This window comes from Salmo salar, chromosome ssa29 (assembly GCF_905237065.1).
Source record: "Salmo salar chromosome ssa29, Ssal_v3.1, whole genome shotgun sequence".
Taxonomy (NCBI): domain Eukaryota; kingdom Metazoa; phylum Chordata; class Actinopteri; order Salmoniformes; family Salmonidae; genus Salmo; species Salmo salar.
In genome coordinates, this window is record NC_059470.1 from 12,165,653 (window position 1) to 12,309,374 (window position 143,722).

Consider the following 143,722-nt stretch of genomic DNA (forward strand, 5'->3'; position numbering starts at 1 on the left):
CTAAGGACCCTGGGACTAAATACCTCCCTGAGCAACTGGATCCTGGACTTCCTGACGGGCCGCCCCCAGGTGGTAAGGGTAGGTAACAACACATCCGCCACGCTGATCCTCAACATGGGGTGCGTGCTCAGTCCCCTCCTGTACTCCCTGTTCACTCATGACTGCATGGCCAGGCACAACTCCAACACCATCATCAAGTTTGCCGATGACACAACAGTGGTAGGCCTGATCACCAACAATGATGAAACAGCCTATAGGGAGGAGGTGAGACCTGGCAGTGTGGTGCCAGGACAACAACCTCTCCTTCAATGTGATCAAGACAAATAGATGATTGTAGACTACAGGAAAAGGAGGGCCGAGCACGCGCCCATTCTCATCAACAGGGCTGCAGTGGAGCAGGTTGAGAACTTCAAGTTCCTTGGTGTCCACATCACAAACAAACGATCATGGTCCAAACACATTAAGACAGTTGTGAAGTGGGCACGACAAAACCTATTCCCCCTCAGGATACTGAAAACATTTGGCATGGGTCCTCAGATCCTCAAAAGGTTCTACAGCTGCACCATCGAGAGCATCCTGACTGGTTGCATCACTGCCTGGTATGGAAACTGCTTTGCCTCCGACTGCAGGCATGACAGAGGGTAGTGCGTAAGCCCCAGTATATCACTGGGGCCAAGCTTCCCGCCTTCCAGGACCTCTATTCCAGGCGATGTCAGAGGAAGGCTCTAAAAATTGTCAAAGTCTCCAGCCACCCTAGTCATAGACTGTTCTCTCTGCTACCGCACGGCAAGTTGTACCGGAGCGCCAAGTCTAGGTCCAAAAGGTTTCTTAACAGCTTCTACCCCCAAGCCATAAGACTCTTGAACAGCTAATCAAAGGGCTAACCAGACCCCTCTTTAACGCTGCTGCTACTCTCTGTTTATTATCTATGCATGGTCACTTTAATTCTACCTACATGTATGTATTACCTCAATTACCTCGACTAACTGGTGCCCCCGCACATTGACTCTGTACTGGTACCCCCTGTATATAGCCTCGCTATTGATATTGTTATTTTACTGCTGCTGTTTAATTATTTGTTACTTTTATTTTTTTACTTATCTATTTTTTTACTTAACACGTTTTTCTTAACTTCTTAAAGCATTGTTGGTTAAGGGTTTGTATGTAAGCATTTCACTGTAAGGTCTACGCCTGTTGTATTCGCGCATATGAGACATACAATTTGATTTGATTTGAGTCTTCTTGGCTATGACGCTACAAGCTTGGCACACCTGTATTTGGTGAGTTCCTCCCATTCTTCTCTGCCAATGATCTCAGGCTCTGTCAGGTTGGACGGGGAGTGTTGCTGCATGGCTATTTTCAGGCCTGTCCAGAGATGTTCCATCGGGTTCAAGTCTGGGCTCTGGCTGGGCCACTCAAGGACATTCAGAGACTTGTCCCGAAGCCACTCCTGCGTTGTCTTGGCTGTGTGCTTAGGGTCGTTGTCCTGTTGGAAGGTGAACCTTCACCCCAGTCGGAGGTCCTGAGCGCTCTGGAGCAGGTTTTCATCAAGGATCTCTCTGTACTTTTCTCCATTCATCTTTGCCTCGGTCCTGACTAGTCTCCCAGTCCCTGCCACTGAAAAACAGCCCCACAACATGATGCTGCCACCACCATGCTTCACCGTAGGGATGGTGCCAGGTTTACTACAGACGTGACGCTTGGAATTCAGGCCAAATAGTTCAATCTTGGTTTCATCCGACCAGAGAATCATGTTTCTCATGGTCGGAGAGTCTTCAGGTGCCTTTTGGCAAACTCCAAGTGGCCTGTCATGTGCCTTTTACTAAGGAGTGGCTTCTGTCTGGCCACTCTACCATAAAGGCCTGATTGGTGGAGTGCTGCAGAGATGGTTGTCCTTCTGGAAGCTTCTCCCATCTCCACAGAGGAACTCTGGAGCTCTGTCAGGGTGACTTGACCAAGGCCCTTCTCACCTGATTGCTCAGTTTGGCTGGGCGACCAGCTCTAGGAAGCGTCTTGGTGGTTCCAAACTTCTTCCATTTAAGAATGATGGAGGCCACTGTGTTCTTGGAAATTGGCAACCTTCAAAGCTGCAGACATTTTTTGGTACCCTTCCCCAGATATGTGCCTCGGCACAATCCTGTCTCGGAGCTCTACGGACAATTCCTTCGACCTCATGGCATGGTTTTTGCTCTGACATGCACTGTCAACTGTGGGGCCTTATATAGACAGGTGTGTGCCTTTCCAAATCATGTCTAATCAATTGAATTTACCACAGGTGGACTCCAATTAAGTTTTAGAAACATCTCAAGGATGATCAATGGAAACAGGATGCACCTGAGCTCAATTTCGAATCTCATAGAAAGGGTCTGAATACTTATGTAAAAAAGGTATTTCAATTTTTTATGTGTAATAAATTTGCTAACATTTCTAAAAACCTCTTTTTGCTTTGTCATTGTGGGGTATTGTGTGTATATTGCTGAGAAAATGTTTTTATTTAATCAATTTTAGAATAAGGCTGTAACAGAATAAGGCTGAAAAAGTCAAGTGGTCTGAATTCTTTTCGAAGGCACTGTATAAAGCAGTCCACTATATAGGAAATTTGGTGCCTTTCGGGATGGAAACATTCTACTTTAACCACATGCCTCCCATTGTTCCTGGTGTGTTGGCAGGCTTGTCAGTAAGTTATCTTGCCCGTTGGCAAGATAGCATCACACCAAAGTTTTCCCTGGTTATGCCAACAATCAACAACCCCACAATGTACAACTAGATAGGAGTGGGTGTTGTGGATCGTGACGAGACAGAATCATTTCAAGCTAGTCTTCTGTGAAACTCCCACTGGAAGTTGGTCGATTGTGATTATGAATGCGAACTTTGTTTTAGTTTCCACCCCTATGAGACTAGTACCCTCTAGTGGTCAATATGGGCAGTGCGATATGAGGTCATGATTGTAGACAGTATTATTTGATTCTGGTCAGACAGGCACAGGATAGGCTTTTGTTCTAGCCCAGCAGAAAAACACTAAATTCAGTAATCAATGCCTACTGGGAAAAAACGGTTTGAATCAACATTGTTTCCACGTCATTTCAATCGGAAAAAACAACGTAATGACGTTGGATTTGCAAAAAGTCATCAAAGCAAGGGAATTTCGTCTTTTTTTCACCCTTTCTATTCCTAAATACAACGACATAGTGACATTTGTTGATTTCACGTTGAATTCACAATAGTTGACAACTCAACCACATGTAAATCAAAACTAGACGTTTAACTAGTTTTAACTGACTCGGGTGTGTTATTATTAGTTTGTTTAATGGTTTGGAGATTTAAGCTCTCCTCGCCATCCCAGTTTGGAGTAGCAGACCCTTTGTATCCTCGGAGTAAACATGAACACATTAGGGTCTCAAGATATTGTTCTCCATTGCTCATTCCCGTCGTTGTAGCGCAGCACCTGTTCCCATAATTTTTTTATGAAATAACATTTTATTGGTCGCGTACACATATTTAGCAGATGTTATTGTGGGTGTAGCGAAATTATTGTGTTCCTAGCTCCAACAGTGCAGTACACAACAATACATACAAATCTAAAAATTAAAATAATGGAATTAAGAAATATAGAAATATTAGGATGAGCAATGTCGCGGTCCGGAGTATATATCGTTTTGATTTTGTAAATAGGGATCTTTTATCCTATAGTTTGTTAAAGACGGGTTGATGGGAAATTTTATCAGGCAATCCAGTCTCTTTACAAAGTAGCAATTTCTTGTGTGCGGGTTGATGAATATCGTACAGATTGGTTTCCCTGACCCTCGGGTCTAAAACAAGGAGACCCCTAATCACCGACTTTGTTTGATATGTTTATAAATGATTTGGCAAAATAAATTAAACAGTTAAATATTGGAGTAAGATATGATGATGAAATGCTAAGTACCCTTTTATATGCTGATATTATTTTGATGGCAGAAACTGAACAATATATGTTATTATGTGCAGTCAATTGGTGTAAAAGACTCATGATCAACCAGACAATAACACAGATAATGCATTTTAGAAAAGCAGGTACTAAGATAGGTGTTTTTCAGTTATGTTTTGGTAAAGACATTCTTGAGTTTACTAGCAATTATAAATATTTGGGTATTTTTATTGATGAACATATTACCTTTGTAAGAATATATCAAAGATAAATACACAACGCAGAGACAGATTACGAGAGGTCAAGAGGACGAGAGTCAATAGAGTACTAACGATCAATGGAAACAGTGTTTTTTCTGTAATAGGGAATTATTGATCAATGGTTCTGAGACATGGGAGGAATATGTCTTCTGAAATAGGATACTTGTTATTTGGCCATTGGCTAGTTTTATTGCAAGGAATTCTAATTGGTCAACCACAGGCTAGGGCTGGGTTATAAAACTACATGCTGCCCCTTTGTTCTGGGGAGATAATCACAGGAGAGAACCACAGGAGAGCATTACTGAAGACAGGGGAGAATGACCATCTACCTCCCCTTATGATTTGTCCTCTTTGAATAAACCTATTTTCCTCCCCCTGATTTGCTTTGGAGTTTGTGTTATTAAAGAATAACATAAATTGCTAACACCTTTCTATACGGAACATCTGCCCTGGCCGACTCTGCAAGTAGAGCTATAGGAAAAAATGAGTAGAGTTATTTATGCTACGTATTCCAAACTGTATCAGACATGCGTGTGTCCTGTTCTGGACTATTCAGCAGGAGTGTGGGGGGCTAAGAGGTATCTCAAAAACGAACATGTCCATAAGAGAGCAGTACGTTACATTTTAGGTGTCCACACGTTTGCACCTATATTTGCGATAACTGGGGACATGGGCTGGGAACCCTGTGAGGTGAGAAGGAAGGTGTGTATGGTGAGACTTTGGAATAGACTGTTAGATATGCCAACTGCCAGAATTGCTAGTAAAGTTTTTCAATGGGATCTATCCATAGGGGGAGCCTGGGCAACTGAAATGTCTGACCTTTTACAACAGTCTGACTGTTAACATCTGTACGGAAACCAAATTAAGGGAGACAGATATTAAGGCCCTGCATTTGCCTGCTGTCTAAGGCACTGCATGTTAGTGCAAGAGGCATCACTACAGTCCCTGGTTCGTATCCAGGTTGTATCACATCCGGATGTGATTGGGAGTCCCATAGGGTGGAGCACAATTGGCCCAGTGTAGTCCGGATTTGGCCGGGGTAGGCCGTCACGGTAAATAATAATTTGTTCTTAACTGACTTGCCTAGATAAATAAAGGTTAAATAAAAAAATTATTACAATTAAAATAAAAGCAAGATTTTTGTCCATTGTATATTTAGTTTGCAGAATATTTAGGTAAAGCCTGGAATAAAAGAAAAAGGGATACCTATAATTAAATTATAAAAAATATTTAGCTTCTATGTGGTAAATGGTACGTGTGTATATACATTGTGTATAGGCTTGTCTCCCACATGAATCTTCTTTTTGTGCCAGACTGGGTTCAAATGCCTTCTGTTTAATTTTTTGGTACTTATTTATCTTTATATGTTATGTATGTATGTGTATATATACAGTGTATGGAAGTCACATTTCAGTTGAATGCATTCAGTTGTACAACTGACTAGGTATCCCTTTCCCTTTATATGTATGTACAGTTGAAGTCAGAAGTGTACATACGCTAGGGTTGGAGTCATTAAAACTCATTTTTCAACCACTCCACAAATTTCTTGTTAACAAACTATGGTTTTGGCAAGTCGGTTAGGACATCTACTTTGTGCATGACACAAATAATTTTTCCAACTATTGTTTACAGACAGATTATTTCACTTACAATTCACTGTATCACAATTCCAGTGGGTCAGAAGTTTACATACACTAAGTTGACTGTGCCTTTAAACAGCTTGGAAAATTCCAGAAAATTATGTCATGGCTTTAGAAGCTTCTGATAGGCTAATTGACATCATTTGAATCAGTTGGAGGTGTACCTGTGGATGTATTTCAAGGCCTACCTTCAGACTCAGTGCCTCTTTGCTTGACATCATGGGAAAATCAAAAGAAATCAGCCAAGACCTCAGAAAAAAAATGGTATGGTTCATCCTTGGGAGCAATTTCCAAACGCCTGAAGGTACCATGTTAATCTGTACAAACAATAGTACGCAAGTATAAACACCATGGGACCACGCAGCCGTCATACCAATCAGGAAGGAGACGCGTTCTGTCTCCTAGAGATTAACGTACTTTGGAGTGAAAAGTGCAAATCAATCCCAAAACAACAGCAAAGGACCTTGTGAAGATGCTGGAGGAAGCAGGTACAAAAATATCTATATCCACATTAACATTTGTCCTATATCGACATAACCTGAAAGGCCGCTCAGCAAGGAAGAAGCCACTGCTCCAAAACCTCCATAAAAAAGCCAGACTATGGTTTGCAACTGAACATGGGGACAAAGATCGTACTTTTTGGAGAAATGTCCTCTGGTCTGATGAAACAAAAATAGAACTGTTTGACCATAATGACCATCGTTATGTTTGGAGGAGAAAGGTGGAGGCTTGCAAGTCGAAGAACACCATCCCAACCGTGAAGCACGGGGGTGGCAGCATCATGTTGTGGGGGTGTCACAGTATCCACAGAAGGTGGCGCCCCTCCTCGGTCGGGCGGCGCTCGGCGGTCGTCGTTGCTGGCCTACTAACTGCCACCGATCTATGTTTCTGTGTCTTTTGGTTTTGTCTGTCTGATCCGCACCTGTTTCTTGTCTGTCATTAGTTAGGTTATTTAGTGTGTCTTTTCAGTTCAGGATTTCGTGCGGGATTGTTTTATGTCAACTCTGGACAGTTGTGAGTGAGTGCTGCGCTCGTTGCTAATTATATTTACCGGGCTGCGCCCCGTGCGTCTTTTGTTTTGGGAACGTGTTTTCCCGAGTTGAATTTATGTGCGCCCTGTGCCTTTCGGCTTCTTGTGTTGTTCCCGGATTTTCTATTAAAACCCACTATTACTCCGGACCTCTGTCTCCTGCACCTGACTCTGCCTCTCTACTGATCCTGGTAATCGTGACAGGGGGTGCTTTGCTGCAGGAGGGATTGGTGCACTTCACAAAATACATTTCATCATGAGGAAGGAAAATTATGTGGATATATTGAAGCAACATCTCAAGACATCAGTCAGGAAGTTAAAGCTTGGTTGCAAATTGGTCTTCCAAATGGACAATGACCCCAAGCATACTTCCAAAGTTGTGGGAAATGGCTTAAGGACAACAAAGTCAAGGTATTGGAGTGGCCATCACAAAGCCCTGACCTCAATCCTATAGAAAATGTGTGGGCAGAACTGAAAAATTGTGTGCGAACAAGGAGGCCAACAAACCTGACTCAGTTACACCAGCTCTGTCAGGAGGAATGGGCCAAAATTCACCCAACTTATTGTGGGAAGCTTGTGGAAGGCTACCTGAAATGTTTGACCCAAGTTTAAGTATAAAGGCAATGCTACCAAATACTAATTGAGTGTATTTAAACTTCTGATCCACTGGGAATGTGATGAAAGAATAAAAGCTGAAATAAATAATTCTCTCTACTATTATTCTGACATTTCACATTCTTAAAATAAAGTGGTGATCCTAACTGACCTAAAACATGGAGTTTTTACTAGGATTAAATGTCAGGAATTGTTAAAAACTGAGTTTAAATGTATTTGACTAAGGTGTATGTAAACTTCTGACTTCAACTGTTGTATGTATGTATGTATGTACAGTTGAAGTCAGAAGTTTACATACACCTTAGCCAAATACATTTAAAAACTCTTGAATGAGTAGGTGTTGTAAAACTTTTGACTGGTTGTGTGTGTATGTCTATATACTGTATTCTAGTCATGGCTCATCCTATATAACTACTTCTGTACATATACTACTCGACCTTATGTATTCTTCATATATACTACATATACTGTCCATAAGGTGATCACTGTTCCATTATTAAAGTGACCAGTGTTTTATGTCTATCTACATAGGCAGCAGCCTCTAAGGTGCAGGGTTTAGTATATGTTTAGATAAATACATGTCTCTGGTTCCAATCTGCTGACTCTATAGTAAAAATAGTTTTTTACAGTTCTACAAACTAAGAATAATTCAACTTCTCTTGGGAGCAGGTAGAATGCACTCCTTTTCATTAAGCAGATGGTTATTGGACCATAGTTGTAAACCATACTAGTAGCTCATATCTTGAACAAGCAGACTAATCATTTGTAAAATAGCACTAATAGGGATAATTATTTATGTTTACTCTTCCTTTGGCCTATGACAAGGTGGTGGGGCTTAACTAAAATGTTAGTCAATGTTGTATAAACAAGTGTTAAAAATGCCAGGGTCTCACAGCTGCATTGTATGGCTGGTATCATAAGCCTTTTTCCTCCATGCTGAATGTGCCTGTGGCTTGTCTACATTGTTAAACCCCTTCTCTTGTTCCCTTTGAGGAGTGTGTGTTCACTGAGAACCCACATTAGGTTACTGCTGTGGCCCATTTTAACCAGTGAGTCATCATGGGTTCCATAGGGCTTTCTTGCTTTGGATCTCCAGCATTAACCTTCTCCAAGCGGCAATGGGGAACCAACTGTTCACTCTGACCCAAATGGGGATGTCATAAATTCTCCCCAAAGCATCTATAATTATCCATCCAGTCATTATTCTTCATATTTGGAGCATATGTGGAAATGTCAATTTACCAAAACATTTAGGGTACTATCAAAATATTGATGTGTTAGGCTACTGAGCTATAAGATGAATAAATCTGTCAATGTGCCCTTGAGCAAGGCACTTAACCCTAATTTGCTCCAGTGCTGCCATACTACTATGGCTGACCTTGTAAAACAACACATTCCACGGCCCCATCTGGTGTATGTGACAATTAAACATATTTTTGTTATATAATCATTGTATTTGCTAGGCTATATGTTTTGTAAATTGAGGAAATCAGAGTTTTAGTATAATAAAAATGGTGTCACCAAAGCATTGTTATCTTACTCATGATAAGGCACAGGAAGATGCATTTATTTTCTCCGTATTTGGGCATATCTCAAGAATGTTTACGTAGCAAAGGAGTGTTTTGAGGAAACCCATTAACTTCAATGGAGGGTGTACCCATGTAAAACTGAACTGATTTACAAGCATTACATCAAGTTATTTATAGTCAAAGCAAAGTACATGAACTAAATATCTAAATGTATAACTATGTTATTATACTGTTTAGAAAAATAATTGAAATCAAATAAAAATGATTTAGAAATTCTAAAGCACTCCCCATTTTCCGAAGTTAGTTTGGTCTGTATTTCCTGTGCGGAAACATTTAAGGAAGTTAGGGCGGTGGTTGTGAGAGGGCAGCACGGGCTAACTGACTATCCAGCTTTTCAGAATCAGGTAGCTAGGTCTAATATTTGCTTATTTGAACGTATAAACGTTATTTCACTTGCTAATCCCATGCTACTATTGAACTGTCGGCTGTACAGCCTGCAGTGTATACGCTACAATCGTTTTCATATGGAAGTATTTGTTTGCTGGATGATTTAGCCTTAGCTAGCATAGTCAGCAGGGTAGCTAAATAAGCTAACAGTCGGCTTGTTAACTGCAAAGATTACAGTATTTCCTGAAGGGGGAGAAAGAAAATGCTGTTCTAACTAGCAAGTTAATTGTTTTAAGTTGCATCAAGAGACCGTACGCTAGATACCTGTGTATTAACGAGATGTGCCAAAACAAAGTACAGTATCTACCTAGCGAGCATCCTGGCATTCGTAATGTTTTTATCGTCTCCTCAACAATGTCGCTAACGTCAGCTTTCTCGTAACTTTATCATAGCCATTCCACATCTTGGTAAATTGATATTTGTGCTGTATGTTAATTTCTACGATACTGCTTGCGTTGATAGTAGCAACAGCTGGCAGCTAGATTAATCTATTTTTATAGGCCCCATTGTCCATTCATGACGTAGTATCGCTAACTAAAAGTTGCCTTTTCACTCAATTATTTCTCAAAGTATGGAATTAACTGGTGTTTGTAGATAGTTTATCGTACCGCTACTTTTATATGGTTCATGTTAGCTAACATGTATCATATTGAATTTAAGTCTGACTTCAGTCACCTAGTATTGCACAACCTCAAATTAGATCACTAAACCGGTCTTATCCTGCCCTGTGCTGTTGCCATAATAGTTAGTCAATGGTGTGGACCACTGGCTCCATCTCTTACTAGCTAGGTAGGAGGTATATTATTGAAGCAGTGGCCCTCTCTCTGAATGAGGTTGTTGAACTTGCCAGAATTTTTTTTCTCTCACGTCAGTAGTTTTTCCTATCCCGTGTTAAGGGAACTAGAACAGCCTTCAACAGCAGTATAACATTTCCATTTATAGTGTAGTGAGGACACCTCTCCAGGGATTGTTTTCCAGTCTGAATTAGATTAGCCCATATCCAAGGAAAGCTGGGCATAACTGGTCAAATCTTATTTTGGGTAATTGCATGAGCCAGTAACTGCTGCTCTCAATGTTTTTCATAGCCTCTTAAGTATCATAAGATGTTGTCCCAGGAACTGAGCTTCATTGACATCTGAACTCTTTCTAAGTCTTCTTTGAAATGGTAAATGTAAAGTGATTTTGGGATATTACAAATCTGGGGCTTTTGACTTCAGAATATGCTCTTTTGACCCTTACAGGTAAACGCACATCAGCCAAAATGTCGAGCAAAAGGGCAAAGGGAAAGACCACCAAGAAGCGCCCCCAGCGTGCTACTAGCAATGTGTTCGCTATGTTTGACCAGTCTCAGATCCAGGAGTTCAAAGAGGCCTTCAACATGATTGACCAGAACCGTGATGGGTTTGTTGACAAGGAGGATCTGCACGACATGCTAGCCTCACTGGGTGGGTATCTTAGCTTGTCCCTGAAACCCCCTTCTGCTGATCTGGAATCAGTCTGTTTTCTCTTGGGCCTTGTTTAATTCACTCAATTTCAAACCGAGTAACTGAATGATTTCCCGAGTGGTATACTATGATGCAAGCTAGATCAATTCAGGCTTTTATAAAGCGAGGCTGCTTCACATTCCAGGTTGGGCTTCATCCGTACTACGACTGGATATTGCTCGTCCGCCTGTCGTTAACTCTAGCAGGCTTGTAACTGCACATGCTAGTTGAAGGCCGAACTGTTGCTCTAAATTAAAGTTAGTTCTCAAATTCAGCAGGCTATGGTATGAAGTGGGATTTTAGATATGCAGTCTTGTTGCGTTGTGGCCATAAATATATGATCCAGAGAAGTGTTTTGAAACCTCTAACCCTGGCACTTTGACTGTTAAATTCATAGGTACGCTGGCTGCCTGTCTTGACTTGAATGGGAACTGCAGTCTATGGTTGGTTGCGGCTGTCAGTTTCCTTTTCACAAAATGCTGCCGTGTGAAATGTACAGTTTGGAAAGCAAGTACTCTAATGTGATGGCTGTCTTTGAATATTTTATAAAATGTCAAATCATTAGACTTCCTTAAATGAAGGATGATGGCGCAGTCTTGGTGGGAGGGTATCTGATGTCATTGGTCCTCAACTTGTGGCTCAGTCACTTGATTCAGTATAAATGGAGTTAACTGAGTTAGCCTGCCCCAGAGCAGGTTAGTTGTGAAGGATTCATTGCCATAGAAATACACCTGGCTGAAAGGTGAGCCACATTCGTGGTACCGGTTACCCAGAGCTGACCGAAATTACCTCGTTAACTCCAACCTGATTTGTAGTATGGTGCTCGGGTATCTCTTGAGTGTTTATTAGGCCTTTACGCTCCCCCTTCAATGGTTATCTTGATCAAGTGTTTGACAGATTGAGGCAGAGCACTGAGTTGCCTCTTATTGGGGTTGGGTGTGTCTTCCAGCTAGTGTTAGGAGAGTGGTATTCTATTGAAACAGTAATGCATTAGTAAAGAGCAGGCGGTTTCCCATTAACATTCCCTACATCCTGTTCCCATTGTTTTATACGCTTGAAACCATTTATGCCAGTGTTGTAAAACTAGGTTACTGTTAACAGGGAGTTGCAGTCTGTTCTAATGTGGCACTGTGATTCTTTCTCAGGGAAGAACCCGTCTGATGAGTACCTGGAGGCTATGATGACTGAAGCTCCTGGGCCCATCAACTTCACCATGTTCCTCACCATGTTCGGCGAGAAGCTCAACGGCACGGACCCTGAGGACGTCATCAGAAATGCTTTTGCCTGCTTCGACGAAGAGGGTACAGGTAAGGTCTTTAGGGAAAGGTTTAGGGAATTAGCCTAATGGGAATGATGTAACATTGGTCTGTGGCTGTATAGATCATGCTGTTTTAGATTCTGATAATGGATGCCAGTGTTGTGTAGAGAACAAAGTTCCTGAGTTGTTTGCGTTTCAAGATATCCCTAATCTCTGACTCAGCTGGATAGACTGGACTATCTTCTGAGATAGTAATGTGGGCTGTCCCAATAACAACTAGACCTGTGGGTTAAACCATAGCTCCTAGGGGTTCAGGCTGAGAAAAAAAATGAAATGGGTCCATATGGAAAATTCATGCTTACAAAAATACACAGAACACTGATTTATTTCCTTGACAGGATTGTTAGCATAACTTCCTTTCAAAATACCACCCTTGAGTGGGCTACATATTCCTTAAATGGATTGTAAATACAAAGATGCTTTCTGAACTTTGCTCAAATGTGTTCAGGTTGCTTTGTTTGCTCAGATCACTTCAGAAACAGCTGATGGGTTGGGTGTGACTCGACAAATACGTAACTCGTGCATACCCGCCTGGGGAAAGTACCATGGGTGTTTTTGCATACCTGTCTGTCACCCTCTGTCCTCAGGTGTCATCCAGGAGGAATACCTCAGAGAGCTGCTGACCACCATGGGTGACCGCTTCACAGATGAGGAAGTGGACGAGCTCTTCAGGGAGGCGCCCATTGACAAAAAGAGCAACTTCAACTATGTGGAGTTCACGCGCATCCTAAAACACGGAGCCAAGGATAAGGACGATTAAGACCACAGCCATGAGTCAATATGGTTCCTCTCTGGCCCCTCTTCTCCTTTACACCCAGCTAGACCATCTTGCTGCATGTCTCGGCTCTATAAAACCCATGTTAAGCAAGGTGAAACCACTGCTATCAACCATACCTGGGTCATTCCACCAATTCAAATGCCTTTTGAAAAGTCTAACTTGGTAAAAGAACAATTCTGTCAAGGCCTCTTGTTCGTCTTCAAAAGTTTTCCATATGATAAATAAGCATTACTATAGTAACAGGGCTGATTTCCTCTTAAATCACCTTTTCATTGGGAATGGAAGCTTGTGTGCACTGGAGTGGCAATTGAATGAAAATTGTTTAAATCTGTGTCATAGGGTTGATGTGTTACACCCCACCTGTTCAATGTTTTGTTAGAAAAAAATAATTAGAGTAATGGTTAAAATGAGAGCTCAGTTCATGTAACAGGGTTTACCTTAAATGATGGGCAAGTGTAAATGATTCACTAGTCACATGAAATAAATAAAAATCTTCTGAAAGGACTGTCAAAGCAACAAAATAAATGGTGCTTTACAATGATGGTGACATTTTGGTGTTAATAAGTGGGTTTAAAGAAAGTCGGTGTGCATGGCGGGGCATATCAAAATACTGACTCTTGGCACTTTAGCGAGTCTTCATATTAAAAACTCTGTATTATTCTCCATGTGGTCTATATTAAAGGGCACTTTTAAAATGCAATATTGGTTCACAAATTTGACTCAAACTATCAAAGGGACGTGAAAGGCACTTTTTGTGGAACGACCCACCTGTAAGCTCCCATTTCAGTATTGGCAGATTTTAAGTATCTGTAAGAAATGTAGCTAGCTGGTGAATGTGAAAATCCAAAACATGGTACTGGTCTGTGACATCAAAATGGTGGGAAATGCAACTTGACGCTAAGTTACTCTAATGGCTTGGTCTAGCTGAATTTTTACATTTTATAATAAATATACACTTTTAAAATAAAGTACTCAACTTGTATTCTCCATTCTTGACCCTGTTTAAATGATTTGACTGAAATAAACATTACGTTGTCTGAATGTGGATTTGTCTAGTAAGCTGATGGTTCCCTTCTGCTGTCTTACTGTGAAACAGGCTGTTATGTCATGTCTCACATTACTCATTCCACCTCGTTTCTGTGGCCGTGCATGTCAGACGGAGCACCAGCTACTGCGAAAGGACGTTTTAAATGCCTAGATACTGTTCAAATCAATGTGGGGAAATATATATATATATATAGTAATATAAATGCAAAACTGCAATAAACCACGTTAATTCAGAGGAATCCGAGTAGTATGACCTCAACCTGATTTTTGCCTCTGAAGATAATGTAGGTCAAATCATCGGGGGGGGTCCACTTTGAATGCACAGTTCAGTTAAACTTTTTCAGTGTACTTATCCCCATCGATACTTTTAGTCAATCAAGGATATGCAGGATTTGCTGAATAATTTGAAATATCACCAACCCACTCGGTACAGTATTAGTTTGGTAACATTTTACAAATGGTTTACAGCGCGTCCTAATGGCTTTGTAAAACAGATTTACAACGGGGCCAATCACGAATGAGCACCTTCGTTACCGAACCACGCTTTACCGGTGGGTGGATTTTACTTTTTGTTTTGTCAGTGCTTCCTGTTCCACGAAAGGTAAACTGTACCTAGTACTCTTCTTGCGAACTGTTTAGTTTAATAAAGTAAGGAAATTCATCATTTCAATGCCTCCGTTGTAGGACATTGTCACGTTTACTATTGTATTGCCCATAATATAACACGAACTTCCGCTTTGCAGCTAGCTAGCTAAATTGTTCACTAGAACGGATACAACCTTTGTCAGGTTTGACTTTTCGTAGCAGGTTAGGATAATTAACGTATCAGTTAGGATAATTGTTAAGGTTATGAAAATATTTGGGGTTATAGTTTGCTGAAATGCAAAACAGTATAAACTTTTGACGTTAATTTGACAATCTGTATCCCTTCAAGCCATGACCGCTAGCTAACACAAGGGCAAAATGACATGTTGTGCTCTCCCGTGGGTTGCGCTGCATTAGTTCAGAAAAAGCTGACATTTGAATGGATGTTCTTAATGTATGGCTAGGTCGTGGTATGCGTAGTTAGCATATGCTGCGTGCAGTCGCTGGTTTGATAACCACCAGCAAGCCAAGGTTACTTTATATATATATATATATATATATTAACCTTAAGTCATTTAATAACAAATTCATATATTTAATGACGGCCTGGGTTAACTGCCTTGTTCAGGGGCAGAACGACAGATTTTTACCTTGTCAGCTCTGGGATTCGTTCTTGCAACCTTTCCTTGGTAATGGTGGCTACCTACCGCCCCACAATTAGCAAGCTAACATCAAAATGAATGGGACATTTCATGGAAACCATCTTGCCATCCATCTTACTGCGGTGATTATTGTCAACTGAAACTGCCCATTAGGTCAACTTAGTTACCAGAACTTTGTAGGCTTAGCTAACCATCTGCTCCTATGCTCATACAGGTTTGAACTGCCTATTGAGTCCTGGAACAGAGCCATGGCTTTAAAGGTGTTCCAGAGGCTTCAACTGCTCAGGCAGACAGGGGCACACCTCTGTCCTCCAGGCGAGCTGAGTCACACCAGACTCCTGAGTGTTCCGATAGGGGAGCCCATGTGTGTGGCGTGTCTATGGACCTCAGCGGACCGCTGTATCCAGAGGCAAGGCTGTCGGAAACTCAGTCAGCCAAACTGTGGGAGGATGAGTTTGTCCACCATTACCAAGGACCCTTTCTACACCGCTGGGTCAGTCAGCCTCCACAAAGACTCAGTCCCCAGGTTCCGTCTGAGTCAGCTGCACCTGCCCACTGATGCAGAGGAGAAGGCCTTCCATGACCGCCTGGTTAGCTGCTCTTCCTCCAGGCAGGTGCTGAGACTCCTCCGCACGGTGGAGATTATGTCTGACACCATGGCAGCGGCAGCCCTGCACCGCGTGGCTGACATAGAGCAGGATGGCACCTCCCTGAAGGACCCCAAAGTGCTGGAAGAGGACACTCTCAGGGCCCTGTGCTGCCAGCTGGAGCAGGACTCTGGGCGTCTGACGGAGGCCGGGCTGGTTTCTTCCCTGCTGGCCTGCACACGCCTCTATGTGGACCCCTGGAGCACGCTGGTGGTTCGGCTGGTGTCGGAGAGCCAGGAGCGGCTGGACAGGGGCCAGATGAGCGTGGGCCAGCTGTGCACCCTGGGCCAGGCCCTGCAGGCCCTGGAAGGCCCGGGCTGTGGGATGCTGGAGCAGCTGATGGTGCAGGTACAGAGGCAGGAACCTGGTGAGTGGAGTCTGGTAGAACTCACTGCAGTATACAGACTGCTGCAGGCTGGAGTAGGGGAGGAGGGCCGCTACCAGGACCTCCTAAACGCGATGCACACCTACACTGTGTCAGTCACCTCACGTATGGACCCCCCTGCTGTCAGCAGCGTGCTCAGTGCTTTGGTGGTCCTGAACCAGACCCAGGCCATGCCCCTGGTCATTAGCCTGTGTAAGCAGGCGGTCAGGCACATACCCCACTTCAGAGACGAGGAGCTGGGTCTAGTGCTCGGGGCGCTCATGCACTTCGGCCATAGCGACCACTTCTTGGTGGAGGCCATGGAGAGACACGTGCCCAAGATGACGTTCACGTCCCACCCAGAGACAGTGACCAAGGTGATGCAGTATTTTGGGCGTCGGAACATCCTGTCGCTGCCGGTGTTTGATGCGGTGGCAGAGAGCTTTGTGTACCGGGCAGACGAATACAGCACCAGCCAAGTGGCCAGGCAGATCATGCCTTTCGGGAAGCTGGGCTACCTGCCGCCCAACGCTGGGGAGGTGTTCCGGAAGGTGGAGGCCATCCTGCACGCACGCTTCTCTCACTTCCAGCCCCGGACACTCCTCAACCTGCTGCACTCCTGCATCCTGGTAGAGCGGTTCCCTGTCAACTTTGTGTCCAAGGTCTTCAACCGCTACTTCCTCCAGCAACTACAAGGTAATGCAGCCTTAATAAATTAGCCCAGGCTTATTTTACTACTCTCCATACTTATATCGGCACAGTTTATTTGGTTAATCAATTGCACGGCCTTTGATTAATACATTTTAAATGAATTTGTCCCCCAGAGCAAGGCTCAGGGGTTGACCGGATTGTTCTGGCACAACTGACCCAACTCTACATGACTGTGAAGCTTGAATGCCCTTTCTATGAGGTAGGCTAACAAGTTAGTACAAATCAATGTTCATTCTATGATAGCGTTCCTACTTCAACTGCAGTGTTGACATCCTAGCACACTATCCTCTGACTCACCCTTAACACCCTGTTTTAACCCCAGGGTCCAAGGCTCCTTCCTAAGTACCGTGTCAAGTCTTTCCTAACTCCTGGTCGGTCTCTGGAGACGCCGGTTGACGGACACCTCTACAACTATGTGAAAACTGGCCTGGTGGATCTACTAGGGGCCCGCACCTACTTCGCTTCCAGAGTCCTCACTCCATACTGCTACACGCTAGGTAACGTACTGACACAGCACATTGTAAGATACAACACAGCTAACCTTTAGTTCAAAGCTTCAGACATGCATATGCTGAAAATGAAAGGTGTAAAGACATATCCGGCCTCTGCTTCTTGTCATTTCAGATGTGGAAATAAAGCTTGATGAGGAAGGATATGTATTGCCTGCCAGTCAAATCGATGATATCTACAAGAGGTATAAACACACATTTAAACTATGAAATTCATAAACATAGGTGATAAAATTGCTGTACTATAGCAATTTTATTCAGACCCATTCGCTGTTTGTGTACTTGCAGGATAGCAGTTTGCATTGACGGCCACAAGAGGTTCACTGTGAACACAAGACAGCTGCTAGGGAAAGAGGCCATCAAGCAGCGGCACCTGAGGCTTCTGGGATACGAAGTTGTTCAGGTCAGAAATTCACTCTGCAACCTTTGAGTGTTCTGTTTTCCCAAGTGTTCCATCTGCTGTAAATTCTGAGTTCTGTCTGCTGTAAATTCTGATTTCAGCCCCTCTGCTAGTGTTCTGTCAAGAGCATATCTGTATTCAGTTGGATCTTCTGTTTTTGCTCTGGGCTCCATTTGTTACTAATAGTCTTTTTGTTTTTTCAGATTCCTTACTATGAATTTGAAAAGCTTTGGAACAAGACTGAGGTTGTTGAATACCTTCACAAGAAGATCTTCCCCCTCAGCTATAGGCTCAGTTGGTGATGACTGGCTCAAACAAGGCCTTTGTTGCTGTGGTTGTCATAAAACTATACAGTTTGGGCAATGTGTTTTTGTAATTTTGTAAGGGTCTGCATCAGGGCTCTCCAAACCTGATCCTGGAGAGCTACCTTCCTGTAGGTTTTCGCTTCAACCCCAGTTGTACCTGATTCAGCTTATTAACAAGGCTTCCCTGTGGCTCAGTTGGTAGAGCATGGTGTGTGCAACACCAGGGTTGTGGGTTCGATTCCCACGGGGGGCCAGTACAACAACAACAAAAAAATACATGAAATTAAATGAAATGTATGCATTCACTACTGTAAGTCGCTCTGGATAAGAGCGTCTGCTAAATGACTAAAATGTCAAATGTAAGCTACCGTAAATTCCGGACTATAAGCCGCAACTTTTTCCCCAGGCTTTGAACCTCGCGGCTTAAACAATGACGTGGCTAATATATGGATTTTTCCCGCTTTCAAATTTTTTTTCTCAAAAAAACATTGTGACGTGCTCAGTTTTTTGGCGGCATGACGCTTTCATTAGACCAATGAAATTGCCGAACGGGTTAAGGTCAAACAACTTTTTTGTTTACTGTTTAGATTAAATTGAGCGCTCTCAAACTTCCCATCATTCTGATTACGGTGGTCATTTTGTCACCCTCATCATGGCAAAGACACAGAGAAATGCATATGATGCAGCTTTCAAGTTGAAGGCGATTGATCTGGCTGTTGTAAAAGGAAATAGAGCTGCTGCACGGGAGCTTGGTCTTAATGAGTCGAATAAGACGTTGGAAACAGCAGCGTGAGGAATTGACTCAGTGCAAAAAGACAACTAAAGCTTACTGCAAATGTTTTATTTTTGTTACAAGCCGTGTTTCGTTAAAGCCTGTGTAAAGTTCATTTGTTTCAATGTACCGGTAGGCACCTGCGGCTTATTTATGTTCAAAATAATATATATTTTTTAATTCAGTGGGTGCGGCTTATATTCAGGTGCGGTTAATAGTCCGGAAATTACGGTAATTATTAGAATCAGTGAAAACCTAGAGGACAGTAGTTCTCCAGGAACAGGGTTGGAGAGCCCTCGTCTAAATGCTACATTGTCCAACATTTGTACACAGAAAGCATATCGTTCAACTACATGAATACTTTCAGAAATGTATTTATTGCTTTTGAGCGATTATAATTCTACACGCTACTAGTGTTCTATTGTATAATTAAATGACTTATTTAGTCCTGTCTCCCTCCTTTGTTTAAAAAAATACAACAAAATATGCCTGATTTGTAACTAATCCACCATTGGCATCATTTGAAATATATTATTTATATTTATTGGTAGTTGGCAACACAGTGCTGCAGTAGAAGTTAGAACAACCAAATACCAAGAAACACCTTGGAGAAAAAAAACCATTTGTTCATACGATCAAGAATTAATAGCATAGCTGATGCATCACCATTGATTAGATTATCAATGATTCTCTTCAAAAGAAGCTAAGGTGGGTTGAGTCTTGTTTACCATCACGTAATAATGCATCAGTCGGGATATACATTGTAAAAAGGCTATGATACATTAAAAAAAAAAACAGTTGGGAGTGTTGCCATTGATTCCTGCCTGCTGTCTATCCATTATGTGGCAGGGATCTGTGGTAGGCCAAATTCATCCACCAGAACTCCATCCTGAAAAACATATGCACAAATGACATTTTATTAGGAAACATCTAAATGAGTGCATAAAATGTGTCTTCAATGCAATTTCCTAAAAAACAAACAACCCTTTGAACGAGGCAGCTGTACTGGTGGCAGTTATGTTTGCCAGTGATCCACTACCAAACATGGTAAACGTGAATACAGTGGTCAGAGAGAGATGTGTACCCGGTTTGTTGCCCTGTCGCTGGGTATTCCCTCTGGGATGGAGGGGGCAGTGCTGGCCTCATCCAGGTAGGAGCTGTCGTCATCTAGCAGCAGCTCATCTCCCAGGGCATCCAGCTCTGGGAACACATAGCCATTGATGCAGTTATTACATGCATCCTATTGATGTAAGGACTTTATTGACTGCTGTTGTATCACTGGGCTGAAGTGAACAAAACTTCTCTGTAGTGTGGTGGGAAATGATGCCATCTATTGATATACGGCAGTGTTTTAATATAGACCTAGTCTACTGGAGCAAAACCAACTGTTGTAACACAATATTGTCTTGTGGCTGTGTCATACTCTCACAGTACTGACCTGCTTCCAGGTCATCGTCATCGATCTCTGGCGTCCCGTAGCTTCTGCTCATCGCCTCCTGCACCTCGTTGGCGTCCTCCATCATGTCCTCCAGCTGGTCCTGGAGATCCTGCATCAGGGACACAAAGAGCTCTTAACCCAAACGTCTGTCATTCTCATTACCCAATGGGCCATCCTCACTGAAACTCCACATTCACTTAACCTGGGTGAACACAAACCAGATAACTTGAATATATTGAGTAGCCAAACAGAAGACAAACGGTTTACCTCAATCTGATCGATCTTCACATTCTTGTATGCCGCCTTCATCTCTTTGGCTCCAATTTTCATGGCATCCACCTATAATGCAATATCAGACATGTTTACCCAGAGGACTATGGCAACGACAGTAAATTGTAAGTGCTACAGTCATTACATTACTGATGCACCTTACTGTTGTTTTTGTGTCTTTGAGAGTTTGTATTGTGTAGTTGGCCTGTTCCATGTTGAAGGACTGCTGTGTGAGGTTATCTCTCTGGCCCTCATACCTGAAAAACATCACAATTCAAATGATAACCTCTATTAATTAAGACGTTATGATGTACTCATATGACTATGGTTTACAGCTCATTATGTGGTTCATCATTGTGCTACTGTGATGTTGGTCCTGACTGATTGGAGGTGTTTCATGCATTGGCAGACTGCTTTCATAAATGACTCACATTCTCTTCTGCTTCAGCACTCTCATTGCCTTCTGCTTGACCATGTTCTGATGAAAACATAATCAGGAAATACAATTTACACAACATCAGGCATGTATACTGTCCACGTGGATGGACAGACATACATTTAGAATCTTCCTAACAACAAGTGGAACTGTAGAGAGAGGATGCAGACACACCCCCCCCCCCAGTGACAAACTGTTGTGTTTTATTCAAGGGTCCGATTCAGACTTAGGAAATGCATGCCTTTCCTACGCACTATGCAGGTGAGAAAAGTGTAAAATAGGGACCAGTAGTCCCCTAATAATGGAACTGTGATGACAACTGTCCAGACGTCGTAAACCGTGCGCCAGGCTCCATGTTTAACCTGCTACATAAGGTCTGCGTTCCATTTTGATTAAAATAGGCTACATGTCCCAAATTATTGTTTGCTTAATATGATCCACTAGTGCTAGCGATCCTCATGAACAACGACACGAATGTGACAGAGGAAAGAAAGGTCAACTAACGATGTAATGGAATGATGGAAAATGTAAGGAAACTGACACTAGTTAGAAATGTATGTGGGTATAACTGACGGTGGCTACCGATGGTGGATAATATTTAACACGATACAAATTGTAAACACTCAAATTAGTGTGATATGTTACGTTTGGTATGGTTACATTATACGTTTTGCAAATTCCTAAAATATTGTACATTTTCAAATTCGTAACATATAATATGAATTGTAATTAACATATCGTAGGAAATGGGTGATGAAAAGCCACAAATGAATACATACCATACGAAATGTAACATCATACTAAATAGCGTTTCTCGGATTTACGTACATAATAATACGAAATGCTCTGAGACCAGGTTGGTACAATAAACGACTGACTGGTAAACATATCTACTATCCCAGTCTGCTTCACTCAGTGTAGGCCTTCACTCTTACCTTTGAAGGACCGTCTCTCATCTTCTTCATCTGATCCTTGTACTTGACCAGTTCAACATCTAGTCTGGCAATCTTCTTGTCAATAGACTCCGCTCGTGAGTCAACCTTAAGAAGAGAGAAAGAGTAAAGAATTAGCCAGGCAGACTCTTTTCATAACACATTAGGTGCTTTTAGCAACACGGGTGTATTTGCATACAATAGCGTTGCTTTCAATTGTATTGGGTTGCACGAAAACACTCCGTGCGAAGCCAGAAGTTAAATACAATAACATTTCCTTTACTGTGCCGGTGGGCAGGACGGTTGGTCATTACGACGGAGGGAATTTGAGACAAAATATCTAAAGGATCTTATTATTAAACAGACGTTCCAAACGTGGATCTGTGTAGGAAAAAGTTTAAAAAGGATCCTTGGGATGTCCCAACTCTGACGTCACCCCATTGAAGTGGACATTTTTAAAATGGGTTTTGTTGGGTTAGATAAGGATTAAGGGGTTAGGGTAGGGACGTCCCAAGGAACCCAGATAACAATAACCCAGGGTTTCCCAAACTCTGTCCATGGGACCCCAAGGGGTGCACGTTTTGGTTTTTGCCTTAGCACTACACAGCTGATTCAAATAATCAAACTAATCATCACGCTTTGATAATTTGAATCAGTTGTTTAGTGTTAGTGCAAAAAACAAAACGTGCACCCCTTGTGGTCCTGAGAACAGAGTTTGGGAAATGCTGCACTAACCTGTTGTAGACCCACTTCCTCTCTGCCTACCTCATGTCAAAATAAAAAAAGTCCCCCAAAAGTTATTTGTTGTCCAGATATGGCTTGTGCAGGACTTTTATTTTGACATGAGTTAAGCAGAGACCCACGTTTAGAAAGTCTGTTTAATAATACTATCTATCCCTTAGATATTTTGTCAATTTTCCCCAATCACAATGAACGCACAGTAAGTTGAAATGGAATTGTATTTATTTCTGGCTTCCCACTGACTATTTTAGTGCAACGCAATACAATAACGTTGCTTTCAATTGTATGTTAATATACCCCTGTTGCCAAAAGCACTTACAGTGCCTTCGGAAACTATACAGACCCCTTGACTTTTTCCACATTTTGTTACATTACAGCCTTATTCTAAAATGGATTAAATTAAGACAAAAAATCCACAGCAACCTACACACACAATACCCCATAATGACAAAGTAAAAACATATATGTACACATTTTTTTACTTTTGCAAATGTATTCAAAATAAAAACAGAAATATCTTATTTACATAAATATTCAGACCCTTTGCTATGAGACTCAAAATTGCGCTCAGGTGCATCCTGTTTTCATTGATCATCCTTGAGATGTTTATACAACTTGATTGGAGTCCACCTGTGGTAAATTAGTGGTGGCAGTATTATGCTGTGGGGATGTTATTCAGAAGCAGGGGGGACAATTTAATTCATTTTAGAATAAGGCTGTAACATAACAAAATGTTAAAAGTCAAAGGGTCTGAATACATTCCGAATGCGCTGTACCTCAACTCTTTTGTTTGAGTCTGAAGTCATTGTAATAACATTTTGTGATATACATGTATTTTAATAACTTTCTGATAAGTTATTATAATAATCATACCTTCTATTTTTACCTTCAATGGCACTAGCTAAATACCTTTGGTCAAACCTGTAAAACTGGTTGGTTGGAGGAACAACACCTTTTAGCCAGTGATTCCCAACCTTCTTTCGGTGACTCTACCACCAACTGAATTTGGCTCTGCCCGGAGTACCCCTGAAGTACCCCCCCCCATGTGCATTTGACCAATAAGTCTTTGGTCTCATGAGTCTTAAGTACCCCTGGTTGGGAATCATTGTTTTAGCCTACAGTGGAAAACCAACATCACCTTACTGTACTTTTGTCAACTGACCATCTAGATAAATTAGGCAAGTTAGCTTAGTAACTACGACAATACTACAAGGCTAATCAAACTAACTTACAACACCACGCTGAAAATTACGTAGCTAAAAAGTATCCTATAAACTATAGGTATCAAATGGGCTGTCATGCAGGACAACTCTCCCATTATTTCTAGAACAATCAGATGTCATCCAGCTAGCTAGCCAGCTAGCCAGCATGCAAAGTTCTTTTGTTTGTTTGTCAAAGACACTGCTCTGATTAAGTTATTTCCATATACTTACATTTCCTATGCAGTCAGTTAGATTTGGTGGTGGTCCCTTCGGTTTTCCTCGACCAAAAATACGGTTCATTTTGAAATAAATAACCAATAACTCAAAACAACAAAGAATCTATCTGCCCGTCAAAAAAATAAGGCAAACCCGGAAGCAACACTGAGCTGACGTCACATGATTTACTTCTACAAAAATCTTCCACCGCCCTAAAGCAGGAATGTGGTGCTAAATATAATTTTATTTACTTACATTGTCAAGTCATGTCGTTTATAACATAAACACTTAAAGAAGAACATATAGAAATATAGATTATTTTGGTGGTTTACTGAGAGGCAAGAGGTCAATCAAGAAATGTGCAATCTTTGTATTTATTTTTGCCATATCACCATCTGCTGGATGGTTGATTGAGTAGTACATGTGCAGCATAAACTAGACTAGGCCTGCTAAATATATATGTTAGGAAATTAACAGATTAAAATGTAAGGATAAATAGATGAATGACAATAAAACATGTTGAAATTAACAAACAAAAAGTTGTTTTTAATTGAGAAAAGATATCAATACAGTAGTTGTTATTCAGTATAGGCTACATCACGTTACCTGATGAAATTGCTGTACAATAGGATCTTGTTGCCATCTAATGCACATTCAAATGTCATAAATCAACACTGCAGAGCTCTCCCTGTCCTCTGCCATGCCCTGATTGTATTACTGCTGAAGGTATCTGGTTATGTGCATGTACACCCTGGCCCATCTACTGTTGCTAGCCCCAACTCTGACTTTTGCTCTGATATCTGCTTCACTGATATCTGCTCTCGTAAAAGCCTGGGTTTTCTGCACCTTAACACAAGAAGCTTATTACCTAAAATTGATCAATTGAAAGTGTGGGTTCACAGCTCCAATCCAGATGTGTTGGTCATTACTGAGACATGGATAAGGAAGAGTGTTTTGAACACTGATGTTAACCTTTCTGGTTATAACCCTTTTTGGACAGACAGATCTTCCAAAGGTGGTGGAGTTGCAATCTTTACCAAGGAACATCAGAGCTCAGTTGTCTCCACCAAGTCTGTTCCCAAACAACTTAATTTGCTGGTTTTAAGCATTAAACCTTCAAATAGCACTTTGTTGACTGTTGCTGGGTGTTATCATCAACCATCAGCACCGGCCTGTACCCTAAATGCCCCAAGCTCTCTCCTGGCCCCTTACACTAAGTCTGATTTTGTCCTGTTAGGTGACATAAACTGGGACATACTTATATTACCTGACCAAGTCCTAAAGCAATGGAACTCCCTAAATCTTTCTCAGATTATTACCAATCCCACAAGGTTTGACTCCAAACACCCAGAAAAGTCTACTCTCCTTGATGTTATCCTCACAAATAATCCTGATAGGTATCACTCTGGTGTTTTCTGCAATGACCTTAGTGATCACTGTTTTACAGCCTGTGTTCGTAATGGCTGCTCTGTGAAACAACCTGTCCTGATTTGTCATAGGCGCTTGCTAAAAAACTTTAATGAGCAAGCCTTCCTTCATGACCTGGCCTCTGTAAAATGGTATAGAATCAGCTTGATCCCCTCTGTCAAATACGTTTGGACCTTCTTTTTAAAAATATTTGCCCCATAAAATTTGAGTTAAAAACAGGTTCTGCCCCTGGTTCGACCGTGATCTGGCAAAGTTACTCCACCTCAAGAATTCCATTTGGCGAAAGGCTGACTGGCTCTTGTTCAGGTAAATGAGAAATAAGTGTACTCAGGCTATCTGGAAGGACAAAGTTAGTTACTTTAAGGAGCAGTTCTCTCTCTGTGGGTCTAACCCCAACAAGTTCTGGAAAACGGTTAAATACCTGAAGAATAAACCCTCCTCCTCACAGCTGCCCATGTCCCTTAATGTTGATTATGTGGTTGTTAATGACAAGGGGCACATGGCTGAGCTCTTAAATCACCACTTCAGGATTTCTATTTGACTCAGCCATGCCTCCTTGTCTGTCCAACATTTCCTAATCTCCCTCTTTTTCCCCTGCCCCGCTACAAAGTTTCTCCCTGGAGGCAGTCATTGAGTCTGAGGTGCTAAAGGACCTCCTTAAACTTGACCCCCAAAAACATCTGGGTCAGATGGTTTAGACCCTTTCTTCTTTAAGGTTGCTGCCCCTATCATCGGCAAGCATATCTCTAATCTTTTTAACCTGTATCTCCTCTCTGGGGAGGTTGCCATTGCTTGAAAGGCAGCAACGATGTGTCCTTTATTTGAAGGGGGAGATCAAGCTGATCCTAATTTCTGCTGATCCCAATTTCTATTTTTCCCTGTTTATCATAAGTGTTGGAAAAACTTAGCGATAATCAACTGACTGGCTTTCTTGATGTCTATAGTATTCTCTCTGAGTATGAATATGAGTATGAATATTATGGGTAGCCAATATACAATGAACCATAAAAAGGTACATTGTGTTCGTAGACCAAAAGTGTTATTTTTCTGATGTCTACATAAGAGTTCACTAGATAAACTAAAGGGTATTAATGCAGGATGAGAAATAATGAAATCCATTAATATTTCAATATCAGTTTACTGGAGTCTTTATTCAAAATGAGAGGCAGATAGAGCTGCCTATGAATGCAGCATGTTCCCATACCTTCAACAAAATACTACATAATGTAAAAAGTGCAAGATTAGCTGTTATTTTGAGTGTTTTAAAAGGTTAATTGTATGTCCACATGCAAATAACCCTTGGTGTGATACATCTGTAGTAGTAAAGGGGAGAAGTTTATTGAGAGAGAAATATGATTAAATGCTCGGCTCAGTCAATGAGATGTAGTAGTAAGATGACATTACGTTTTATTCCAACATCTTTGCGCAGTGGCCACAGCCTGACCAATCACATTATGTTTGGAAACAGAACAGGACAAATGCCAAGTCTAGATCAGTTTATGTTGTTTGGTTGTTTGTATAAATTGCAGTAGTTTCTCCTCCTCTGTTAACTTTCATATTCAAACATTCAAAAGAGTGAATCTAGTTTGCTTACATTTTGATCGATGACTCAAATAAAATTGAGTAAACATTGACCAAGAGTGTAGACACAACCCCCCCACCCACACAACCAAAAAACCCTAAACCCTCACCCTAATTGTAAACCTAACCCTAAACCTAAGCCCTAAGCCTAAAATAGCCTTTATCCTTGTGGGATCTGGGATCTGGACGGTTGATTGAGGAGTAAATCTGCAGCATCAGAGTATATACAGTATACATGCCTGGATAGATTTGAGAAAATTTTACAGATTCAAATTCAAGGATCAATAGGTAAATAATAATACAACTTATTGAAATTAACCAACAATCTTTTTATTATTGAGAAAAGAAATCAATACAGCAATAATTCTTTAGTTTAGACTTCATCAAAGTGAGAATACACCAATATGAATGTGATTAAAACCTAGGCTAAATTAAAGATTCAATCACTCCAAAACTAATTCCACATAACCAGACTAAAAGAGCATTAACCGTCATTCTAATATCGGAACTCTACAGTTTACAAAGCTCAGCAGAATTATTTACGTTATTAACCCATATCCCAGGATAGAGGGGTTTAGTGAACGTGGTTTCAACTGTGTGAAGGAGGGTCATTGTGTCAGAGACGCTGTAGAAGGACAGAATACCTGCCTTGTGATCCAGGTACACTCCTACTCTGGAGGACTGAGGGCCTGATACTTTAGTCTCAACATTATTGTGTCTGAAACTATAACCATTACTAGAGCACTCTAAACCCCAAGACTTGTCATTGTATCCAAATCTGGAATCATTAACACACCCTATTCTACTTATGTCTTTATATGAGACTGCTATAAAAACAGTCCCACGATGAAACTCCACCTCCCAGTAACAGCGTCCAGACAGACCCTCTCTACAAAGGACCTGCCACCAACCAGTGAATCTGTCCGGATGGTCAGGATGTAGATTGTTAACAGCATTAACAACTGTCACCTTCCTGTTTCCCTCAGACAGAGAGAGGGATTTCTGTGCTGTGTTTAAATCCAGTGTGAGCTGACAGGAATCTGGGAGAAGAGCAAAGCAGAGACCAATGAGGGGAGTTAGAACAGTAAGTTAAGGCACATACTGTACTGTATCTACCCTGTCTTTGATTACAGCAGAGCAGAGATCAATGTGAGCAGTATCTACTATTGCTATATAACAAGGTTTGTGAGGAGTGTCAGAAAAAAGAGACTGTTAGTTACTTGATGAAGAAACTCACATTGTAAGAACTGTTCTCTAGTCTTGGGCTCTGGAGGCAGTAAAACATCCACTGAATTCACTACAAACACACAGACATTCCCAGAAAGAGAGAATATTATCAGCATACCATATTGCACATGTATAAAGTGATGACTATAGGACCTCTGATTGGTCTAAACTAGGTGTTCTTACATTATGTATTGTGTTAGTATTATATTCAACTCACCTGTGGTGGAGATCTTGGTCCATTCTCCTTTAAGAACGTCTTCTAGTTTCTCTCTGACATCAGAAACAACCTTATTCACATCTCCAAAGTACTGAGGATGGATAACGATGCTGGGTAAGTCTGAAGAGACACTGGGACTGGAGAGAGACTGATAACTCTGGGGAGAGACAGAGATAAAGAGAGTGTGAGAGACAGACAGAGCGAGAGTAGATAATTGACAATGTTTTTTGTGATCAAATATTTTGTATTAATGTCAGGTAACATGAACACTGATATGGAGAATAAAGTATAATTGACAAAATGTATAGTTTCACAACAAGTACATTTCTGTATCACCTGTAACAAGACAGTTTAGTTACCTGGAGGAAATGGATGTGATCCTCTATGTGTGAGAGCTGCTCCAGCTCAGCGTTTCTCCTCCTCAGCTCAGCTATCTCCTGCTCCAGTTGCTCCAGGAGTCCATCAGCTTGACTCACTTGAGCCTTCTCCTGGTCTCTGATCAACTCCTTCACCTCAGAGCACCTTCTCTCAATGGAGTGGATCAGCTCAGTAAAGATCCTATCACTGTCCTCCACTGCTGCCTGTGCAGAGTGCTGTTCAGACACAAAGAGAGAAGAGAAGGCTTCATGTTAAGTAGAATTAATTTCTACCGAAAACGTTTTTATTTTCATTGAGGATTAAGGTTCTACCTAGAAGTCTTCTCATCTGAATAAGCTTTCTCACTGATGGTATCAGCCTAGCCACCCCAACGAAACCCAGAAACATAAACCCAGAAACAATACAAGTAGAATAAAACAACATTCATAATCATAGGTACAACCGTAAGTGAACTAATGCAAAGAGAGATGAACAATTACCCACAACCCTCCAACAAAATGTAAAACCTATAAGATAAGGGTTCTAGGTAGAACCCTTCATAGAGGCCCACATAAAAATTGAAACGAAAACCATTACTAGAGCACTCTAACACCCAAGACTTGTCATTGTATCCAAATCTGGAATCATTAACCATCCGTATTCTACTTATGTCTTTATATGAGACTGCTGTACCAGTCCCATGATGACCCTCCACCTCCCAGTAACAGCGACCAGACAGACCCTCTCTACAAAGAACCTGCCACCAATCAGTGAATCTGTCTGGATGGTCAGGATTTGGATCGTTAACAGCATTAACAACTGTCACCTTTCTGTTCCCCTCAGACAGAGAGAGAGATTTCTGTGCTGTGTTTGGGTCCAGTGTGAGCTGACAGGAATCTGGGAGAAGAGCAGAGCAGAGACCAATGAGGAGAGTTAGAACAGTAAGTTAAGGCACATACTGTACTGTATCTACCCTGTCTTTGATTACAGCAGAGCAGAGATCAATGAGAGCAGTATCTACTATTGATATATCACAAGGTTTGTGAGTAGTGTCAGAAAAATGAGACCGTTAGTTACTTGATGAAGAAACTCACATTGTAAGAAGTGTTCTCTGTTCTTGGGCTCTGGAGTCAGTACATCATTCACTGAACTCACTACAAAGATACAAAATATTATCAACATACCGTGTTGTACATGGTCTAAAGTAGGTGTTCTTATGTATTGTGTTAGTATTACTTTCAACCCACCTATGGTGGAGATCTTGATCCATTCTCCTTTAAGAAAGTCTTCTAGTTTCTCTCTGGCGTCAGAAACAGCCTTGTTCACATCTCCAAGGAACTGAGGACGTTTATCAATGCTGGGTGAGTCTGAAGAGACACTGGGACTGGAGAGAGACTGATAACTCTGGAGAGAAAGAGAGAGCGAGAGAGAAAGAGAGAGAATAATTGAGATTTTTTTTTTTTGTCATCTAATATTTTAATGACAGATATACAGAATTAAGTACAATTGATAAAATGTATAGTTTCACGACAAGTAAATTTCTGTATCACCGGTATCAAAGCAGTTTAGTTACCTGGAGGAAATGGATGTGATCCTCTGTGTGTGAGAGCTGCTCCAGCTCAGCGTTTCTCCTCCTCAGCTCAGCTATCTCCTGCTCCAGTTGCTCCAGGAGTCCATCAGCTTGACCCACTTGAGCCTTCTCCTGGTCTCTGATCAACTCCTTCACCTCAGAGCACCTTCTCTCAATGGAGTGGATCAGCTCAGTAAAGATCCTATCAATGTCCTCCACTGCTGCCTGTGCAGAGTGCTGTTCAGACACAAAGAGAGAAGAGAAGGCTCCATGTTAAGTAGGATATTTTTCCCCCAGGCCGTTTTATTACCGGGCAATAAGGTTCTACCTAGAAGCCTTTTCATCTGAATAAGCTTTCTCACTGATGGTATCAGTCTAGCCACCCCAACGAAACCCAGAAACATAAACCCAGAAACAATACAAGTAGAATAAAACAACAATCATAATCATAGGTACAACCAACTGTAAGTGAACTAATGCAAAGAACAGAGATTCACAATTACCCACAACCCAACCCTCCAGCAACACGTAAAACCTAGAAGTTAAAGGGTTCTAGGTAGAAACCTTTAAAGAGGCCCATATAACAAAATACTATTCACTGATTGTACAAAACATTAAGAACACCGTAATATTGAGTTGCACTTGACCCCCCCCCCCCCCCCCCCTTTGCCCTCAGAACATCCTCGGAACATTGTTGTCTCCTATGGTTCCCACAGTTGTGTCAATATGGCTGGATGTCCTTTGGGTGGTGGACCATTCTTGATACACACAGGAAACGGTTGAGCATGAAACACCCAGCAGCGTTGCAGTTCGTGACACAAACCAATGCACCTACAACCATACCCCGTTCAAAGGCACTTCAATCTTTTGTCTTTCCCATTCACCTTCTGAATGACACACACACACACTCATACACACACACACACACACACACACACACACACACACACACACACACACACACACACACACACACACACACACACACACACACACACACACACACACACACACACACACAATCCATGTCTCAAGGCTTAAAAATCCTTCTTTAACCTGTCTCCTCCCCTTCATCTACACTGATTGAGGTGGATTTAACAAGTGATATCAATGAGGGATCATAGCTTTCACCTGGATTCACCTGGTCAGTCTATATCATGGATAGAGCAGGTGTCCTTAATGTTTTGTGCACTCAGTGTATGTTACCTCAGTTACCTCAAGTACCTCGTACCGCTGCACATTGATTGGGTATCGGTATTCCTTGTATGTAGCCTCGTTATTGTTATTTTATTGTGTTACTATTTCCTTTTTTTTTAGCACATTTTTCTTACTTTTTAACTCTGCATTGTTGGGAAAGTGTTCGTAGATAAGAATTTCAATATGAAGTCTGCACCTGTTGTATCTGGCGAATGTGACAAATACAATTTTATTATTATTTACTACAGTGTTTTTGGGGGGTAGATAATACTGAAGTACTCACAATAGTATTTCAGTATATTGCAACATTTTATAGTAAGTACTACACATGATCGACAGATACTACAGTGTTTAGTATAGTATTCTACAGTATACTACAGTTTCTATATAATGAAATAGTAAGTACTGTAGTATTCTATAGTAAACTGTAGTATTTCCCATTCGGGGGTGCTGGGTAGAACCCTTTCCAGAGGGTTCTACCTAGAATTAGAAACGGTCCTACTTAAACAAGTTGAAGAACCCTTAATGGTTCCTTTTTCTAAGAGTGTATTTCATCTCTGACTGGGAGCCCAGAGAGCCTGTTCCACACAGTGTCTCAGTTTGATTGGAGAGTGTCCTCTCTCTCTGACTGGCTGACTGGAGGAGGGAAGTGAAATGGTGCATCTTCAGTCCTCTGGGCCCAGTTTTTCAAAAGTTATCTGATTGGATTTCGGAAATCTGATAGGATTAAATGTTAGAATTGGGTTTTTCAACATTTACATTTTTTATTCTGATCTTCCGGATAGGGATTCGAATTTGGTAATCCAATCTGACCTTTAATCAGGATTAAAAGTAGTTATTGCATTTTTCAAATCTCAAAAATAGTGATTAGGATGGTTTTGATGCCGATAATCAGGATGATCTTAATCCCGCTGGAAACGATGGATTCAGGGTGGATTTAGAAAGCTGAAAGGCACTACAATGAATACATGTCAAGGTAACGAAGGGGAGGAGGTTTAAAAAAACGTTCTAACATCTGAAAAACGAAGGTTCATTATGTTAAATTGACCGCAGCATAGTTTTGTGGTCAATTGTTAAATGTCTCTCTTTAATCTAGGTACCTTTATTCATGTAGTTTACTCATCTCTGTTTCCCTATGACAGTGTAGAAGTAGTACCATAACCAGTCCAGTAAACTGGCCCAAAAACAGGTAGAGAGATCTGATCACAAATTGCAACAAAAAAAATGATGATCCAGATTGAATTTTTGGAAAAACAGGGCCCTGGTCAATAAAACTTACCTTGAGAGACTCCACATTCTGTTGGAGCTCCTTCAGCTCCTTCTCTCTCTCCTGGATTCTCTGCTGGAGCTTCTGCTGACTCATCCCCAGCTGACTCTATGGAGAAACACTGTTCATTGAGCTATCAAGGTTGATTTGTCCAGTAGTGCAATAGTATAGTATTATGATTTAGTAGGAATTATACTGTAATAGATGTCCCTTTGCAAAATTATATATCTATGTTGTCAGTTGAATTATTAGGTTTCTTTACAGTACTCATATCATATACACTGCTCAAAAAAATAAAGGGAACACTAAAATAACACATCCTAGATCTGAATGAATGAAATAATCTTAGTAAATACTTTTTTATTTACATAGTTGAATGTGCTGACAACAAAATCACACAAAAATAATCAATGGAAATCCAATTTATCAACCCATGGAGGTCTGGATTTGGAGTCACACTCAAAATTAAAGTGGAAAACCACACTACAGGCTGATCCAACTTTGATGTAATGTCCTTAAATCAAGTCAAAATGAGGCTCAGTAGTGTGTGTGGCCTCCAAGTGCCTGTATGACCTCCCTACAACGCCTGGGCATGCTCCTGATGAGGTGGCGGATGGTCTCCTGAGGGATCTCCTCCCAGACCTGGACTAAAGCATCCGCCAACTCCTGGACAGTCTGTGGTGCAACGTGGCGTTGGTGGATGGAGCGAGACATGATGTCCCAGATGTGCTCAATTGGATTCAGGTCTGGGGAACGGGCGGGCCAGTCCATAGCATCAATGCCTTCCTCTTGCAGGAACTGCTGACACACTCCAGCCACATGAGATCTAGCATTGTCTTGCATTAGGAGGAACCCAGGGCCAACCGCACCAGCACCAGCATCGGTACCTAATGGCAGTCAGGCTACCTCTGGCGAGCACATGGAGGGCTGTGCGGCCCCCCAAAGAAATGCCACCCCATGACTGACCCACCGCCAAACAGGTCATGCTGGAGGATGTTGCAGGCAGCAGAACATTCTCCACGGGGTCTCCAGACTCTGTCACGTCTGTCACATGTGCCCAGTGTGAACCTGCTTTCATCTGTGAAGAGCACAGGGCGCCAGTGGCGAATTTGCCAATCTTGGTGTTCTCTGGCAAATGCCAAACGTCCTGCACGGTGTTGGGCTGTAAGCACAACCCCCACCTGTGGACGTCCGTCGGGCCCTCATACCACCCTCATGAAGTCTGTTTCTGACCGTTTGAGCAGACACATGCACATTTGTGGCCGACTGGAGGTCATTTTGCAGGGCTCTGGCAGTGCTCCTCCTGCTCCTCCTTGCACAAAGGCAGAGGTAGCGGTCCTGCTGCTGGGTTGTTGCCCTCCTACGGCCTCCTCCACGTCTCCTGATGTACTGGCCTGTCTCCTGGTAGCGCCTCCATGCTCTGGACACTACGCTGACAGACACAGCAAACCTTCTTGCCACAGCTCGCATTGATGTGCCATGCTGGATGAGCTGCACTACCTGAGCCACTTGTGTGGGTTGTAGACTCCGTCTCATGCTACCACTAGAGTGAAAGCACCGCCAGCATTCAAAAGTGACCAAAACATCAGCCAGGAAGCATAGGAACTGAGAAGTGGTCTGTGGTCACCACCTGCAGAACCACTCCTTTATTGGGGGTGTCTTGCTAATTGCCTCTAATTTCCACCTGTTGTCTATTCCATTTGCACAACAGCATGTGAAATGTATTGTGAATCAGTGTTGCTTCCTAAGTGGACAGTTTGATTTCACAGAAGTGTGATTGACTTGGAGTTACATTGTGTTGTTTAAGTGTTCCCTTAATTTTTGTTGAGCAGTGTAGTTTAAACAGAACTTTGGACTCCAAAAAAAATGATGGTGTATGACTAAAGCTAATGGTGATACATTTAGACAATGTTTTTCATGTAACTAATTATATATGTTTATCTCATATTCAAACAGCTCTCCTACTGTATATTCAATTATTTGTTTATCAGAGTCACCAACAAGTTATTCTGGTCTAACCTGTTTCTCGGTCCTCTCCGCTGCAGCTGACACTGTATCATGGCCTTTATGATCATCCACCATACACAGATAACAGATACAATTCTGATCGGTACGACAGTAAATCTTCAGCAGTTCGTCATGACGGGAGCAGATGTTCTCCTGTAGCTGTGTGGAGGCTTTGACCAGCTTGTGCTTCTTTAGTGCAGGGACACTATAGTGAGGAAGGAGGTGAGTCTTGCAGGAAGACACCAGACACACCAGACAGGACATGAGGGCTTTCTGCTTTCTGGTCCCAGTGCAGAAATCACATGCCACATCTCCAGGTCCAGCATAGCACAGATCAGGGGGAGCAGCCTGAAGTCCTGTCTTCTTCAGTTTCTCCACCACTTCAGCCAACATGTTATTTTTTATCAGATCAGGCCTTGGAGTGAAGGTCTGTCTGCACTGAGGACAGCTGTAGATCCCCTTCAGATCATCCTGATCCCAGCAGTCCTCAATACAGCTCCTACAGTAACTGTGTCCACAGGGAATAGTGACTGGCTCCTTCAGTAGATCCAGACAGACAGAACAACAGAACTGGTCCTGGTCCAGCAGAATTCCCTGCTGAGCCATTTGGACGGTTGTTGTTCACTTTCACACAGACAAACGACACCGAGATTCAGATAAGTTTTGTTTTCCTAGAAGAGAGTTTGTGGGAGGGGGAGCGACTTCCTGGTTCTGCCAGGAGGTGGGGTTAGTTAGAGGGAGGGAGATAAAGGAATGTAGTCCGATGCAAAAAATGAATATCCTGTTGCCTAGGCTGGTTTACCGGTCTAAGCTGCTTTGTGACATATACTTCTGCAGCATGTGTTGGAATCAAGCCCACTGCTATTTCAACACACTTTCCTCCAGAGCCATATATTTAGAGAGGTGACAATTATTCTCAGGGGTTGAACCAGTAACATGCATTGTGATCCAGGACTAAACATGAGGGCTTTCTGGTCGAAGCCTGAAGTCCTGTTTACTACATATTATCCAGATATAAATGTATACTGGATATTGAAACATAATGTAAAGTTAATGATTGCTTAGGCTCTGTGTGAAGAATGCATTGTATACTATTATGAGTATGAATATTATGGGTAGCCAATATACAATGAACCATTAAAAGGTACATTGTGTACCTAGACCAAAAGTGTTATTTTTCTGATGTCTACATTAGAGTTCACTAGATAAACTAAAGGGTATTAATGCAGGATGAGAAATAATGAAATCCATTAATATTTCAATATCAGTTTACTGGAGTCTTTATTCAAAATGAGAGGCAAATAGAATTGTCTATGAATGCAGCATGTTCCCATACCTTCAACAATACTACAGATTGTAAAAAGTGCAGGATTATCTGTTATTTTGAGCCATTTAAAAGGTTAATTCTATGTCCACATGCTAATAACCCATGATCTGATGAATGTGTCGTAGTAACAGGGAGAAGTTTATTGAGAGAGAACTTTGTGCAGTGGCCACAGCCTGACCAATCACATTATGTTTGGAAACAGAACAGGACAAATGCCAGAACTAGCTAAGTTTGTTGTTTGGTTGTTTGTATAAATTGCAGTAGTTGGTCCTCGTCAGTTAACTTACAAATTCAAACATTCAAAAGAGTGAATCCAAAGTGAAGTAATCTAGCTTGCTTACATTTTACTTAATGATTGAGGAATTAAATAAACTGGAGTAAAAATTCACCAAGAGTGTCATTGTAGACACAGCTAAATATAATCTTCTTTAGTTACTCATTTAGTTAATAGCATAAACACTCAAAGACGAACACATGGACATATTGTTTATTGTTGGTGGTTTGCTGAGTGGCAAGAGGTAAATCAAGAAACACTTAATATTTGTATTGTTTGCTACAGTATATCACCATCTGCTGGACGGTTGATTGCGTACTAAATCTGCAGCATCAGAGTATATGCAGTACATAGGTCTAAATAGATTTTAGAAAACTAAACAGATTCACATTCAAGGATCAATAGGTAAATAATACAACTTATTGAAATTAACAAATAATCTTTCTTTAAAAAAAAGACATCAATACAGCAGTTGTTTTTAAGTTTAGACTTCATCAAAGTGAGAATACGTCAATATGGATGTGATTAAAACCTAGACTAAATTAAAGATTAAATCAAAATAATTGTACATACCAGACTAAAAGAGCATTAACCTTCATTCTAATATGGGGAACTCTATAGTGTACACAGCACAGCAGAATTGTTCTTGTACCAAACACATATCCCAGGATAGAGGGGTTTAGTGAACGTGGTTTCAACTGTGTGGAGGAGGGTCATTGTGTCAGAGACGCTGTAGAAGGACAGAATACCTGCCTTGTGATCCAGGTACACTCCTACTCTGGAGGACTGAGGGCCTGACACTTTAGTCTCAACATTATTGTGTCTGAAACTATAACCATTACTAGAGCATTCTAAACCCCAAGACTTGTCATTGTATCCAAATCTGGAATCATTACCACACCCTATTCTACTTATGTCTTTATACGAGACTGCTATAAAAACAGTCCCATGATAACCCTCCACCTCCCAGTAACAGCGACCAGACAGACCCTCTCTACAAAGAACCTGCCACCAATCAGTGAATCTGTCTGGATGGTCAGGATTTGGATGGTTAACAGCATTAACAACGGTCACCTTTCTGTTCCCCTCAGACAGAGAGAGGGATTTCTGTGCTGTGTTTGGGTCCAGTGTGAGCTGACAGGAATCTGGGAGAAGAGCAGAGCAGAGACCAATGAGGAGAGTTAGAACAGTAAATTAAGGCACATACTATACTGTATCTACCCTGTCTTTGATTACAGCAGAGAAGAGATCAATGTGAGCAGTATCTACAATTGAAATATCACAAGGTTTGTGAGTAGTGTCAGAAAAAAGAGACTGTTAGTTACTTGATGAAGAAACTCACATTGTAAGAACTGTTCTCTAGTCTTGGGCTCTGGAGGCAGTAAAACATCCACTGTATTCACTACAGACACACAGACATTCACAGAGAGAGAGAATATTATCAGCATACCATATTGCACATGTATAAAGTGATGACTATAGGACCTCTGATTGGTCTAAACTAGGTGTTCTTACACTATGTATTGTGTTAGTATTATATTCAACTCACCTGTGGTGGAGATCTTGGTCCATTCTCCTTTAAGAACGTCTTCTAGTTTCTCTCTGACATCAGAAACAACCTTATTCACATCTCCAAAGTACTGAGGATGGATAACGATGCTGGGTAAGTCTGAAGAGACACTGGGACTGGAGAGAGACTGATAACTCTGGGGAGAGACAGAGATAAAGAGAGTGTGAGAGACAGACAGAGCGAGAGTAGATAATTGACAATGTTTTTTGTGATCAAATATTTTGTATTAATGTCAGGTAACATGAACACTGATATGGAGAATAAAGTATAATTGACAAAATGTATAGTTTCACAACAAGTACATTTCTGTATCACCTGTAACAAGACAGTTTAGTTACCTGGAGGAAATGGATGTGATCCTCTATGTGTGAGAGCTGCTCCAGCTCAGCGTTTCTCCTCCTCAGCTCAGCTATCTCCTGCTCCAGTTGCTCCAGGAGTCCATCAGCTTGACTCACTTGAGCCTTCTCCTGGTCTCTGATCAACTCCTTCACCTCAGAGCACCTTCTCTCAATGGAGCGGATCAGCTCATTAAAGATCCTATCACTGTCCTCCACTGCTGCCTGTGCAGAGTGCTGTTCAGACACAAAGAGAGAAGAGAAGGCTTCATGTTAAGTAGAATTAATTTCTACCGAAAACGTTTTTATTTTCATTGAGGATTAAGGTTCTACCTAGAAGCCTTTTCATCTGAATAAGCTTTCTCACTGATGGTATCAGTCTAGCCGCCCCAACGAAACCCAGAAACATAAACCCAGAAACAATACAAGTAGAATAAAACAACAATCAAAATCATAGGTACAACCGTAAGTGAACTAATGCAAAGAGAGATGAACAATTACCCACAACCCTCCAACAAAATGTAAAACCTATAAGATAAGGGTTCTAGGTAGAACCCTTCATAGAGGCCCACATAAAAAATACTATCCACTGACTTCACAAAATATTAAGAACACCTTCCTAATATTATTTTGCTTTTGCAACCCCTTTTTCCCTCAGAACAGCCTCAATTCGTCGGGGCATGTACTCTACAAAGTGTTGAAAGCATTCCACAGGGATATGGCCCATGTTGTGTCCTATGGTTCCCACAGTTGTGTCAATATGGCTGGATGTCCTTTGGGTGGTGGACCATTCTTGATACAGACAGGAAACTGTTGAGCATGAAAAACCCAGCAGCATTGCAGTTCGTGACACAAACCGGTGCGCCTGTCGCCTACTACCATACTCCGTTCTAAGGCACTTAAATCTTTTGTCTTGCCCATTCACTCTGAATGGCACATACACACAATCCATGTCTCAATAGTCTCAAGGCTTAAGAATCCTTCTTTAACCTTTCTCCTCCCCTTAATCTACACTGACTGAAGTGGATTTAACCAAAAAAGATATCCTGATCCAGATTAAACATTTTGAAAAACAGGGCCCTGGTCAATAAAACTTACCTTGAGAGACTCCACAGCCTGTTGGAGCTCCTTCAGCTCCTTCTCTCTCTCCTGGATTCTCTGCTGGAGATTCTGCTGACTCATCCCCAGCTGACTCTATGGAGAAACACTGTTCATTGAGCTATCAAGGTGTATTTGTCCAGTAGTGCAATAGTATAGTATTACGATATAGTGCGCATAGAGGGTAGTAATTACATTTTAATAGAAGTCCCTTTGCAAAATTATATATCTATGATTTTAGTTAAAATATTATGTATTTTACAGTACTCATATCATAGTTTAAACAGAATTTTGGACTCTAAAGAAAATGAGGGTGTGTGACTACAGCAAAATGGTGATACATTTAGAGGATCATGTAACTAATTAGATATGTTTATCATATTCAAACAGCTCTCCTACTGTATAATTCATTATTTGTTTATCAGAGTCACCAACAAGTTATTCTGGTCTAACCTGTTTCTCGGTCCTTTCCGCTGCAGCTGACACTGTATCATGGCCTTTATGATCATCCACCATACACAGATAACAGATACAATTCTGATCGGTACGACAGTAAATCTTCAGCAGTTCGTCATGACGGGAGCAGATGTTCTCCTGTAGCTGTGTGGAGGCTTTGACCAGCTTGTGCTTCTTTAGTCCAGGGACACTATAGTGAGGCTGGAGGTGAGTCTTGCAGGAAGACACCAGACACACCAGACAGGACATGAGGGCTTTCTGCTTTCTGGTCCCAGTGCAGAAATCACATGCCACATCTCCAGGTCCAGCATAGCACAGATCAGGGGGAGCAGCCTGAAGTCCTGTCTTCTTCAGTTTCTCCACCACTTCAGCCAACATGTTATTTTTTATCAGAGCAGGCCTTGCAGTGAAGGTCTGTCTGCACTGAGGACAGCTGTAGATCCCCTTCAGATCATCCTGATCCCAGCAGCCCTCAATACAGCTCCTACAGTAACTGTGTCCACAGGGAATAGCTACTGGCTCCTTCAGTAGATCCAAACAGACAGAACAGCAGAACTGGTCCTGGTCCAGCAGAACTGCCTGCTGAGCCATTTGGACGGTTGTTGTTCACTTTCACACAGACAAACGACACCGCGACTCAGATAAGTTTCGTTTTCCCAGAAGAGAGTTTTTGGGAGGGACTTCCTGGTTCTGCCAGAAGGTGGGGTTAGTTAGAGGAATGTAGTCCGATGCAAAAATGAATATCCTGTTGCCTAGGCTGGTTTACAGGTCTAAGCTGCTTTGTGACATATACTTCTGCAGCATGTTCCTATACCTTTTCAAAAATACTGCAGATTGTAGAAAGTGCAATTTTAACTGCTATTTTGAGCAATTTGAAAGGTTAATTCAATGTCCACATGCAAATAACCCTTGAAATGATACATCTGTAGTAGTAAAGGGGAGACGTTTATTGAGAGAGAAATATGACTAAATGCTCGGCCCAGTCAATGAGATGTAGTTATGTTTTTTTCCAGTATATTTGTGCAGTGGCCACAGCCTGACCATCACATTATGTTTGGAAACAGAACAGGACAAATGCCAGGTCTAGCTAAGTTTATGTTGTTTGGTTGTTTGTATAAATTGCAGTAGTTGGTCCTCCTCAGTTAACTTACAAATTCAAACGAGTGAATAATACAACTTATTGAAATTAACAAATAAACTTTCTTTAAACAAGACATCAATACAGCAGTTGTATTTAAGTTTAGACTTCATCAAAGTGAGAATACATCAATATGGATGTGATTAAAACCTAGACTAAATTAAAGATTAAATCAAAATAATTGTACATACCAGACTAAAAGAGCATTAACCATCATTCTAATATGGGGAACTCTATAGTGTACACAGCACAGCAGAATTGTTTTTGTACCAAACACATATCCCAGGATAGAGGGGTTTAGTGAACGTGGTTTCAACTGTGTGGAGGAGGGTCATTGTGTCAGAGACGCTGTAGAAGGACAGAATACCTGCCTTGTGATCCAGGTACACTCCTACTCTGGAGGACTGAGGGCCTGACACTTTAGTCTCAATATTATTGTGTCTGAAACGAAAACCATTACTAGAGCACTCTAACACCCAAGACTTGTCATTGTATCCAAATCTGGAATCATTAACCATCCGTATTCTACTTATGTCTTTATATGAGACTGCTGTACCAGTCCCATGATGACCCTCCACCTCCCAGTAACAGCGACCAGACAGACCCTCTCTACAAAGAACCTGCCACCAATCAGTGAATCTGTCTGGATGGTCAGGATTTGGATCTCTAACAGCATTAACAACTGTCACCTTTCTGTTCCCCTCAGACAGAGAGAGAGATTTCTGTGCTGTGTTTGGGTCCAGTGTGAGCTGACAGGAATCTGGGAGAAGAGCAGAGCAGAGACCAATGAGGAGAGTTAGAACAGTAAGTTAAGGCACATACTGTACTGTATCTACCCTGTCTTTGATTACAGCAGAGCAGAGATCAATGAGAGCAGTATCTACTATTGATATATCACAAGGTTTGTGAGTAGTGTCAGAAAAATGAGACCGTTAGTTACTTGATGAAGAAACTCACATTGTAAGAAGTGTTCTCTGTTCTTGGGCTCTGGAGTCAGTACATCATTCACTGAACTCACTACAAAGATACAAAATATTATCAACATACCGTGTTGTACATGGTCTAAAGTAGGTGTTCTTATGTATTGTGTTAGTATTACTTTCAACCCACCTATGGTGGAGATCTTGATCCATTCTCCTTTAAGAAAGTCTTCTAGTTTCTCTCTGGCGTCAGAAACAGCCTTGTTCACATCTCCAAGGAACTGAGGACGTTTATCAATGCTGGGTGAGTCTGAAGAGACACTGGGACTGGAGAGAGACTGATAACTCTGGAGAGAAAGAGAGAGCGAGAGAGAAAGAGAGAGAATAATTGAGAATTTTTTTTTTGTCATCTAATATTTTAATTACAGATATACAGAATTAAGTACAATTGATAAAATGTATAGTTTCACGACAAGTAAATTTCTGTATCACCGGTATCAAAGCAGTTTAGTTACCTGGAGGAAATGGATGTGATCCTCTGTGTGTGAGAGCTGCTCCAGATCAGCGTTTCTCCTCCTCAGCCCAGCTATCTCCTGCTCCAGTTGCTCCAGGAGTCCATCAGCTTGACCCACTTGAGCCTTCTCCTGGTCTCTGATCAACTCCTTCACCTCAGAGCACCTTCTCTCAATGGAGTGGATCAGCTCAGTAAAGATCCTATCAATGTCCTCCACTGCTGCCTGTGCAGAGCGCTGTTCAGACACAAAGAGAGAAGAGAAGGCTCCATGTTAAGTAGGATATTTTCCCCCCAGGCCGTTTTATTACCGGGCAATAAGGTTCTACCTAGAAGCCTTTTCATCTGAATAAGCTTTCTCACTGATGGTATCGGCCTAGCCACCCCAACGAAACCCAGAAACATAAACCCAGAAACAATACAAGTAGAATAAAACAACATTCATAATCATAGGTACAACCAACCGTAAGTGAACTAATGCAAAGAACAGAGATTCACAATTACCCACAACCCAACCCTCCAGCAACACGTAAAACCTAGAAGTTAAAGGGTTCTAGGTAGAAACCTTTAAAGAGGCCCATATAACAAAATACTATTCACTGATTGTACAAAACATTAAGAACACCGTAATATTGAGTTGCACTTGACCCCCCCCCCACCCCCCCTTTGCCCTCAGAACATCCTCGGAACATTGTTGTCTCCTATGGTTCCCACAGTTGTGTCAATATGGCTGGATGTCCTTTGGGTGGTGGACCATTCTTGATACACACAGGAAACGGTTGAGCATGAAACACCCAGCAGCGTTGCAGTTCGTGACACAAACCAGTGCACCTATAACCATACCCCGTTCAAAGGCACTTCAATCTTTTGTCTTTCCCATTCACCTTCTGAATGACACACAAACACTCAAACACACCAAACACACACACACACACACACACACACACACACACACACACACACACACACACACACACACACACACACACACACACACACACACACACAATCCATGTCTCAAGGCTTAAAAATCCTTCTTTAACCTGTCTCCTCCCCTTCATCTACACTGATTGAGGTGGATTTAACAAGTGATATCAATGAGGGATCATAGCTTTCACCTGGATTCACCTGGTCAGTCTATATCATGGATAGAGCAGGTGTCCTTAATGTTTTGTGCACTCAGTGTATGTTACCTCAGTTACCTCAAGTACCTCGTACCGCTGCACATTGATTGGGTATCGGTATTCCTTGTATGTAGCCTCGTTATTGTTATTTTATTGTGTTACTATTTCCTTTTTTTTTAGCACATTTTTCTTACTTTTTAACTCTGCATTGTTGGGAAAGTGTTCGTAGATAAGAATTTCAATATGAAGTCTGCACCTGTTGTATCTGGCGAATGTGACAAATACAATTTTATTATTATTTACTACAGTGTTTTTGGGGGGTAGATAATACTGAAGTACTCACAATAGTATTTCAGTATATTGCAACATTTTATAGTAAGTACTACACATGATCGACAGATACTACAGTGTTTAGTATAGTATTCTACAGTATACTACAGTTTCTATATAATGAAATAGTAAGTACTGTAGTATTCTATAGTAAACTGTAGTATTTCCCATTCGGGGGTGCTGGGTAGAACCCTTTCCAGAGGGTTCTACCTAGAATTAGAAACGGTCCTACTTAAACAAGTTGAAGAACCCTTAATGGTTCCTTTTTCTAAGAGTGTATTTCATCTCTGACTGGGAGCCCAGAGAGCCTGTTCCACACAGTGTCTCAGTTTGATTGGAGAGTGTCCTCTCTCTCTGACTGGCTGACTGGAGGAGGGAAGTGAAATGGTGCATCTCCGGTCCTCTGGGCCCAGTTTTTCAAAAGTTATCTGATTGGATTTCGGAAATCTGATAGGATTAAATGTTAGAATTGGGTTTTTCAACATTTACATTTTTTATTCTGATCTTCCGGATAGGGATTCGAATTTGGTAATCCAATCTGACCTTTAATCAGGATTAAAAGTAGTTATTGCATTTTTCAAATCTCAAAAATAGTGATTAGGATGGTTTTGATGCCGATAATCAGGATGATCTTAATCCCGCTGGAAACGATGGATTCAGGGTGGATTTAGAAAGCTGAAAGGCACTACAATGAATACATGTCAAGGTAACGAAGGGGAGGAGGTTTAAAAAAACGTTATAACATCTGAAAAACGAAGGTTCATTATGTTAAATTGCCCCCAGCATAGTTTTGTGGTCAATTGTTAAATGTCTCTCTTTAATCTAGGTACCTTTATGCATGTAGTTTACTCATCTCTGTTTCCCTATGACAGTGTAGAAGTAGTACCATAACCAGTCCAGTAAACTGGCCCAAAAACAGGTAGAGAGATCTGATCATGAATTTCAAAAAAAAAATGATGATCCAGATTGAATTTTTGGAAAAACAGGGCCCTGGTCAATAAAACTTACCTTGAGAGACTCCACATTCTGTTGGAGCTCCTTCAGCTCCTTCTCTCTCTCCTGGATTCTCTGCTGGAGCTTCTGCTGACTCATCCCCAGCTGACTCTATGGAGAAACACTGTTCATTGAGCTATCAAGATTTATTTGTCCTGTAGTGCAATAGTATAGTATTATGATATAGGGCCCATAGAGAGTAGGATTTAAATTGTAATACAAGTCCTCACTGCAAAATTATATATCTATGTTGTTAGTTGAATTATTATGTTTCTTTACAGTACTCATATCATATAGTTTAAACAGAACTTTGGACTCAAAAGAAAATGAGGGTGTATGACTACAGCTAATGGTGATACATTTAGACAATGTTTTTTCATATAACTAATTATATATGTTTATCTCATATTCAAACAGCTCTCCTACTGTATATTTCCTTATTTGTTTATCAGAGTCACCAACAAGTTATTCTGGTCTAACCTGTTTCTCGGTCCTCTCCGCTGCAGCTGACACTGTATCATGGCCTTTATGATCATCCACCATACACAGATAACAGATACAATTCTGATCGGTACGACAGTAAATCTTCAGCAGTTCGTCATGACGGGAGCAGATGTTCTCCTGTAGCTGTGTGGAGGCTTTGACCAGCTTGTGCTTCTTTAGTCCAGGGACACTATAGTGAGGCTGGAGGTGAGTCTTGCAGGAAGACACCAGACACACCAGACAGGACATGAGGGCTTTCTGCTTTCTGGTCCCAGTGCAGAAATCACATGCCACATCTCCAGGTCCAGCATAGCACAGATCAGGGGGAGCAGCCTGAAGTCCTGTCTTCTTCAGTTTCTCCACCACTTCAGCCAATATGGTGTTTTTTATCAGAGCAGGCCTTGGAGTGAAGGTCTGTCTGCACTGAGGACAGCTGTAGACCCCCTTCAGATCATCCTGATCCCAGCAGCCCTCAATACAGCTCCTACAGTAACTGTGTCCACAGGGAATAGTGACTGGCTCCTTCAGTAGATCCAAACAGACAGAACAACAGAACTGGTCCTGGTCCAGCAGAACTGCCTGCAGAGCCATTTGGACGGTTGTTGTTCACTTTCACACAGACAAACGACACCGCGACTCAGATAAGTTTCGTTTTCCCAGAAGAGAGTTTTTGGGAGGGACTTCCTGGTTCTGCCAGAAGGTGGGGTTAGTTAGAGGGATGTAGTCCGATGCAAAAATGAATATCCATTTGCCTAGGCTGGTTTACAGGTCTAAGCTGCTTTGTGACATATACTTCTGCAGCATGTTCCTATACCTTTTCAAAAATACTGCAGATTGTAGAAAGTGCATTTTAACTGCTATTTTGAGCAATTTGAAAGATAAATTCAATGTCCACATGCAAATAACCCTTGGTGTGATACATCTGTAGTAGTAAAGGGGAGAAGTTTATTGAGAGAGAAATATGATTAAATGCTCGGCTCAGTCAATGAGATGTAGTTAAGTTTTTTTTCCAGTATCTTTGTGCAGTGGCCACAGCCTGACCAATCACATTATGTTTGGAAACAGAACAGGACAAATGCCAGGTCTTGCTAAGTTTGTTGTTTGGTTGTTTGTATAAATTGTAGCAGTTGGTCCTCCTCAGTTAACTTACAAATTCAAACATTCAAAAGAGTGCCAAAGTGATAATAGCTGCTTAATTACAATAAATAAAGAAATACAAGAGTGTAGCCATATATCAGCAAACACTCAAAGACGAACACATGCATTTTTGGTTAAGTAAATATCTAGTCATTGCTGGGCTAGAACAAAATAGAAAACTAAACTGATTCACATTCAAGGATAGGTAAATAATAATACAATTTATTGAAATTAACAAATAATCTTTCTTTAAAAAAAAGACATCAATACAGCAGTCGTTTTTAAGTTTAGACTTCATCAAAGTGAGAATACGTCAATATGGATGTGATTAAAACCTAGACTAAATGAAAGATTAAATCAATCAAAATAATAGTACATACCAGACTAAAAGAGCATTAACCATTGTTATAATATGGGGAACTCTACAGTTTACACAGCTCAGCAGAATCATTTACGGACCTAATCCATATCCCAGGATAGAGGGGTTTAGTGAACGTGGTTTCAACTGTGTGGAGGAGGGTCATTGTGTCAGAGACGCTGTAGAAGGACAGAATACCTGCCTTGTGACCCAGGTACACTCCTACTCTGGAGGACTGAGGGCCTGACACTTTAGTCTCAACATTATTGTGTCTGAAACTATAACTATAACGAAAACCATTACTAGAGCACTCTAACCCCCAAGACTTGTCATTGTATCCGAATCTGGAATCATTAACACACCCTATTCTACTGATGTCTTTATAAGAGACTGCTATAAAACCAGTTCCACAATGAAACTCCACCTCCCAGTAACAGCGTCCAGACAGACCCTCTCTACAAAGGACCTGCCACCAACCAGTGAATCTGTCTGGATGGTCAGGATTTGGATCTCTAACATTCTTAACAACTGTCACCTTCCTGTTTCCCTCAGACAGAGAGAGGGATTTCTGTGCTGTGTTTGGATCCAGTGTGAGCTGACAGGAATCTGGGAGAAGAGCAGAGCAGAGACCAATGAGGGGAGTTAGAACAGCAAGTTAAGGCACATACTGTACTGTATCTACCCTGTCTTTGATTACAGCAGAGCAGAGATCAGTGACAGCAGTATCTACTATTGATATATCACAAGGTTTGTGAGTAGTGTCAGAAAAATAGACTGTTAGTAACTTGATGAAGAAACTCACATTGTAAGAACTGCTCTCTAGTCTTGGGCTCTGGAGGCAGTAAAACATCCACTGAATTCACTACAAACACACAGACATTCCCAGAAAGAGAGAATATTATCAGCATACCATATTGTACAGATAAAGATGATATAGACTCTGATTGGTCTAAAGTAGGTGTTCTTACATTATGTATTGTGTTAGTATTATATTCAACTCACCTGTGGTGGAGATCTTGGTCCATTCTCCTTTAAGAAAGTCTTCTAGTTTCTCTCTGACATCAGAAACAGCCTTGTTCACATCTCCAAAGTACTGAGGATGGATATCGATGCTGGGTGAGTCTGAAGAGACACTGGGACTGGAGAGAGACTGATAACTCTGGGGAGAGACAGAGATAAAGAGAGTGTGAGAGACAGACAGAGCGAGAGTAGATAATTGACAATGTTTTTTGTGATCAAATATTTTTTATTAATGTCATGTAACATGAACACTGATATGGAGAAAAAGTATAATTGACAAAATGTATAGTTTCACAACAAGTACATTTCTGTATCACCTGTAACAAGGCAGTTTAGTTACCTGGAGGAAATGGATGTGATCCTCTGTGTGTGAGAGCTGCTCCAGATCAGCGTTTCTCCTCCTCAGCTCAGATATCTCCTGCTCCAGTTGCTCCAGGAGTCCATCAGCTTGACCCACTTGAGCCTTCTCCTGGTCTCTGATCAACTCCTTCACCTCAGAGCACCTTCTCTCAATGGAGTGGATCAGCTCATTAAAGATCCTATCAATGTCCTCCACTGCTGCCTGTGCAGAGCGCTGTTAAGACACATAGAGAGAAGAGAAGGCTCCATGTTAAGTAGGATATTTTCCCCCCAGGCCGTTTTATTACCAGGGAATAAGGTTCTACCTAGAAGCCTTTTCATCTGAATAAGCTTTCACACTGATGGCATCAGTCTAGCCACCCCAACGAAACCCAGAAACATAAACCCAGAAACAATACAAGTAGAATAAAACAACATTCATAATCATAGGTACAACCAACTGTAAGTGAACTAATGCAAAGAACAGAGATTCACAATTACCCACAACACGTAAAACCTAGAAGTTAAAGGGTTCTAGGTAGAAACCTTTATAGAGGCCCATATAACAAAATTCTATTCACTGATTGTACAAAACATTAAGAACACCTTAATATTGAGTTGCACTTTACCCCCCCCCCCCCACCCCCCCTTTGCCCTCAGAACAGCCTCGGAACATTGTTGTCTCCTATGGTTCCCACAGTTGTGTCAATATGGCTGGATGTCCTTTGGGTGGTGGACCATTCTTGATACACACAGGAAACTGTTGAGCATGAAACACCCAGCAGCGTTGCAGTTCATGACACAAACCAGTGCACCTACAACCATACCCCGTTCAAAGGCACTTCAATCTTTTGTCTTTCCCATTCACCTTCTGAATGACACACACACACACACACACACACACACACACACACACACACACACACACACACACACACACACACACACACACACACACACACACACACACACACACACACACACACACTCCATGTCTCAAGGCTTAAAAATCCTTCTTTAACCTGTCTCCTCCCCTTCATCTACACTGATTGAGGTGGATTTAACAAGTGATATCAATGAGGGATCATAGCTTTCACCTGGATTCACCTGGTCAGTCTATATCATGGATAGAGCAGGTGTCCTTAATGTTTTGTGCACTCAGTGTATGTTACCTCAGTTACCTCAAGTACCTCGTACCGCTGCACATTGATTGGGTATCGGTATTACTTGTATGTAGCCTCGTTATTGTTATTTTATTGTGTTACTATTTCCTTTTTTTTTAGCACATTTTTCTTACTTTTTAACTCTGCATTGTTGGGAAAGTGTTCGTAGATAAGAATTTCAATATGAAGTCTGCACCTGTTGTATCTGGCGAATGTGACAAATACAATTGTATTATTATTTACTACAGTGTTTTTGGGGGGTAGATAATACTGAAGTACTCACAATAGTATTTCAGTATATTACAACATTTTATAGCAAGTACTACACATGATCGACAGATACTACAGTGTTTAGTATAGTATTCTTCAGTATACTACAGTTTCTATATAATGAAATAGTAAGTACTGTAGTATTCTATAGTAAACTGTAGTATTTTCCATTCGGGGTGCTGGGTAGAACCCTTTCCAGAGGGTTCTACCTAGAATCAGAAACGGTCCTACTTAAACAAGTTGAAGAACCCTTAATGGTTCCTTTTTCTAAGAGTGTATTTCATCTCTGTCTGGGAGTCCAGAGAGCCTGTTCCACACAGTGTCTCAGTTTGATTGGAGAGTGTCCTCTCTCTCTGACTGGTTGACTGGAGGAGGGAAGTGAAATGGTGCATCTTCAGTCCTCTGGGCCCAGTTTTTCAAAAGTTATCTGATTGGATTTCGGAAATCGGTTAGGATTAAATGTTAGAATTGGGTTTTTCAACATTTACATTTTTTATTCTGATCTTCCGGATAGGGATTCGAATTTGGTAATCCAATCTGACCTTTAATCAGGATTAAAAGTAGTTATTGCATTTTTCAAATCTCAAAAATAGTGATTAGGATGGTTTTGATGCCGATAATCAGGATGATCTTAATCCCACTGGAAACAATGGATTCAGGGTGGATTTAAAAAGGTACTACAACGAATACTTGTCAATGTAACTAAGGGGAGGAGGTTTAAAAAATTCAGAATTCCCTGCTGAGCCATTTGGACTGTTGTTGTTCACTTTCACACAGACAAATGACACCGCGACTCAGATACAGTGCCTTGCGAAAGTATTCGGCCCCCTTGAACTTTTCGACCTTTTGCCACATTTCAGGCTTCAAACATAAAGGTATAAAACTGTATTTTTTTGTGAAGAATCAACAACAAGTGGGACACAATTATGAAGTGGAACGAAATGTATTGGATATTTCAGACTTTTTTAACAAGTAAAAAACTGAAAAATTGGCCGTGCAAAATTATTCAGCCCCTTTACTTTCAGTGCAGCAAACTCTCTCCAGAAGTTCAGTGAGGATCTCTGAATGATCCAGTGTTGACCTAAATGAGTAATGATGATAAATAGAATCCACCTGTGTGTAATCAAGTCTCCGTATAAATGCACCTGCTCTGTGATAGTCTCAGAGGTCCGTTTAAAGTGCAGAGAGCATCATGAAGAACAAGGAACACACCAGGCAGGTCTGAGATACTGTTGTGGAGAAGTTTAAAGCCGGATTTGGATACAAAAAGATTTCCCAAGCTTTAAACATCCCAAGGAGCACTGTGCAAGCGATAATATTGAAATGGAAGGAGTATCAGACCACTGCAAATCTACGAAGACCCGGCCGTCCCTCTAAACTTTCAGCTCATACAAGGAGAAGACTGATCAGAGATGCAGCCAAGAGGCCCATGATCACTCTGGATGAACTGCAGAGATCTACAGCTGAGGTGGGAGACTCTGTCCATAGGACAACAATCAGTCGTATACTGCACAAATCTGGCCTTTATGGAAGAGTGGCAAGAAGAAAGCCATTTCTTAAAGATATCCATAAAAAGTGTTGTTTAACGTTTGCCACTAGCCACCTGGGAGACACACCAAACATGTGGAAGAAGGTGCTCTGGTCAGATGAAACCAAAATCGAACTTTTTGGCAACAATGCAAAACGTTATGTTTGGCGTAAAAGCAACACAGCTCATCACCCTGAACACATCATCCCCACTGTCAAACATGGTGGTGGCAGCATCACGGTTTGGGCCTGCTTTTCTTCAGCAGGGGCAGGGAAGATGGTTAAAATTGATGGGAAGATGGATGGAGCCAAATACAGGACCATTCTGGAAGAAAACCTGATGGAGTCTGCAAAAGACCTGAGACTGGGACGGAGATTTGTCTTCCAACAAGACAATGATCCAAAACATAAAGCAAAATCTACAATGGAATGGTTCACAAATAAACATATCCAGGTGTTAGAATGGCCAAGTCAAAGTCCAGACCTGAATCCAATCGAGAATCTGTGGAAAGAACTGAAAACTGCTGTTCACAAACGCTCTCCATACAACCTCACTGAGCTCGAGCTGTTTTGCAAGGAGGAATGGGCAAAAATTTCAGTCTCTCGATGTGCAAAACTGACAGAGACATACCCCAAGCGACTTACAGCTGTAATCGCAGCAAAAGGTGGCGCTACAAAGTATTAACTTAAGGGGGCTGAATAATTTTGCACGGCCAATTATTCAGTTTTTTATTTGTTAAAAAAGTTTGAAATATCCAATAAATTTCGTTCCACTTCATGATTGTGTCCCACTTGTTGTTGATTCTTCACACAAAAATACAGGTTTATATCTTTATGTTTGAAGCCTGAAATGTGGCAAAAGGTCGAAAAGTTCAAGGGGGCCGAATACTTTCGCAAGGCACTGTAAGTTTTGTTTTCCTAGAAGAGAGTTTGTGGGAGGGGGAGCGACTTCCTGGTTCTGCCAGGAGGTGGGGTTATTTAGAGGGAGGGAGATAAAGGAATGTAGTCCAATGCAATAATGAATATCCTGTGGCCTAGGGTTGTTTAGGGGTCTAAGCTGCTTTGGGACATATACTTCTGCAGCATGTGTTGGAATCCAGCCCACTGCTATTTCAACACACTTTCCTCCAGAGCCATATATTTAGAGAGGTGACAATTATTCTCAGGGGTTGAACCAGTAACATGCATTGTGATCCAGGACTAAACATGAGGGCTTTCTGGTCGAAGCCTGAAGTCCTGTTTACTACATATTATCCAGATATAAATGTATACTGGATATTGAAACATAATGTAAAGTTAATGATTGATTTGCCTCTGTGTCTGGTCAGTCTATATCATGGATAGAGCCGGTGTCCTTAATGTTTTGTACACTCAATGTATATTACCTCAGTTACCTCAAGTACCTCGTACCTATGCGCATTGACTGGGTACCGGTGTTCCTTGTATGAAGCCTCGTTATTGTTATTTTATTGTGATACTATTTCCTTTTTTTATTAGCACATTTTTCTTACTTTTTAACTCTGCATTGTTGGGAAAGTGCACATAAGTAAGCGTTTCACGGTAAAGTGACAAATACAATTGTGTTATTATTTACTACAGTGGTTTTTGGGAGGATAATGCTGAAGTGTTCACAATAGTATTTCAGTACACTACAACACTTTATAATAAGTACTACACATGATCAACTGATACTACAGTGAGTAGTATAGTATTCTACAGTATACTACAGTTTCTATATAATTAAATAGTAAGTACTACAGTATTCAAATCAAATCAAATCAAATGTTATTTGTCACATGCGCCGAATACAACAGGTGTAGACCTTACAGTGAAATACTTACTTACAAGCCCTTAACCAAGAATGCGATCAAGAAAAAAGTTAAATACTATTTAAAAATAAGAAAAAAGGAGCAACAATAAAATAACAGTAGAGAGGCTATATACAGGGGTTACAGGTACAGAGTCAATGTGTGGAGGCATCGCTTAGTCAAGGTAATTGAGGTAAAATGTGTATGTAGGTAGAGGTAAGGTGACAATGCATTGATAATTAACAGAGAGTAGCAGCAGCGTAAAAATGGGAGTGGAGGGCGGGGACAATGCAAAAAGTCAGGGTAGCCATTTCATTAGCTGTTCAGGAGTCTTATGGCTTGGGGGTAGAAGCTGTTAAGAAGCCTTTTGGACCTAGACTTGGCGCTCCGGTACAACTTGCCGTGCGGTAACAGAGAAAACACTCCATGACTACGGTTGCTAGAGTCTTTGGCAATTTTTGGGGTCTTCCTCTGACACCGCCTGGTATAGAGGTCCTGGATGGCCGTACACACTACCCCCTGTAGTGCCTTCCATACCAGGCGGTGATGCAACCAGTTAGGATGCTCTCGATGGTGCAGCTGTAGAACTTTTTGAGGATCTGAGGACTCATGCCAAATATTTTCAGTCTCCTGAGGGATAATAGGCATTGTCGTGCCCTCTTCACGACTGTCTTGGTGTGTTTGGACCATGATAGTTTGTTGGTGATATGGACACCAACGAACTTGAAGCTCTCAACCTGCTCCACTAAAGCCCCGTTGATGAGAATGGGGGTCCTCCTTTTTCTGTAGTCCACAATCATCTCCTTTGTCTTGATCACAGTGAGAGAGAGGTTGTTATCTTGGCACCACACTGACAGAATTCCAGTCATTCCAATAAATGTTATACCCCTTGATCTTCAAGAATAGGACTTGGAAATATTTATATTTTTTACCTTTATTTAACTAGGCAAGTCAGTTAAAAACAAATTCTTATTTACAATGACGGTCTACCCTGGCCAAACCTTAACAACGCTGGGCCAATTGTGCCCCGCCTTATGGGACTCCCAATCACGGCCAGTTGTGATACAGCCTGGAATCGAACCAGCGTCTGTAGTGACACCTCTAGCACAGAGATCCAGTGCCTTGGACCACTGCACCACTCGGGAGCTACAGAAGTATAGATTAACCAAATTGTTTTATCTCAGCATAACCCCAAAACGAAGGATTTATTAGCCAGCCCTACTCTGTTTATGATTTTGTTGTCATGGAGGACTGATTGGTCTCATTGATTCGGGTGGAAAAATAAATGTTGGGCTCATGGAATGGCATTCTTTGAGCACTACTGGAAAGTGCTTTTACATGTGAAAAATGAATGCCATATGCTGCATTTGCTATAGGCCTATTGTTTACCTTTTGTTGGTGACACTTTGATATCTTGATAATATGCAGCTGTTTAAAGGGCAAATCCACAGATGAAACAATAACCACTGTTTTGGTAAAAAGCTGAGGGATGGGCCTGGAGAAATGTAACCACCCTCAGATTAATAGAGAGAGCTATGGATGCAAGGACTGACCATCTGCAACGCCCTGGCCATAGAGAGGGGTTTTTGTTCTTTATTTTGGTTAGGCCAGGGTGTTACATTGGGTGGGCGTTCTATGTTCCTTTTTCTATGTTTTGGTATTTCTTTGTTTTGGGCCATGTGTGTGGCTCCCAATCAGGCACAGGTGGTGCTCGTTGCTGCTGATTGGGAGTCACACATAAGGAGCATGTTTTTCCTTTGGGTTTTGTGGGTAATTGTTTCTTGTTTAGTGTGGTTGCACCTGACAGGACTGTTGGCTGTCAGTTTCCTTGTTTTTGTATAGTGTTCTTTCCAATTAAATTTAAGGATGAATACTAACTCTGCTGCATTTTGGTCCTTTCCTGAAGACAGCCCTTACACCATCCATGATATCAAAAGTATTGTTTTAACCCCATGTTATGAGGCTATACAGTGTTTGTTTATATTTACAATGTTTACAAACATTGGAATAAAACAAGCTTATATTTTGGGTTCTAATGGAGTGTGACAGTTGAACTAAGTATATGCAATGCTGTCATCAAGGCAAAGGGTGGCTACTTTGAAGAACCTCAAATATAAAATACATTTTGATTTGTCTAACACTTTTTTGGTTACTACATGATTCCATGTGTGTTATTTCATAGTTTTGATGTCACAATTATTCTACAATGTAGAAAATAGTAAAAATAAAGAAAAATGAGTAGGTGTGTCCAAACGTTTGACTGGTACTGTATATTTATACCCTCCTTCTAGGCGGACTCAACTCCTTGCACATCTAGACAGCCAATACATCTCTGTTGCTTGTCAGGAACTTAATTGGATCCTCTCACTGGTGTAGTCATGGCCCTGCCTCATGGTAGAACCTTTGTGGGCATGGAAGTATATGTGTGTAATAGGACTGTTCCTTTTCACTTCATCTGACCTGACCTCGGGCCGAATTCCTCACTCCTCCCTAATCCACGGCTGTCCTACCTTATCAGTGTCCTTTGCCTCCCTCCTTAAGAGCCATAAGATTTAACAATACCATCTTTTTACAGAATGTAAACTTTCTGCACTCCCCCTTCCTCACTCAGTAACTTTCCATACACCTAGTTTTTATCCACCCTCAATTGACCCCAACCTATACATTCCTTATACATGTACAGTAATCGATAAGTTCTAGTATGGTAACATGAATAAGTATATTTCAAGCTAGAAGCTAACAGTACATAAGCCTACATAGATTTCAGAAAATGAAACAGATTCAAATTAAAGGATCAATAGGTAAATAATAATACAACTTATTGAAATGAACAAACAATTTTTTATTATTGTGAGCGGACCAGGTCCTTTGAGGTTGCTCTAAAGCGGAAAAGTGGAATAAACGAGTCAGGAGCAGGTTTTCTTAATTGAACAAAGTTCTCAGAGGTATTTCTTTCCTATTAAACAATACAACACAATCAAGGATGATCTCCCAAGGAAAACACAAATCTTCTTCTTTACAACAACAAGGAACATAAAGAGAGTATCTTTAAACTATAACATAAATCACGGGTGTGTCACCACCTAAACGATTAGTCCGTGGAGAGCTCCGTTCGGCTGGTGGTCCGGATCTGTGATGGCCTTTCCCAATTGGTAGTTAGTTCCCTTCTTAGCCCTTCCCATGTGCGCCGCGAACTACGCGTTATTTTCTTTCTCCCCTCTCTACCGGTTCCCTCCTCTCCCTTGAATGGGAAAGAGAATAGCTCATTAGTACCGTCAGCTGTGCTTAATTGCCTCTGATCACCTTGACTCACATGCCGGGCGGGGCAACTGTCCGTGGGAGCAGCCTGCCCTCTCGTGGGAGCAGTAGTTTAGTTTAGACTTCATCAAAGAGAGAATAGATCAATATGAATGTGATTAAAACCTATACTAAATTAAAGATTCAATCACTCCAAAAATAATTGTACATACCAGACTAAAAGAGCAATTACATCATTCTAATATGTAGTTTAATCTAGAGGCGAAATAAATCTGTAGTTCACACAGCTCAGCAGAATAATTTTTGCACCTAACCCATATCCCAGGATAGAGGGGTTTAGTGAACGTGGTTTCAACTGTGTGGAGGGGGGTCATTGTGTCAGAGACGCTGTAAAAGGACACAATACCTGCCTTGTGATCCAGGTACACTCCTACTCTGGAGGACTGAGGGCCTGACACTTTAGTCTCAATATTATTGTGTCTGAAACTATAACCATTACTAGAGCACTCTAAACCCCAAGACTTGTCATTGTATCCAAATCTGGGATCATTACTCAACCCTATTCTACTTATGTCTTTATATGAGACTGCTGTAACAGTCCCATGATGACACTCCACCTCCCAGTAACAGCGTCCAGACAGACCCTCTCTACAAAGGACCTGCCACCAACCAGTGAATCTGTCTGGATGGTCAGGATTTGGATCTCTAACATTCTTAACAACTGTCACCTTTCTGTTTCCCTCAGACAGAGAGAGGTATTTCTGTGCTGTGTTTGGATCCAGTATGAGCGGACAGGAATCTGGGAGAAGAGCAGAGCAGAGACCAATGAGGGGAGTTAGAACAGCAAGTTAAGGCACATACTGTACTGTATCTACCCTGCAGGGGCGAAACTCTGATATCCACTTTGGAGGGGACAATTACATGACATTTTCTCAAGAGCAATTCCTGAGGGGGACACCAAAAGTAGTGCTGTAACACATAGCCTACATTGTAATATGGTAAATGTATATTGAGGAACCAAAGAAATAAGGTGTTTGCCGTACTCCTAACTACCGGTACCCAAAACTACACAACTAATCACAACAGCAATACCATTGCCTTTAACAAATCTTAGTTCAGTCACCAGTTTAAGTTGAGAGTGGGGGTATCCATGGCATTTTCCAATTATGTTCCTATTTTACAAGTCCAAAAAATTGAGAACATTTCATAATGTTGCCAAACAAAGACTCAACAAACTTACCTGAGACTCCCTGTCTCTGCCAGTCTGTCCCTGCATATCTGTCCCCAACTCTGCTGTGTGTGTGCCATCTGTTGCCTCCTCTGTCTAATGACATCATTGTGAAACATTTCCATTAGAATTTCATTTCTTTCTTATGAACATTTTATCAACTAGTCTTTGAGATATTAGGCTACTAGGGTTCTTACTATGCGTTTTGGTGTATTGAAAAATACTCTGATGTCCGTCTTTTATTTTTCTGCCATTTTTCTACCTGGCTGGCTACACACACAGTGTGTAGGTTATTTACAGTAGGAGATGGGCTTCTATCATCTTCTATCATTCTATATGGGCTTCGATCTAAAAGGTAGCTAGCAAATGTGAAACGGATTAAAATGACAAGAGTTGACAGCTGTATGAGTTCACCATTTACACAACATATGCTGCAACCTTTTGTAATTTTAATAGTCTGTTTCATATTGGCTGGCTTCCAACAATAGCTGAATTTGCAAAGCTAGCGAGCACCAATTCAGTTTCAGTGGTGTTTGCTATAATCTTTGCTACCCGGGTTAAATAAAGGTGAAATTAAATAAATAAAAGTTCCCTTGCGACAATTTAGTTTTTGCAACGAGACCATTAAATATATTTAAGACAATGGTAGATGAGAGTGTAGTTCTGTTCAGTTTGGACTTCAGTTTATCGCTAACCTTTTCGTAGGGACTTTGAAGCACTAACTTACATCATCTGCATGCTGATTCCATCTTTGACGACGCCACATAAATGGAATAGGTACTAGCTAGCTTAATAGTTAATATTTGCGCGCTAGCTCTGCATATTCAGCTAGTGTGTGTGTGCGCGATTGACTGGATGAACCTCACGGCAGTTACGTAGCAAGCTAAGGAACTGGCAGTGGATCAAACCATTGTGAGGCAAAGGGCGGGGGGGTCGCAATCTTTTGAAACTTAAAAACGCGCTACTAAGTGTCTATAATCAGCACAATTGCTTTCATTGCGTATTATTAATATTATTTAAATTACATAGTTATGTTTCAGTGATATATTGGGGAGGACAAATCATATTTTTCCCAGGATGGGGGGGGTCGTGTGTCCCCCGTCCCCCCCGGGATTTCCGCCCCTGCTACCCTGTCTTTGATTACAGCAGAGCAGAGATCAATGAGAGCAGTATCTACTATTGATAAATCACAAGGTTTGTGAGTAGTGTCAGAAAAAAGAGGCCTTTAGTTACTTGATCAAGAAACTCACATTGTAAGAAACGTTCTTTAGTCTTGGGCTCTGGAGGCAGTAAAACATCCACTGAATTCACTACAAACACACAGACATTTAAAGAGAGAGAGAATATTATCAGCATACCATATTGCACATGTATAAAGTGATGACTATAGGACCTCTGATTGGTCTAAACTAGGTGTTCTTACACTATGTATTGTGTTAGTATTATATTCAGCTCACCTGTGGTGGAGATCTTGGTCCATTCTCCTTTAAGAACGTCTTCTAGTTTCTCTCTGACATCAGAAACAGCCTTATTCACATCTCCAAAGTACTGAGGATGGATAACGATGCTGGGTAAGTCTGAAGAGACACTGGGACTGGAGAGAGACTGATAACTCTGTAGAGAGACAGAGAGAGTGTGAGAGTGAGAGAGAATGTGTGAGAGAGAGAGAGAGAGAGAGAGCGACAGAAGAGAGAGACAGAGAGAGAGCAGATGACTGACAATGTATTTTGTGATCATATGTTTTTTTATTGATGTCAGAAAACATGAATACTGATATATGGAGAATAATATGGAGAATAAAGTATAATTGACAAAATGAACAGTTTCACAATAAGTTAATTTCTGTATGACCTGTATCAAGGCAGTTTAGTTACCTGGAGGAAATGGATGTGATCCTCTGTGTGTGAGAGCTGCTCCAGCTCAGCGTTTCTCCTCCTCAGCTCAGCTATCTCCTGCTCCAGTTGCTCCAGGAGTCCATCAGCTTGACTCACTTGCGCCTTCTCCTGGTCTCTGATCAACTCCTTCACCTCAGAGCGCCTTCTCTCAATGGAGTGGATCAGCTCAGTAAAGATCCTATCACTGTCCTCCACTGTTGCCTGTGCAGAGTGCTGTTCAGACACAAAGAGAGAAGAGAAGGTAAAAGTGGGGAATCCCTGTTCTTTGCATACAATGTAAATAGTCTGGGTAGGCATTTGAATAGCTATTCAGGAGTCTTATGGCTTGGGGGTAGAAGCTGTTAGGAAGCCTTTTGGACCTAGACTTGGTGCTCCAGTACAACTTGACGTGCATTTGCAGAGAGACCAGACTATGACTAGGGTAGCTTCAGTCTTTGACAATTTTTTGGGCCTTCCTATGACACTGCCTGATATAGAGGTCCTGGATGGCAGGAAGCTTGGCCCCAGTGATGTACTGGGCCGTACGTACTACCCTCTGTTGTGCCTTGCGGTCGGAGGCCGAGCAGTTGCCATACCAGGCGGTGATGCAACCAGTCAGGATGCTGTCGATGGTGCAGCTGTACAACTTTTTGAGGATCTGAGGACCCATGCCAAATCTTTTCAGTCTCCTGAGGTGGAATAGGCATTGTCGTGCCCTCTTCACGACTGTCTTGGTGTGTTTGGACCATGATAGCTTGTTGGTGATGTGGACACCAAAGAACTTGAAGCTCTCAACCTGCTCCACTACAGCTTCGTTGATGAGAAGGGGGGCATGCTCGGTCCTCCTTTAACTGTAGGCCACAATCATCTCCTATGTCTTGATAACGTTGAGGGAGAGGTTGTTATCTTGGCACCACACTGCCAGGTCTCCGACCTCCTCCCTATAGGCTTTCTCATCATTGTCGGTGATCAGGCCTACCACTGTTGTGTCGTCGGCAAACTTAATAATGGTGTTGGAGTTGTGCTTGGCCATGCAGTCACGGGTGAACTGTGAGTACAGGAGGGGACTAAGCATACACCCCTGAGGGTCCCCTGTGTTGAGGATCAGCGTGGCAGATGTGTTGTTACCTACCCTTACCACAAGGGGGCGGCACGTCAGGAAGTCCGGGATCCAGTTGCAGAGGGAGGTGTTTTGTCCCGGGGTCCTTAGCTTAGTAATGAGCTTTGAGGGCACTGTGGTGTTGAACACTAAGCTGTAGTCAATGAATAGCATGCTCACGTTGTCACGACTTCCTCCGAAGTCGGCTTCTCTACTTGTTAGGGCGGCGCTCGGCGATCGACGTCACCGGCTTTCTAGCCATCGCCGCTCCATTTTTCATATATCCATTTGTCTTGTCTTGTTTCCATACACACCTGGTTTTCATTTCCCCAATCAATCTACTTGTATTTAACCCTCTGTTTCCCATCATGTCTTGTGTGCAATTGTTTCATGTTATTGTGGTGTTTTATTACGCGCTTTACATTTGTTAAGTTCCGTGTTCTGAGCGCATTTGATTTATGAAGTGCTCTCGTTTTTGGAACTAAAATAAAAGGGTGCCTGTTTATATCACTCTACTCTCCTGCACCTGACTTCGCCTCTAATACACCCGCTGACACACGTAGGTGTTCCTTTTGTCCAGGTGGGAAAGGGCAGTGTGGAGTGCAATAGAGATTCCATCATCTGTGGATCTGTTGGGGTGATATGCAAATTGGAGTGGATCTAAGGTTTCTGGGATAATGGTGTTGATGTGAGCCATGACCAGCCTTTTGAAGCACTTCATGGCTACAGACGTGAGTGCTGCAGGCAGGTTACCTTAGTAGGCAGGTTACCTTAGTATTCTTGGGCACAGGCACTATGGTGGTCTGCTTAAAACATGTTGGTATTACAGACTCAGACAGGTAGAGGTTGAAAATGTCAGTGAAGACACTTGCGGGTTGGTAAGCTAATGCTTGCAGTACACGTCCTCGTAATCCATCTGGCCCTGCGGCCTTGTGAATGTGACCTGTTTAAAGGTCTTACTCACATAGGCTGCAGAGAGCGTGATCACACAGTCTTCCAGAACAGCTGGTGCTCTCATGCATGTTTCAGTGTTATTTGTTTCAGTGTTATTTGAAGGATAGAATTATGGTCAGATGGAGGGCGAGCTTTGTATGCGTCTTTCTGTGTGGAGTACAGGTGGTCGTGTTTTTTTCACCTTCTGTTTGTACATTTAACATGCTGATAGAAATTTGGTAAAACGGATTTAAGCTTCCCTGCATTAAAGTCCCCAGCTACTAGGGCGCCACTTCTGGGTGAACGTTTTCTACAGCTCATTCAATGCTGTCTTAGTGCCAGCCTCTGATTGTGGTGGTATGTAAACAGCTACGAAAAATACAGATGAAAACTCTCTAGGTAGGTAGTGTGGTCTACAGTTTATCATGAGATACTCTACCTTAGGCGAGCAATAGCTCGAGACTTCCTTAGATATCGGGCACCAGCTGTTATTTACAAAAATACATAGTCCGCCGCCCTTTGTCTTACCAGACGCCGCTTTTCTATCCTGCCGATGCAGCGTATAACCAGCCAGATGTATGTTGATAGTGTCGTCGTTCAACCACGTCTCCATGAAGCATAACATATTACAGTATTGAATGTCCCGTTGGTAGTTTAATCTTCCGCATAGGTCATCTATTTTATTGTCCAAAGATTGCAGGCTTGCTAGCAGAATGGAAGGAAGTGAGAGTTTATTCGATCGCCTACGAATTCTCAGAATGCAGCCCGTTCTCCGGGCCCTTTTTCTCCAACTCCTCTTCACTCAAATCCTGGGGGATCAAGGCATGTTCCCAAGAAAGCAGTATATCGAAAGCAGTATATTGTTCGCGTCGGCCTCGTCAGACTCGTTGAAGGAAACAAAGTCGCAGTGATCGCAGTACTGATGTCCAGAAGTTCTTTCAGGTCATAAGAGACGGTAGCGGCAACATTATGTACAAAATAAGTACAAAAATAAGTTACAAACAACGCAAATAAACAAACAAAAAAACACAATCGGTTGGGGGCACGTAAAACGTCTGCCTTCTTCTGCGGCGCCATTTTATATATTTGAATGTGGTAATCCAATCTGACCTTTAATCAGGATTAAAAGCAGTTTTTGCATTTTTCTAATCTCAAAGGTAGTGATTAGGATAGTTTTGATGCTAACATTTTTGATTATCTTAATCCCACTGGAACCAGTGGATTCAGGATGGATTGAAATTTGAATACATTTCAATGTAACTAACTAAAAACTTTCTAACATCTGAAAAACAAAGGTTCATTAAATGAACCGCATAATAGGTATGAGGTCAGTTGTTCAATGTCTCTCTCTTAATCTAGGTACCTTTATGCATTTAGTTTACTCATCTCTGTTTCTCTATGACGGTGTAGAAGTAGTACCATAACCAGTCCAGCAAACTGGCCCAAAAACAGGTAGATAGATCTGATCATGGATTCAAAAAATAAATAATAGCACTACAGAATCTGGATTATAATGATCCAGATTACTTTTTTTTAAAACTGGTCCCTGGTCAATAATACCTACCTTGAGAGACTCCACAGCATGTTGGAGCTCCTTCAGCTCCTTCTCTCTCTCCTGGATTCTCTGCTGGAGCTTCTGCTGACTCATCCCCAGCTGACTCTATGGAGAAACACTGTTCATTGAGCTATCAAGGTTGATTTGTCCAGTAGTGCAATAGTATAGTATTATGATTTAGTAGGAATTATAGTGTAATAGAAGTCCATTTGCAAAATTATATATCTATGATTTAAGTTGAATTATTATGTTTCTTTAAGGTACTCATATCATATAGCTTAATCTGAATTTTGGACTCAAAAGAAAATGATGGTGTATGACTACAGCAAATTATGATACATTTAGAGATTATTTTTCATGTAACTAATTATATATGTTTATCTCATATTCAAACAGCTCTCCTACTGTATATTTCATGATTTGTTTATCAGAGTCACCAACAAGTTATTCTGGTCTAACCTGTTTCTCGGTCCTCTCCGCTGCAGCTGACACTGTATCATGGCCTTTATGATCATCCACCATACACAGATAACAGATACAATTCTGATCGGTACGACAGTAAATCTTCAGCAGTTCGTCATGACGGGAGCAGATGTTCTCCTGTAGCTGTGTGGAGGCTTTGACCAGCTTGTGCTTCTTTAGTGCAGGGACACTATAGTGAGGCTGGAGGTGAGTCTTGCAGGAAGACACCAGACACACCAGACAGGACATGAGGGCTTTCTGCTTTCTGGTCCCAGTGCAGAAATCACATGCCACATCTCCAGGTCCAGCATAGCACAGATCAGGGGGAGCAGCCTGAAGTCCTGTCTTCTTCAGTTTCTCCACCACTTCAGCCAACATGTTATTTTTTCTCAGATCAGGCCTTGGAGTGAAGGTCTGTCTGCACTGAGGACAGCTGTAGACCCCCTTCAGATCATCCTGATCCCAGCAGCCCTCAATACAGCTCCTACAGTAACTGTGTCCACAGGGGATAGCTACTGGCTCCTTCAGTAGATCCAGACAGACAGAACAACAGAACTGATCCTGGTCCAGCAGAATTCCCTGCTGAGCCATTTGTACGGTTGTTCACTTTCACACAAACAAAACCGAGACTCAGATAAGTTTCGTTTTCTCAGAAGAGAGTTTGTGGGAGGGACTTCCTGGTTCTGCCAGGAGGTGGGGTTAGTTGGAAGGGTTGGAATCCAGCCCACTGCTATTTCAACACACTTTCCTCCAGAGCCAGATGTTTAGAGGTAACAATTCCTTTCCAACAGGGGGAGTTCCAGTAACATACATTGTGATCCAGGACTTAACCCCTACAGCAGCCTATTCACATACTTTAAGAAGAAGTTTACTACATATTAGCCAGACTTAAATGTATACTGGATATGGATACATAATGTAAAGTGAATAATTGCTTAGGCTCTGTGTGAAGAATGCATTGTAAACTATTATGAGTATGAATATTATGGGTAGCCAATATACAATGAACCATTTAAAGGTACATTGTGTTCCTTGACCAAAAGTGTTATTTTTCTGATATCTACATTAGAGTTCACTAGATAAACTAAAGGGTACTAATGCAGGATGAGAAATAATGAAATCCTTTAATATTTCAATGTCAGTTTTCTGGAGTCTTTATTCAAAATGAGAGGCAAAAAAAATGGTCTATGAATGCAGCATGTTCCCATACTTCAAAAAATACTACAGATTGTAAAAAGTGCAAGATTAGCTGTTATTTTGAGTGTTTTAAAAGGTTAATTGTCTGTCCACATGCAAATAACCCTTGGTGTGATACATCTGTAGTAGTAAAGGGGAGAAGTTTATTGAGAGAGAAATATGACTAAATGCTCGGCCCAGTCAATGAGATGTAGTTATGTTTTTTTCCAGTATATTTGTGCAGTGGCCACAGCCTGACCATCACATTCTGTTTTTGGAAACAGAACAGGACAAATGCCAAGTCTAGATCAGTTTATGTTGTTTGGTTGTTTGTATAAATTGCAGTAGTTGGTCCTCCTCAGTTAACTTACAAATTCAAACAAGTGAATCCAAAGTGAAGTAATCTAGCTTGATTACATTTTACTGAATGATTGAGGAATTAAATCAAAGGGAGTAAAAATTCACCAAGAGTGTCATTGTAGACACAGCTAAATATAACCTCATTTAGTTAATAGCATAAACACTCAAAGACGAACACATGGAAATATTGTTTATTGTTGGTGGTTTGCTGAGTGGCAAGAGGTAAATCAAGAAACACTTAATATTTGTATTGTTTGCTACAGTATATCACCATCTGCTGGACGGTTGATTGAGTAGTAAATCTGCAGCATCAGAGTATATGCAGTACACAGGTCTAAATAGATTTTAGAAAACTAAACAGTCACATTCAAGGATCAATAGGTATTTAATACAACTTAAGGAAAAATTAACAAATAAACTTTCTTTAAAAAAGACATCAATACAGCAGTTGTATTTAAGTTTAGACTTCATCAAAGTGAGAATACATCAATATGGATGTGATTAAAACCTAGACTAAATTAAAGATTAAATCAAAATAATTGTACATACCAGACTAAAAGAGCATTAACCATCATTCTAATATGGGGAACTCTACAGTTTACACAGCACAGCAGAATTATTTTTGTACCCAACCCATATCCCAGGATAGAGGGGTTTAGTGAACGTGGTTTCAACTGTGTGGAGGAGGCTCATTGTGTCAGAGACGCTGTAGAAGGACAGAATACCTGCCTTGTGATCCAGGTACACTCCTACTCTGGAGGACTGAGGGCCTGACACTTTAGTCTCAAAATTGTTGTGTCTGAAACGATAACCATTACTAGAGCACTCTAAACCCCAAGACTTGTCATTGTATCCAAATCTGGAATCATTAACCAACCCTATTCTACTTATATCTTTATATGAGACTGGTATAAAAACAGTCCCACGATGACACTCCACCTCCCAGTAACAGCGTCCAGACAGACCCTCTCTACAAAGAACCTGCCACCAATACATCTCTTACAGTAACTGTGTCCACAGGGAATAGTGACTGGCTCCTTCAGTAGATCCAGACAGACAGAACAACAGAACTGATCCTGGTCCAGCAGAACGGCCTGCTGAGCCATTTGGACGGTATGCTCACTTTCAAACAGACAAACGACACCGCGACTCAGATAAGTTTCGTTTTCTCAGAAGAGAGTTTGTGGGAGGGGGAGGGACTTTCTGGTTACGCCAGGAGGTAGGGTCAGTTAGAGGGACGGAGAGAGCAATGTAGTACAATGTATAAAATGCTAGGGTAGTTTAGGGTTCATTCTCTTTCCATGACATTGACTGACCAGGTGAATCCAAGTGAAAGCTATGATCCCTTATTGATCCCTTATTTACTTGTTAAATCCACTTTAATAAGTGTAGATGAAGGGGAGTAGACAGGTTAAAGAAGGATTTTAAAGCCTTGAGACAATTAAGGCTTGGATTGTGTATGTGCGGCATTCAAAGTGTAATTGGGCAAGACAAAAGTTTTAAGTGCCTTTGAACAGGGTATGGTAGTAGGTGCCAGGCGCACTGGTTTGCTGCTGGGTTTTTCCATGCTCAACAGTTTCCCGTGTGTATCAAGAATGGTCCACCACCCAAAGGACATCCAGCCAACTTGACAGCTGTGGGAAGCATTGTACTCAACGTGGACCAGAATCTACAGTTGAAGTCGGAGGTTTACATACACCTTAGCCAAATACATTTAAAGTCAGTTGTTTTCACAATTCCTGACATTTAATCCGAGTAAAAATTCCCTGTCTTAGGTCAGTTAGGATCACCACTTTATTTTAAGAATGTGAAATAGCAGAATAATAGTACAGAGAATGAATACTCAATTAGTATTTGGTAGCATTGCCTTTAAATTGTTTAACTTTGTCACGCCCTGACCTGAGAGAGAGGGTTTGTTTCTCTATGTGGTTAGGTCAGGGTGTGGGGTGGGCATTCTATGTTTTATTTTCTATGTTTTGGCCGGGTATGGTTTCCAATCAGAGGCAGGTGTCTATCGTTGTCTCTGATTGGAAGCCATACTTAGGCAGCCTTTTTCCACCTGTGTTTGTGGGATCTTAATTTTGTACTGCTCGTATTTAGCCTGCAAGACGTGACGGTCATTTGTATTTGTTTATTATTTTGTTTAAGTGTTCCGATTTAAGATAAAGATGATCAGTCACCACGCTGCACCTCAGATGGACAATGGGGTCATTGTCCATTTGGAAGACCCATTTGCGACCAAAGCTTAACCTTCCTGACTGATGTCTTGAGAAGTTGCTTCAATATATCCACATAATTTCGCTACCTCATTATGCCATCCATTTTGTGAAGTGCACCAGTCCCTCCTGCAGCAAAGCAACCCCACAACATGATGCTGCCACCCCCGTGCTTCACGGTTGGGATGGTGTTCTTCGGCTTGCAAGCCTCCCCCAGTTCTATTTTTGTTTCATCAGACCAGAGGACATTTCTCCAAAAAGTACGATATTTGTCCCCCTGTGCAGTTGCAAACCGTAGTCTGGCTTTTTTATGGCGGTTTTGGAGCAGTGGCTTCTTCCTTGCTGAGCGGCCTTTCAGGTTATGTCGATATAGGACTCGTTTTACTGTGGATATAGATACTTTTGTACCGGTTTCCTCCAGTATCTTCACAAGGTCCTTTGTCGTTGTTCCGGGAGTGATTTGCACTTTTCGCACCAAAGTAGGAGACAGAGTCTCTAGGAGACAGAACGCGTCTCCTTCCTGAGCGGTATTACTGCTGCATGGTCCCATGGTGTTTATACTTGCGTACTATTGTTTGTACAGATGAACGTGGTACCTTCATGCATTTGGAAATTGCTCCCAAGGATGAACCAGACTTGAGGAGGTCTACAATTTTTTTTCTGAGGTCTTGGCTGATTTCTTTTGATTTTCCCATGATGTCAAGCAAAGAGGCACTGAGTTTGAAGGTAGGCCTTGAAATATATCCACAGGTACACCTCCAATTTACTCATATTGTCAATTAGCCTATCAGAAGCTTCTAAAGCCATGACATAATTTTCAGGAATTTTCCAAGCTGTTTAAAGGCACAGTCAACTTAGTGTATGTAAACTTCTGTCCCATTGGAATTGTGATACAGTGAATTATAAGTGAAATAATCTGTCTGTAAACAATTGTTGGAAAAATGACTTGTGTCATGCACAAAGTAGATGTCCTAACCGCCTTGCCAAAACTAGTTTGTTAACAAGAAATTTGTGGAGTGGTTGAAAAACGAGTTTTAATGACTCCAACTTAAGTGTATGTAAACTTCCGACTTCAACTGTATGTGGAACGCTTTCGACACCTTGTAGAGTCCATGTCCAGACGAATTGAAACTGTTCTGAAAGCAAAAGGGGGTGCAACTCAATATTAGGAAGGTGTTCCTAATGTTTTGTACACTCCATGTACTTCTGAAACATGGGTTCGAATCCTGCCCACTGCTACTTCAACACACATTCCCCAGAAGCATATTTAGAGAGGTAACATCTTCTCCAACAGGGGGCGCTCCAGTAACATGCATTGTGATCCAGGACTAAACATTACAGCAGCCTATTCACATACGTTTTGGCTCAAAGCGCAATACTAGTAAATCACTTTCATTATAAGTTCATGGTTCCTACCTTCACTATATATTAGTCAGACATAAATGTATACTGGATATTGAAACAGAAAGCAAAGTTAATGACTGATTGGCCTCTGTGTGTATAATGTGTTGTATAATCTACCCGATTGTGATCAACCACTTGAATATTATGGGCAGCCAACATACCATGAAACATAAAAAGGTACATTGTGTACCTAGGCCAAATGTGTTATTTTTCTGATGTCTACATTAAAGCCCACTAGACAAACTAAAGGGCACTAATGCATGATGAGAAATAATAAAAAACATTACTATTTCTTTGTCATTTGTCTGGGGTCTATGATCATCTATCCTTTTTTCAAAACGAGTGGCATATAGAACTGTCTATGAATGTAGTATGTTCCCATACTTTTCAAAAATCCTGTAGATTCTAAAAAGTGCAAGAATAGCTGCTATATTGAACTATTTAAAAGGTTAATTCAATGTCCACATGCAAATAACCTTTGATATGATAAATCTGTAGTAGTAAAAGGGGAGAATTTCATTGAGAGAGAAATATGATTAAAAGTTAGGCCCAGTCAATGAGATGTTGTAGTGAGATGATATTACCTTTTTCTTTCATTCACTTTTTTTCAGCGGTCATAGCCTGACCCATCACATTCTTTTCCAAATGGAACATGAATTCAGAACAGGACAAATGCCAAGTCTTGCCAAGTCTTATAAAATAGTATTTTTTCCACCAGCCTAATGTCCATTGCTCGTGTTTCTTGGCCCAAGCAAGTCTCTTCTTCTTATTGGTGTCCTTTAGTAGTGGTTTCTTTGCAGCAATTCAACCATGAAGGCCTGATTCACGCAGTCTGTTACTTACACTCTGTGAAGCATTTATTTGGGCTGAAATCCTAGGTGCAGTTAACTAATGAACTTATCCTCTGCAGCAGAGGTAACTCTGGGTCTTCCTTTCCTGTGGCGTTCCTCATGAGAGCCAGTTTCATCATATCGCTTGATGGTTTTTGCGACTGCACTTGAAGAAACTTTCAAAGTTCTTAAAATGTTCTACATTGACTGACGTTCATGTCTTAAAGTAATGGACTGTTGTTTCTCTTTGCTTATTTGAGCTGTTCTTGCCATAATATGTACTTGGTCTTTACCAAATAGGGGCTATCTTCTGTATACCACCCCTACCTTGTCACAACACAACTGATTGGCTCAAACTCATTAAGAAGGAAAGAAATACCACCAATTAACAAGGCACACCTGTTAATTGAAATGCATTCCAGATGACTACCTCATGAAGCTGGTTGAGAGAATGCCAAGAGTGTACAAAGTTGTCAAGGCAAAGGTTGGCTACTTTGAAGAATCTCAAATATAAAATATTTTTTGGGTTACTACATGATTCCATTATGTAGAAAATAGTAAAAAATATACAAGAACCCTGGAATAAGTAGGTGTCCAAACGTTTGACCGGTACTGTACATCTACAGTGTATTGCCAAAAACCACTCAACATCAGACTCTGACCTGTCCAATGAGCCAAACTGATTGAAGAATCCCAGTGTGCACACACACAGACACACACAATTAGAATCCATAGAGCAGCTTTTTGCTCACCACTCCTCTGCCTCTCTCCATCGCTTTCTCTGTGTCGTTTTCACTGTCTGTATTTCACCTCTTAAATTGGAATCTATAGAGCAGCTTGAAGTGATACAGTATACTGTGTAGTCAACCCACCTCTTTTCTCTCTCTCCATCTGTCCTGTTCTGTCACTTTTCTCTCGTGCCGTCTGTCGCGGTCTCAGGTTCTTGTTTGTTACCGTCTCATTTGTCTATCTTCTTCTGGTATGACTTGTTCTGTTATTCTGGTGTCTCTCTCCATCATATCCTATTCTTCTGTTGCTGTCTCTGTGTCTCATCTAGTGTTTCGTTAGTTTTGCAATGCAAAATGGTCAAGGGGATACCGGGGTAGCTTAACTTGTTTTGGGCCTGTGTCCGGGTCACCTAAATCATCCTCTTCCCTACCATTTGCCTCTGGCTGCTGCTGTTCTAAGTGCTCCACTTGCCTGCTGTTCTCATCTGTCCACCTCCTTGGCTCATCTGAAAAGGTAGCAAGGTAGAAGTGCTACATGTAATTAGTTAGATTTAAAGGGTGACTGCACTTTCACCAATTCGCCAATTAGCTTCAGCTGGCTGGTGTGGGACCTGACTTTCGATATGATGGCGAGAGACACCAGAAGAACAGAACAGGCCTATTGCCAGGGCTAGTTAGGGACCATCAATAAATTACACAATGTAAATGAGAAATATTAAATACTTTCATGTTGCACACCTTTTAGTTCTCACCCTTTCCTGCAGTCAAATGACCAAATCACCCTCTAGTGTCCTCATGGGTGGAATATTATTCATATTTTTCATAATTTATAAACATAAAAAACTGCAGAAAATCCGGTGTTTTTATGTCAAACGGTTTTGTTGTATTTCAGTCTTCTGTGATGGATATAAGATGTAATATTGGGATGCAAACTCAAAATTGACTACATTTTAACACTATATCTGATATGGTACAGTGGGTGTATACTTTTGTTTCAATGTCGATTTGTTTAAGACTAACAAGAAACACTCTGTGTAACCCTGATTTAGCCCACTGCAGTAAAAGGTTAAATGCTTACAATATTTGTAAATTAATTTCTACAATTTATTGTTGGTTTGAGGTTTTTAAGTAATTAAAATTTGGAGCTTTTGGAATTTTAACATACTGTCCCTAATTAGCCCCATAGGGATATCCAAAGTCAATCCAAATTTACCACAATCATTGCGATCGGGTCGGGTGCTGCTGCACTCCGAATTGATGATTACTTGTATGCTGCCAACTCTGGGCAGGATTGAAACAAACCCAACCTTCATTTACATTCTGATGCAGTCTCATAAAAAGTCAGTTTCATCCAAAACTGATTTAAGACCAAAATTATCCTACTTACACTTTGTAGTCAATTTTGACAATATAAATGTTTCTGACTCGTATCAATGCCACATAGGCTGTTTTCTAAACGATAAGTTGGTTTTTAGAGGCAGTTGCGCTTTAAAGTTAATATATACTGACAGAACCAGGGCATCTCAACTGTAAAAACTGTAAAGAAAAATTCAAATGTCCGCATAAAAGCGAAACACAACTCCAAACATGACAGATAAGAAGCTACATAACCCGTTAGGCTATATGAATATAAAGACGCATGAGACCCCAAAAAATGGACCTGTAGAATGGAACAAGTTATGACCTCTATGGCTGTGATAGTCGCCTATTGTTTTCTCCCGCTGGAGCGGCATCTGTTGTCAAAATGGGTGCTACACAGCATTTTTTTTTTTTCGCATTGTAATTTCAGAAAATTGCCATAATATAATGGCAGTAATAGTGGAATGATAGTGTTTGACAGTATTACATACCCACCAGTGTTGTGATTGGCTGTGACAGTCGCCAATTGGTTTCTCACATACCTGGGATAGGATAAAGTAATCATTCTAAACCCCCCCCCAAAAGATTTAGATGCACTATTGTAAAGTGGTTGTTCCACTGGATATCATAAGGTGAATGCACCAATTTGTAAGTCGCTCTGGATAAGAGCGTCTGCTAAATGACTTAAATGTAAATGTAAATGTCACATAAATTGAGTTTAAATGAGAACAAGCACTGAATTGTGTAGGGAATCAAAACCACAAAAAAATGTGGTTTTACAGCTGTTTGAAGCTGGTGGACCAAAACCGAAAGTAAAAGGCTCAAGTGTGAGTTCACAAAAATTCCCCAAAATCCTATATGTAGCACCTTTAAGGGCCTATGCATTTTCAATGTTTTGTTCACCAAAAATCTAACCGCAAAGCTGGTCATCTTTTCCCCTCTCTTTCTGGCAGCCCTTACCCTTCCCGTCTAAGTTCAAGTTTGTTTATTTGTCATATACACATAACATACATGGAGTACACAGTGCAATGAAATTCTTACTTGCAGATTAACATCTTGGCAATGCAACCACCATAGAAAACGCAAGTAGCTAAGTGAATAAAAAGAGTAATAAAAATAGTGGTCCACTGCGTTCTGAAACCACAGCAGGCACCGCGTCACTCCAGGGGCTTCTTGCAGCGCCTGCTACTGCCTAGCACAGTATATTGGATAGTTTTTTTTGTCAATAAAGTTGTCAGTAAAACATATATTTAATTTGTATACTGCATGGTTCGGGACTGCATCAAAAACATGTGGGGCTGAAGACACAGAAACCCAGGCCTAATGACGCCACTGCTGAGCACCTCCTGTACATTTGAAAGAAAACTGAACGGGTGAACGAGATTTTGAAACAGTGATATTAAACAACAGTTCATGACAAATTATGTTTTCTCAAACTACAGCAGAGTTGGGTACAGCGGAAGACACATTTCTGTCTCGTATGAATTAATAAACCATTGTTATCATTTTGAATCATATCTCAAAGTCTTGTTGCCCTCAACTCTAAACACATAAAAAAAGTGTTTCTGTGTTTTCACAGCAAGACAGCCACTTACATAACTGTGTGTCTGTGCCTTGGATATGACTAAACAGGTGTCTGTACTCCAACAAATACACAGCAATTAGTCATAAAGAAAAGGGCACGACGAAACAGTAAAACAGGTCTAAAAATACACCAAGGTTGTGTTTATATATCTTCCTTTTTAAAATCATTTGAAGGCTATGATCAACAGTGCTCTACCCAGGTCCTTATTCAGATACGATGGACTGAATTAGGTCGGTTATCAAACTCTCATAAATGGGCAATCTGGGATTTGAAAAACAACAAAGCAGTCACAACGCCACTTGATTTGGTAAAACAGCTGAGGGATGGGGCTGGAGAAATGTAATATAACCACTCAGAAATTCATAGACAGAGCTATTGATGCGAGGACTGACCATTCATGAAAACAAAATGACAAACAACTTTAGAATTTGAGTCCTGGTATAATAGTTGAACTAAGCTCATGAAGCACTCATAAGTTATATTCTGTAAGAATCAATGGTTGCATTTCATTTAATAGTCCAAAAATGGATGAACCAGTCCCAGATTGCCCCTTTAAACTGAAGAGGAATGTATTTATAATGTACTACATGGCTCTGAGAATGAATCATATGTTTTACGAATGCCATGGTTCGAAGAATGAAAGACGTGTAAGTTACACAGTACATCTTAAAGTCATTGAATATACATTCCAAAGGATAAGCGGTGAGAATTAGAACATTTACAAACCGAGCTGACTATCAAGCATTTACTTCGCTAACGTTGCTTGACCAAACGTTTAAACACTTCAATGATTTAGTTTAAGTATGTCCCATTGCTATGCTCCTTGACATGATTGAAATACTGGCACATTTCAAAATGCCTGTGCAATTATATTTTCTGACTACGCACTTTATGTATACGATGTATATTTTATCACACAGTAATCTGAATGTATTTATTTTTCTTAGGTTGCATTGATATACTCATGTTTCTCTACGGTAAGAATATACAAATATGAACACGTATATCCAGGCGCAAGCCATATAAACAGCACGCGATTGATATCATAAAATGAACAACTTGACACAAAGGAGATAGCTCCAGACGTCAACGTTGATGTAAGCCCTCTGTCAAATTTGAAAAAAACATTCAAGTCCAGGATTTTCACATGAGCCTTTCTCAAGTCACCTACAGTAACTCTTCTTAACGAACATGTTCCCAGTGAGCAAAATTGGTTGAAAAGACGTCTTTTTAACGTCGTTACAGCATCTTTTCAACGTCCTTTTAAACAAATTTAGCTCACTGGGAAGTTTGTTCGCTTCTCAAAGTCCCCCAAGCATCAGCCAGACTAGGGTCAAACAGCACACTGATACATGCTTGACTTTGGGTTTGGCAAGGCTGTATTTTGATAAATGTGAGTGCTGAATTGACCCCAGTGTCCATGTTGTAGTATCAAACCTTTACTTCTGGCTGGAGATGCTTTATCCTGGACGTAAAAGGCACATATATATATATATTTTTTTTTTATATATTTTTTGTTGTATATCATATTTTACATTTGTGTGACTGTTCTTGTCTATCAGTGTTTCAGTGCTTTGTTACTTGTCGTGTTTTATGTTTGTGTGTGGACCCCAGGAAGAATTGCTGCTGCTTCGGCAAAACATATGGCCCGGAAACATACAGAATGACAAACTTGCATTACAAAAAAAAGTGCCACCCTCTTCCCCATATAGTGCACTACTTTTGACCAGGGTCCATGGATTACATATGCAATATATAAGGAATAGGGTGCTATTTGGGATGCATACAAGATAAATACAGTAAGATAAATAGATACATTAAAAACACAAATGGACCAAAAATCAAGTCAATAAGATATGTAAATAAGTAGACAACTACTTTCATTTATAGAATATAGCAAATAACTCTAAGCATAACATATTTTTTTGTAGTGAATTGTCATCAGCAGCAACACTCACCAGCCAGTTTATTAGGTACACACATCTAGTACCAGGTCGGACCCCCCTTTGCCAACAGAACAGCCTGAATTCTTCGGGACGTGGATTCTACAAAGTGTTGGAAATGTTCCACAGGGATGTTGGTCCATGCTGATGCAATGGCATCACGCAGTTGCTGCAGATTGGATGGCGGTACAATCATGCTTCGAACAGCCTGTTCCATCTCACATAAAAAGATACTCTATTGGGTTTGGTCAGCAACAATGTTCAGACACGTTGTGGCATTCAAGCGTTGCTCAATCGATATCAAGGGACATAACGTGTGCCAGGAAAACATTCCCCACACCATTACACCACCGTTACCAGCCTGTATCATTGACACCAGGCAGAATGGGCTCATGCTGCTTACGCCACATCCTGACTGCCATCACCATGACGCAACAGAAACTGAGATTCATCGGACCAGGCAATGTTTTTCCACTCCTCAATTGTCAAGTGTTGGTGATCATGTTCCCACTGGAGACCCTTCTTCTTGTTTTTAGCCGATAGGAGTGAAACCCGGTGTGGTCGTCTACTGCAAACGTGATAGCAACAGCCCATCCGTGACAAAGATCGACGAGTTCTGCACACCACTGTTGTACTGCACAGTTATTTGTCTGTTTATGGCTCCCGCCTGTCAGCTTACACAATTCTTGCCATTTTCCTCCGACCTCTTTTCATGAACGAGCTGTCATCAACCACAGGACTGCCGCTGACTGGATGTTTTTTGTTTGCCGCACTATTCTCCTAGACACTGTCGTGCGTGAGGGCGGTCGTTTCTGAAATACTGGATCTGGCGCGCCTGGCACCGACGATCATACCACGCTCAAAGTTGCTTAGGTCACTTGTTTTGCCCATTCTAACGTTCAATCGATTATTAACTGAATGCCTCGATGCCTGTCTGCCTGCTTTATATAGCAAGCCATGGCCACGCGGCTCACTGTCTGTAGGAGCGATCCATTTCTATGAACGTGGTGGTGTACCTAATAAACTGGCCGGTGAGTATATTACAAGGTAAAATGTCTAACACCCAGTACTTTCTATGTCCCTGAGGATTTCATCAACATGTATAAAGGATATTTTGACTGACTCATTTCCAGCAGCTCTTTAGTAGCTACCATCCTGCAGACCACCATGCAGAGGCCTGTGTTTCATCTCCATAGAATACAACCTTTCCCTAGCCCCAAAAAGATATATAGATAGGTCCTCTATACCAGGCGGTGTAAGAGGAAGGCCCTAAAAATTGTCAAAGACTCCAGCCACCCTAGTCATAGACCGTTCTCTCTGCTACCTCACGGCAAGCGGTACCGGAGCGCCAAGTCTAGGTCCAAGAGGCTTCTAAACAGCTTCTACCCCCAAGCCATAAGACTCCTGACCAGCTAATCAAATGGCTACCCAGACTATTTGCATTGCCACTTAAAACTGCACTGTTGGTTAGGGGCTTGTAAGTAAGCATTTCACTGTAAGGTCTACACCTGTTGTATTTGGCGCATGTGACAAATCAAATTTGTTTTGACTTGAAAAATACTTTTTTTTGTGTTATCATGCCATTTATTTTTTTATTTTTTTACCTTTATTTAACTAGGCAAGTCAGTTAAGAACAAATTCTTATTTTCAATGACGGCCTTGGAACAGTGGGTTAACTGCCTTGTTCTACCTGCCACCCATAAGGGTGCCCCACTCCCAAAGGAGGTAATAGATCTCTGCACCACATACACATTGGTTGGTAGAGACAGATATGGCAAAATCGATGGATGTGCCAATCCCAGGTTGCCCCTTTAAAGTGCTTCCCCAATCATTATTGATGTTTTGGCAAGGATAACTATTTAATTGAATGGCAGAGGCTAGAAGGAGGATGTTGCATCTTGCAATCCATTTAGAACTGTGTAGATGCAGAGTCAGCATAACAAGTAACTATGAAGGAACACAGTAAAACTGAGATAATATAGGTTCTTATCATTTTGAAGTGTGTCATATAGTTGGCATGTGAAATGTTTTTTTCCCCTCTTGATGTGTGCAAATAAATTTGACATCAAAGAATATTGATATATCCCTTTTCTAAGTGTGAGGAAACGGACCATTGATTTGGGCCTAATAGTAAAACAAATGGAACGAACACCAGTCATCTAAATTAGCACTGTTGTGTGTGCTTACATTCCTGATGTCACCTGGGTTAGGCCCAGATCATTGGAGTCTTCCTTTCCAACGCGGGAAATGGAAGACATCTCCATGGCTAGTCATGCCGGCTTTCTAGTCCCGTCTGGGTTCTCCAGTGGCAGTGGGGCCTCCCTTCCTCCCCTCATGGTGCTCCTGTTGTTCTTCCCTGAGGCATTGTCCCCCTTCAGCTTTTTCAGCAGGCAGAAGTCCTTGAAGCACCTCTTGAAGTTCTCATCCAGGAAGGCATAGAGGACGGGGTTGAGGCTGCTGTTGGTGTAGCCCAGCGCCACGCAGAAGAAGTAGGCGGCCATGACGGCGGTGGTCTCGGGCACGCTCACCAGCGCCTTGACCAGGATGAAGATGTGGATGGGCGTCCAGCACACTACGAACACCACGACCACCACCATGACCAGGCGGGTGATGCGCCGCAGCTGCCGGTCCTTTTCCCGGGAGCCCGAGAGGAGACGCACGCTCTTGAGTCGCAGCACCATGAGGGTGTAACACACGGTGATGATGAGCACGGGCACCACGAAGGCAAACACAAACACGCAGACCTTCATCAAGGTGTCCCAGTACACATACGGTTCCGGGAACTGCAAGGCACACTCCGTGGTTCCTAGAGGGAGTGGAGGGGGGAGGGAGGGGAGGGGAGGGGAGGTTGAGAAAGAAAAAGCACTGATGAAATGCACCTACGCTCAAGCAAAGTGTTCTGAGAACACATAACATTTCACGCTGCGTCTGGTTCATGTCTCACTCGGCGACACCGTTATGGAACGGCTAATACGCACTCAAAAAGGGAACATCTTACTAATAGCGCTTTTTTTTTTTTTTGCACTTATCCACAGCTCCATCTGTATTCAGAAACAATATGTGGTGTGAGGATAACGGCAAGCTCATTACCAACAGATGGCTTAGACGTAATACATTTCCCCTCTACAAAGTAGAGGAGAGATGGTCTGTATTAGACCTTTATGTTCTAGGATTAGACGGGCACTTCTGCACTTTGATTCACTCCACCTAAGGAATCGGAGAGTAAAAACAAAATGAACCAACTAAATCTGTGCACAGTGTAAGGCATGTTCATTATGTTCTCTTGGGACAATTTCACCCATAAGAACTGTGTGTGTTTGTGTATATGTGTGTGTGTGTTTGCCTGCGTACGTGCATATTCATGCATTCATGTTTGTGTGTGTGCTTCATGAGTGTGTGTGTGTGTGTGTGTGTGTGTGTGTGTGTGTGTGCGTGCTTTTATGATTTAGTGTGTGCCTGCATGTATGCATACCAGCGCTCTCACCATTGTTGGACTGGGTGCCACCCAGTAGCAGTGCTGGTACCCCTGCTGCAGAGGACAGCATCCAGATACATATGTTGATGATCTTGGCTTTGATCGGCGTCCGGAAGTCCAGGGCCTTGACCGGGTGGCACACGGCCACATAGCGGTCCACACTCATCATGGTCAGGGTGAAGATGCTGGTAAACATGTTGTAGTAGTCGATGGAGATGAACACCTTACACACCACCTCGCCAAACGGCCACGAGTTCAACAGGTAGTCAGTGCTCTGGAAAGGCATCGTCGTGGTGACCAGGGCGTCGGCCAGAGCCAGGTTGAAGATGTAAATGTTGGTGGCTGTCTTCATCTTTGTATACCTGTTTCAAAACAGAGTCAAGAATGGAGGGTAGAATGTGTTAGGTCCACATCTGAGTTTAAATACAAATTGAAATCATCTTAAATACTCTATCTGGGCTTGATTCAGCTTGTCTGGCACAGTGGAACTCCAGTGCAAACTCCATCCATCTGGAAGATTAGAGCAGCCTTTTTCAAACCTCTCCTCGGGAACCCCCAGACGTTTAAGTCATGGGTAACTGCAACTCAACATGGCTGCGGGAACATGGGTGTGTCAACATAGACGGGCGTATCAACACAAGTGAGTGTATGGAAAGCGAACAGCTAATTGGGCAGATTTGTTGCCACTCAAGGCTGTTTCTGTGAGCGAGAGCATTTTAGCTAAGCCTAACCCTAACCCCTTTCCTAACCTTAACCTTATTCTCCTAACCTGCTACGCTATTTCTCCTAATTTCCTACTTGAATTCTCCTAACCTTCTTTTTTCTTTTTCTTTTTTATTTCACCTTTATTTTACCAGGTAGGCCAGTTGAGAACAAGTTCTCATTTACAACTGCGACCTGGCCAAGATAAAGCAAAGCAGTGCAAACATACAGTCAATAACACAATAGAAAGATCTATGTACAGTGTTTACAAATGTAGAAGATTAGGGAGGTAAGGCAATAAATAGGCCATAGAGGCGAAATAATTACAATTTAGCATTAACACTGGAGTGATAGATGTGCAGACGATGATGTGCAAGTAAGCAAGCACCAGTTAGCCTGGAGTTAGCTTCAAGCTTGGCCCATCTCCCGGCTAGCCGAATAAATCCATCAGATAATAACTCTTGGCCTGGACCTCCATCACGACTGGTCTGCCGACGTAACCGAACGAGGGGGTCTCAACAGGCTCCCCGTTGCGACGTCCCCCTGAGGCCCATCTGCTAGCCTCCTGCTATCCCCGGCCTGCTAGCTGTCTGAATCTCCATGCCTCCAGGTCGCCTATCTACTCACTGGACCCTATGATTACTCGGCTACACATGGCCTCTCCCTAATGTCAATATGCCTTGTCTATTGCTGTTTTGGTTAGTAATTATTGTCTTATTTCACTGTAGAGCTCGTCCAGCCCTGCCAAATATGCCTTAGCTAGCCCTGTTGTTCCGCCCCCCACACATGCGGTGACTGCACCTGGCTTAAATGGTACCTCTAGAGACAAAACCTCTCTCATCATCACTCAATGCCTAGGCTTACCTCCACTGTGCTCACATCCTACCATACCCTTGTCTGTACATTATGCCTTGAATCTATCCTTCCGTGCCCAGAAACCTGCCCCTTTTACTCTCTGTTCCGAACGCACTAGACGACCAGTTCTTTTAGCCTTTAGCCGTACCCTTATCCTACTCTTCCTCTGGTGATGTAGAGGTTAACCCAGGCCCTGCAGCCCCCAGCATCACTCCCATTCCCCAGGCGCTATCATTTGTTGACTTCTGTAACTGTAAAAGCATTGGTTTCATGCATGTTAACATTAGAAGCCTCCTCCCCAAGTTTGTTTTATTCACTGCTTTAGCACATTCCGCCAACCCGGATGTCCTAGCCGTGTCTGAATCATGGGTTAGGAAGGCCACCAAAAATCCTGAAATTCCCATCCCTAACAATAAAATTTTCTGACAAGATAGAACTGCCAAAGGGGGCGGAGTTGCAATCTACTGCAGAGATAGCCTGCAGAGTTCTGTCATGCTATCCAGGTCTGTGCCCAAACAGTTCGAGATTCTTCTTTTAAAAATACACCTTTCCAGAAACAAGTCTCTCACCGTTGCCGCTTGTTATAGACCTCCTTCAGCCCCAGCTGTGCCCTGGGCACCATGAGTGAATTGATTGCCCCCCATCTATCTTCAGAGTTCGTACCGTTAGGTGACCTAAACTGGGATATGCTTAATACCCCGGCCGTCCTACAATCTAAGCTAGATGCCCTCAATCTCACACAAATTATCAAGGAACCTATCAGGTACAACCCTAAATCCGTAACCATGGGCACCCTCTTAGATATCATCCTGACCAACTTGCCCTCTAAATACACCTCTGCTGTCTTCAACCAGGATCTCAGCGATCACTGCCTCATTGCCTGCGTGCGTAATGGGCCCACGGTCAAACGACCACCCCTCATCACTGTCAAATGATCCCTAAAAGACTTCAGCGAGCAGGCCTTTCTAATCGACCTGGCCAGGGTATCCTGGAAGGATATTGACCTCATACCGTCAGTATAGGATGCCATCACCACACAGGAACTGACCAATGAAAACATTTTAAGAATTTAAAAACAACACCTCTCAATCAAAACCGTCTAACCAATCACATAGCACTGATGTTACGCCCATCGCCGATGATCCACCCACTTATTTCACCATGCCCACTTCCAGACACATTTCACGTAGGCAGTTACCACATAGAGATAGATAGAGGACTCTAGTGCCCAAAAGACCATTTTAGCATTTAAGGACTTTCACCATTTTTAAGTTGTCAACTGGGTGGACTTCCTATGGGTTAGGAAGGATCACATGATTCCATCCGGATCATCAACAGGGATCAGCCAATTAATTCAATGATGCGATGTCTATCTAAGTCTATGTGTTATCCATACTTGGGACGTTTCACAATTTTGTTGTAGACCTGAACTAGCACACCTGATTCAAGGGCTTGATGATTAGTTGAATAGTTTAATCAGGTGTGCTGGTCATGGAATAGTTTAAATACAATTCAAATAATGGTTGGGGGTCCAAAAGTATTTGAAAGATTTAAAATAGTATTTGAACTCAGGTGATGTAAGATTGTTATTGACAGTTAATTAAAGAACTTGATGAAACCTAATGGGAAAACTCTTCCATCTGTTAAATTGTTATCATCTAAGCTGGTGATTCTATTGATAGTCCCAACAACATGAGGCAGATTAAAAGTAATTAAATTCTCATGCAAGGTATTTTTATCTGTAAACAACTATATATGTAACTAGGGGAGAAAATGACAACAGTCATGTACTGTGTAAAGTCATTTCTGTCTGATATTTTGATTTGGAGAAAAAGAAACTTGGCAGGGCTAGCTTAGCAGCTGTCATACTTTTAAACGCCCACACGAGTTGAAATCCACTTTTTCAAGCTGAAAGATGATGGCCAGAGCTTACCCATGATGTTGCACAACAATTTAAGTCAATAAGTCATTGTTTTAGTCAAAGTATAATACACTACATGACCAAAAGTATGTGGACACCTGCTCGTCGAACATCTCATTCCAAAATCATGGGCATTAATATGGAGTTGGTCACCCCCTTTGCTGCTATAACAGCCTCCACTCTTCTGGGAAGGCTTTACACTAGATGTTGGAACATTTCTGCGGGGACTTGCTTCCATTCAGCCACAAGCATTAGTGAGGTCAGGCGCTGATGTTGGGCAATTAGACCTGGTTTGCAGTTGGCGTTCCAATTCAACCCAAAGGTGTTCGATGGGGTTGATGTCTGGGCTCTTTGCAGGCCAGTCAAGTTTATCCACACCGATCTTGACAAACCAGTTCTGTATGGACCTCGCTTTGTGCACGGGAGCATCGTCATGCTGAAACAGGAAACAGCCTTCCCCAAACTGTTGCCATAGAGTTGGAAGCACAGAATCGAACAGAATGTCATTGTATGCTGTTGCATTAAGATTTCCCTTCATTGGAACTAAGGGGCCTAGCCCGAACCATGAAAAACAGCCCCAGACTATTATTCTTCCTCCACCAAACTGTACAGTTGGCACTATGCATTGGGGCAGGTAGCTTTCTCTCCTGGCATCCGCAAACCCAGATTTGTCCATCGGACTTGCCAGATAATGAAGCGTGATTCATCACCCCAGAGAAAGTGTTTCCACTGCTCCAGAGTCCAATGGCGGTGAGCTTTACACCACTCCAGCAGACGCTTGGCATTGCACATGGTGATCTTAGGCTTGTGTGCGGCTGCTAGGTCATGGAAACCCATTTCATAAAGCTCCCGACGAACAGTTCTTGTGCTGACGTTACTTTGAGAGGAAGTTTGGAACTCAGTAATGAGTGTTGCGACTGAAGACAGACGGTTTTACGCGCTACACTCTAAAGCACTCGACGGTCCCGTTCTGTGAGCTTGTGTGGCCTACCACTTCACTGCTGAGCCGTTGTTGCTCATACAGTAGACATTTCCACTTCACAATAACAACACTTACTGTTGACTAGGGTTTCTCTAGCAGTTTAGAAATTTGACAGGCATGTTGAAAAGGTGACATCCTATGATGGTACCATGTTGAAAGTCACAGTGCTCTTCAGTAAGGCCATTCTACTGCCAATGTTTGTCTATGGAGATTGCATGGCTGTGTGCTCGATTTTATACACCTGTCAGCAACAGGTGTGGCTGAAATGGCCAAATCCACTAATTTGAAGGGGTGTCCACGTACTTGTGCATATATAGTGTAAATTAGGCTTGAAGTGACAAATCTGAACTACCCTCTTCGTGCAAATCTATGTGAATGCGGTGTCTTTTCATATGATATACACATTATTTTCAGCCTACGTTAGTATCAGGGCTGAGTTAATTTGAATGTTACCACCCACCAGCATGGCATTGTTTTTTTTAATCAGAAAACGTTGCAAAGTTATTCCTCTTCGCGACTGAGATGAGCCAAACACCCTTGTGTCCACTTAGCCGCCTGAGCCATGGAGCAAATAAAAATAGGGGGAGTAAACTTATGTTTTTGCACCTCCGCTATTTTTTGGGGGGGAAATGAAATTAATGTACTTTTTACTCCATACATTTTCCCTGACACCCAAAAGTACTCGTTACATTTTGACAGGAAAATGGTCCAATTCACACACTAATCAAGAGAACATCCCTGGTCATCCCTACTGCCTCTGATCTGGCAGACTCACTAAACACAAATGCTTTGTTTGTAAATTATGTCTGAGTGTTGGAGTGTGCCCTTGGCTATCCGTCCAATATATATATATATTTTTTTTTACAAATTGTGCTGTCTGGTTTGCTTAATAAGGAAGTTGAAAAGATTTATACTTTTACTTTTGATACTTAAATACATTTTAGCAATTCCATTTACTTTTGATACTTAAGTATATTTAAAACCAAATACTTTTCAACTTTTACTCAAGCAGTATTTTACTGGGTGACTTTCACTTTTGTCATTTTCTATTAAAGTGTCTTTACTTTTACTCAAGTATGATAATTGAGCCCTTTTTCCACCACTGGTGATTTACGATCATGAGCAAAGTCATTGTAGCCTATCATTTCACTTCCCCTGTGAAAACCATGAGCTTCATCTTATTCTTTCAAATGATTTCTATGGTGGATTCGCGGCCTCAATTTATGGAAGATGCCAAAACTTTGGAGATAACAATAGATGGCGAAGTCAAAGATAGGCCAGTGGTTTCCATCTGTGGTAAAGCTTTCCCTATATCAATGCTTATGATAAATCCAGCTCCAGTTCCAGCCATAGAGCCATCTGGCTAATCGTTTGAATATGGTGTAGTAAAAAAAAAAAGTTAAAAAACAAGAGATAAGATTAGCTGGTTAGTATGCTAGCTAGTTACACTGACAGCTGTAAGTGCCCTATTTGTTGATGTTTATCAACTCCGTGAGGAAATTCCCACACCCAATTCGTGAATATGTATAAGTAACCTTTATCATTCTTCGGAGGTGGAACCTAAACATACATTTCACTGGAGGCTGCTGAGGGGACGGCTCATAATAATGCCTGGAACGGAGCAAATACCATTCTACTGACTCCGCTCCAGCCATTACCACGAGCCCATCCTCCCTAATTAAGGTGCCACCAACCTCCTGTGGTGCATTTCCTCTCTTGGACAGGAAATTATGTTAAAAAAGTAGCAGCAACATCCACGGGGGGGGTGCTTTAAATTGTGTCCCAATCATGTAAGTAATCTACTTAAACTGATATATACTTTAAAGTGTCAATCTGGGGCTGGTACATACATTTTTGGACGTTTAAATAAATTATATATAGTCACTAGCTGTATCCGACTACTTTAGGCATTTTGGGTATGCGAAATAATACACAAAGTAGTATGCTTCAAATGCCAGGATGTCATATTCATCTCGGCTTTTCATCAATTCGCTGCACACTATTGAGGAAGAGAATCGTCTTTCAAGACCCACGTGTGTTTGACAACAACTGATAATCAGCTGAGGGGACATGCTATACCAAAATGAACGAATGGTGGGAATCAACGTAATTGCGCATTACATGATGCATTCTCAGTAGGATGAGCCAAGTATGCTGATATTTGTTGCTTAATGCATCATTTTTTGTAGAAACAGTATGTTCTAAAGAGCATGTAGTACGATTAGTACACAGTTTAAGTAAGAAGTAGGCAGGACAGATTAGGCAAGACGGCCATTAATTATTTAAGTAATAAGGCACAAGGAGGTGTGGTAAATGGTCAATGTACCACGGCAAAGGACTGTTCTTTTGCACGACGCAACACGGAGTACCTGGATACAGCCCTTAGCCGTCGTATATACAGTGAGGGAAAAAAGTATTTGATCCCCTGCTGATTTTGTACGTTTGCCCACTGACAAAGAAATGATCAGTCTATAATTTTAATAGTAGGTTTATTTGAACAGGGAGAGACAGAATAACAACAAAAAATCCAGAAAAACGCATATCAAATGTTATAAATTGATTTGCATTTTAATGAGGGAAATAAGTATTTGACCCCTCAGCAAAACATGACTTAGTACTTGGTGGCAAAACCCTTGTTGGCAATCACAGAGGTCAGACGTTTCTTGTAGTTGGCCACCAGGTTTGCACATATCTCAGGAGGGATTTTGTCCCACTCCTCTTTGCAGATCTTCTCCAAGTCATTAAGGTTTCGAGGCTGACGTTTGGCAACTCAAACCTTCAGCTCCCTCCACAGATTTTCTATGGGATTAAGGTCTGGAGACTGCCTAGGCCACTCCAGGACCTTAATGTGCTTCTTCTTGAGCCACTCCTTTGTTGCGTGGGCCGTGTGTTTTGGGTCATTGTCATGCTAGAATACCCATCCACGACCCATTTTCAATGCCCTGGCTGAGGGAAGGAGGTTCTCACCCAAGATTTGACGGTACATGGCCCCGTCCATCGTCCCTTTGATGCGGTGAAGTTGTCCTGTCCCCTTAGCAGAAAAACACCCCCAAAGCATAATGTTTCCACCTCCATGTTTGACGGTGGGGATGGTGTTCTTGGGGTCATAGGCAGCATCCCTCCTCCTTCAAACACGGCGAGTTGAGTTGATGCCAAAGAGCTCAATTTTTGTCTCATGTGACCACAAATCTTTCACCCGGTTGTCCTCTGAATCAATCATTCAGATATTCATTGGCAAACTTCATGTGGGCATGTATATGTGCTTTCTTGAGCAGGGGGACCTTGCGGGCGCTGCAGGATTGCATTCCTTCACGGCGTAGTGTGTTACCAATTGTTTTCTTGGTGACTATGGTCCCAGCTGCCTTGAGATCATTGACAAGATCCTCCCGTGTAGTTCTGGGCTATTTCCTCACTGTTCTCATGATCATTGCAACTCCACGAGGTGAGATCTTGCATGGAGCCCCAGGCCGAGGAAGATTGAGAGTTCTTTTGTGTTTCTTCCTTCTGCAAATAATCGTACCAACTGTTGTCACCTTCTCACCAAGCTGCTTGGCGATGGTCTTGTAGCCCCATCCAGCCTTGTGTAGGTCTACAATCTTGTCCCTGACATCCTTGGAGAGCTCTTTGGTCTTGGCCATGGTGGAGAGTTTGGAATCTGATTGATTGATTGCTTCTGTGGACAGGTGTCTTTTATACAGGTAACAAGCTGAGATTAGGAGCACTCCCTTTAAGTGTCTGCTCCTAATCTCAGCTCGTTACCTGTATAAAAGACACCTGGGAGCCAGAAATCTTTCTGATTGAGAGGGGGTCAAATACTTATTTCCCTCATTAAAATGCAAATCAATTTATAACATTTTTGACATGCGTTTTTCTGGATTTTTTTGTTGTTATTCTGTCTCTCACTGTTCAAATATACCTACCATTAAAATGATAGACTGATCATTTCTTTGTCAGTGGGCAAACGTACAAAATCAGCAGGGGATGAAAAACTTTTTTCCCTCACTGTAGGCCATATACCACAAACCCCCGAGGTGCCTTATTGCTATTATAAACTGGTTGCCAACGTAATTAGAGCAGTAAAAATAAATGTTTTGTCATAACAGTGGTATATGGTCTGATATACCATGGCTGTCAGCCAATCCGCATTCAGGGCTCGAACCACCCAGTTTATAATGAAGAATATAGGCTAACATATATAGTGCCTTCGGAAAGTATTCAGACCCCTTGACTTTTTCCACATTTTGTTACGTTACAGCCTTATTCTAAAATGTTTTAAATAGTTTTTTCCCCTCATCAATCTACACACGATACCCCATAATGACAAAGCCAAAACAGGTTTTTAGACATTTTTGCAAATGTATTAAAACAAAAAACAGAAATATTACATTTACATAAGTATTCAGACCCTTTACTCAGTACTTTACTCTGTACTTTGGCAGCGATTACAGAATAGAGTCTTCTTGGGTATGACTACAAACTTGGCACACCTGTTTTTGGGGAGTTTCTCCCATTATTCTCTGCAGATGCGCTCAAGCTCTGTCAGGTTAGATGGGGAGCGTTGCTATTTTCAGGTCTCTCCAGAGATGTTCGATCTCGTTCAAGTCCAGGCTCTGGTTGGGCCACTCAAAGACATTCAGAGACTTGTCCCGAAGCCACACCTGCATTGTCTTTGCTGTGTGCTTAGGGTCGTTGTCCTGTTGGAAGGTGAATCTTCGCCCCAGTCGGAGGTCCTGAGTGCTCTGGAGCAGGTTTTCATCAAAGATCTCTCTGTACTTTGCTCCATTCATCTTTGCCTCGATCCTGTCTAGTCTCCCAGTCCCTGCCGCTGAAAAACATCCCCACAGCATGATGCTGCCACCACCATGCTTCTAGGCATGGTGCCAGGTTTCCCCCAGACATTACGCTTGGCATTCGGGCCAAAGAGTTCAATCTTGGTTTCATCAGACCAGAAAATATTGTTTCTCATGGTCTGAAAATCTTTAGGTTGCCTTTTGGCAAACTCCAAGAGGGCTGACGTGCCTTTTACTGAGAAGTGGCTTCCGTCTGGCCACTCTACCATAAAGGCCTGATTGGTGGAATGCTGCAGAGATGGTTGTCCTTTTGGACAAATCAAAATATATTTTAGATGATAGATTCCTCAAAGTAGCCACCCTTTGCCTTGATGATAGCGTTGCACACTCTTGGCATTCTCTCAACCACCTTCATGAGGAAGTCAGTCGCAAAAATCATCAAGCACTATGATGAAACTGGCTCTCATGAGGACCGCCACAGGAAAGGAAGACCCAGAGTTACCTCTGCTGCAGAGGACAAGTTCATTAGAGTTACTAGCCTCAGAAATTGCAGCCCAAATAAATGCTTCACAGAGTTCAAGTAACAGACACATCTCAACATCAACTGTTCAGAGGAGACTGCGCGCATCAGGCCTTCATGGTCAAATTGCTGCAAAGAAACCACTACTAAAGGACACCAATAATAAGAAGAGACTTGATTGGACCAAGAAACACAAGCAATGGACAATAGACCAGTGGAAATCTGTCCTTTGTTCTGATGAGTCTAAATTTGAGAATTTTGGTTCCAACCGTGTCGGATGATCTCCGCATGTGTGGTTCCCACCGTGAAGCATGGAGGAGGTGTGATGGTGTGGGGGTGCTTTGCTGGTGACACTATCTGTGTTTTATTTAGAATTCAAGGCACACTTAACCAGAAAGGCTACCACAGCATTCTGCAGAGATACACAATCCCATCTGGTTTGCGCTTAGTGGGACTATCATTTGTTTTTCAACAGGACAATGACCCAACACACCTCAAGGAGAGTGATGGAGTGCTGCATCAAATCACCCGGCCTCCACAATCAACCGACCTCAAACCAATTGAGATGTTTTGGGATGAGTTGGACCGTAGAGTGAAGGAAAAGCAGCCAACAAGTGCTCAGCATATGTGGGAACTCCTTCAAGACTGTTGGAAAAGTATTCCAAGTGAAGCTGGTTGAGAGAATGCCAAGAGTGTGCAAAGCTGTCATCAAGGCAAAGGGTGGCTACTTTGAAGAATCTATAATGTAAAATATATTTTGATTTGTTTAACAGTTTTTTGGTTACTACATGATTCTATATGTGTTATGTCATAGTTTTGATGTCTTCACTATTATTTCTACAATGTAGAAATGGTACTGTATATTTGCATATCGTTTAGTCCTCCCATATAAAGCTTGTCTCTCATTTTGTTGCAATTTGCACAAAACATATTGTATGTTACACATATGGCTCTGGTCAAATTGTGCACTATATAGGGAATAGGGTGCCATTTGGGACATAACCATAGTCAAGTCCTAGTCCTTAGGAGCACATGAGAAAGTTCCAGCCATCGCAGGGGTGATGAGGCCTCCATCTTCCAATGACTTCTGTCACAGGTGATTTATGGCCAGACCCCAGTGAAATAACTCCATAACAACAGGACTGAAAAAACAATCTTCCCTAAAATCAATCACAGCTCTGTGGTGGTAATTTATCCATAACAACAGAGACATGTTGCCACTTCAGTTCAGAAGTACAGTAGAGGAATTCCATTATGCCCATATGGTTTTATGTTAACAAATCATGTGAAATACGGCATATTTGGATCCCCTTTGCAAGTGCATTCCATTTCCTGATTGCTAAATGTATTATCTCTCATCTTTCACTAGAATTTGACTTCTGGGTAAAATAAATTACTAAATGTATAACTTAGGAAAATTCTATTAAGAAGAAAATGTGAAGATAAAAAATAAGTCAACCAGATAAAAAATATACAAATTCTGAACTGAGCTGGCTACAAAAAAATGGAGAGCTGAGAGTATCACAATTAGCTAACCAATAGAATTGAATTAACTTGGGGAGGTGACAGAATGGCCCTATGGAAGACAGGTAATGTGCGATTGCGCTAATTGTCTAGTCTGGAGCACTTTGTGAGGCGTTGGTGCAATGCACATGACACCAGCTCTGATTTATTTGCCTACACCACATAAATAAAACCCAATGAGGTGCAAGCATTATAGAGGACCACTGGTTTTAAATGACACATTTAAAACACTTTTAAACACTGCCCCAAAAAGGTAGCATTCCAACTGTAAAAAAGCCCAATAGTAAAAAGGTATTGTTCCCTCCAATAGAACGGTACAGTATATGTTCCGTATGGGTCATGACTGAAACAAAATAATCAACCAATCATATAGTGTTTGTACACTTTGTACTATAAAGTTTAAACATGCACCTGCCACTGGGTGGCTCACAAGAGTTACAGATGTCATAAATATGTACTTTTTGTTTTTTTGGTGCTAAAATGTAGTCAGGTGTATTGCATGGGCATCTTACTGTATTGTTGTATTTTTTGCATACCCTTAATTTCACCCAAATCTTTAGCAATAGCCTATAAATTGTCAAACTTGATATCAATGCAATGCAATGCAAGGTGAGTGAGCAAATAGATCACGATAAAACCTTACCTGATGATAACGTACATGACGAGGCAGTTGCCCACCAGGCCCACCACGAACACCACGGAGTACACAGCTGTGATGATGGGGATGATTGGGGACATGGGGTCCTCTTCCCAGTCAGAGTCAAAAGTCAGATTGTGACCTTCTGGGTATCCAGACTGCGAAGTAGCATTCATATAACAGTCTTCGATGAGCGCCGTGAGGCACTTGTCTTCTTTGAAAATTTCAACCGGGGTGCCTTCCATATTTGGTTATGCTTGACCACCTAACGAAAAGGAGATAATGGGGCTACCAGCATATGCCTTTGGCTATGCGGGAAGGAAACCAGTGAGAGAGAAAAAAATAACGATTAAAAAGTTGGTGTGCGTCAAATTATAATTCATAATTTACGTTTGTATATTAAACCAACTTTCTTATGTGCCGTTCAAAAAACGAATGAAAACGATCCAACTCCATTATATATACAGAGTAATTGAATCGTATTTTTACTGTGATAACACAATTAAAGCTTAATGCATAATGCATCATTTCACCAATCCGGGCAATTGGTAACTTACCCTCTGGATAGTAGTTCCTTCTGTTCCTTTTTTTTGTGTCTGTAAAATATGGAAATTATGCTGAGCGAAACGATGTAAGATCTTTGCTGTTTGATTGCAGAAGGATATGGCTCGCCAAACTTTGTAGAGTGGAGTATGAGAGAGACAAGCACAACACCGGGGCTCAGCGGAGACTCGAGCACACGCACAGCGCGGGTAGTGCCGCGCCCTCCCGCTCAAATATGACGTCAGAGAAATAACAATAACCTCAACATCGGATCTCTATGAACGTCAACATAGGATCTCTATGAACCTCAACACAGGATCTCTATGAACCTCAACACAGGATCTCTATGAACCTCAACACAGGATCTCTATGAACCTCAACACAGGATCTCTATGAACCTCAACACAGGATCTCTATGAACCTCAACATAGGATCTCTATTAACCTCAACATAGGATCTCTATGAACCTCAACACAGGATCTCTATGAACCTCAACACAGGATCTCTATGAACCTCAACACAGGATCTCTATGAACCTCAACACAGGATCTCTATGAACCTCAACACAGGATCTCTATGAACCTCAACATAGGATCTCTATTAACCTCAACATAGGATCTCTATGAACCTCAATGCAACGTCTACGTCCGCGTGTAACCATATAATTCGATGTAACCATGGAATAGCCTACAACTGTGAGAGACGAAGTGTGCAAAGAAAATGCATACATTCGTTTCCTTATTACATAATTTTATTCACAACAATAGTATCTTCATCATATCAATTATTATTACACTATATAATATTATATGTGGAAGTTATTGACCATGAGTAATATATAATGCTAACCTACTCCAGACTCACTTGAATTGTTAGAATTAACTTCAACACTTTTCTATTCTGCAGGGGTCTTCAACAAGTTATTTGGAGAACATCTGTGTAATAAATTGGTTTCATTTATGAAATCATTTAAAAACATGTAGCCATAACATCAAGGCAATAATACCAGTTGATATAACATACATCAATAATCAGATTGATCATAGAAATCAGATAATTCCACTGTGCCTCTTGTTCTAACCTCTGGTTGCATGAAAATGTATGTTAGAGCAGCACAAAACCAATCATCCATCATCATTAATCATTTATCAGAGACACAAAAGACCCTCTGTCAAAGAGGATGTCCTGGATGTATGCTATGTGATTATGCACTGTGAATAATCATATGCTGTGCAGTATGCATATTACCGATAGTGACACAGTGCCTATCCTCTATCCTGTAATGTAGGTAAATACATAGAGTATACAAAACATTAAGAACATGACATACTCTTTCCATGACATAGACTGACCAGGTAAATCCAGGTGAAAGCTAGGATCCCTTTAGGATGTCACCTGTTCAATCCACTTCAGTCCGAGACAGGTTAAAGGTGGATTTTTAAGCTTTGAGATAATTGAGACATGGATTGTGTGTGCCATTCAGAGGGGGAATGGGCAAGACAGAAGATGTAAGTGCCTTTGAACTGAGTATGGTAGTAGATGCCAGGCGCACCGGTTTGTGTCAAAAACCTCAACACTGCTGGGTTTTTCACGCTCAACAGTTTGCCGTGTGCATCAAGAATGGTTCACCACCCAAAGAACATCCAGCCAACTTGATACAACTGTAGGAAGCATTGGAATCAACATGGGCCAGTATCCCTGTGGAATGCTTTCGACACCTTGTTGATCCATTCCGATGAATTGAGGCTGTTCTGAGGGTAAATAGGGGGGGGGGGTGCAACTCAATATTAGGAAGGTATTCCTTGGTACACTCAGTGTAGTGGCTACTCTGTGTATGTCTGGAAATGCGTTTACAAGCTCTAACTGATGTGATTGGAAATCCTGGGTCTCAGTCTCGATTTGTAGTATCCTGGGTAGCCTGAGGGAAACCAAGGATCCATGAGTTCTTACCACTAATTACGGCTAATCAGAGGGGAAAACAAATGAGCAATCAAACCTCGTTAGCACAAGCCAAAATGCTTCCGCAGTGACATAGTGGATATGATGCATGATGGGTCCCTAGTTCAAATGAGTTCAGCAGATACACAAACAGCAGGAAGCACAGGTCATGCAATGTTTAAGAGTCATCATCTCCATAGATGTCTATTGATTAGTGCACTTTTATTCTATATTGCTATAGTACTGATGATTATTCAGTCAAACTCTGACTTGACATAATCCTCTTGGACCCTTTGGGAGAATAGGGCGTCCGCTTTGGCAAAATGGGTGGGGTTATATCCTCCCTGACCTGTTCACCGGACGTGCTCCCTTGTCCTGGACCTGCTGTTTCAACCCTCAGCCACCGTGCTTCTACATCTGCATTGCTTGCTCTTTGGGGTCTTTGAGGTTTTAGGCTGGGTTTCCATATAAGCACTTTTTGACAACTGCTGATGTAAAAAGGGCTTTATAAATATATGTGATTGATTGATAGCTCTCCACGTCAATCTTTTCTGTGCAAGAGCTTTTAGTCATACTCTAAAGCAGGGTCCTGCACCCCCCCCCCGCCTCACCTGTGCACATTTTGTTTTTTGCTCTAGCACTACACAGCTGATTCAAATATTCAAACTAATAATCAAGATGTGATTATTTGAATCAGCTGTGTAATGCTAGAGGAAAAACCAAAATGTCCACCCAGGGGGGGCAGGACCGAGTATAGGAAACTCTACTCTAAAGGGTTATATTTTCAAGACCCTTTTTCCTAAAAAAAAAAACTTATTTTGGTTGAACAGTTGTATTTTTGTGGAAGATCCTCTGACATTGTGTTCAAACACTACAGAAGAGCAAAAAAATGTTCCTGGAAGTTCTCCGTTAAGCATTGAACAATATGTTTTATCTGCTGGGGTGGGGTTCTAATGCATTTCCTAATGCATTTCTCATCATTTTTTGAAAGTGTAAACTGGTTTGTGTCTCTGTCAAAATAGAAGTAATATGGTATGACATTCCAGCAACACTCTGTATTACATAAAGGAAAAGCATCAATGGCTCAACCTTGTGTTATTCATGGAAATATAATAAAGCGAAATGGCTTTTTCAACTGCAATGCTTGAAACGTATGCCGGCCATTTTGAAATGCAATACATTTCTTTAAAATAACAGTGTGATTTATTTTCCCACTGTATCAATTGTCAACGTGGATGTCTTGACATTTTGTGCGTGGATCACATCCCGTGTCTTGCTCTTCTGGTAGTTGTTGATGTAAGGCTCAAGTCATCTCTGGATTTAAGGAGTGAAATCTTCCTGACCTGAACGGAAACTGTATTTCACAGCTTCCATCACAAACGGATCTCACAACGTCAGGCAAATCAGACAAATGGAAATAATGAGGGTGTCACCTGGCGGAGTCTACTTTCATTTGTTACGTTGGACATTTCATAAAGATATCCCCAAAAGTAAGCCGGGCAGAGAAGCCTGGACTGCTATCTCTAAGGTAGTAATACAAAATGGCAGCCTATTCCCTGTACAGACGTGCTCAAATTTGTTGGTACCCCTCCACAAAAACCGAAGAATGCATAATGTTCTCTGAAATAAGTTGAAACTGTCAAAAGTAATTGGCATCCACCATTGTTCATTTCATATTTAATAGAAATCAGACTGCTTTTGATTTTTTTTATTCAACATAATATTGTAAATAATGAAACAAATGAAAATGGCATGGACAAAAATGATGGGACCCTTCACCCAATATTTTGTTGCACAATCTTTAGAGGCAATCACTGCAATCAAACGTTTTCTGCAGCTCTCAATGAGACTTCTGCACCTGTTAACAGGTAGTTTGGCCCACTCTTCCTGAGCAAACTGCTCCAGCTGTCTCAGGGTACCTTCTGCACCTGTTAACAGGTAGTTTGGCCCACTCTTCCTGAGCAAACTGCTCCAGCTGTCTCAGGGTACCTTCTGCACCTGTTAACAGGTAGTTTGGCCCACTCTTCCTGAGCAAACTGCTCCAGCTGTCTCAGGGTACCTTCTGCACCTGTTAACAGGTAGTTTGGCCCACTCTTCCTGAGCAAACTGCTCCAGCTGTCTCAGGTTTGATGGGTGCCTTCTCCAGTCTGCAAGTTTCAGCTCTTTCCACAGATGTTCGAAAGGATTCATAGAAGGCCACTTCAGAATAGTCCAATGTTTTTATTTATTTTTATTTCACCTTTATTTAACCAAGTAGGCTAGTTGAGAACAAGTTCTCATTTGCAACTGCGACCTGGCCAAGATAAAGCATAGCAATTTGACACATACAACAACACAGAGTTACACATGGAATAAACAAAACATACAGTCAATAATACAGTAGAACAAAAGAAAACCAAAAGTTCTTATCCATTCTTGGGTGCTTTGAGCTGTGTGTTTTGGGTTATTATCCTGTAGGAGGACCCATGACCTGCGACTGAGATAGAGCTTTCTGACAGTGGGCAGTATGTTTCGCTCCAGAATGCTTTGATAGTCTTGAGATTTCATTGTGGCCTGCACAGATTCAAGGCACCCTGTGCCAGGCGCAGCAAAGCAGCCCCAAAACATAACCGAGCCTCCTCCATGTTTCACTGTAGGTATGGTGTTATTTTCTATGAAAGCTTCATTTTTTCATCTGTGAACATAGAGCTGATGTGATTTGCCAAATAGCTCCAGTATTGACTCCAAAGCACATTCTCCCAAAAGGATTGTGGCTTGTCAATATAGCAAATTCCAGTCTGGATTTTTTAAATGTTTTTCTTCAAAATTGGAGTCCTCCTGGGTCTTCTTCCATGGAGCCCACTTTCGCTCAAAAAGCGACGGATGGTGCGATCAGAAACTGACGTACCTTCACCTTGGAGTTCAGCTTGTATCTCTTTGGCAGTTATCCGTGGTTCTTTTTCTACCATTCGCCCTCTCCTTCTGTTCAATCTGTGGCCGATTTTCCTCGTGCGGCCGCGCCCAGGGAGGTTGGCTACAGTTCCATGGACCTTAAACTTCTTAATAATATTTGCAACTGTTGTCACAGGAACATCAAGCAGCTTGGAAATGGTCATGTAGCCTTTACCTCTACCATGTTTGTCTATTATTTTATTTCTGATCTCCTCAAACAAATCTCTCCTTTGCTTTCTCTGGTCCATGTTCAGTGTGGTGCACACAATGATACCAAACAGCACATTCACTACTTTTCTCCATTTAAATAGGCTGAATGACTGATTACAAGATTGTGTGTGATTAGTGTGATACTAATTAAAGAAACGAATTAGTTTGAAATATCCCTATAATCCAATTATTTATGATATTTTCTAAGGGATACCAGCAAATGTGTCTAGGCCATTTTGGAATATCTTTGTGGAATAAGCAATAATTCATGTCTTTTCACAGCTTCTTTGCTTTATTCTATGACATACCAAAGGCATGCACGTATACATGATAAAATAGCTTTTCATTTCATCACTTTTCAGGAGGAATGAAGCATTATTTCAATGAGCTGTAAGGGTACCAACAAGTGTGAGCATGTCTGTATATAGTTCAATACTTTTGACCAGAGCCCTATGGGAATAGGATTCCATTTGGAATGCATACTTACTCTGCATAAGCAGCTTTCTTGATTAGAGGTCTCAGGGACAACGGTGGTTGTACATTTGAGTATTGCATTTTCAAATGGTATTAGAAAATGCCTTGATTTGAAGGAGAGGATGGAGGCACACACTGTTCATCAGCTGCAAAATGGATTGACTGCATTTGATTAAGAGGACTCAGATGAGATGAGAGACACAGATGAGAAATGCTTTAATTTCAACATGAGTGCAGGATAAAATCAACCTTCTACAAGTCATATCCTACTGGGCAAAGACGGGTTATTTTGTGTAGATTGTTGACAAAAATTACAATTAAATCCATTTTAATCCCACTTTGTCACACAATAGAATGTAAAGAAATGCATTCAGAAAGTATTCAGACCCCTTGACTTTTTTCACATTTTGTTTTATGTTACAGCCTTATTGTAAAATTGATTAAATATTTTTTCCCCTCATCAATCTACACACAATACCCCATAATGACAAACCAAAAACAGGATTTTAGACATTTTTGTTAATTTACAAAAACAACAAAAAACAGAGATATCACATGTACATAAGTATTCAGGCCCTTAACTGAATACTTTATTGAAGCACCTTTGGCAGCGATTACAGCCTCGAGTTTTCTTGGGTATGATGCTACAAGCTTGGCACTCGTGATTTGGGGAGTTTCTCCCATTCTTCTCTGCAGATTCTCTCAAGCTCTGTAAGATTGGATGGGGAGCATTGCTGCACAGCTATTTTCCGGTCTCTCCAGAGATGTTTGATCAGGTTCAAGTCCGGGCTCTTGCTGGGCCACTCAAGGACATTCAGAGACTTGTCTCGAAGCCACTCCTGCGTTGTCATGACCGTGTGCTTACGGTCGTTGTCCTGTTGGAAGGTGAACCTTCGCCCCAGTCAGAGGTCCTGAGTGCTCTGGAGCAGGTTTTCATCAAGGATCTCTCTGTACTTTGCTCCGTTCATCTTTGCCTCGATCCTTACTCCCTGCCTCTGAAAAATATCCCCACAGCATGATGCTTCCACCACAATGCTTCACTGTAGGGATGGTGCCAGGTTTCCTCCAGACGTGACACTTGGCATTCAGGCCAAAGAGTTCAATCTTGGTTTCATCAGACCAGAGAATCTTGTTTCTCATGGTCTGCGAGTCCTTTAGGAGCCTTTTGGCAAACTCCAAGCAGGCTGTCATGTGCCTTTTACTAAGGAGTGGCTTCCGTCTGGCCACTCTACCATAAAGGTCTGATTGGTGGAGTGCTGCAGAGATAGTTGTCCTTCTGGAAGGTTCTCCCATCTCCACAGAGGAACTCTGGAGCTTTGTCAGAGTGACCACCGGGTTCTTGGCCACCTCCCTGACCAAGGCCCTTCTCTCCCCCGATTGCTCCGTTTGGCTGGGCATTCAGCTCTAGGAAGATTTTTGGTGGTTACAAACTTCTTTCATTTAAGAATGACGGAGGCCACTGTGTTCTACTGAACCTTCAATGAGGCAGAAAAGTTTTGGTACCCTTCCCCAGATCTGTGCCTCGACACAATCCTGTCTCGGAGCTCTACGGACAATTCCTTTGACCTCATGGCTTGGTTTTTGCTCTGACATGCACTGTCAACTGTGGGACCTTATATAGACAGGTGTGTGCATTTCCAAATCATGTCCAATCAATTGAATTTACCACAGTTGACAGTGCATGTCAGAGAAACATCTCAAGATGGATCAATGGAAACAGGAAGCACTTGAGCTCAATTTCGAGTCTCATAGCAAAGGGTCTGAATACCTATGCAAATAAAATATTTCTGTTTTTATTTTTTATAAATTTGCTAAAAAATCTAAAAACCTTAGGCTGTAACATAACAAAATGTGGAAAAAGTCAAGGGGTCTGAATACTTCCCAAATGCACTGTATTTTAACATTTGTCAATGTGTTACACTTTACAAGCACATGTCAAGTAACTATTTAGCCTAAAGCTAAGATGTTTGCTCTGTATTTTATATAGAATTCCATTTAATCTTCCAAGCCATGTTTAGACTACATCTCTTACACATATATTGTAATATTTGCTGACTGTCTATTTGGTCAGTAGCAGTCCACAGACCAAGGGTTTCAATCTCATGGCAGCAAACAAGAATACTGTGCAGTGTGAAAACACAAGAGATCCAATTTGACGAACAGCTTAGGTTTCTATCCTCCCACGAACCTATTGTTGCTGGAAATGAATTTATGATCTTTCTGTTTATTGAAACAGTGAGGGACAAAGATCAATAGTAATGTGGCTTTAAATCTGCGCCGGTCATTTGATGATTGTATCTGGAAGAATCTCTAGGATCGCAATGATTTAAAATAGTGTGGGTGTGTGTGTGTGTGCTTGTGTGAGTGATACACTCAGATGACCAGTGAATGGCATACTGACACTTGTGTACTTCTATAGCCAGTGAGCCAACTCCTATAAAATGTATGGTTGAATTAATCTTAGGTTAGCACTGGCATGTCTAATGCAGGTTCTTGTTCTTGTTGTTGGGTTCTGTCTTTGTTTATTTTTTTGTGAGTATGTTTGGGGTCAGGGTCAGTGCCATTCTCCTGGATTTCACTTGAAGGGATTGCTGACAAACACACACAAGTTGAATAAAAACCCTTTGCCAGCAGGAGGATAAAATGTAGCTTGATTAAAAAAGAAGAAAATCACATCGTGAACCAGTGAACCATGAGCTCGCTCTCTCGCTTGCTCTCTCTCTCGCTCGCTCTCTCTCTCTCTTTATGTCTCTTTTTAATGCACTCAGTCAGCTTGGTTGGTTGCTGTCTCTCGTCTCTCATCTCGCCCTCCCTCCTCCCTCTGTAACTCCCTCACAGTACGGCCTAATTGTCCTGGGGTCTCTATATTTAAAAAAAAAAGATTTATGCATATCGGGTCATGGTGGGATATCTTCAGGTCCATTTCTGAACGGGTCCCAACTTTTTGGACCTGTGAAGACCTCTACTACAGTGTATTGGCTAAAACCTCCATGCCACACAACAATTTCAAACATAGACTCTGACCTGTCCAATGAGACAAACTGTTTAAAGAATCCAAAAGTACCCAAACACCCTCTCTCTCTCTCTCTCCCTCTCTCTCACACACACACACACACACACACACACACACACACACACACACACACACACACACACACACACACACACACACACACACACACACACACACACACACACACACACACACACACACACACACACACACACACACACACACACACACACACACACAGCTCATCACCTGTCTAACCCTATACCTACCATGAAGCATGGTGATGGTTGTGCATGTCACATACATGGTATTTTGCAATCCTGTGGAGTTTGGGCTGGTATTTTGAGAATCTATTCATTTCTTTTCATGCATGATAAATGCTAATATTCAGTCATTTTCATGCGAAATTATTGCACTGGGACACCTTTGCAATTCTGTGTCATTAAACCGAGAAGTGAGAAGGGAATAACAGCCAGAGTATAGATAGGCTTAATTACTTACTTAGAGAACTTACTGAAAAATCCCCACTGCCTCTCTCAGAAGTTAATTGCAATGATGCTCTGGGGTCATAACAAGTAATAAGCATCCTGCTGTACTCTATCTGCTCAAGGCTCCATGAGAACACATCTGTCTGTCTGTCTGTCTGTCTGTCTGTCTGTCTGTCTGTCTGTCTGTCTGTCTGTCTGTCTGTCTGTCTGTCTGTCTGTCTGTCTGTCTGTCTGTCTGTCTGTCTGTCTGTCTGTCTGTCTGTCTGTCTGTCTGTCTGTCTGTCTGTCTGTCTGTCTGTCTGTCTGTCTGTCTGTCTGTCTGTCTGTCTGTCTGTCTGTCTGTCTGTTCTGATTAATCAAAGTTACCGATTGCTTTCACTTCTCCCCTTTAGTATGGGTCTACGGCTGAAGTTAAGATGTCGCTGGCTAGTTTTGCCTATGACGTGAACCACTGGTGAGAGAGTGAGGGAATTGAGAAGCCAGCTGTCAAAAAAAAAAGGTTTGAAGTTGCAGCTTATCTGCCCTGATTAAGTGCGTGTCTTTCCGAAAGCTGCTGTTGTGCTGTTACTTCTAACAAGGATGTCGTAAGGCCTGAATGTGTTTTGTCACCAGGAATGGTGAGCTGACATAAGGACTAATCAACAGGGATAATCTTTACCGACCAGTCTTGCCTCACACAGCATGGAGTTAGAAGAGGAAGAAAATCTCACCCGTCATCAACTCTTGACAGGGCTAAGCCTAAAAATGTTACAACAGGAGGAGCAGCTTGACTAGCGTGAACACATGATTTGGATCCAATAAAACAGCTGAGCATCATGCGATGGATGCATTTATAAGCAGTGCGCAGGCCTATTTCATATTTACCGCCTCGTAAAATGAACTATTACACTTCAAATCTTTAAATGGGGACCTCTACAGTACACTGTATACCGAAAATCCATATAAAATCAATGTCAAAACAACTAAAACCACCAAATGTACACTAAAACTCAAGGACAGATGGGTATACTACAACGCAGGATCAATGAGTTAGCCAGCTAACTTTGATAAACTACCGGAAATAACTATTGATTTTCTGGAGCGTTAAGAAAGTTAAACTTAGATTTATGTTTTTGCTTGTTGAGTCAATTAGACCATGGCCTTTTCAAGTTTATTTCAGAATATTTAGGCAAGTTAACTGGCTAACTCATTGATCCTACTTTGAAGTTTACCCCTCTGGTCCAAGGAGCCCGCTGATGCAAACAAAGCAGAACGCCTTGCAGAGGCGGGATTTGCTTCACGTTGGGTGGGTGCTGAGTAAGTGTGTGTGGTTGGGACCATGGCCAGGGTCAGCTCAGCCTTAGTGCACACAGTCAGCAGGGCTCCCCGTTTGATGTGTGGCCCCGAGGAACAGGTGATCATCTCTCCAAAGCGCTGACTGCGCGCGACGGGACGCCTGGGCGTTTATAGCCGGTGCCAGAGCCAACGGGACTGCAGAGTGCAGACCCACTGCACAGTGCACACTACATCAAAGAGTGAGGGAGCTAGAGAGAGAGAGAGAGAGGGGGGGGGGGCAGAAATGATGAGCAAGGGGACAGGTCTTGGGGTAGATCAAGCAGGATTGTAGATCAGAGAGAGAGAGAGAGGGAGGGAGAAAATGAGAGAGGGGGAAGTGAGGGAGAGAGAAAAATAAACGATTGGGCTTCATTTACCATTTTTAAATCATGTTGTGTTTTCTCCCCTGTAACATTACCCATCTCCTCTCATTCATTTTCTAAATAGATTTACAATTCTGGAGGCTTGGAATTACATTTTTTTTTTTTACCCTGTCGTATGAAAATAACTCCTTCTCTGTGATCTATCTATCCTGCAAAGGGTTCCCCGTGTGTAAATAACTCATTTTATGACGTAACAAAATGTGGACAACGTCAAGCCGTCTGGATTCTTTCCGAAGGCATATTTGTAATCTCTTTGTGCACCAAAGGGTGATAATTGGTAGTATGATTGCCTTTATGGTCTGGTGATGTACTTAATACTGTGTTGTAGTCCCATACCATTATAACAGAGTTATTTACATTTTGGTGACTAATTAGATTATTGTAAATATTTTCAAAGAAGTTTGAATCTTCATTATTCTTTCCATATAGATATATGAGCCATAAATGTTTGTCATCAAGTCATACATTTCAAGGCAATCCATCTTCCTTGAGGATCTACAGTATTTTAACTGATTCTTTTCTCAAGATCCAAATTGTTTTTGAGTAGGATCATAAAACCTTTTGAATTTCGTGAACCCATGACTGAAATAGGTTTTATTATCCCATTATTTTTCCCAGACCACTTCATCAGAAGATATTGAATGAATTTCCTGAAGACAATAAATATGGTAACCCTTCTCCTTAAGCCATGTAAAAACTGCTCTTCTATTCTTATTATCAGCCAAACCATTGGCATTATAGCTAGCTAATCTTAATTCACAGATTACCATGATGGGTTACATTTTAAGATACTTATCACTGTCCTTACCATCATTTTGATACACTTATCCATACTAACTGTAAATCAACCTCCAGTTGTCCTCCAATACCATTCTCACAATTTATTGATTTTTGTTACAAAATACAATTACCCCCAAAAGTCTAATCCCTATCCCAACCAGTCTTTCTAGTGGAGGTTGGACCCCTAGTGTTGCTCCTAGTATGAGTCCATGTTGCACTTGGCAATGCAAAATAAAGATAAAGCAAGAGGAGACCTCCAACACATTTGTTTTCGCTTCCTTCTTTTGTCTAGCAATTGATAAAGAAAAACAAAAGAGGAAACAGTGTCAGTTTAACAAAAGACTGTCATAGATCTAACCATACCATGTGAGGCAAACACTCCTTGACTCAGTGGGGGCACAGCGCAGAAGGAGGCCAAGACAGCGTCAGGATGCCCCTATTAAACTTTTTGCACTATACCAAATGCAGCCTTCCCCCGCACTGAACCCCGGGCAACACAAGACCCGTCCACTCATAATTCACACAGAAAGTGACAGTAATAAACAGAAACACTCCATTACTGAACAAAAATATAAAACGCAACATGCAACAATTTCAACGATTTTACTGAGTTACAGTTCACATAAGGAAATCTGTCAATTGAAATATTTTTATTAGGCCCTAATCTATGGATTCACATGACTGGGCAGGGGCGCAGCCATGGGTGGGCCTGGGAGGGCACAGGCCCACCCACTGGGGAGCCAGGCCCAGCCAATCAGAATGAGTTTTTCCCCACAAAAGGGATTTATTACAGACAGAAATACTCCTTAGTATCACCAGCCTCGTGAAGAAGCCAGATGTGGTCCTGGGCTGGTGTGGTTAAACGTGGTCTGCGGTTATGAGGCCGGGTTGGACGTACAACAAAATTCTTTAAAACGATATTGGAGGCGGATTATGGTAGAGAAATTAACATTACATTCTCTGGCAACAGCTCTGGTGGACCTTCCTGCAGTCAGCATGCCAATTGCGCACTCCCTCAAAGTGTAGACATCTGTGGCATTGTGTTGTGTGACAAAACTGCACATTTAAGAGTGGCCTTTTATTGTACCCAGCACAAACTGCACCTGTGTAATTATCATGCTGTTTAATCAGCATCTTGATGTGGGATCTTTTATTTCAGCTCATGAAACATGTTGGGTTTATATTTCAGCTCAACTTTACATGTTGGGTTTATATTTTTGTTCAGTATATATTCATTAGTTATGGTCTTCAACATACAGTACATAACAAAATATTAACATATGTCGTTAGATGTTTAAATCGTTGCTTTCCCTATGTTTATTATGGAGAAAAAAACAGGCATTTCTGTAGTGATATCATTGTTTTGTAACATCTGCTGCCAACTCACACTCTCAAACACAAACATCCCCTGAACGCAGCTCACTCTCCAGATCCCAATCACCTGAATTCTAATCACCTGTTCACACACCTGTATGTCATTATCACACACCATTTAGTTCAGTTCTTTGCACCCCATCACTGTGAGGTATTGTTTGTTTTGTGATACGCTTCTTTTGGCCCGCTTGTTTTCCTGTGATTGACGCCTCCCGTGTATGATAGCTTTTGCCTGTCTCACTAATCACACCTTTTGCCTGTCTCACTAATCACGCCTTTTGCCTATTCCCTGCCTGTACTTTTTACTATCGGATTTCCTGTTATCTACCTATTGCCTGATCTCCCGGACTACGTTACTAGCCTTTTCCCCTGCCTGTACTGTTGCCCTTTTGGACCCTCTTTGTATGACCTTCTGCCTGCCCCTGGACCCAGCTACCTGCCTCCTCCTGTGGTCCTTTGCAGTAAACACCTGTTGCACCCTGTGCTTGAAACCAGCTCTCTGTCTCCCCTCGTGTTCATTACATGTTTCAGTTGTGACCTGGCATATTCACTGCTTACTTCCTACCATATCCAATGACGAACATGTGAATGACATGTATTATTATCACAATAAAATATTTGTTTTCCAATAAGTGTCAGGAAATATAGTGGACTAACAATCAAGTGTCAATCATAGAGATATATAGAGTACTCTAGATGGATATAACCCGTTTTAGTGTGGACATTGCCATTGAGGGCTTCCACCATTTTATAGTCAACTAGGTAGGCTTTCCTATTGTGTGGGAGCGATAAGTCAATGAACAGAGAGTAACGTCTTCTTCAAATTGGGTTGTCTATGGTTTGTAAACCAACGATTAAGGTATTGTCCAAGATCATGAGCCAAGACCAAGATTTAAACCTGGACATTGGTCCCAAGACCCAGACCCAGTGATTTGAGACCATGACAAGTTAAAGGCCAAATGTACGTGGTCTCAAGTGATCTCAATACCAAGACCACTAGATCAAGACTCCATGGGCCTTTTCTTCAAATGTAAGAAACTCAAGTAAGTAAATTTAAGGAGAGTGTAGTTCAGTACAGTACACTACAGTAGAGTACAGAACAGTAGAGGATGGTAGAGTACAGTTCAGTAGAGTACAGTTCAGTAGAGTACAGAACAGTAGAGGATGGTAGAGTACAGTTCAGTAGAGTACACTACAGTAGAGTACAGAACAGTAGAGGATGGTAGAGTACAGTTCAGTAGAGTACAGTTCAGTAGAGTACAGAACAGTAGAGGATGGTAGAGTACAGTTCAGTAGAGTACACTACAGTAGAGTACAGAACAGTAGAGGATGGTAGAGTACAGTTCAGTAGAGTACAGAACAGTAGAGGATGGTAGAGTACAGTTCAGTAGAGTACACTACAGTAGAGTACAGAACAGTAGAGGATGGTAGAGTACAGTTCAGTAGAGTACAGTTCAGTAGAGTACAGCACATAATAGATATTATTGGCTCTTGGAATATTAATATTTTGGCTCTTGGAAGGTTGGAGCCCCCTGCCTACTATGCATTTCATTACTCTACACTTTTTCCTAATGTGTGCACTTGTCCACTACCCACATGGTGGTCCTTTGTAGCTCAGTTGGTAGAGCATGGCGCATGCAACTTCAAAATGGAGACAGCACTGTCAGCACCTATTGAGGCTGTCACACGCCATAATGACACAGATAAAAATATGTATCTCTATGGTGTCAATTGTTTTGGTTGTGACTGTTTCGGTTTGGACAATGTAGACTTATTTTTTACTTTAATGAATCCCCACAGCTAGCATTTGACTGGGTAGCTTTCATTTGGACAGCTGTATATTCCAGGCGTACGGGACTATAAAAAGTTTGGAAACCACTGGGTTACAAGAAGCCTACATAACCAACTTATGAAGTCAAATTTAACATCCATATATGGCTATGTAAACTTTAACATTGAGTTATCCTGCAATAGATTGGTAACATACATTTTTGTCTTCTTCTAATGCCTCTTAAGGGGAAAGTAATCTAAAAGTAACGGAATATAATGAGATTACGTTACTGAGTTTGGGTAATCAAAAAATGACATTGCTGAGTACAATTTTGGACAGGTAACTAGTAACTGTAATGGATTACATTTAGAAAGTAATCTACCCAACCCTGGCTACCGCACGGCAAGCGGTACCGAGTCTGAAACCAACAGAACCATGTACAGATTCTACCCCCAAACCATAAGACTGCAAAATTGTTAGTTAAATATTTAACCAAATAGGTACCCGGACCATCTGCATTGACCCTTTATGCAATTTTTTGAATCATCACATACGCTGCTGCTACTGTTTACTCTCTGTCACTTTATTCTTAGTTATATTCACAGTACCAGTCAAACGTTTGGACACACCTACTGCAGAGTGAAGGAAAAGCAGCGAACAAGTGCCCAGCATATGTGTGAAGCTGGTTGAGAGAATGCCAAGAGTGTACAAAGCTGTCATCAAGGCAAAGGGTGGCTACTTTGAAGAATCTAAAATCAAAAATAGATTTTGATTTGAATAACACTTTTTTGGTTACTACGTGATTCCAAATGTGTTATTTCATAGTTTTGATGTCTTCACTATTATTGTACAATGTAGAAAATAGTAAAAAATGAAGACGTCCAAACTTTTGACTGGTACTGTACATATCCACCTCAATGACCTTGTACCCCTGCAAATCACCTCTGTAGTGGTACCCCTTGTATATAGACAAGTTATCATTATTCAATGTGTATCTATTATTACTTTTATTATTACGTGTTTTACCTTTCTATTATTTCTCTATTTTCTTTCTCCCTGCATTGTTGGGAAGGGCCCGTAACTAAGCATTTCACTGTTAGTCCACACCTGTTGTTTACGAAGCGTGAGCGGTCACCCTTTAAGGACACACCTCAGATATTGCCACCCCTGCCACCTCAGCTCAAGTCAGCTGATATAAGACCGGTTAAATTACCGATCATGGCTCTAGGGTTTGAAAATAGATGAGCGCCGGCTTTCACACGTCGAAATTGCAAACGAGCGTGTGTTCGACAATTGTGCTGGATTAATGCCAGCCGAAAATACAGTGAGTGTACAAAACATTAAGAACATCTTCTTAATATTGAGTTGCACCCCCACGCCGCACTTTTGCCCTCAGAAGAGCCTCAATTCGTCGCGGCATTGACTACAAGGTGTCGAAAGCGTTCCACAGGGATGTTGGCACATGTTGATGCCAGTGCTTCCCCCAAGTTGATTGGATGACCTTTGGGTGGTGGATCATTCCTGATACGCATGGGAAACTGTTGAGCATGAAAAACCCAGTAGCGTTGCAGTTCTTCACACAATGTGATGCGCCTGCCACCTACTACCATAACCTGTTCAAAGGCACTTACATTTCTTGTCTTGCCTATTCACCCTCTGAATGGCATACATACACAATCCATGTCTCAATCCTTCTTTAACCTGTATCCTCCCTTTCATCTACACTGAACAAGTGACATCAATAAGGGATCATAGCTTTCACCCGGTCAGTCTATGTCATGAAAGAGCAGGGGTTCATAATGTTTTGTACACTCAGTGTAGAACCCCAAGTCTGCTTAATGTACGCTGAGAGATTTTGGGCGGAGTCGACCCTCTCGCGTCGCCTAGTCCTCTCTGTTTCCATATTTCCAATATTAGTATAAACGCAGTGAACAAATACATCAGGTCGTATTCATTAATCACTAAACTGAAGAAAACAGACAGAAACAGAGAGGGACTACCTAAACGTCCAATAACAAACAATATTTTCAGTGGTAAAACATTTTGCTACAATGTGCCCTATTGAATAAAGACCTTGTTTTCATATGTCATTCCAGCCTAATGGTTAACAGTAACTGTCCCAGTTAGATATACAACACTCCAGCTTGAGGCCAAACACGAAGGACTGGACTCACTCATGCCTGGGAAGTCATCAGTGGAGAGATGCCCAGAGCACCATCTGACTCTCACACCAACAGACGTGTCCCATTTAGAGGGCTGACTAGCTCTGTATCCGAGGGCTGAGTTTAACACCACTGGACTGTTCAGCTACCCATGGCCAAAAGCCAGCCTTTCTGCCTTTACAGTATCCAAAACAAGTTCAGGGACATGTGTTCCAACTGCACACACATTCACACACTTTCTCTCTCTCTCTCTCACTCGTACTCTCTCTCGCGATTTCTATCTCTCTCTCATATTTTCTTTGGCATCTGTAGTTCCGGTCAATTCTGCATGCAGTGAGGCGCGCTCACAATGTTTCTCACAGTGCAGGTCTCCTGGGGTGTCTTCTATGGTTGTGTTGTGATACTTAGGTTCAACCCCATACGATTCAAGGTTGCTGCGTTCACATTAGGAGAACATAGCCGGGGTGAAGTCCAACTCCATACGACATGATATGTGGCTCTGCTCACGCCAGGGGAACTGGCCAAGAGTGAACACCTTTGGTGAAACTCCACATGATTATTGCATTTCCATTTCCGTGTGTTGCGCACTTGCTTTCAGTAGCGTCTATGAATGACATGCTCAGGCATCGACGTCAAACGGAGGAACCAAGGACACGGATGGTTCCCGATGTTTTTGGATTCTCTCTGGTGTTTACAGAACAACTGGTGCTGTGAGATTAGGATATTAGGATTCAAGGTTGTAGTGCGATTAGGATATCAGAACCTGCGTAGACAAAGCAATTGTAACAGTAGAGCAAAGGATCAGTACATGAATGCAAAGGTAACTGAACTAAAGGACTATCGCCCCGTAGCACTCACTTCTGTCATAATGAAGGATCGTATCGCCTCCACCTTACCTGTCACCCTAGACCCACTTCAATTTGCTTACCGCCCCAATAGGACCACAGGCGATGCAATCGCCATCACACTGCACACTGCCCTATCCCATCAGGACAAGAGGAATACCTACTGTATGCAAGAATGCTGTTCATTGACTATAGCTCAACATTCAACACCATAGTACCCTCCAAGCTCATCATTAAGCTTGAGGCCCTGGGTCTGAACCCCACCCTGTGCAATTGGGTCCTAGACTTCCTGACAGACCGGCCCCGAGGTGGTGAAGGTAGGAAACATCACCTCCACTTCGCTGATCCTCAACACTGGGGCCCCACAAGGGTGCGTGCTCAGCCCCCTCCTGTACTCCCTGTTCACCCATGATTGCGTGGCCAAGCACACCTCCAACTCAATCATCAAGTTTGCAGACGACACAACAGGTGTAGGCTTGATTGCCAACAACGACAAGACAGCCTACAGGGAGGAGGTGAGTGCTCTGGGAGTGTGTTGCCAGGAATATAACCTCTCACTCAACATCAACAAAACAAAGGAGATGATCGTGGACTTCAGGAAACAGCAGAGGGAGCACCCTCCTATCCACATCGATGGGACAGCAGTGGAGAAGGTGGTAAGTTTTAAGTTCCTCGGCGTGCATATCACTGACAAACTGAAATGGTCCACCCATATAGACAGTGTGGTGAAGAATGCACAACAGCACCTCTTCAACCCCAGGAGGCTGAAGAAATTTGGCTTGTCACCTAAAACCCTCACAAACATCTGCAGATGCACAATTGAGAGCATCCTGTCGGGCTGTATCACCGCCTGGTATGGCAACTGCACCTTCCGCAGGGCTCTCCAGTGGGTGGTGTGGTCTGCACAACGCATCACTGGGGGCAAACTACCTTCCCTCCAGGACACTTACAGCACCCGATGTCACAGGAAGGCCAAAAAGATCACCAAGGACAACAACCACCCGGCCACTGCCTGTTCACCCCGATATCATCCAGAAGGAGAGGTCAGTACAGGTGCATCAAAGCTGGGAACGAGAGACTGAAAAATAGCTTCTATCTCAAGGCCATCAGACTGTTAAACAGCCATCACTAACACAGTGAGGCTGCTGCCTACACACAGACTTGAAATCATTGGCCACTCTAATAAATGGAACACTAGTCACTTTAATAATGTCACTTTAATCATGTTTACATATCTTGCATTACTCATCTCATATGTATATACTGTATTCTATTCTATTTTACTTTATCTCAGTCTATGCCACTCTGACATTACTCATCCATATGTTTATATATTCTTAATTCCATTCCTTTACTTAGATTTGTGTGTATTAGATATATGTTGTGAAACTGTTAGATATTACTTGTTGGATATTGCTGCACTGTCGGAAACTAGAAGAACAAGTATTTCGCTACACCCACAATAATATCTGCTAAACACGTGTATGTGACCAATACAATTTGATTTGATTTGATGACACATGGAATGATAAGTGTCCTTGTTCTGTACTTGTTATGTAATGTTATGTCTCAATGTTATGTATTATGTCATGTTTTGTGTGGACCCCAGCAAGAAAACCTTCCAGGTTCCATAGGCACATCCCCAGGGGTACCAACAGATTGTGATTGATGTGTGTGACTTAACCAGAGGTGAGAGCAGAGCAGTCAGTAGTGGCAGAATCGATAGCGGTGTTGCCTATCTCAGCAGCTTCATCCTACACACATGCAAATACACGCATTAAATGCAAACGCACGCTTAAACACCACTCTCTTACACGATTGGTTTGTGATGTGTAATCACTTAACCAGGTACTATAATGGTCCGGTCTAGTTAGGGTTATTGTTATTACCTGATCACGTAGGATTGACATTGATTGCGACATAGGTGACTGTAACATGTGCATTAACTGTTTGTTGTGTTGGTTTGTCATTGTGTCACCAGTCTGAGGTTGCGTCCCGAATGGCACGCTATTTCCGACATTGTGCACTACTTTTGACCAGGGCCGATAAGGTTCAAGTCAAAACAATAGTGCACTATATAGGTGATAGGGTGTCGTTTGGGACGCAGCCTGAGCTTGATTAACCAATGCGTGTGTAATGAAGATAACATGCTTACATGCTAGGCTGGAACTGATGGATAGGAGAATGTGTGAGAAGATCATTCCTGAATGTATGGACAACGTCCATTCTGTATGCCCACCACGTTTCACAAAGGGAAAGGTTAGCTTTGTATGTCAGGGAAAAATCTAAAGTGTCACTCTCCATAGCTGGTTTTATACAGTCATTGAAGTCATTGAAGGACAGACACAGATTTGGTAGGTTGGTTTTGTGGTATATGAATCATGCTATTTGTGTGAATCCATGGGCGTGCGTCCCAAATAGAACCTTACATAGTGCACTACATTTGACCAGAGCTCTATGAGCGCTATGGGCCCTGGTAAAAAGTAGTGCACTGAAGAAAATAGGGTGTCATTGGGCTACCAGTCTGGATTCAATCCCATGAACTATAACTCCACCCTATATCATAATCTATATCACCAGTCTACTGCATCATGGTTATTTGTGTTCACAGTAGTCAATCTCAAAGTGACTTCCCTTGTTCAATAAATAAATACAAATGTTTATCGAATATTGCAATCTACATACTCTGGCAATCTGTGTGTGTCGCTATGCCAATGTCCTTGTTTTAACTAGTTAGTGTAAGGAGCACTCACAAGCAGTGCTCTCTGTGTGGCTGCAGGGCCTTGCTTTAATGTAATTCAGCTGTCGTGCTAGCTTCAGTTAATTACATATGGACTGATGATTTTTCTATCCACTTCATCACTGACTGACTCCCAAGTGGCAGTGAAATAAAGTTAGTTGATCAATTTAGCAGAACAATGCCAAATATGGCCTACAGTACACTCCCTTGCAATAGATTGTTTCTCTATGACTTGTGGAATTTGCACTTTTTTCCTACCAGCAAATAGTAGGGCCCTATAAAATCTAATGACTTGTCGTGATGCTAATTAAAAGGCTTCTGGTAGATGGAAAGGCTTTCCTGAAAACCTTTTCAATTAAATGTTAGCTACAAAGTAACCTATGCTTACCTGGCAGAATGATATCATGATTATTTGCATCAATCCAGTGGATATTCAATCCAGTGGATATTTATATAAACTAAATGCATGCTCTTCAACCGATCGCTGCCTGCACCTGCCCGCCCATCCAGCATCACTACTCTGGACGGTTCTGACTTAGAATATGTGGACAACTACAAATACCTAGGTGTCTGGTTAGACTGTAAACTCTCCTTCCAGACTCACATCAAACATCTCCAATCCAAAGTTAAATCTAGAATTGGCTTCCTATTTCGCAACAAAGCATCTTTCACTCATGCTGCCAAACATACCCTCGTAAAACTGACCATCCTACCGATCCTCGACTTCGGCGACGACATTTACAAAATAGCCTCCAATACCCTACTCAATAAATTGGATGCAGTCTATCACAGTGCCATCCGTTTTGTCACCAAAGGCCCATATACTACCCACCACTCGTCACCAAACCCACTGGCTCCAGGTCATCTACAAGACCCTGCTAGGTAAAGTTCCCCCTTATTTCAGCTCGCTGGTCACCATAGCAGCACCCACCTGTAGCACGCGCTCCAGCAGCTATATCTCTCTGGTCACCCCCAAAGCCAATTCCTCCTTCGGCCGCCTCTCCTTCCAGTTCTCTGCTGCCAACGACTGGAACGAACTACAAAAATTTTTAAGACTGGAAACACTTATCTCGTACACTAGCTTTAAGCACCAACTGTCAGAGCAGCTCACAGATTACTGCACCTGTACATAGCCCATTTATAATTTAGCCCAAACAATCTACCTCTTCCCCTACTGTATGTTTTTATTTTTTTATTTTGCTCCTTTGCACTTTCTTCCACTGCAAATCTACCATTCCAGTGTTTTACTTGCTATATTGTATTTACTTCGCCACCATGGCCTTTTTTTGCCTTTACCTCCCTTATCTCACCTCATTTGCTCACTTTGTATATAGACTTATTTTTCTACTATATTATTGACTGTAGGTTTGTTTTACTCCATGTGTAACTCTGTGTTGTTGTATATGTCAAACTGTGTCACATATTATGTCGTGGTGTTGCAGGGAAGACCAAAATGCAGCGGGTATATGGATACTCATTCTTTTAATTCACAAAAAAAGAGTAAAGCATCCACAGAAAAAACAAAACAATAAATGATACGCACAACTAACAACAGTGTGGCAGGCTCAACAAGCAGTGCTCACAAACAATCTCCCACAAAAGACAAACACACCCTACTATATGGGACTCTCAATCAAAGGCAAATAGACAACACCTGCCTTCAATTGAGAGTCCCAACCCCAATTAACCAAACATAGACATACAACCAGCTAGATCAACATAGAAATACATAAACAAGGAACAGTGCCCAAAAACCCCGGAATACATAAATCAAATCCCCTACAACAAACACACCACCCCGAACCACATAAACCAAATACCCTCTGCCACGTCCTGACCAAACTACAATGACAATTAACCCTTATACTGGCCAGGACGTGACAAACTGCTTTGCTTTATCTTGGCTAGGTCGCAATTGTAAATGAGAACTTGTTCTCAACTTGCCTACCTGGTTAAATAAAGGTGAAATAAATAAATAAATATTTGTATTGCAAACTCTACAATCACAGGCGCCACAAAAACAGTGTTAAACAACAGCCTCTTGCTAAACAACAGCCTCTTTCTAGGTGCCCACTGGAATTAAATAGTAACAAAATAATTCTCAAATATTTCCCAGAACTCAAATGTGGTCTCCTGATGAGGTTTAACCATTGTTGTGGACTTACAGCATCGAATGTAATTGTTTTCCTATTAACAATGTGTGATTTTGAAAGCAAAAACCAGAAAAAAACTGGGGAAAACTGAATCAGGCCCTAAAATAATCAATACTTATTGAGCTTTTCAAAAGAATATAAATGGGAAACGGATCGATCTGGCTAATCACCAGGTAAAAGAATGGATTTGATTTATGATGTGTTCCTGATTTGCATGCAATGTTCAAATCACTCCCTATGGCACTGGGATGAAATGGCACAAACAGGCATGCACGCACAGTTAGATTGTTTGTACAGCAGCAATGTGAACAAACATAAAACCTCAAAATACCATACTTAGGTCACTCTCAAACATTGGATCTCCACTCTGTTGTCTTTGGACTTGTTCTAACAAACAGGCTATGTTCTGACTATGTAGTCTTACTATGGAGATTGACAGTAATCGAACGGATTAATTCATTTACAGCATTTGGACATTAGCATTGGCTTGACAACTACCTCTATTTTTTTATCCTGGATGCGGAGGCATACATTTTTTATCCACAAGTTCACCTGGAAGTAGATAAAGGGCTTCATTGTCAAAATACCAAAGTAATCCTTTAACAATCTACATATTATATTAGTTTATAATGGGTGCCACAGAAATGAACACATAGAGCAGAGACATTATTCATGTGGGGTTCCGGCTGGAGCTCCACATTTAATCCTTCAGGTTCATCTATATCCAAGTTATAAATTCAAACCGCTTTGCCACTCGTAAATAAATGAAGCCAGATGATTTACTCTTGCTGTGAGGAGAGGACAGGGACAATTTCTCAACACCCCAGAACTTCAGAGTAAGTCTAAAAATCCAAGCCTAAACCCACTGCTGGATTACGTCCGAGGTGAACGAATCATGAAGTTTTGAGGAACTTTCTGTGTAAAGGCTCCATGACAAATAAATCAAGCCATCTCATTCCCATTAATTCTGCAACTGGTAGAGGAGTGCCTCTGGAAGACTTAGAGAGGCAACCATTCATTCTGAAGGAAGGAGAGAGAATTGAGGTCTATTATAGCCCAGTCGGCAAACCCTAAATAACCAGAATATAATGTTGTGCCAGAGAGCACAGACTTTCCTAATAGCTGTACATTTATACTGAGGAGAGAAGCGAAGTGTGTAATTACCATATCTAAAGGAGGGATGACAGGGTGGAGGCGTGTGTCTGGATCAAACGAGTGGGGAAGAAATATACATTCTATCACTTACACACTCTGAGGCAATCGGGACTTGACACTCAACACCTGTGGGAGCCTAACACTTGACAGCCAGCCCGTACGGATTGGAACTTTACACACACATATGGAGATTTCGGTAGTGTAAAGTATCCAAGAGAGTATAATTACCTGAGTTTTATCTAGAGAAAAAGTGCCTACATAAAAAAAAAAGTGAGGGGAGAAAGTGGGAGAAAGTCTCTCCATCTCTCCGTCTCTCTCTGTCTCTCCCCCCCCTCTCTACTGCCTCCAATTAAAAACCACCTCCAGCTATGGTATAATGATAGTATGGGAGTTTGTGTATCGGTCTTCTAGCTACAGTCCCCCTCTAACTCAAACATCCTTTGATCCCAATAGGTCTTCAAATGCCGCTGAAAAAACAGACTCATTAAAATTCACTGTGTAGTGAGTTAGAAGTATACAACCACTTCAACACTTCACTATAGTGCAACGACAATGGCTCAAGATTCGCACTGACACAATGACTCAGACAATTATGCATGTCCTAAACGGAGTATCTTGTAAGAGTCCTAGACTGTCAAAGCAGATGAGCACAACAGCAAAACATGCTTGAATGTATCTATTTCCTAATAGAAAAAGCCCTCGCGCATCTGAGTTTGCTTGTTGCAGGTGCGTGGGAATCATTTGATGATACAGTATCTTCAACTGCTCTTGCCAGAAAAATCACAAAAGCTCTGACGAAGGCCAACAGACCGATTCACAAGATTACATAACTTAAAGCTTTGCTTATACCTGGTGCTAACATGCATCCTTTGTCCTGATCTTATCCACATTCTTATTGTGCCCACATTATAGCCGTTGCATCTACAAAATGTTAGTCAAATGTATCTCTTATCCATCCACTGTGTCCACACTGTGACAAGATATCCTGGTCCAAGGATTAAAATTAAGCTAGTCCGCTAGCCTGTGGCTAGTACTTTTCAGACTGGACTAGTAAAAATTGTCATCTACTAGCCCGGGTGGCCAGTGCCCAAAATCCTTAAGTTCCATCCCTGTGACCTGGTCCCTCCATGTATGCATATTCTTTCAAAATAATATTTGTTTATTTATTTTAAGACACATATTGATGCCACAAGTCAATCACGTCCCCTGTCAATGATTTTAGAGGTGGGATAAGGATGATTTAAATGGTTTCACTGTCCCGATCCATCTACCCTTCGAAGATATCCAGACACAATGTTTGTCTGACTAACTCCGGAAGTGGTCAGGAAGGTCTAATCACAATCAGACCACAATGTGTCTTCTAATCGTCTACACCTGTCTAAAAACGTGGGCACAATCAGAATGTGGACAAGATCAGGACAAAGAACGCATGTTAGAACCAGGTATTAACGAGGCTTAAGGGATACTGGCAAGAGCATAGTCTCTCTAGATAGAGATTTGCTTCCCACAATGAACCAATGTTCTAGCATACACTTCTGTGCTTAAACCGACGTCAATTTGGCAGAGAGGAAAGGGCGGAGTTGGGCACCAGAAAATCCTTCCAGAGCCCTGCCGTAAATATCTCCGGTAGCTAGCTAGATGGAGTTTGCGCCATGACATAAGCGTTACAAGCCTACAACCACTGTTTGGCTGTGGCTAAAATTAGCGTAGCTACAGTATCTGCATCTACGTTATGTGCCTCTGTCATGTTTTGCACATTTCCCAAATTAATTTCCCAAATTAAATAATGTGTTTTTGGAACACTTCACATGTGATGATATTTCACATGTGGATTAAACAGGTGAAATAGTTGATAGGATACATACAGTGCTTTCAACATACAGTTGAAGTCTTTTTTTCAACCACTCCACAAATGTCTTGTTAACAAACTATAGTTTAGGCAAGTCGGTTAGGACATCTACTTTGTGCATGACACAAGTAATTTTTCCAACAATTGTTTACAGACAGATTATTTCACTTATAATTCACTGTATCACAATTCCAGTGGGTCAGCAGTTTACACACACTAAGTTGACTGTGCCTTTAAACAGCTTGGAAAAATCCAGAAAATTATGTCATGGATTTAGAAGCTTCTGATAGGGTAATTGACATCATTTGAGTCAATTGGAGGTGCACCTGTGGATGTATTTCAAGGCCTACCTTCAAACTCAGTGCCTCTTTGCTCGACATCATGAGAAAATCAAATGAAATCAGCCAAGACCTCAGAAGAAAATTGTAGACCTCCACAAGTCTGGTTTATCCTTGGGAGCAATTTCCAAACGCCTGAAGGTACCACGTTCATCTGTACAAACAATAGTACGCAAGTATAAACACCATGGGACCACGCAGCCGTCATACCGCTCAGGAAGGAGACGCGTTCTGTCTCCTAGAGATGAACGTACTTTGGTGCGAAAAGTGCAAATCAATCCCGGAACAACAGCAAAGGACCTTGTGAAGATGCTGGAGGACACAGGTACAAAAGTATCTATATCCACAGAAAAACAAGTCCTATATCGACATAATCTGAAAGGCCGCTCAGCAAGGAAGAAGCCACTGCTCTTAAACCGCCATAAAAAAGCCAGACTACGGTTTGCAGCAGCACATGGGGACAAAGATTGTACTTTTTGGAGAAATGTCCTCTGGTCTGATGAAACAAAAATAGAACTGTTTGGCCATAATGATCATCGTTATGTTTGGAGGAAAAAGGGGGAGGCTTGCAAGCCGAAGAACACCATCCCAACCGTGAAGCATGGGGGTGGCAGCATCATGTTGTGGGGGGGATTTGCTGCAGGAGGGACTGGTGCACTTCACAAAATAGAAAATAGAAAATGATGTGGACATATTGAAGCAACATCTCAAGACATCAGTCAGGAAGTTAAAGCTTGGTCGCAAATGGGTCTTCCAAAAGGACAATGACCCCAAGCATACTTCCAAAGTTGTGGCAATATGGCTTAAGGACAACAAAGTCAAGGTATTGGAGTGGCCATCACAAAGCCCTGATTTCAACCCTATAGAAAATGTGTGGGCAGAACTGAAAAAGCATGTGCGAGCAAGGAGGCCTACAAACCTGACTCAGTTACACCAGCTCTGTCAGGAGGAATGGGCCAAAATTCACCCAACTTATTGTGGGAAGCTTGTGGAAGAATACCCAAAACATTTGACCCAAGTTAAACAATTTAAAGGCAATGCTACCAAGTACTAATTGAGTGTATGTAAAACTTCTGACCCACTGGGAATGTGATGAAAGAAATTCAAGCTGAAATAAATCATTCTCTCCACTATTATTCTCTCCACTATTATATTTCACATTCTTAAAATAAAGTGGTGACGCTAACTGACCTAAAACAGGGAATTTTTACTAGGATTAAATGTCAGGAATTTTGAAAAACTGAGTTTAAATTTATTTGGCTAAGGTGTATGTAAACTTCCGACTTCAACTGTACATTGTTATCAATGTACATATTTGACTACATTGTGTTTGTTTATTTATACAGTATTATCCAAATGTCCGATCTTCCTGCTACGCTACCATGTCTGTGTGAATAACTGATTACACCTGTATTCCTACACTTCGGACTTCAAAGTACCTCTCAGCTTTGTTAGAAATACACTCAAGAAGAATTATAATATTTATCATAGGAATTTGGGAGGAATATTCAAACAGAATAATATACCCCACCAACATTTTACAAATATACAGAAAACCCCTCAAATTGCTGAAATAAGGAAATTAAATCAATTATGGGAATAGTTGGCACTCTTTTACCCAAGTGCAGAGATGTATTATAGGTACAGAATGTATAGAGGATTTGTGTAGAGGACTTGAGAATGTTACAAATTTTGTGGCGTAACAGAAAGCTCAGTGCACCTAAAATCCAGATGTTTTTGACTTCAAATCCCAGGTGGAGTCATATTTTAGCTGAATAGCATACCACTTCCTTTAAAAACCCCAATACCATTAAATGTTTAACTTTTAATGGTTTGGGGTGATTTTTGGAACATCTGGGAACATCATGTGATGTCCTGACGACTGATAGAGTCTTGAAAACATCTTACAGACATCCTAACATGGTCCTCACGCTTCCGGAAAACCCACATGAATTTCACGTTTCACGTGATATCATGGGATCACATGGGATCTTATGTGATAACATGTGACAACATGTAAAGCCGCAATGTGACAACCATGTTATCACAAACTTCACATAAGATCACGATCAAGTTTGTGATATGTGACAACATGTAAAGCAACATGTGATAATCGTGTTATCCAAACTTCACTTAAGATCATGTGTAAACCTGAGATCACACGATCTTATGCGAAGTTTGTGATAACATGTTACAACATGTAAATCAACATGTGATAACATAAAACTACATGTGACATGGTCCCGTGGTCCCGTGTGGCTCAGTTGGTAGAGCATGGTGTTTGCAACGCCAGGGTTGTGGGTTCGATTCCCACGGGGGACCAGTACGGGAAAAAAATTATATAATAATGTATGAAATGTATGCACTGACTACTGTAAGTCGCTCTGGATAAGAGCGTCTGCTAAATGACTAAAATGACAAATGTAATGTGACAACATGCGAGCAATTGTGAAAACATGACCTCGTGAAATAAATGTGACAACATGGGATGCATAATGTCTACATGTGAGAACATAAAACTACACATGTGACAACATGTAAGCACATGTTAAAACATGATTTCACGTGGTGTTCCAAGAACACACTTTCCAAGTGACATTTCACGTGACATTTTTTCAGAAACACATCATTTGTAAAGTGTTCTAAAAATAAATTTTCACGTGTGAAATTTCACACGTTAAGTGTTCCAGAAACACGTTTACAAATGTAGAATTTCACATGTGAAATCATGTGATTTTCCACGTGACATTGTTTTTTTTACATTATAAAATGTTCCTGTTTCCTGTCATCACAGTTCACAGAAAGCCTAACCACAGCAAACACCTGTACAATCATTTCGACTTGTAATGGTCTCGATATGTTTTCCCATCCACCCTTCACTGTACATTTCAGAGTAAATTGTGATTACGTTTCCTACAGTACATGAACTTACAAGAACATTACCTCAGGTGCCATCTTGAGGAAACCCGATTTGCAGACCTGTCTCTGCTCATCGAAATGTAATTCATGATATAGTAATTCTATTTCAATGTTACTGTTCCTATAGCCTCAACATAATCCCCCGGGGTGTTGAGCTCAGTATATTAAATTAATGAATCAACCCTCGAACAGCTGATACCTATACTGACCAGTATGAAAACTTCCACAGACAGAGGCCAAGAGGAAATATACAGATGATAAATATCCACAATAACACTGACTTTCTCCTGACCTCTGGGTGCTGTGTTGGTTCCAGGAGGGCCGCATCCTAAACAGCACCCTATTCCCTATATAGTGCACTACCTTTTGACCAAAGCCTGGTGAGGACCTAAATTATAGGCCCTGATCAAATGTAGTGCACTACATAGTGAACAGGGTGCCATTTTGGACCCCAAAAAAATAGGCCTGTATTTCCAGATCAACCAACTCATCCAGACCAGGAGAGATGGGAAGCAAAGACAGTGGCTCTCCTAGGTCAGAATAACTACAGAGGAAAAGCAGGACTGAAGTTAATCCATAATTAACCAGTAAATTAAATGGGGAAACAGTCATTGATATTTCATGTAGCTGGCCTCCATTGACATTGCTTCCCCTTATTCTCTTGGTTTGATGTGCCAGTCAAGCATAAATGTTCTGTTAAATAAACTACCTGTACTGTCTTTAAGGGATAGTTCCCCCAAATGACCCTGTAAGCAGTCTATGGACAAGGTAAAACAGCAATCCATGCCTTGCTTTTGTTTTCCTGGACACTGTCTCCAAACGCTAACCACTATGTAGTTTAGTAATTTGGGTGAACGTTCCCTTTAAGGGTGTTCCTTGGATGAGACAGAGAGAGGAAGGTAATATAAAGAGGAGGTACAGGACTGTAAATGCAGTCCCTCCCTATCTGATCTATCATTACATCATGAAGGAAGACAAGTCAAGTTTTGAATAGAAAACATACTGCATTAAAGGGGACCATTGAGACACATTAAAGTTACTTTAGGGAGGACCTCCTTGCCAACATTTGATGGTAGGTTTAGAGGCAGCAATTTCACACATCCAGCAATGATTAACATGTAAGAAGGCAAAGGTGTGAGAAGTAACCATTATAGGCCTAAATCATTAATTCCCTGTTTAGCGGGCTCAGATATCCAGAAAGTCATGTGCATATCTCGGATGGATGTAAAGGCAGAGAGCTCAGTGTATAACAAATGTTGAACTGGTATGAATGTAGAATTGGCTATAGCTTTCGACAGGGGGATGGAGGAGAGATGCAGCACCTCCAGAATCTACAGTATAATCAAATGTAATATTGAGCAGTGACTTTGATTCTGTTCCCACCATTCCTCAAAAGGATTTATAAACTGGGTGGTTCGAGCCCTGAATGCTGATTGGCTGACAGCCGTGGTATATCAGACCATATACCATAGGTATGACAAAACATGTATTTTTACTGCTCTAATTATGTTGGTAGCCAGTTTATAATAGCAATAAGGCATCTCGGAGGTTTGTGGTATATGGCCAATATACCACGGCTAAGGGCTTTGCGTCGTGCCTAAGAACAGTCCTTATTGGCCATATACCACACCCCCTCGTGCCTTATTGCTTAAGTATACAATGTGTTCTCCTCCTCCTTTAATCTCATTTCCAAAGGAAGAAGAATTCATTGGGGGAGAGTGGGGTAAGTTGAGCAATTCTTTACTTTGAGCATCACTCCGTCAATGGAATTGTTGTATTATTTCTAACAAATATATGTACATATATTTCAGGATGTTCTGTATTCCTGGAAATAATCAGAATTCATGCAAATATTACATTTTTGAAAATGTATCTTGTATGGGGTAAGTTGAGCCGTGGGACAGGGTAAGTTACGCTGCCTGCACATTTCTGTACTAAATTAAATATTACCAACACCTTTTTAAAACCATGTCTATCTTTATTTCCCAAACACGATTCAACACAATCTATTTTTGGGATATTTTAATAATTTTAAACATATTTTAACAGGTTTAACACCGAACAAACACTTTGTACTTTTTAAACACTTTCAACATAGGCCAAACCTGCTGTTACCTCATATCCCAGCGATAATGCCTTGCACTATGCCTGGGAAAAAAACACTTCAACCATTGGCTCAACTTACTCCATGGCCATTGGCTCAACATAACCAAAGGCAAACATTTTCACTATATTAGCCCACACAACTACAAGGATGCACTTTCATGATAGGGTTAGGACCTCATATTGAAACTTATAGAGACCCCAGTTGATGTATAGAATCATTTTAAAATGACCTACTTTGGTTTAGATACAAGCATCATAAAACCTCTAACACAATACATTAATTTGACTTGGTGAAAATCCGTTTTTTGGACCTAATTTGCTTACCACTTTTTCCTACTTCACAGACTCCTTGAAATGTTGACCTCTTCCTAAATATTTGGTCAAATTATTTACTTTGTGTATGGTTTCCTAGAAACAAGGGTGGCGTAACGTACCCCTTTGACTCAACTTACCCCACTCTTTCATACTGTATTCAGTAGAGTAGGCCTATGACATTTTACTCACATTATGTCAAATAGAGGTATAATTACAATGATAAATTGGTTTAAATTGAATAAAGGCATACTCTATACACAGGTGAGTCTCTTAGTCTCTTTTAAAATGTATCAAATGAATGGCCATAGAGTAATCATCTAGTTTTGCATTGATAATAAATCATGTTGGAAAAATACCTCCCCCTCCCCAAACTGATTCTGATTGGGGAGGGGTGACAGCATCTGGCAAAGGTATAAAGCATTTTTCTCTTTCATGTATCCACGTCCAACTGATATTCTGAAGGCTTCCGTGAGCAGATAAAATAATTTCAGAAAAAATACTGTAATGCGAGACAAGAATAAACAACAAAACTATCCCCATTGTAGCACATTTGGCATCGCTGATTTCCAGCATAATTACTATCTGGATGATTAAGAGGATAAACAGAGCTTAATAATGAATGTTTAGATATCAAGCTGTAAGGTTCTGGGTGTAGCTGGTGCAGAGGAGTCAGGCGCAAGACAGCAGAGATGAGTAACACAATGAACTTTACTCAAAATGTCCAAATACATGAAGTAATACCAAGCCCACAAACATCGTCTGAACTTACAATAAAACAATCACTCACAAAAACCATGGTTGAAAACAGAGGGTTAAATAATGAACATGTAATTGGGGATTTGAAACCAGGTGTGTAAAACAAAGACAAACCAAATGGAAAATGAAAAGTGGATCGGCGATGGCTAGAAGGCCGGTGACGTCGACCGCAGAACGCCGAACGCCGAACGCCGCCCGAACAAGAAGAGGGACCGACTTCGGCGGAAGTCGTGACACTAGCAGAAAAGGTACAATTATTATGGAGCCTGGTATGGAAACAAATTATTCAACCTATAAAAGCAGCCAATCTCTATCTCTGTGGAATACTTTTTGACCAATCACTGCACTGCTACATGGGCATGGAGAGGTTAGGATAGGTCTCAGACAGAATATTTCTGTAACACCAAAATCAATCAAATAGAATACTTGGGAAGGGGGGGGGGTGCAGAGAGAGTGGACACATTTTATTCTGTGTCCCAAATGGCACCCTAGGGGCCCTGGTTAAAAGTAATGCACTACATAGGGAATATGATGCCATTTGGGATGATGAGCAAGTGAAGATGAGTAGCCTATGCAGTCAGTTACTTGTTGATACTTCCTGGTGTCAATGCTTTTCTACTGAGACACTCACACTGAGAAGACCACTACCTCACTCTGGCTACTGTGATTTGACAGCAAGGGGCCACAAATGAAGATCCACGAGGTGGCCCAAAGCCTGTCTGATAGAAACAACATGATAAGCTACAGGAGAGAGAGTGGGTTCGTAAGCCAGGGGACCAGGAGCGCGGCCTCCTTCCCTGGGAGAGTGAGTAGTGGCCTCGTCCCAGAGGTTGTCTGCAAACGAGAGGGCTAGAATCATCTTTCTCTGCCCCGACTCACTCCCCCGGCCCATCAATTCGAAATAACCACAGCTAATCTTAAGGGGAAGCCTTTTGCAGGCCAAAGGCTTTCTAGAATGTAATGACTTAAAAGCAGCAGAGGGTTCATTGAGACTCAATTACACTCATTTAGAAAGGCTCACTTAGAAAGATGCAGCTGATGATAATTCATCCAAAGATGAATCGGAGATACAGAAAGCGTCAGCATCTGAGAAACAGGTGGGGAAGCAGCGGAGCATGCAACCACTGCCACTTATAGAGAATGGAGAGGCACTGCAAGCCGCAATCGGACAAAGAGTTCTTATGGAGCTATAGTAGAGGATGTGATTATAAATAATAGGAAGACAGCCATGTCACTGAGTGCTCAAAACAAAAAGGAGGAGGAGGAAAGGATGTAGAACTGAAAGGATCATAGATGCAGACTGAGAAACAGTCAGGTGGTCAAGGTGCGGTGGTTGTATCAATAGATTCTACCATGTATGCCTAGCGAGCAGCTACCTAGGGAGAGCGGACATATCGGTTTCCATTTAGGGTTACAGAACATGCCATTCCCTCTAAATAGATTTCCGCTGATGGCTATAATAGTCTTTCAGATGACGAAAACCTGCAATCACCTTCTCTTCTTTCTCTCTCCACGTACTCTTGTTCGGAAAGTCTCAAGGACAAGGAGAGGGTGTGTGTGTGTGTGTGTGTGTGTGTGTGTGTGTGTGTGTGTGTGTGTGTGTGTGTGTGTGTGTGTGTGTGTGTGTGTGTGTGTGTGTGTGTGTGTGTGTGTGTGAGTGAGAGAGAGAGAGAGAGAGAGAGAGAGAGAGAGAGAGAGAGAGAGAGAGAGAGAGTTTGTTTGCACTTCATGTAGCCTACATCCCCATTATCATAATGATGATGTAGGCAGAGCAGACTCTCCGAAATGCACATTAATTAAAGAAGCACCTCCAGTCAAGGCTGACACTTCATGACAAAAGTTCGAGGACCTTGGCGACTGAAATCCTGAACAATCAGTATGCCAGTAGAGACAGAGAAACTGCCCTCAATATAAAACCCTATATAAGACTGACTGGCTCTGTTTGTCACAGACTGATTCTGTATGAAATTGAATGAATCAGTAAGGCTGGCTCATTAAACTCTGAGACAGTCTTAGGGCTCTATTTTCTGCTGGCGCTAAGGAGGCAAAAATATCAAACGCATGTTAGTTTGCAATTTCGTCATGTAAAAACTGACATACCTTTTTTTTCTAAGAGTGTAGGCCTAATTTGCCGACTTTGAGCAATTATGGCGCCTGTAACTGTATTTAGACATAGCCTACTTAAAACAAGTTGTTGTTTCATTTATTAGAATTTGATTAGAATTATTCACTGTCTTTTTAGGTCTTATCAATAGTGAATTTAATCTTGCTTATAGACATTGTTTGGCATGTCCATGGCTCAGACATAACACATTTTACAGTAGGCCTATATCAGAGCGAATGCTATGTTTAAATAGCCTACAGAAACAACGTAACAAAATGTAGGCCTATCCCATATTTGCTAGCTATATTGAACACGTTTGCAGTCCACATGGTTCTAAGTAATTACATGGCTTCAATAATTGTTATTTCCATATTGAAGCCATGTAATTACTTAAAACCATGTGGACTGCAAACATGTTCAGTATAGCTAGCAAATATGGGATAGGCCTACATTTTGTTACGTTGTTTCTGTAGGCTATTTAACAAACTAGGCTATAACAGACTAACATTCAAATTGGAGTTGATGACAACTCAATACATAAAATACACAACTTGAAGCAGCCACATACAGTATTTAGCCATGGAGCACGTTCTGTTTGGCCAGTGAGGGGTCAAGCCTCGACATACCTACAACTTATTTTTTCATCAAAACATAGCCCTTTCGCGCCACTGCAAGCTACTGCACCCATAATTCTGGTTGTGAAAATAGCGCAAATATTTCAGAACCTGTAGCGCTACTGGTTTGTTAAAATAGAGCCCTCAGTGCGGTGGAATTTTATGTTGCACGTTGATTCAAATTCACGCTGACTGAATGGACTGCATATAGAGACTCTGACATTGTGACTTCTTTGTCTCTCCCTTAGCCCTGTTGTATAATGACAAGCCCAAACTAATCAGGCGCTAGGCAGCCCCATATGACACAGATGGGCCTCTTCATCACAGACTGCATCAGATTAAGGCTGAGATAACGTATACTCTTCCCCCTCTCTCTCCCTCATCTAGGAGACCCTTTGTCAGAGCTTGGATCCTAATCAGGAAACCAAACGAGAACCACTCAGGGGCTACATTCCAAATGGCACCCTATTCTCTGGTCAAAAGTAGTGCAATGTATAGCGAATAGGAAATCCATTTGGAATGCATCCCCTGAGCCTTTGGCGTGATTGTGTGTTATAGAAACTCTCCTTCTCCAAGGTATTTTTTTATATAGACTCTCTATAATTCCTAGTGAATGGGGGTACCATAGCAATGTGCATTACCGTGTACTGCTTAAATGAAGGTAAGCAGAAATACTTGAGTCACCACCGCGAGGAGTCATACAGAGAAGGTGTATTATTCAAAGCTTGAGGTCTTGAGGAGAGAGTGTTTTTTTTTCTTCGAAGGCAAAGGTTTAGAACAGGGAAGGATTCCATTGCTTCTGAAGTACAACGATGCCCCGAGCACAACTCCCTCTTTGGCATGGGCCTCTTGTTTGCTGCTTTTTAACTCAGACGTTGGCAAGTGTGAGTGTGTACTCACAGAGAGTGTGTGATGGAGAGGGGTGTGAGGCTCGTAAATAACACCCTGTTGATTTATTAATGTGTTTTCAAATCAATACCAGCTCTCTTTTCTTGGGTTTATATTAATGAAATATCTCTGCGAAGCCGAATGTAAACGAGACAGTCAACAGGAGAGAGCACTTGCAACTTGCCAAGTGATGTCTTGTCATATACGGCAAGTATAACACAAACACAGGCTAAAAATGTCATCCAATCCAAACAGCTTCACCATAGGCCTACGCTGTTTCCATGGCAGCAAGGAAACAGACTTAGAGCAGACTATACTGTAAGTCCCTGTCAAATTGTACATGTGTGAGAAGGAACAGACACCAGTCAGTTAGGTACCTACTGTTGGTGATGGGGGATGGAGGATGGAGAATGGGGCTGCATGTTACTATGGATCAGTCATCACAGAGAACCTCACCATAAGCCCCCTGCCCAGGCATAAGCCCCCTGCCCAGGCAACAGGCATATTTTTTTCCATTATCACCTCACCTTGGATCAACAACAACCTCTTTACAACCAATTTATACAACAACCTATTTCCCCCCAGCAAACACAGACAACGATCTGCCTTACAGTATGTCTCGTTACTCTTCCTGATCCAATACAGAAGCTCTGATTATATCGCTCCAGAGCTCGTTCAGACCGGTGCTTCCCCAGATGAGAAGGTGTGGATAGATTGTGTGAAGGTCCGAGTTTACCCTTCGCACACTGTTTTTGTGACAAGTATCTCAAGGCTTTAAAGCTGGAATCCATAACGGTGAAACTGCCTTGTCCGTTTGCGAAGTTACAACAACAAAAGACGTTACCGCAAACAATGAACACTGCATTTTTTCCCCCCTCTGACATCATTTCACATGCAATAGAACAGAAGCATATGTACTCCAAAATGTTTTTTTCGCCCGATGCGCCGCACTCCCTCCGGCCACCCCCCACCTCTGATTCGTCATCAAAACAAAATCATTAACAACGGCCATTGGCGCTGTTTCCCCCTCATTTCTTTAAAGTACTGCTCCAATCTACAGACATATTATTTTTACTCTGCTGGGCATGATGTTTCGTTTTTGGGTTGTCCACGCCATGCTGTGAAACAACAAATGACTGAGCTATATATAAAAGCTGAGTGGGTCATGCTAAAACAACCAGAGGCTTTTGCAGGGACCTCAACGGGAGTGCCAGAAAAATCTCAGAAAGAACTAAATCTGTCTGGATGGATGATTGACAATGTCTGTCACAGCTTGTCACAGGTCTACAGAAGGAAATCTACAGTACAATGACTGTTCTCTCACGTGGTTCTCTCAGCCTTTTACCCAGACAGTGGCCGACAGACTCAGAGCTCATAATATGTCTGTTTCCAGCAGGCTTGACATGTTTACCCTCCTCCGAGAGAAAGAAGCCCAAAGTAACAGCTCATCCTGCAGTGCCGGGTAGATGCAATCAGTTGGGGGCAGAGGTGGTATCCTGACAGCGGGCATTACTCTTACTAATAAGCCCTGTCAAAATGGGACAGCCAAAAGATCCATCCTCAATCCTGCCCCTAGACATCAGTCCACCTTGAATGCCTAAAACAAGGATGATGTTTCCATGCTAATGCCACACTAAGGACAGTCCACATTCCAGATCCATCTGTTTTTTTTCTCAAAGTCAGAGGATGCATGAGGACATGATTGGGTTCTCACTGGCTGAGATGGAGCTGATTAGTTCTGATTAGAAGTCAAGAGGAAAAATTGTCCTGTGAGACGTTGAGAAGTCATTGTGAATGCATGGTTTGTGCACCGAGTTCCACTCAAATTGCCTTTGTTTCAGGGATATTACATCTCCACCTCCCCGGTCAGAATTACAGGGGCATGAAATAATTACAGGGGATGATAATTCCACACCCGTTTCCACTCCCAATTTCAAGCCCACTCAAACAGATGCATTCTTCATTTCACTTGACTGCCTGACAGAATCAGTCTTCGCTGTTTTCCAAAGATCAATAAACTATAGGGGACAGGAGCTAAAGAAAGATCAAATATATCTCCACCTAAAATGGGAGTCTGTACATTCAGGCTGCATCCCAAATAGTAACCTTTTTCCTATATAGTGTACTACTTTCAACCATAAGGATCTGGTTAAAACCCTCTGGGCATGTGTTTTGCCAATGTATTGTGGCGTGTAATCTACGTGGAAAATACATTGGATTTGAGGTTGAAATTTCAACCACAGGATTATGTCTTCATGGTAACCAAAATTCAACATAGACACATAAGCCTACTATAAAATATAAAACAATAGGCTGGGCAGCACCTCCTACTGGAGAATTGATCTATCTACAGCTATACTTTGGTCTCCCATGCAGGGTTTCAACCAAGCCCTGCTTAGCTATGATATTTGTCACTACCTACTGGTAAATATCTTTAATGCACCACAGTATTGGAAAACCTTACAAAACAAACGACACCTGGATTACCTGGTGCCGATAGGGCATGTTAAAACTCTGTTAAATTAGTTTATGGAAGTGTGCAATTGTTTCAATTGACTATTATAACTTGTTGTAATAACCTGATGTAATGTATTTATAGCTGTCTTGTAGTTTTGATCTTTTTGTTGTGTTGATGGTATTTTGGTCCTCAGGGCACCATTACAAATGAGACACTGGTCTTAATTGGGCTCCCCTGAATCATTTTAAGTAAATAATAAATTACCAATGGGCTATTGTGAGAATGATTGTAAAGAGATCTCCACTTAAAAAAAGAAATAGATTCACTGTTGCTATTGAAGTCATTCTAATGGATAGGTTTAACAGAGTAAATTAAATCACTCACACTGCATATCACCAATGATGCTATTTCAGACTATATAGCATTTGTAAAGTCATCAAAAGCTATTGTTTAAATTCAACTCAGAATTTAAAAAAATTGACAATATTTAGGGTTTTAAGCTCTGGTTGATTTCAAATGTGATAATATTTAGTAATATTGAATTGTGATTGGTTGTCAATGCAACCAAATATCAACATTTGAAGGAGATGCATCTTCTGCTTGGATAGTTCCATAGTCTGGCTTTAATTCCAGTTTGTCTACAAATTAATAATTTATATTTTGGATTCAGTCTCCATCTCAACCAAAAATCCAAGTTAAAGAATAGGACTAAATCAAATCAAACTTTGTTTAATTGCATTTAAAGTTTGATTTAGCCCTATTCTATAATTTAGATTTTTGTTTGAGATCAAATCAAATCAAATTTATTTATATAGCCCTTCGTACATCAGCTGATATCTCAAAGTGCTGTACAGAAACCCAGCCTAAAACCCCAAACAGCAAGTAATGCATGTGAAAGAAGCACGGTGGCTAGGAAAAACTCCCTAGGAAAAACTCCCTAGAAAGGCCAAGAACCTAGGAAGAAACCTAGAGAGGAACCAGGCTATGAGGGGTGGCCAGTCCTCTTCTGGCTGTGCAGGGTGGATATTATAACAGAACATGGTCAAGATGTTAAAATGTTCATAAATGACCAGCATGGTCAAATAATAATAATCATAGTAGTTGTCGAGGGTGCAACAAGCACGTCCGGTGAACAGGTCAGGGTTCCATAGCCGCAGGCAGAACAGTTGAAACTGGAGCAGCAGCACGGCCAGGTGGACTGGGGACAGCAAGGAGTCATCATACCAGGTAGTCCTGAGGCATGGTCCTAGGGCTCAGGTCCTCCGAGAGAAAGACAGAAAGAGAAAAAGAGAGAATTAGAGAGAGCATATTTAAATTCACACAGGACACCGGATAAGACAAGAGAAATACTCCAGATGTAACAGACTGACCCTAGCCCCCCGACACATAAACTACTGCAGCATAAATACTGGAGGCTGAGACAGGAGGGATCAGAAGACACTGAGATGGAGACTGAATCCAAAATATAAATTATTAATTTGTAGAAACATAGAAATATAAAACTAGAACCTGAACATAGAAATACAAAACATAGAAAAACACCCCCTGTCACGCCCTGACCTACTCTACCATAGAAAATAACATGTTAACATGGTCAGGACGTGACAAGGATACCATTTATCAATTGCTCATTCAATAGCCAAGCATGCTCGAAAGTAAATAGACCAGTAGTCTTGACAGTACACGACAGTATAGACTACAGTATTGCTGTGTGATAGGATTAGGAGTGCGACGTCATAGCCGAGCCTATTTAATTTCAGAGCCTATAGCCTAACAAGGCAGCTGGCAGGGGATAGAAACACAATCATGTATTGATAAACAAAATATTGACCAACAATTCATCTTTGCATAGAAGTGTGGGCTGTAGCATGTATTATCTATCATATTGCCTAGTCACTTTATCCCTATTTACTTATTTCACCGTTATTTAACTAGGCAAGTCAGTTAAGAACAAAATCTTATTTACAACAACAGCCTTAGGAACAGTGGGTTAACTGCCTTGTTCAGGGGCAGAACAACAGATTTGTACCTTGTCAGCTCAGGGAAGCAATCTAGCAACCTTTCGGTTACTGGCCCAACCCTCTAACCACTAGGCTACCTGCCCCATATGTACAGTTGTGGCCAAAAGTTTTGAGAATGACACAAATATTAATTTTCACTAAGTTTGCTGCTTCAGTGTCTTTAGATATTTTTGTCAGCTGTTACTATGGAATACTGAAGAATAATTACAAGCATTTCATAAGTGTCAACGGTTTTTATTGACAATTACATGAAGTTGATGCAAAGAGTCAATATTTGCAGTGTTGACCCTTCTTTTTCAAGACCTCTGCAATCCGCCCTGGCATGCTGTTAATTAACTTCTGGGCCACATCATGACTGATGGCAGCCCATTCTTGCATAATCAATGCTTGGAGTTTGTCAGAATTTGTGGGTTTTTGTTTGTCCACCCGCCTCTTGAGGATTGACCACAAGTTCTCAATGGGATTAAGGTCTGGGGAGTTTCCTGGCCATGGACCCAAAATATTGATATTTTGTTCCCCGAGCCACTTAGTTATCACTTTTGCCTTATGGCAAGGTGCTCCATCATGCTGGAAAAGGCATTGTTCGTCACCAAACTGTTCCTGGATGGTTGGGAGAAATTTCTCTCAGGATGTGTTGGTACCATTCTTTATTCATGGCTGTGTTCTTAGGTAAAATTGTGAGTGAGCCCACTCCCTTGGCTGAGAAGCAACCCCACACATGAATGGTCTCAGGATGCTTTACTGTTGGCATGACACAGGACTGATGGTAGCGCTCACCTCGTCTTCTCCGGACAAGCTTTTTTCCGGATGCCCCAAACAACCGGAAAGGGGATTCATCAGAGAAAATAACTTTAACCCAGTTTTCAGCAGTCCAATCCCTGTACCTTTTGCAGAATATCCGTCTGTCCCTAATGTTTTTCCTGGAGAGAAGTGGCTTCTTTGCTGCCCTTCTTGACACCAGGCCATCCTCCAAAAGTCTTTGCCTCACTGTGCGTGCAGATGCACTCACACCTGCCTGCTGCCATTCCTGAGCAAGCTCTGTACTGGTGGTGCCCCGATCCCGCAGCTGAATCAACTTTAGGAGACGGTCCTGGCGCTTGCTGGACTTTCTTGGGTGCCCTGAAGCCTTCTTCACAACAATTGAACCACTCTCCTTGAAGTTCTTGATGATCCGATAAATGGTTGATTTAGGTGCAATCTTACTGGCAGCAATATCCTTGCCTGTGAAGCCCTTTTTGTGCAAAGCAATGATGACGTCACGTGTTTCCTTGCAGGTAACCATGGATGACAGAGGAAGAACAATGATTCCAAGCACCACCCTCCTTTTGAAGCTTCCAGTCTGTTATTCAAACTCAATCAGCATGACAGAGTGATCTCCAGCCTTGTCCTCGTCAACACTCACACCTGTGTTAACGAGAGAATCACTGAAATGATGTCAGCTGGTCCTTTTGTGGCAGGGCTGAAATGCAGTGGAAATGTTTTTGGTGGATTCAGTTCATTTGCATGGCAAAGAGGGACTTTGCAATTAATTGCAATTCATCTGAACACTCTTCATAACATTCTGGAGTATATGCAAATTGCCATCATACAAACTGAGGCAGCGGACTTTGTGAAAATTAAAATTTGTGTCATTCTCAAAACTTTTGCCCACGACTGTACATATATCTCAATTACCTCGTACCCCTCCTATTTTTCTATCATTTTACATTTTTTCTCTCTGCATTGTTGGGAAGGGTACCATAGTAAGCATTTCACTGTTACTCTACACCTGTTGTTTACGAAGCATGTGGCAAATCAAATTTAATTTACTGTTAAATTGTTCTAAAATACAGTAAATCTTGCAGAATGGCAGCCAGTGTTTGTCACTCGCTAGGAGACATGCATTTTTAGTTGGAAAAGTCACTGCAACATTCTGCCCATACCTATACAGAAATGTGATAACATTTGCCATGTAGGCTTTATTTTAGGAAATATCATGGCCGAGTTCCAACATCTCCAAATTATACTTAAAATTAGGGCGCATTTGTTACTGTAAAATGTGAATGGAGGGCGTTTTCCAGGCGTGGTTGTAACGCTTGTTCATGACCGCACAAATGTAATATGGCTCTGATTTATCAATGAAAACATGGGTGTACGTTGCCTGCGACAGTTTGATAAATCACAATCATTCGTAGCTCACGCAAATCCTAGAATCTCCACGTCCGCCAGAATTCTGTGAGAAATGTATGCACAGTTGATAAATGAGGCCCCTAGCCCTTGGAGTCACAGATCTCTACAGCTCTGATAGACTAGGACAGAGGCGGAATGGTCAACAAAGTCTCCTATAAACCTCCTGCACTGTGGTTCTTCAGGCAACTCAGTTGCGTGGCGTGCATCTCTACTGAAAGATACAGGTGCAGCAAGTTTTTCTGATCCACATAATGGCTGAACTGCACAAACCCATTTACAGCTTATTCATTGTGAGAAACCACCAAGGGTGAGCAATATTGAAATATCTCCTCTCATTTAAAGTCGTCTGCGGGGCTGTACACAGAGGTGGTGCTGCATCAGTGTCAGCTCTCTTCTTTAGTTAGCGCTGATGGTTGTGCTGTCGATTAGCCTTTAATTGCTTATGCATCGCTTAAGTTAGCGTCGGTGTAAGGACACACTTCAGGGAAACAACAACCTTCTCTTACCTAAGGTTTCTTCCAATTAAGTCACAACACTTCTAAAGCCTCTCAGTGCATTTAACACATTTCCCATAACATGATGTAACACGGGACACCTGTAGGTTACATACCAGGCATATACAGCATAAGATTGTACCTGTAGTGGTGTAACTGTGGTAGACAAATGGTTATTTTTTTATAAGATTTTTTTTCCCGCTACAACACCTCAGCCTAGAGAGGAAATGCATCAAGTTCTTTCAAACTGACAAAAGCAATTCATGATAAAGCTTAGTTTACTATTGCTCAAGTCGGCCTACATAACATAATCCATAATGCTTTCATCTGTGCTCCCACTGGGGTCAGTCAGACCATATTCCGAGCCCAATGGACAAATAGACAAAGTCCTTGTACTGTGGTATTTCACCCTTTAACACAATGATTGAACCGGTAATGCCTCTGGATGACTCCAGCTCTTCATCAGCTCTTTTATTCACGATTAAGTGTAGCACGTCTGTGGCGGTAGAGGCATAGAGAGTCGTAGAGTCAGACAGGTTAAAGAGGCTAATGGTGGCGGCACTAGCAGCTAGCAGACGCAGGCTTTATATTAATGGTCAGTGTGGCTGGCAGCCAGGCGCGCAGGCCACTAATGAGTGCTGTATCCCTTCCCTCGGTCCAGCCTGGCCTCAGAGCCATACGAAACATACTTTACATATTTCTGACCACCTCCAAGATATATGATACCCACTAATGGTCTAGTTACTTTAGACAGAAACGAAAGTAGGGAGGTTGGTCGGGGAGGATGGGTAGGCGTAATTCACGACCATCTTATTCTAAACTTAACCCATTTCACCTAACTTACTACATAAATTCACCTAACCTTTGTTGTTTTAGTTAACCGAACGTAACGCAACATTCCATACTAAATGGCATAACAGATTCAAGTACAGAATACTATGAATTGCCATGAGACCACGTTGCTCGGTCTGACAGCAAAGCTCTGGGTGACATTTAATAAGCCCTTCTCTAAAATGCCTCTGGTAATTAACAGAGCATTATCAATCAATCCAACTCACTTAAAACAACATTTAACACTTAATAGACGAAAGGAGGAGGGAAACAGGGATACGGTCTGGTCAATGGTTTGATATTCATTGTGAGGGCAAAGGACACATTTGGGCTCAGTTCAATGCTTTAAGAAAATACTTGCCCAGAGCTGAAAGAATATCAGACTTTCAGACAGCCTCAACATGAGTTATCAACGTTGCAACCCTATCACTCCAGGAGTCCACTACTTTCCGTACTGATGCCTTCCAGCCTTGGCATCTGGACATTTATGTAAAAAACAAAATGTTAAATGATTGGTGCTGTAATCAGAGTCCCATTCATGAGAACAGCAGGTGCTACACTTATACAGTAGTACAGAGAACATGCAAATACCAGTGGAGGCTCCTCAGAGGAGGAAGGGGAGGACCATCCTCCTCAGTGAATTTCATAAAAATAAAATGGTGAAACATTAAAGTTATCCTTTTTAGATAAAACTATACTAAATATATTCACGTCACCAAATAATTGATTAAAACACACTGTTTTGCAATGAAGGTCTAAAGTAGCATCAACAGCACTCTGTAGGGTAACAATGCTGTAGCTGGAGGACAGCTAGTTTCTGTCTTCCTCTGAGAACATTGACTTCAATACAAAACCTAGGAGGCACGTGGTTCTCACACCCTTCCATAGACTTACACAGTAATTATGACAACTTCTGGAGGACGTCCTCCATCCAATCAGAGTTCTTCAAGCATGAACTGGGATGTTGTCCACCCAATCAAAGGATCAGAGAATGAATCAAGTACTGAAAGCATAAGCTAGCAGTGCAGTGAACAAATACATATACATATACATGTGTTTAGCGGTTAGCAGTTATCATATGAATGTGTGTCTTGGAAAGTTATTTTCACCTGGTCACAGACAACTGATGTGTTGTGCCCTGAAGTCCACAAGTGAAGGGAAAAGGTGAGAGGAGGAGAGCGCATAGATGCGAGAAGGAATTATACAACAATCAAAGGCATCATGCTGTTTAAATGTGGCTGCTTTGAAAGTGAACTGAGTTTGTGTGTGATCAGGGGTGTGTTCATTCCGCCGATTCTGTTGAAAAACCTTTCTTAAATGGAAGCAAACGGAACAAAACAGGGATAAAATACCTGAATTTGTCCAATAAAAGCAATTGTTTGCAACTGTTGGACTAATGATTATACCCTAGATCAGCTAGACGCAGGCAAGAGTGTGTAAAGCGGTCTTAAATGTGTCAATGTCTGTCCCCTTGATTACACAAATTTCTCTCGACCTGTGCACCTACATTGTAAACTTTCATTCATAGGATAGGTTGAAGCAACCTCATGATGGGTATAGAGAAAATTTGAGTATCATGTAGTAGACTAAACCTATCAATGTTACATTGAGCTGAGTGAATGAAATATGAATGACAATCATTCAATATGCTGTAATAGACATAAGGCCATGCTCATAAAAAAACTACAAATCTTCTTCCCTCATCCTAAATGGCACCAACCACCACTGCAAAACACTGATTCTGGTTCTAATTGGCACTCCAGCATGAGGCACTCTACTGATATGATTGGCTACTGTAATTATCCACTTCATAGATGATATCTACTATCCAGTGCAAAATTATAACTAAACACTGAGACAATTATGTAACAAAGTACAAAGACATGCAGACCCATTAAAGACCCAATGTCTCCACCAGATCATGTCCTGGGCGGACAGTTGGCCGGTTTCATATTGTGCCCTTTCAAGCCTATGCCTCTGTTGAAATCATATTACACATCTCTAACAGGGTCCCTCACAAGTGCAACACAATCAACCCTTCTTATCAGCCACATGCAGCGGTGATGTTCTCTGTCTTTGGTCACACGCAGCTTTACTGGGCAAATCTTTATGAGCTAAATTAGCCTAGAAGGGTATAAACTAGCAATAAGTCCCAATGGTCCCTGACATTAGGACCCAAATCCATCATCCATCCACATCCAACAGCTCACTTAACTGGAGCTCTTCTCACATCAAATTGCCAAGCTGCTCTCTCAAAATTGCCCTCTGAGACAATTTCCGCTACGTCCTGCTTCCTGGTGGGGATGCAATGGAGAGTTGAATACTAAGGCAGTTAGATTCAGCCGCGGGGCGATTTTTGTTGGAGTGGATGGTCGGGAGTCCAGAACATAATTATAATAATTTGTACACTGCAAATTGACCACAACTAAGCCCCAAAAAGAGATTGTATTTGAAAAAAACAATAATTTCATACCTTGATCACATTGAGACACTATCACATAATATGTCTATTTCTTTTATTTGTGGGAACATTTGGCAGTGGTGTGAAGTACTTCAGTAAAAATACTTTAAAGTACTACTTAAGTCATTTTGGGGGGTATATTACATTACTATTTATATTTATATTTTTAACTACTTTAACTTTGAACTACATTCTTAAAGAAAATAATTAACTTTTTACTGCATACATTTTCCATGACACCCAAAAGTACTCATTTACATTTTGAATGCTTAGCATGGAAAACGGTCCAATTCACACACTTATCAAGATAAAATAGTGGACTCACTAAACCCAAATGCTCTGCTTGTAAATAATGTCTGAATGTTGTGTGCCCCAGGCTATCTGTAATAATACAATGTTTTTAAAATGATGCTGTCTGGTTTGCTTAATATAAGGAATTGTAAGTATATATTAGCAATTACATTTACTTTTGATACTAAAGTATGTTTGAAACCAAATACTTGTAGACTTTTACTCAAGTAGTATTTTACTGGGTGACAAACTTTTACTTGAGTAACTTTCTATTAATGTATCTTAATAACTTTTACTCGAGTATGACAATTGGGTACTTTTTCCACCATTTACTGTATACCCCATTATAGAAAAAAGGTTCAAAGGCTAAAAGTATAGCAGACCTTTGTTAAGTGTCCTCCAGTAGTCCTTCCGATGTCATGCAATTATGTTATGATTGAAAAGTATACCACGGACACTTTTATTTAGCTCACAGAACTTCTTTGAGGGCTCACATTTCATCTAGTCATTTAATTTAAAAATGTTTACCACAGATTGATATCCTGCAATTCATTTCAATTTGTGCAAGCTTCACAACAAGAGCCCTTAATGGGCATGGTGTCACACCCTGATCTGTTTCACCTGTCTTTGTGCTTGTCTCCACCCCCCTCCAGGTGTCGCCCATTTGCCTTATTATCCCCTGTGTATTAATACCTCTGTTCTCTGTTTGTCTGTTGCCAGTTCGTCTTGAATCTCGTGAAGCCTACGGTGATTCGTCCTTTAAAAGTGACACATGGAAGACAGACTTCAACACTGCTAACGGACACTATGAATACCTGGTGATGCCATTCGGTTTGACTAATGCTCCTGCTGTGTTCCAGGCCCTGGTTAATGGCGTTCCCTCTGGGATATGTTGAACTGGTTCGTGTTCTTCTACCTCGACAACATCCTTGTCTTTTCCCGCACAGCTCAAGAACACGTTCTCCGCGTCCGACAAGTCCTCCAGCGTCTACTGGAGAACCAGCTATTTGTCAAAGCCTAAAAATGCGAGTTCCATCGCTCCACCATCTCATTCCTTGGATACATCATCGCTGCTGGGAATGTACAGATGGATCCGGGAAAGGTGAGAGTAGTGGTGGATTGGCCCCAACCCATCTCCAGAGTGCAGCTGCAACGTTTCTTAGGGTTTGCCCATTTCTATCGCTGTTTTATCCGGAGGTACAGCACCCTGGCTTCCCCCCTGTCAGCACTCACCTCTCCCAAGGTCCCATTCATGTGGTCCCCAGCTGCTGACTGGGCGTTCCTGGACCTTAAGCACCACTTCACCACAGCTCCCATATTGATCCATCTGGACCCGTCCTGTCAGTTCGTGGTGGAGATAGACGCTTCGGATGTCGGAGTGGGGGCCGCCCTGTCCCAGCGTTCTGCTCTGGACCTTAAGCTGCATCCCTGCGCCTTCTTCTCCTACCGCCTTAACGCCATGGAGAGGAATTATGATGTGGGGAACCGAGAACTACTCGCGGTGAAGATGGCCTTGGAGGAGTAGGGACTGTCACGACTTCCGCCGAGGTCGGTCCCTCTCCCTGTTCGGGCGGAGTTCAGCGGTCGACGTCACCGGTCTTCTAGCCATTGCCGATCCACCTTTCATTTTCCATTTGTTTTGTCTTGTTTTCCCGCACACCTGGTTTGCATTCCCTCATTACTCGTCTTGCATATAACCCTCTGTTTCCCCCATGTCTGTGTGTGGAATTGTTTTATGTAAATGTATGTGTACTCCAGGCTGATTTGCACCGGGTTATTGTAACCCGTGTGTGTTTAGTTTTCTGAGTGCGTGTTTTGTTCACTTCAATAAAGGGCTCCGTTTGTTACCCATTTCTGCTCTCCTGCGCCTGACTTCCCTGCAGCCAGTTATGCACTCCTTTACAGGGACACTGGTTAGAGGGGGCGGAACTTCCATTCGTAGTGTGGATGGATCACAAGGACCTGGAATATCTCCACACCGCCAAGCGTCTCAACTCCAGGCAAGCTCGATGGGCCCTGTTGGTCACCATGTTCAACTTCACCATCTCCTACTGCCCGGGGTCTAAGAATGTTCACACCACTATTGTCACGCTTCTACACCATCGGACCCCGAGACCATTCTTCCTACCTCATGCCTGGCGGCTAACCTTGTCTGAGGAATAGAGAGCCGGGTCTGTAAGGCGCTGTGTTCCCAGCCGGACCCGGGGGGGGGGGGGGCTGGCTAACCGGATGTTTGTCCCAGATGCTGCCCGCTCCCCGGTCTTGGAATGGGCTCATTCCTCCAGGCTTGCCTGCCACCCTGGCTCCCGTCAAACCCTGGCCTTTGTGCGACAATGCTTTTGGTGGCCCGCCATGGTTCCGGAAGTCTCCGAGTTCATCGCCGTCTGTGCTCAGAATAAGACTCCTTGGCAAGCTCCAGCTGGCCTCCTTCAACCTCTTCCTGTCCCTCACCATCCCTGGTCACATATACCCTGGACTTATCACTGGTCTCCCTCCGTCTGATGGCAACACGACCATCCACAGTGGTGTACAGGTTTTCCAAAGCCACCCATTTCATTCCCCTCCCCAAGCTACTTTCTGCCAAGGAGACGGCCCAGCTCATGGTGCAGCACGTCTTCCGGATCATGGACCTTTGGTGGACATGGTTTCCGACTGTGGTCCTCAGTTCTCGTCCCGGTTCTGGAAGGTGTTCTGCACACTCATTGGGTCGTCGGCCAGCCTGTCCACCGGGTTTCATCCCCAATCCAACGGCCAGTCGGAGCGTGCCAATCAGGACCTGGAGATGACGCGTCGGTGCCTCGTCTCGGCCAACCCCACCACCTGGAGCCAGCAACTCGTGTGGGTGGAGTACGCCCAAAACACCGTTCCCTGCTCGGACATTGGGCTCTCGCCCTTCGAGTGCTCCATGGGTTATCAGCTCCCGCTCTTCCCAGAGGAAGAGGTCAACATACCCTCTACCCCGATGTTCATCCGCCGCTGTCGGTGTACCCGGAAGAGCGCTTGGAGCGCCACCGGACCCCAGCTCCCCGCTATTGTCTTGGGCAGAAGGTATGGCTGTCCACTCAGGATCTGCCCCTCCGTGTGGAGTCCTACAAACTTTCCCCCCCGTTTTATTGGCCCTCTCCCCATCTCCAAGATTCTTAGCCCTTCTGCTGTTGGTCTTCTGTTGCCCCGTACCATCTGTATACATCCCACCTTTCATGTGTCTAGGATTAAACCTATGTCTCACAGCCCTTTGTCTCCTGTTTCCAAAAACATACGAGATATAGAAATAAGAAGAACATGAGCAAGTAAGTAAGCTACAGTGTATATACAACAACAAAAGTATTTTGTGGAGGCGACTCCGGGATGCTGGCCTTCTAGGCAGAGTTGCAAAGAAAAAGCCATATCACAGACCGGCCAAAAAAAAGAAAATATTAAGATGGGCAAAAGAACACAGACACTGGACAGAGGAACTCTGCCTAGAAGGCCAGCATCCCGGAGTTGCCTCTTCACTTTTGTCGTTGAGACTGGTGTTTTGCGGCTGCTATTTAATGAGGCTGCCAGTTGAGGACTTGAGAGGCGTCTGTTTCTCAAACTAGACACTCTAATGTACTTGTCCTCTTGCTCAGTTGTACACCGGGGCCTCCCACTCCTCTTTCTATTCTGGTTAGAGGAGGTTTGCGCTGTTCTGTGAAGGGAGTAGTACACAGCGTTGTACGAGATCTTCAATTTCTTGGCAATTTCTTGCAAGGAAAAGAATGAGACATGAGAGAGCAGCTAGCTGTTAGCTACTTTTCGTGACTCTAAATTCCAACAAATCTCAATGAACGTTATTATTTTCTGTGAAATAATCTCTCCTGTCTTATATTTTACAAGGTTGAGCACTTCTGACACCATTTTATGACCCTAGTCAGATATGATTGTACTACGGAGCAGAACATGAGCAAATGGCTCAGCTTCAAAATGTTAGTGATCAATTTAGTGACAAAACAGGCCCTACCCGGCCCTAAACCGATATACAGTACCAGTCAAAAGTTTGGACACACCTACCCATTCAAGGGTTTTTCTTAATTTTTTTACTATTTTCTACATTCATGAGGAATGCTTTTCCAACAGTCTTGAAGGAGTTCCTACATATGCTGAGCACTTGTTGGCTGCTTTTCTTCACTCTGCGGTCCAACTCATACCAAACCATCTCAATTGGGTTGAGGTTGGGTGATTGTGGAGTCCAGGTCATTTGACGCAGCACTCCATCACTCTCCTTGGTCAAATAGCCCTTACACAGCCTGGAGGTGTGTTTTGGTTCATTGCCCTGTTGAAAAACAAATGATAGTCCTACTAAGCACAAACCAGATGGGATGGCATATTGCTGCAGAATGCTGTGGTAGCCATGCTGGTTAAGTGTGCCTTGAATTCTAAATAAATCACTGACAGTGTCACCAGCAAAAGCACCCCAACACCATCACACCTCCTCCATGCTTCACAGTGGGAACCACACATGTGGAGATCATCCGTTCACCTACTCTGCATCTCACAAAGACGCGGCCGTTGGAACCAAAAATCTCAAATTTGGACTTATCAGACGAAAGGACAGATTTCCACTGGTCTAATGTCCATTGCTTGTGTTTCTTGGCCCAAGCAAGTCTCTTCTTATTATTTGTGTCCTTTAGTAGTGGTTTCTTTGCAGCAATTCAACCATGAAGGCCTGATTCAGGCAGTCTCCTCTGAACAGTTGATGTTTAGATATGTCTGTTACTTGAGCTCTGTAAAGCATTTATTTGGGCTGCAATTTCTGAGTTTGGTAACTCTAATGAACTTATCCTCTGCAGCAGAGGTAACTCTGGGTCTTCCTTTCGTGTGGAGGTCCTCATGAGGGCCAGTTTCATCATAGCGCTTGATGCTTTTTACGACTGCACATGAAGAAAATGTCTAAGTTCTTGAAATTTTCCGCATTGACTGACCTTCATGTCTTAAAGTAATGATGGACTGTTGTTTCTCTTTGCTTATTTGAGCCATCTTTTGTCTACCTTGTCACACCACAACTGATTGGCTCAAATGCATTAAGAAGGAAATAAAATCCACAAGATAACTTTGAACAAGGCACACCTGTTAATTGAAATGCATTCCAGGTGATCATGAAGCTGTTTGAGAGAATGCCAAGAGTGTGCACAGCTGTCCTCAAGGCAAAGGGTGGCTACTTTGAAGAATCTCAAATGTAAAATATATTTTGATTTGTTTAACTCTTTTTTGGTTACTTCATGTGTTATTTCATAGTGTTGATGTGTTCCCTATTATCCTACAATGTAGAAAATAGTACAAATAAAGAAAAACCCTTGAATGAGTAACTGTGTCTAAACTTTTGACTGGTACTTTATAATGTCAGGCCGTCGGACTTGGATCAGTTAGCAGAGCTCTACCGTGTAGCCATTTTGTTAGCTATTTAGCATTCTTATGGTTTGGGGATTTCAGGAGCCTGTTGGTGTTAGACTTGTTGCTCCGGTACCGCTTGCCATGCAGAAGCAGAGTGAACAGTCTACGGCTTGAGTGGCTGGGGTCTTTAACAATTTACCAGGCTTTCCTTTCACACGCCTGATATAGAGGTCCTGGATGGCAGGGAGTTTGGGACCAGTGATGTACTGGGCTGTCCGCACCACCCTCTGTAGTGCTATGTGATCGAGGGTGGTGCAGTTGCCATACCAAGCAATGATGCAGCCAGTCATTGGTGCGGCTGTAGAACCTTTTGAAGATTTGAGGTGCCATGCCAAATCTTTCTATCCTTCTGAGGGGGAAGAGGCTCTGTCGTGCCTTCTTCACGACTGCGTGCATGTGTCTGGAACATTTAAAGTCCTTCGTGATTTTGGACAGAGAGGAACTTGAAGCTCTCAACCTGCTCCACTACAGCCCCGTCGATGTGGATGGGGGTGTGCTTCCCCCCCCCCTTTCCTGTAGTCCACGATCAGCTCCTTGGTCTTACCGACATTGAGGGAGAGGTTGTCCTGGCACCACAATGACAGGTCACTGACCTCCTCCCTATAGGCTGTCTCATCGTCACAGTGTTCAGTCCCAGGTTCCCAAACTTGATGACAAGCTTGGAGGTGACTATGGTGTTGAACGTTGAGCTATAGTCAATGAACAGCATTTTCAAATAGGTGTTCCTCT

The 143,722-nt window shown here is 41.8% G+C and overlaps 8 protein-coding genes across 19 annotated transcripts; 2 read left to right on the forward strand and 6 right to left on the reverse strand.

Annotated features, from left to right (window-relative positions):
• The first annotated feature begins 9,290 nt into the window (after positions 1-9,290).
• On the forward strand, positions 9,291-13,979 carry LOC106590146 (myosin regulatory light polypeptide 9). Its single transcript, XM_014180789.2, has 4 exons — positions 9,291-9,385; positions 10,670-10,873; positions 12,058-12,219; positions 12,818-13,979. The coding sequence occupies exons 2-4, from the start codon at positions 10,690-10,692 to the stop codon at positions 12,988-12,990; spliced, it is 519 nt and encodes a 172-aa protein (XP_014036264.1). The 5' UTR covers positions 9,291-9,385; positions 10,670-10,689; the 3' UTR covers positions 12,991-13,979.
• Positions 13,980-14,382: 403 nt separating this feature from the next.
• Positions 14,383-18,296, forward strand: fastkd3 (FAST kinase domains 3). 4 transcript variants are annotated; one of them, XM_014180792.2, is made up of 7 exons: positions 14,383-14,656; positions 15,517-17,009; positions 17,138-17,223; positions 17,347-17,521; positions 17,649-17,718; positions 17,822-17,936; positions 18,137-18,296. In XM_014180792.2, the coding sequence occupies exons 2-7, from the start codon at positions 15,551-15,553 to the stop codon at positions 18,233-18,235; spliced, it is 2,004 nt and encodes a 667-aa protein (XP_014036267.1). In that variant the 5' UTR covers positions 14,383-14,656; positions 15,517-15,550; the 3' UTR covers positions 18,236-18,296. The 4 variants fall into 4 exon arrangements, with proteins under 4 accessions (XP_014036267.1, XP_014036269.1, XP_014036268.1 ...); XM_014180794.2 differs by having other exon boundaries at positions 14,383-14,606; XM_014180793.1 differs by having other exon boundaries at positions 14,634-14,703.
• A 1,072-nt stretch (positions 18,297-19,368) lies between these two features.
• Positions 19,369-24,530, reverse strand: LOC106590149 (charged multivesicular body protein 5). The gene is made up of 8 exons (XM_014180800.2): positions 24,261-24,530; positions 22,090-22,194; positions 21,150-21,196; positions 20,882-20,975; positions 20,716-20,787; positions 20,449-20,557; positions 20,095-20,210; positions 19,369-19,899 (listed from the first exon to the last, which is right to left on the reverse strand). The coding sequence occupies exons 1-8, from the start codon at positions 24,327-24,329 to the stop codon at positions 19,849-19,851; spliced, it is 663 nt and encodes a 220-aa protein (XP_014036275.1). The 5' UTR covers positions 24,330-24,530; the 3' UTR covers positions 19,369-19,848.
• Positions 24,531-27,562: 3,032 nt separating this feature from the next.
• On the reverse strand, positions 27,563-35,778 carry LOC106597452 (tripartite motif-containing protein 16). 4 transcript variants are annotated; one of them, XM_045710899.1, is made up of 6 exons: positions 35,109-35,778; positions 33,102-33,197; positions 29,058-29,291; positions 28,699-28,855; positions 28,492-28,551; positions 27,563-28,294 (listed from the first exon to the last, which is right to left on the reverse strand). In XM_045710899.1, exons 1-6 carry the CDS (start codon positions 35,700-35,702, stop codon positions 27,765-27,767), a joined length of 1,671 nt encoding a protein of 556 aa, XP_045566855.1. In that variant the 5' UTR covers positions 35,703-35,778; the 3' UTR covers positions 27,563-27,764. The 4 variants fall into 4 exon arrangements, with proteins under 4 accessions (XP_045566855.1, XP_045566857.1, XP_045566856.1 ...); XM_045710901.1 differs by lacking the exon at positions 29,058-29,291 and adding an exon at positions 30,629-30,862; XM_045710900.1 differs by lacking the exons at positions 28,699-28,855; positions 29,058-29,291 and adding exons at positions 30,303-30,459; positions 30,629-30,862.
• Positions 35,779-36,896: 1,118 nt separating this feature from the next.
• On the reverse strand, positions 36,897-40,797 carry LOC106597928 (tripartite motif-containing protein 16). The gene is made up of 6 exons (XM_045710895.1): positions 40,154-40,797; positions 39,701-39,796; positions 38,606-38,839; positions 38,247-38,403; positions 38,040-38,099; positions 36,897-37,842 (listed from the first exon to the last, which is right to left on the reverse strand). The coding sequence occupies exons 1-6, from the start codon at positions 40,745-40,747 to the stop codon at positions 37,313-37,315; spliced, it is 1,671 nt and encodes a 556-aa protein (XP_045566851.1). The 5' UTR covers positions 40,748-40,797; the 3' UTR covers positions 36,897-37,312.
• A 285-nt stretch (positions 40,798-41,082) lies between these two features.
• Positions 41,083-46,322, reverse strand: LOC106598878 (tripartite motif-containing protein 16). Its single transcript, XM_045710896.1, has 6 exons — positions 45,653-46,322; positions 45,188-45,283; positions 42,730-42,963; positions 42,405-42,561; positions 42,252-42,311; positions 41,083-42,054 (listed from the first exon to the last, which is right to left on the reverse strand). Exons 1-6 carry the CDS (start codon positions 46,244-46,246, stop codon positions 41,528-41,530), a joined length of 1,668 nt encoding a protein of 555 aa, XP_045566852.1. The 5' UTR covers positions 46,247-46,322; the 3' UTR covers positions 41,083-41,527.
• Positions 46,323-46,994: 672 nt separating this feature from the next.
• On the reverse strand, positions 46,995-64,347 carry LOC106590148 (tripartite motif-containing protein 16). Of its 6 annotated transcripts, XM_014180798.2 has the most exons (8): positions 63,684-64,344; positions 63,234-63,329; positions 59,638-59,871; positions 59,221-59,377; positions 59,014-59,073; positions 57,776-57,859; positions 57,264-57,334; positions 56,099-56,518 (listed from the first exon to the last, which is right to left on the reverse strand). In XM_014180798.2, exons 1-8 carry the CDS (start codon positions 64,275-64,277, stop codon positions 56,369-56,371), a joined length of 1,446 nt encoding a protein of 481 aa, XP_014036273.2. In that variant the 5' UTR covers positions 64,278-64,344; the 3' UTR covers positions 56,099-56,368. The 6 variants fall into 6 exon arrangements, with proteins under 6 accessions (XP_045566850.1, XP_045566849.1, XP_014036273.2 ...); XM_045710891.1 differs by having other exon boundaries at positions 56,099-57,334; positions 63,684-64,346; XM_014180799.2 differs by lacking the exon at positions 57,776-57,859.
• An 8,382-nt stretch (positions 64,348-72,729) lies between these two features.
• On the reverse strand, positions 72,730-91,435 carry LOC106590073 (delta-type opioid receptor). The gene is made up of 4 exons (XM_014180619.2): positions 91,251-91,435; positions 90,700-91,001; positions 78,772-79,124; positions 72,730-78,093 (listed from the first exon to the last, which is right to left on the reverse strand). Exons 2-4 carry the CDS (start codon positions 90,936-90,938, stop codon positions 77,558-77,560), a joined length of 1,128 nt encoding a protein of 375 aa, XP_014036094.1. The 5' UTR covers positions 90,939-91,001; positions 91,251-91,435; the 3' UTR covers positions 72,730-77,557.
• Positions 91,436-143,722: the final 52,287 nt, after the last annotated feature.

What these genes read in the sequence shown, in the direction of transcription:
- LOC106590146 (XM_014180789.2), top strand. Translation starts at nt 10,690, where the DNA reads ATGTCGAGCAAAAGGGCAAAGGGAAAGACCACCAAGAAGCGCCCCCAG. An exon ending in CGACATGCTAGCCTCACTGG is followed by an intron (nt 10,874 to 12,057) that starts GTGGGTATCTTA and finishes ATTCTTTCTCAG; the next exon opens with GGAAGAACCCGTCTGATGAG. An exon ending in CTTCGACGAAGAGGGTACAG is followed by an intron (nt 12,220 to 12,817) that starts GTAAGGTCTTTA and finishes CTCTGTCCTCAG; the next exon opens with GTGTCATCCAGGAGGAATAC.
- fastkd3 (XM_014180791.2), top strand. Translation starts at nt 15,381, where the DNA reads ATGGGACATTTCATGGAAACCATCTTGCCATCCATCTTACTGCG. An exon ending in CTTCCTCCAGCAACTACAAG is followed by an intron (nt 17,010 to 17,137) that starts GTAATGCAGCCT and finishes TTTGTCCCCCAG; the next exon opens with AGCAAGGCTCAGGGGTTGAC. An exon ending in TGGGATACGAAGTTGTTCAG is followed by an intron (nt 17,937 to 18,136) that starts GTCAGAAATTCA and finishes TTGTTTTTTCAG; the next exon opens with ATTCCTTACTATGAATTTGA.
- LOC106590149 (XM_014180800.2), bottom strand. Translation starts at nt 24,329, where the DNA reads ATGAACCGTATTTTTGGTCGAGGAAAACCGAAGGGACCACCACCAAAT. An exon ending in TGAGAGACGGTCCTTCAAAG is followed by an intron (nt 21,197 to 22,089) that starts GTAAGAGTGAAG and finishes TGTTTTCATCAG; the next exon opens with AACATGGTCAAGCAGAAGGC. An exon ending in TGACGATGACCTGGAAGCAG is followed by an intron (nt 20,211 to 20,448) that starts GTCAGTACTGTG and finishes ATGTGTTCCCAG; the next exon opens with AGCTGGATGCCCTGGGAGAT.
- LOC106597452 (XM_045710899.1), bottom strand. Translation starts at nt 35,702, where the DNA reads ATGGCTCAGCAGGGAATTCTGCTGGACCAGGACCAGTTCTGTTGTTCT. An exon ending in AGAATGTGGAGTCTCTCAAG is followed by an intron (nt 29,292 to 33,101) that starts GTAAGTTTTATT and finishes GTGTCTGAACAG; the next exon opens with CACTCTGCACAGGCAGCAGT. An exon ending in GACCAAGATCTCCACCACAG is followed by an intron (nt 28,552 to 28,698) that starts GTGAGTTGAATA and finishes GTGTGTTTGTAG; the next exon opens with TGAATTCAGTGGATGTTTTA.
- LOC106597928 (XM_045710895.1), bottom strand. Translation starts at nt 40,747, where the DNA reads ATGGCTCAGCAGGCAGTTCTGCTGGACCAGGACCAGTTCTGCTGTTCT. An exon ending in AGGCTGTGGAGTCTCTCAAG is followed by an intron (nt 38,840 to 39,700) that starts GTAAGTTTTATT and finishes GTGTCTGAACAG; the next exon opens with CACTCTGCACAGGCAGCAGT. An exon ending in ATCACATCCATTTCCTCCAG is followed by an intron (nt 38,404 to 38,605) that starts GTAACTAAACTG and finishes GTCTCTCCCCAG; the next exon opens with AGTTATCAGTCTCTCTCCAG.
- LOC106598878 (XM_045710896.1), bottom strand. Translation starts at nt 46,246, where the DNA reads ATGGCTCTGCAGGCAGTTCTGCTGGACCAGGACCAGTTCTGTTGTTCT. An exon ending in AGAATGTGGAGTCTCTCAAG is followed by an intron (nt 42,964 to 45,187) that starts GTAAGTTTTATT and finishes GTGTCTGAACAG; the next exon opens with CGCTCTGCACAGGCAGCAGT. An exon ending in GATCAAGATCTCCACCATAG is followed by an intron (nt 42,312 to 42,404) that starts GTGGGTTGAAAG and finishes GTATCTTTGTAG; the next exon opens with TGAGTTCAGTGAATGATGTA.
- LOC106590148 (XM_045710891.1), bottom strand. Translation starts at nt 64,277, where the DNA reads ATGGCTCAGCAGGGAATTCTGCTGGACCAGGATCAGTTCTGTTGTTCT. An exon ending in ATGCTGTGGAGTCTCTCAAG is followed by an intron (nt 59,872 to 63,233) that starts GTAGGTATTATT and finishes GTGTCTGAACAG; the next exon opens with CACTCTGCACAGGCAACAGT. An exon ending in TAAAGAACGTTTCTTACAAT is followed by an intron (nt 57,860 to 59,013) that starts GTGAGTTTCTTG and finishes TGATGTCATTAG; the next exon opens with ACAGAGGAGGCAACAGATGG.
- LOC106590073 (XM_014180619.2), bottom strand. Translation starts at nt 90,938, where the DNA reads ATGGAAGGCACCCCGGTTGAAATTTTCAAAGAAGACAAGTGCCTCACG. An exon ending in GTCATGTACGTTATCATCAG is followed by an intron (nt 79,125 to 90,699) that starts GTAAGGTTTTAT and finishes GTTTTGAAACAG; the next exon opens with GTATACAAAGATGAAGACAG. An exon ending in TGGCACCCAGTCCAACAATG is followed by an intron (nt 78,094 to 78,771) that starts GTGAGAGCGCTG and finishes CACTCCCTCTAG; the next exon opens with GAACCACGGAGTGTGCCTTG.